The 118,949-nt window shown below is 45.6% G+C and overlaps 4 protein-coding genes, 1 non-coding gene and 2 pseudogenes across 9 annotated transcripts; 4 read left to right on the top strand and 3 right to left on the bottom strand.

Moving 5' to 3' along the window:
• Positions 1-2,788: 2,788 nt before the first annotated feature.
• On the bottom strand, positions 2,789-10,368 carry LOC133367339 (vomeronasal type-2 receptor 26-like). The gene is made up of 6 exons (XM_061591441.1): positions 10,103-10,368; positions 8,156-8,333; positions 7,026-7,880; positions 5,357-5,584; positions 4,550-4,676; positions 2,789-3,690 (listed from the first exon to the last, which is right to left on the bottom strand). The coding sequence occupies exons 1-6, from the start codon at positions 10,366-10,368 to the stop codon at positions 2,789-2,791; spliced, it is 2,556 nt and encodes an 851-aa protein (XP_061447425.1).
• A 3,070-nt stretch (positions 10,369-13,438) lies between these two features.
• LOC133367338 (olfactory receptor 2D3-like) lies at positions 13,439-14,288 on the top strand (annotated as a pseudogene).
• Positions 14,289-19,905: 5,617 nt separating this feature from the next.
• LOC133366523 (ubiquitin carboxyl-terminal hydrolase CYLD-like) lies at positions 19,906-40,601 on the bottom strand. 2 transcript variants are annotated; one of them, XM_061589729.1, is made up of 15 exons: positions 40,502-40,601; positions 37,587-38,060; positions 36,742-37,071; positions 35,834-35,939; positions 31,440-31,813; positions 28,349-28,517; positions 27,673-27,817; positions 27,227-27,349; positions 25,750-25,841; positions 25,203-25,266; positions 24,204-24,336; positions 23,875-23,983; positions 22,881-22,999; positions 21,822-22,038; positions 19,906-21,591 (listed from the first exon to the last, which is right to left on the bottom strand). In XM_061589729.1, the coding sequence occupies exons 2-15, from the start codon at positions 38,013-38,015 to the stop codon at positions 21,407-21,409; spliced, it is 2,595 nt and encodes an 864-aa protein (XP_061445713.1). In that variant the 5' UTR covers positions 38,016-38,060; positions 40,502-40,601; the 3' UTR covers positions 19,906-21,406. The 2 variants fall into 2 exon arrangements, with proteins under 2 accessions (XP_061445713.1, XP_061445714.1); XM_061589730.1 differs by having other exon boundaries at positions 23,875-23,959.
• Positions 22,192-22,310, top strand: LOC133368112 (5S ribosomal RNA). The gene has a single exon (XR_009758587.1). It is a non-coding gene; the product is annotated as a 5S ribosomal RNA (ribosomal RNA).
• Positions 40,602-46,919: 6,318 nt separating the features above from the next.
• Positions 46,920-81,572, top strand: NFATC4 (nuclear factor of activated T cells 4). 2 transcript variants are annotated; one of them, XM_061588013.1, is made up of 10 exons: positions 46,920-47,202; positions 58,075-59,062; positions 67,018-67,180; positions 71,421-71,620; positions 72,739-72,911; positions 73,865-74,005; positions 74,434-74,489; positions 76,800-76,926; positions 77,038-77,550; positions 79,645-81,572. In XM_061588013.1, the coding sequence occupies exons 2-10, from the start codon at positions 58,191-58,193 to the stop codon at positions 79,710-79,712; spliced, it is 2,313 nt and encodes a 770-aa protein (XP_061443997.1). In that variant the 5' UTR covers positions 46,920-47,202; positions 58,075-58,190; the 3' UTR covers positions 79,713-81,572. The 2 variants fall into 2 exon arrangements, with proteins under 2 accessions (XP_061443997.1, XP_061443996.1); XM_061588012.1 differs by lacking the exon at positions 46,920-47,202 and adding an exon at positions 51,161-51,737.
• Positions 75,188-75,304, bottom strand: LOC133368093 (5S ribosomal RNA; annotated as a pseudogene).
• A 3,524-nt stretch (positions 81,573-85,096) lies between the features above and the next one.
• Positions 85,097-115,309, top strand: LOC133365785 (receptor-interacting serine/threonine-protein kinase 3-like). 3 transcript variants are annotated; one of them, XM_061588015.1, is made up of 13 exons: positions 85,102-85,518; positions 87,155-87,361; positions 91,532-91,889; positions 96,176-96,336; positions 96,739-96,788; positions 97,602-97,775; positions 98,382-98,464; positions 100,192-100,372; positions 101,740-101,828; positions 102,331-102,403; positions 105,985-106,067; positions 109,198-109,303; positions 112,933-115,309. In XM_061588015.1, exons 2-13 carry the CDS (start codon positions 87,213-87,215, stop codon positions 113,040-113,042), a joined length of 1,617 nt encoding a protein of 538 aa, XP_061443999.1. In that variant the 5' UTR covers positions 85,102-85,518; positions 87,155-87,212; the 3' UTR covers positions 113,043-115,309. The 3 variants fall into 3 exon arrangements, with proteins under 3 accessions (XP_061444000.1, XP_061443999.1, XP_061443998.1); XM_061588014.1 differs by having other exon boundaries at positions 85,103-85,518; positions 87,151-87,361; XM_061588016.1 differs by lacking the exons at positions 98,382-98,464; positions 100,192-100,372 and having other exon boundaries at positions 85,097-85,518; positions 87,151-87,361.
• Positions 115,310-118,949: the final 3,640 nt, after the last annotated feature.

The following is a 118,949-nucleotide window of genomic DNA, read 5'->3' as shown; positions in this document are numbered from 1 at the left end:
GACTGGAGAGCTGGGGCCTCAAAGGTAGCAGATCAAAACACCTAGACGGCAGAGTGAGTCATATCACACAGGCCACACTCTTCGCCACAGTGATATGCTGTGCTGTATTTCTACTTATACATATAGATGCAAAGCTAGAAATTTAAGTTGGAATATGCAAAATGTGGCAGAAATCTGTGTCCCCTTTTGTCCTCTCTTTGCTGATGTATTTCCTCTGTTTTGGGTAGAACATAAGTGACCTCCCTACTGCTAACAGGGCAGTTGCCAAGACAGAGACACAGAGAAACAGGATGTAACACGGAGTTGAGTTTTTAATGGGGTCAGGGTAGTAACAGCTAGCATGAACATATTTGTAACGATCAGTTGTTTTCCTACATGAGGAGGTTTGAAAGCTCCTGTTCTGAATCGTTCAGTGGATCTTGATAAAGTCCAGAACCAGAAGGGGGAAAAAAGCTTTCCTTATGGGAGAACACTGACTTGTGCTTTCTGCGAGGGCCTCGAACGAAAAGGAAACAAACGTAACCAAAAGAAAATAAACATGGCTGAGAGGCAGGGTGACTGAAGCAGGAGACAAGAAGAAGGGACTGGGGGTAAGTCAAAGGAAGGTCTGTTTTTGTAAACATCCACGGGTTAGAGCTGGATTGAAGAGAATGTGAAACATGGACAAGTCTCATGGCAAAAGGGCTAAACCATGGAACAGTCTTCTGGAGAAGGGACTGAACAGTTTGGGGATCTGCAAAGTGCCCAGTTGTGGGAAATAAGCAAACTGATGGGCATGACCTCCAATATAAAGGGTGGTGTAGTGGTTAAGGTGTTGGACTATGACCTGGGAGACCTAGGTTCAAATCCCCACATAGCCATGAAGCTCACTGGGTGATCTTGGACTAATCACTGCCTCTCAGCCTCAGGGGAAGGCAATGGTATACCCCCTCTGAATACTGCTTACCATGAAAACCCTATTCATAGGGTCGCTATAAGTCGGGATCGACTTGAAGGCAGTACATTTACATTTTACCTCAACAATAAAATGGGATTGAAAGGCATAAATTAAAAAGAAGCACAAGTAGCCAGCCAGCGGCATGCATACCAATACAATCTCCCCTCTCCCCCCAACACAGTTGATGGATGGTCATGAGGGATTCTCTAGCTAATCAGAACCAGGTGACCCAAGTTCTCCCACCTTGGAAGTGGCTATGAAAGGCAAGTCTTAATCCAATTGAGTCAAATGGAGATACTAACTAGGATTTTGCGGCACATGCCAGATGATGTTGCTGAACAATCCCATGCCTACCTGCTAGGGGAGGTTATCTAGAGTAAACTAATGTTGCTTCCTTTGTTGCTTTGCAGTGGCACCACTCTCACAGCAAAGCCGAAAGTATTCTGGGGCACCTGCAGCATTCCAGTTGAAATGAGTTTATCGGAAAGACCTAACGGTCCCAGGCTACAGTCTGAAGGCACCTGAGGCCAGCATCAGGTCTGGTCAGTGCCTGGATGGGAGACTGCCTGGGCACCATATGTAAGCCACCTTGGGTTTTCTATCATGAAAAGAAAGGCAGGGTATAAATGTAATAAATACATAATGCAGTTTGATGGTTTCATTTTGGATTTACATTATACACCAAGATCCAACTCATAGTTAAGGGCAGAGTGAAAGCTCTGATGGGAAAACATGGTTTGAACTTGATATACAAACCATCGGTCCCATTAAACAATAACCAATATTAAGAATTGTATCTGAACTGAATAAAAGGGGGGAGGGGATTGCACCATTTTTTACCATCTCTGCATCTCCAAAGCCGTCTTGCCTCACAATGCTTCTGTGGCAGCAAGGGCAGCCATTCCCCTCACAGCAATGTCCCTGGAAGGGTGCTATATGGGGTGATGGAAGCCTGTTGAACCCTGGTGCATTACTGCTGCCTAATGGGGAGGCAAAATATGTTTTCAAGAGGGAATAAAGAGAAAGAAGCCTGCTGGCCATTACAAATGTAGTTTCCTCCATCCCTAAAAACCCAAACTGCCCATGCCCCCCAAAAGTGTCAAAATTCTCTCCTGACTTTTGCAGGAAGTTAATAGTTAATCACGCCCTGGTAACTTCTAGACTGGATTACTGTAATGCACTCTACGTAGGGCTGCCCTTGAAGACAGTTCGGAAACTTCAGCTGGTGCAAAATGCGGCAGCCAGGCTATTGACGAGGACCAATCGGTCTGCGCATATAACACCTGTCCTGGCCCGTTTGCACTGGCTACCTATTAGTTTCCAAGCCAGATTCAAGGTGCTGGTTTTGACCTATAAAGCCTTACACGGTGTGGGACCACTGTACCTTGTGGAACGCCTCTCCCGCTATGAACCTACCCGTTCACTTCGTTCAGTATCTAAGGCCCTCCTCCGGGTACCATCTCACCAGGATGCCCGGAGGATTGTTACCAGATCTAGGGCCTTTTCTGTAGTGGCCCCCGAATTGTGGAACAGCTTACCTGAAGAGATACGCCTGGCGCTACGGTGCTTTCTTTTAGGCGCCAGGTTAAGACCTGGCTGTACTCCCAGGCTTTTTAATGTTTTTAATGTTAATGTTTATGTCTACACTTTATTTTAATATTGTTGTTGATATATGTGATTGATTTTATTATAATATTGTATTTTTAATCTGTTTTGTACACCGCCCAGAGAGCTACTAGCTATGGGCGGTCTAAAAATGAAACAAAATAAAAATAAATAAATAAATAAATAAAAGAAGATAAAGAGGTACTTTCTATTAACTGCATTGGGGCTTTCCAGTTTCAGATTTGTTCATTTTCTTCTTCTTACTAGATGCACCTTGCTGTTCAGCTCAGGCTTTATTACAATGATATAGCACTTGGGGGGAAATATACAGCCCAGTAACCCAGCACTGGAGGCCAAGATGGAGAAGATCTCCACAGCTACTGTGTATTTTCCTTTGGTGCTCAGGTAGGTTGGGACAAAGGTCAGCCAAACACTGCAAAAGACTAACATGCTGAAGGTGATGAACTTAGCTTCATTAAAACTGTCAGGCAACTTCCTAGCTAGGAAAGCCAGACTAAAGCTGACAATGGCCAGCAAGCACAAGTAGCTCAGGACACAATAGAACATGGTGACTGAACCTTCATTGCATTCTGATACAATGCACTCAGTCATTGAGTGCATGTCAAAATCTGGGAATGGGGGAGAGGTTGCCAGCCACACAGTACAAAGAATGGCTTGAATCAGGGAGCATGAAAGAACCACCGAAATGGCCAGTCTTTTCCCTACCCATCTCCTCATACTAGACCCTGGCTTGGTGGCCATGAAAGCTAAAATCACTATGGTTGTTTTGGCCAATATGCAAGAAACTGCCATGGAGAAGATGATGCTGAAAGCAGTTTGTCGAAGGAGACATGTCACCTTCTCTGGCTGGCCAATGAATAGCAGAGCACAAAGGAAGGAGAGCAAGAGGGAGATGAGGAGAGTGTAGGTGAGGCTTCGGTTGTTGGCTTTGACAATGGGACTATTGTTGTGTTTAATGAAGATCCCCAGCACCAAAGCTGCGGTGAAACAAAAGGAAAGAGCAAAAATGGCCAAACTAATTCCCAGAGGTTCTTCGTATGACAAGAAGGTTACGTTTTTTGGAATGCATAAATTCTGGTCGTGGTTGGCATATTGATCTTCTGGACATTGCCAACAGTCATCCATGTCTGAAAAGGAAAACAAGATTTTTTTTTTGTACTTGGGTATGTTACAAATGGCCTTCCAAAATTCTCCATGCTATTTGTGGGTGATAAATGTGAATATGGTGGATATTGCAAATATTCCTTGGTGCCAAGGGAAACTCTCCAACAGCTTCCCATCTCCCCCAACAGAAATAAAATATTTCTGAGAATTTTTGACTCACTTAATGTTGAATGAAATCCCATTGTTAGTTCATATTGGTGGATGAAGAGAACAGTGGACTAAGAGAAAAGGACTGGAAGGATTAGGGTCCAGCACATTCCTTCCTTCAATTATGTTAAAAAGAATTAAACTAAATTAAAACTGGATCCATAATTGAAGCTAAAATTCATGCATGGCAAAACTGGGGAGGCTATTTCACCCAACATTCTCCATGGGGTAGCAAAATTCTCCAACAGATTAGGAGAAGCTTTCAAAAAGTGTCAAAATGATTTTGGATCAGCAGTACTTAAAAAGCTCTGAATGAGAACATGTCGCTCAAAACAAGGATTATGCACCATTCTCAAGCTGTTCTGCTTGCAAGAATCCACAGCAGATCCCTACCACCAAAGGCGTTTCCTTCCCCTAGAGATCCTAAATCAGGAGTTATTAATGTCCATCTACATCATATCTGTAAATGATGAAATCCTTCTTAATTTCGGTAGTATTTTGCTTTCCCTTTGAGAAGTTGGGTATTATTCACAAGAGCAGAGATGTGGGTATTATCAGCATCATTCAACTCTGAACAACATTTTAAAGATGAAGGGAATGAGTGTCTAAAAATTCTGATGTACAAATCATGGCTCAGAGCTAATTTGAGAAAACATTACAAATGACATTTCTTACCAGTCAGGTTGGAAATTTTCCCTTTGGGGCATGGAAGACAATCATAGCAGCAAAATGGTTCCCCTTCCTTCTTGGACTTGCTATAACCTGGATGGCAAAAGTCATTACACAGAGAAGGGGGCTGCACCTGTACATAAATGTATTTACATGATGATCATGCTGTAGAACTGCAATGTTTTGAGACTATAATGACAAAGGTTTGAGACCATTGTGTCTCCCGTGTCAAGTTAGGGTTGCCAGGTTGAGGGCCTGAGACTCCAAGAGGTCTTCTGAATCTTTAAAAGTTGTGCAGGGGGAAGGGAGAATTCCACCTTGTGGTTTTTCCCATTACAGGGTTGCAAGAACACCTGCACTTGGCTGACTTTCTCTTCTCCTAAAGATACAGGATCAGTCTCAGGCCCTGAACCTGGCAACCCTAGTCAAGATGGCATTGTATCTAGATAGCATAAGCCCTCTTCAGACTTTGGCTAATAGCCAATTCTCAAATCTTTTATATATCTGAGAAATGGGCTCTGGCAAACATTTCCACTCACTCCGGGATTTGGCCAACATCATTCTTATCCAATGGAATCCTTTGAAATCTCATTTTCCATAATAACCAACCATTTGCCAGTTTTACTTGGATACATGTTGATTATTTTTCATCATGATGTAAAAGTATTACAAATCCTACATATCAGTACTTAGAGGTAAACTGTTTAGTATTAAATGGGACTTTCTCCTAAGTAGGTATGCAGAGAATTACAGCCATGGAGGCAAAACTTCACAAAGTCATTCTGTTTTCCATTGTTTGTTTACTGATTGTACCTGGTTAAATGCGCTGGGCCATATAATCTCATCCACCAAAACGCTCAACATTTTGTCTTTGGGGGCGATAGCGTCTACCTTTCCAATTTTGGCTCTAAGAAAGGACTGGTTTGGGAATGTCACCCAGTTGATAACATCAAATCCAGCTATTAATTCCCCATTTGGATCAAAGGAAACCTTTTCTCCAGCGCTGTTGTTAAATGAGACCCTTCTAAGGTAATAATAAAGCTAAATTGAAACAACAGAAAAGGCAAATAATATATAAGATGGTGCAAATATACGTTTATGATCTTCCACAAGCTACATTTAATGGTCCCCTTACAACATTGTCCATAGCACTCGTATTGGCCTCTGTCATCATATTTGTAATCTTCATCATTTTTAGCACCATCAACAGGATATATGAAAAGTCAGATAGGAACACAATGGGGGAAAACATCCTTGAGGTAAAGACAAAGCTAAGCCCTGGCTGCAGGTTTGCAAGTAAATGTCAGAAAGTAATTCAGTTGCCTGTGCTGGCTGGACAATATTACACTCTCACTGAAGGATCAGGTGCATGGTCTGGGGGATAGTCCTATATGCACCTGTGTCACTGAAGACACAGGTGTCCTTAGTGACTAGGAGTGGCTTTTACCAGCTTTGCTGGTAAAACATCTACAACCATTCCTGGATTAGGACAGTTTAACCTGAATTGTCCATGCATTGGTAATCTCATGGTTGGATGACTGCAATGTGCTATATGTAGTGCTACCTTTGAGGTTGGTCCAGAGGCTGCAGCTAGTGCAGAACACAGTAGTAGGTGGCTTGTGGGGGTCAAACTACTGTCAACATACAATACCTTATTCATGGGTTCTGTACTGGCTTCCAATCTGCTACCAGGCCAAATTCAAGGCTCTGGTACAAACATATAAGGGCCTATACAGCTTGGGCCAAGGTTACTTAAGACACCAGCTTACCCCTTACCTATCCAGAAGCTCATTACTTTTTGCAGGAAACTCTCTCCTTGAAGTCCCTAAAATATCATAAACCTGCTCCACCAACTCAGAGCAGGGCTTTCAGTGCTGGTGCTTCTGTTATGTGGAGGGCCATCCGAATTGAGATGTGTCTTTAAATGGCTTCAGTTGTTTTGGGAAAGTACAGATTCTAGGTGGACCTAGAATCTGTACTTTCCCAAAACAATTGAAGACATTTTAGTTTTGACAAACTTTTCCAGCTGGCTGAAGGGTTTTTTTTTGGGGGGGGTGAGAACTTACTGCCTTGGGGATTCATTTGTGGTGCTTATAAAACTTTATTTTTTTATAGTATTGTTTTTATTGTATGGATGTAAATCATCTTAACACATGTGGACAGTGGATGATGATGATATCTTAGGAAACACCAATAAACCTCCAGTGACCTTATTTCAAGGAACACCAAGTCTAGGGAAACATTATGCCCCTGAAAAGCCCAGCCCACTTCTCATTAATGTTGGGCCCTAAAATGTTTTTAGAAGTAAAGAGAATAAAAATATTATTGTTGTTGTCATTGCAAAACAAAAGCAAAGGCATGCTGGCATCAGCTCTTGCTGGCTTTCCTGGGGCTACTGGGCACTAGCATTTTCCCCCAACATGCCACATGCTGACAGCGGGCATGCATGAGGATTCCTGCATTTCTGTGCTCAGGAAATTACCTGCCCTGGCTGTTGCTTCAGAAACTCCTGAATCCCTCCTGCTGCCACTGGTCTGTTTTTGAATTTGAAAAAGTGCATGGATTGCAAAGCGTGTGCCACAGCATAGACCGCATTATAGACACTGTAGCTGTGGCCAGTCAGGCTCATTTCAAAAACAGACCTAGGGAGGCTCTCCAGCTTCTCGTCCCCAGTGCAAACTTTGCCACCCGGCTCATCTCCCTCAGAGTCGGGGAAGTAACAGTTGAATGCCATTTCCCAGAAGACCTTCCTAAAGGCATCTTTGTTTTCCAAAGTAGGATTTGTCATCTGAAGAAATTTCTGGAATCCTAAGACCTCCGTTGAGTGAACTGCTATGGATATAGCACCGTGGATGATATCTATGCCCCAAGTATTCTGAAAGGAGACTGATGTGAATTCCATCTGGGCTGACATAATCCAGACTTTTGCCTTCATTGTTATGTTCTCATATTCTGAAACCCGGGGAAACATTCTCAAAAATATCATAGTATGAATTTCGCCATGTAAGACCACAGTATTAGCAGTACTATCCATAATAACCTTGTAAATTTCAGTCCACTTGGCCACCATGTCATGAACGTCAGTGGCAAAATAGACGATTGGTAAAGGTTTTATGAAATCAAAGCAGATACCATTCTGAGAAAACTCAGGAAGCACAGTCTGTAGAAACCTCTGTCCATTGTCATCATTTATAAAGACCACCCCAATCCATGTCCACCTGAAAAACAATAGCAATTGGAGAATCCCTGTATACTGGTGATCCACACTAGGAAACATCCTCTGGAAGAAAGCACCTTGGGTTTGGTCATTCATCACTGGAGCAGAGCCAAATCCAAGCTAGAAGGAAAATAAGGAGATGGGAAATAGGATTTCCAAAATTCTTTCTATGTCTCCCTTCAATAGCATTCCACGGACAGAGGAAGGGTGGAGTGGTCCTCTCCATTCATAACTCTGAACTAACCTAATAAAAAGGATTCTTCTTCTTTGTCAGGATTTGCCCTTTAGAAATGTTTCTAGAATGCCTCTTTCTATCTCCAAAACAAAAAAGCCCATCTAAAGAAAACAGAAGAATTACTGGCTTAAAGTTCTATGCTTTTTTGAACACATCTTACCTGTGGGATATTGTAGATAAACAGAATGGTTCCCATGAAAAGACACACATCTGAGTTAGGACCACCAATGACAGCTACAGCATTATCCTGCACATCACACTTGTAGTTTGGAATGAATCTGCCACGTGTGGAGAGAAGTTCCAGTGAGGCCAGATAGGTCTCTCTTGCAGTGAAATGGCTGTTATAGATATCGAAGCCCAAGGAGAGATTGGGTAAGATGTGGAGATTTTCATTGATTTCCTTTACAGCAAATGCAAAGGCCAGGATGTGCTGGTAAGTCTGAGTCATGAATCTGCAAAAAGATTTCCATGCTGCATCAGAGTGCCTCTGCTTTGGAATGCAGGAATAGTTTCATTTCCATTCAATAGATGTTTAGCATATCTGAATTTTACACTCAAAATGCCATTATTTGGAAACCACAGCTGCACATTCATGTGCAATGTTTAAAACCCAGCTTTGCATGTATAGTGTTGCATTGATATCGACATATATTTTTGGATTTGTGGCTTCTCTTGTGCTGGTATTTTCTAATAATGCCTATAAGAGTGAGCTGCTCTCACAGGGTGGGGTGTCAAAATTGATGGCAGGCATCCACATGGCTTAGGAAGCGGACATGTGATGGACAGGTAATCCATGTTGCACTGGTTTCAAGAGAAATCTGAAAGGGAGATGTGTAATACCTTGGGAACAGCATCTTTAGGTGAGGGAGTTATGTAGCATTTCACGGACTGCAATAAATGAGCAAGTGTGTGTTTCAATAGGAATGTTTGTGTATGCTTTATTACTATTGCAGTTCTTAGGCCAGGTTTACAGTGCACTCCTATACCAACTTAGCTAGGAGTAAGCCCCACTGAATTGTGAAAATACGTGCATAGAATTATGCTTATATTTAGAATTATATAACTGTGTTATGTCTTTCTATCTCTTAAGTGTGGTTTTTCTGGATTATGTATTTATATGTATTTCAACATAGTAACAATAATTAAATCATTGTTTCCACAAGACAAGCTATTATTTTAGGATGAGCAAAGTAACTAAAATGCCAGCTATAACAGATGCTGCAATATAATCATGCGTAATATTATAAAAGCTGAGAATAAACATCTACATCAATAGATCTCAAAACTAACCACACATATAAATGATGTCTGGAACTCATGACAATTCATTTAGTATTCCTATCAACGTGACCCACACGAGTTCACTGAAATACCCTAAATCAGGAATCGCTAACCTGTGGTCCTCCACACATTGCTGAACTCCCATCACCCCCAAACATTGGCTCTCCTGACTGGAGCGGTTCTTCAGCAACATCTGGAGGACCACAACTTAGCCACCCCTGTCTTCAAGCAACAGACAGAGACATTACAGGTGCCATGATTCCAAATCAATACAGTGCATTGAAAAAGGCTGTCATTTCACAGATTTGATATATTACAGGATGTTCTTAAGCAATGATTGGCAGTTGGAGGAGAATGCTTTGGCTATAAGCACTGGAATTACCAAGGACTACTAGTACTACTACTACTACTACTACAAAGGTAATAAGAGATGGAATCCCAGTCATTCCACCCGAGGGTAATAGATATCCAGCCTAAGAATATTAGCTGGAAAGTTACATGGTATGATTAAAACTAAAAACTAATAAATGTTATTATAGCATAAAGTGCACTTCATCAGATGCAAACTCTGATCTGTGAAAACTTATGCCAGAGTACACTAATCTTGACTAGTTTTGCTGCAACACAAAATCACCTGCTGAGCTGGGGAAAGAAGCAGCAATGAAAAAAACACATAGGGAAATAAAACTTCCTTAGGAGGAAATCTGTACAAGGACATGCTGTACCAGTCTGCAGGTGATATGCAAAATTGTTGCAGCAAACATAATTTGCTGCAAAACAGCTGCATCATCTGAAAAATGATATAATTGAGAAATCAGTTCCTTACACGAGTTCATCAAGGAGTTCATGAGAAGGATGTCTTTTGAAGTCTACAGGGTTGGAAAATGTGTAGATCTGAGAAATGATGCCAGCAATGATGAGGCGTCCAGACTGATAATACTTGTGCTTAGTGAGAAGAGGGTCACTGATATTACACTGAGCAACAGGAAGACCCCACACAGCCAGAGGCAGTAGCAGCAATACCAACAGCATGAATAGTATCACCTTGTACAAACATCTTTTCTCCGGACACCAGTTCTCCTGTTCCTTCATTCTCATTCAATTGTCCCTGCAAAGCACAACCTAACATGAATGGCCACTCAATTCACAGCCAGGACTATACAGGGTAAAGTACCAGCAATCAGAGTGATGGACCCCCGTCAGTCTTTAGCCCTTGTTCTGAATGGTACAGGGGATATTAATAGCATCCATCAGTCCTGGGTTATTGTTTTCCTAGTTGCTACTGAAACTCCCTTTGGAGTTAGAGAAGAAGTAGAAGCAATCATCGTCAATTTCATAATTACTAAGTAGATAATCACTAATACAGAATTACAGGTTTCTTGCTGGAAAAAAACCACAAGTTTATAATATCTTATTACAGGACTGAATAGGATGGTTTGTGCATTATTTTGGTTGGCCCTAACAAAGGCATTGCCCAATGGCAGATTTTAAAACAACTGGTTGAAATCCTTGCTAGTGGTAGCCATTAGAGACAACCCTCTTGGCAAACTGCAAACCACAGTACTACAGTCTTTCAGTGCTATTAGACACATTTGCTGACATATGTTGGAAAAAAAGTTGCACAAGGTCTTCATGAAGGTGTAATGTCTGTTTGTTTTAACTATGGCTAGGGATAGGGTAGAAATTCTATTCCGTTTCCATTTAAAGCTGAATCTATCAGATTTGCACTTTCCAAAGCAATACGAGAATCAAACCACAGCCATCCTTCAACATTTACACTTATCTGAAGTTTTTGATGCAGTTGCCCAACTAAACAATGTTTACAGAAATGCATATATCAGGGGAAAATGTGCATAAAAAGCACATATTAGTGAAAATATCACATAAAATCATTGTATTAGGAGAAATTGCTTGCAAAAATATGTACATCAGTCAAAAGCACATTAAATGTGTTTAGTAGGAGAAATTCTTAGTAAAATGCTGATAAAAATTCATGAAGACTTTTAACAAAAAAAATTGCATATTGCTGCAGAAATGTAGAGAACCGAATGGAAAAAAATGAAAAAATGAAAAAAGGTGGGAACCAAAATTAACAGACTCTTCCATCACTAGCAATAGCTTCCAGGATGTCACTGTTTTTGGGTGGAAGTCCATCACATACTGGCAAATTTAGGTTGTGCAACTAAAGCTGATTTGGAGCTTTTGTGCAACAAACCCCTTTTCCACGAGATCAGACTTTTTGCAGTAGGGAAGGTGATGGGAAAATGCACTAGGCAGTGTGGGACAGCATGTGCTTTGACACAATGTTATCTAGCATCCCTGCAAACAAATCAGAATGAATACTCAATAGATAGCCAATGTCATCTGCAAACAAACCAGGAGGAATGCTCAACAAACCCATTACGTGTAAGCTCCCTAAGAAGGGTCCTGCATTAAAGTTATCCTTGTACAACCTTGAATTCCTCTAAGGGCTTTTCCTTTACCAGGGAGAAAAGTTTCTACAATTACTTTCGACAAGTAGTTTGTTTTGTTGCATTGGGGAGCTGTTTAAAAAAAAAAAAAAATCTAGGAGAAGCCTTTACTAGATCTCGTGGCTGTATGCTATAGCCAGCATGGATTTGTTCATGTTCCACCATGTTAAATCGAAAATACCCCCCTATTGCTTCCCAAAAGCTAATTTGAAAACAAAATATTACAAAACGTATAGCCCTGAACCCAGAAATGCTTGCTTAACAACCCTCTTTCATGGAGATACACAAAAAACCTAGAGTTCAAAGTCTAAAACAGTAAAAAAAATCAGACCTCTGTTGGACTGTTTGTCAATGATCCCATAATTTGTTGAAATTAATTACAAATCAGCCATATTTACAGAGTACACATAATCATGTGACTGACTTTGCCCCATACTCTGACCTTCATCTTCTGCAGTTTAAACTTTTTAAAAAAATGCATGGCTGATGTTTAATTAATTTAAGATAATTAACATTGGCTTTTGTGATAAGCACGGACATGCTCAGTAAGAACCAACTGTCAGTGTTCTAACAGCCAGACTAACAGCTGTTTCCCTTAGCTAATCAGGGGGCCACACCCACACCAGACTTTTTTTCACTTTAAACAGTCATGTCTTCCCCCAAAGAATCCTGGGAAGTGTAGTTTGTGAAGGGTGCTGAGAGTCCTTAGGAGTCTCCTATTCCCGTAACAGAGCTCCAGTGGCCAGAGTGGTTTAACAGTCATCCCCTTTTCTCAGAGAATTCTGGGGGCTGTAGCCCTGTGAGGGGAATAGGGCATCTCCCTAACAACTCTCAGCACCCTTCACATATGACACTCCCAGGATTCATCTTATATTAAGCTACAGCCCATCCCCATGCTATCCAGTGTGAATCCAAACATTTAACTAGTATTAAGGCAAGAAAAGGCCCTTCGTGGCACAGAGTGGTAAGCGGCGGTAACACAGCCGAAGCTCTGCTCACGGCCGGAGTTCAATTCCAGTGGGAGGAAGTCGAATCTTTGGTAAAAGGTGTCGAGGTCCACTCGGTCTTCCATCCATCTGCGGTTGGTAAAATGAGTACCCGGCATATGCTGGGGGGTAAAGAAAGGCCGGGGAAGGAATTGGCAATCCCACCCCATATATACGGTCTGCCTAGTAAACATCGTAAGACGTCACCCTAAGAGTTGGAGACGACTCGCACTATAAGTGCGGGGACACCTTTACCTTTTTAAGACAACAAACCACAGCTAGTTCTGAAAATAGGTATGTTATGGCTGCACAGGCCAATGGTGAAAATGTGGCTCATTAAAACAGGAGAGTTGCATGACAGAGAGCCCCAAGAATTAGCCACACTCACATGCTATATTCAGGTAATGGACCAATGGAGAATCCAGTAGAACAGGAGTGAGGACCCTGTGGCCCTCCAGATGTTGCTGGATTACAACTCCCATTAATCCTATCAAAAAACATCTGGACAGCATGTTCCTTTCTCCTGTAGTAGCAAGAATTGCTACTGTATGAGGAAGGTATCATGGTGTTAACTTTTTATAGGTTGGCTTTGGGCTTATTCTGGCTTTGCAGAAAGCAAATTTTGGCTTGTTTTCAGAAAATCCTATTTGCAGAGAATCTCATTGTTTCTTTCTGTTGGTCTTTTGCTGCAGGGAGAATGGCAGGATGGGAACTGAGAACTTTACCACCATCACAGACTTCATCTTGGTGGATCTCACCAACCACTGTGAGATTGTGCTCTTTGTTGTGGTCCTCATCATCTACTTGTTCACTGTTATGGGGAACCTGGTAATCATTATCCTGGTGCTGACTGACTCCAGACTTCATAAGCCCATGTACTTCTTCCTGATGCACCTTTTCAGCCTGGAGAACTGTTATGTCACCAGCACCTTGCCCCAGAGGCTGGCTCACCTTGTGTCTGGAAACAGTACCATCTCCTTCACCCGTTGCATGGTCCAGATGTACATGGCATTGTCCCTAGGCTGCACTGAATGCATTCTGGTGGAGGCCATGGCCTACAACTTCTATTTGCCCATCTGTAATCCCTTAGTCTATGCTGTTGCCATGAGCAGGTGATGCCAACTTCAGGGGGCTTCAGCCTCCTAGGCTGGTGACTTCTTCATTGCTATGATAAATATGGCCTGCATCCTTTCCCTCCCTCCCCTCCTGTGGATCCAGACACTTCTATGAGCTGCCAGTAGTGTTGAAGGACACATGTGCCAATGCACATTTTACAGAGCCCATCATTTTTGTGGTATCTACATTGATCCTTGTGAGGCTCCTTTCCATTATCCTGGCCTCCTACAGACTCATTCTTTACTCTGTGTTACAAATGTGGTCAACTGCTGGATGGCGCAAGGCCTTTTCCAATACGCGCTTCCGACCTGTCACGTTACTCTGTGGTGCTGGCATCTTAACGTACATGGGACCCCAGTCGAGCTCAGATTCTGATCGTGACAAGCATGTTGTCATCTTTTACACTGTGGTCACCCCTTTGCTGAACCCTGTTATATAAATGAACCTTGGACTTCCTCACGAGCAAACACTCACTAGAAATTCAAGTTCCCCTATTTGTGGGTTAGCAAGACCTTTTACTGGAGTTAACCTGCATGCCATCCCTAAAGTGTGTTAAGTAAATTTAATGTTGTAACCGCAGGTCATAGCACATCAAATCAAAACGTATACAAAAACATTAATACATCATACATCAAAAGGATTAAAAACATTAATACGTCATACATCCAATGATTGGTAAAAAAAGAAATCAAACTCTGAAGTCCAAACTACCAAATAGTAGTTAAAACATCAATAAAAATAATCTAGATACTAAAGCTAGCCCTGAAACTCCAGCTTAGCCAGGCTAAAGGATTAGCAGATGCAGACCTCTTTCTAATTTTAAAAGGTAAAAAAGTAAAAATGGCCACTTGATAACTGACATAAGAAAATGCAACTGCCAGCATATAGTTGATACATTCCGCTTCTGAGCCAAGTTTACAATAATCTGACCCAACAGCCTTCCTTTTATTGCTTTATAAAAGGGGCAGTGTAGGACATAATGTTTAATGGCCTCCACTTGATCCTGGCCACAATGACAAAGGTGCTGCCCCTCAGGGATTTTAAAGGATCTGCCTTCAAGAGACATGGTTTGGAAATATAAGCTGGTAAATGTCTTCCTTAATGGTGCACTGGTTGTGATGGCCAGAGTGACCCACATACTGGATTTGAACATGGGAGATAAAGTCTGTGCTCGGCCATGATGTTCACTCAACGTCCAGTTCTCTGAACTGCTTCACAGCCTAATCTGCACCCGGAACCTTTTGGTGTGTTCATAATGCTTTATGTTCCCTACTTCCCGAAGCAGAGAGAACCACAGGGGCACTTTAGAAGCATTGAAACAGGGACTAAATATCCCAGCATCCCTCTGACCATTGGCCAGGCTGGCAGGGCCTGATGGGAATTGGAATTCATCAACATCTAGAGGGCCACAGGTTCCCTGTATGCATTACTTGTGGGATCTTTGTAGTATTTGGTTTATGTACAAGGTATGGTGTGAAGGTAAATGAGGCCAACACCTTGCTGAAGCTATGCAGGTCTGGGTCTGGTCAGTGCCTGGATGGGAGAACCACATGTATGCTACTGTGGGTTTCTTGATGAAAAAGGTGGGATATAAATGTAAGAAAGTAAGTAAATATAATATCAGCAGAGACAACAAACTCAGATAAATTAGCACAACTAATAACGACTCCCTCTTTAAACACTCAGCTCCCTCTCCTCAAAACCTCACACTGCAGGTTTCTCTCTCTGTTGCACAAATCTACAGCCCTCATCTCAGATTCCGTCTTTTTGCAGTTTGCACATTGGAGGTGGAATGGGTGGAAAGACATGATTTGTAAGACATGTTACATTGTTTTATCATGTTCCATATTCAATGATCTAGCCAGACAATGCAGAAAAATATTAAGTAATATGTGACGTAAACTGAGGCTGGGTGAGGTGGAGTACAAAGAAGTGATATATTGGGGGGGGTTCCCTCTATTTCACACTACAGGACATGAAACTCACTGGGTGACCTTGGGCCAGTCACTGCCTCTCAGCCTCAGAGGGAGGCAATGGTAAACCCCCTCTGAATACCACTTACCATGAAAACCCCATTCATAGGGTTGCCATAAGTCGGGATCGACTTGAAGGCAGTCCATTCCATTTTTCAATCCCCTTGAAGAGCTACAATTCCCAGAGTTGTCTGGGAAGAGGGGGCGACTCTGGGAATTGTAGCTCTGTGAGAATAGGCCTAACAACTTTCAGAGAGCCAGTGTGGCATAGTGGTTAGAGTGTTGGACTTCGTCCTGGGAGACCAGGGTTCGAATCCCCACCCAGCCATGAAGCTCACTGGGTGACCTTGGGCCTGTCACTGCCTCTCAGCCTCAGAGGAAGGCAATGGTAAACCTCCTCTAAATACCGCTTACCATGAAAACCCTATTCATAGGGTCGCTCTAAGTCAGGATCGACTTGAAGGCAGTCCATTTCCATTCCCTCATTTACAGTGGTTTCGTAGGAACACGGGAAGCTGGCTTCTACCAAGTCAACCCTTTGGCCCACCTGGCTCAATACTGTTTACACTGACTGGCACCAGCAGCTTGCCAGTGAGGAGAGATTTATAATCTCATCAAATGATAAAAAGCCAAATCAGGCCTAATAGAAGCCTTTGCTTGTGCTTCAGAAGCCTGAAATGTTATGATGTAGCTTCAGCCTTGCCTAAAACTGAAAGCAATCTGAAAATGCACTAAGGAACGAAATAGGGACGTGGTGGTCAGCCGTAAGATTTCACATCAGGAAAGCCTGTTTCAACAAGCCAGAGCTGTCTTGTACCATCCTTGGGATAGCATTCAATAGCTCTGCAATTTCCTAGGTGGCACATGGATGGGCAGGGCCGAAAGGTGCAAAGTAACCACCTAGAATGTGCAAGATACTAAATAAGGTGATAAGGTATACATTTTTGCTGTGACATATGTATATTATAAAGCTCTGCTTGCCATATTTTGGGCAGAGGTTTTTCCTGACCTTTCTCCCAAAGTTCTCTTTTATATAAAAAAGAAATAGAATGGATTTTAAGACTCAAAACAATGACACCTAGTGGTTTAAATGAGGAATGTCCATTTCTCCCCCTGATGTAAAGGATTCCTCAGGTCCAAAAATATTTTTACTCACAAGTATACGACAGGTGTTCTTAATCCTATATCTAAAGGTCAGAATAATTATTCTCCAGACAAGTAAAAAATAATAAAAGCCCCTACCAGTTTTAAATAATCATAAAGACATTGATGCCATTCATAGTAAAAGTGAGACAGAAAACTCTATTGAATAAAGCACTTTAACAACTTAAATGTAAGTATCTTTTAAATATTACAAATAAATGCTATACATGAATTTGCTTACCTATATTATGTACAGAAACAGAAACAGAAAAATTCTTTAGAAGCTACTGTAACAAAAAGTTTTTTCTGTATTTGTGTATATGAAATGTCTGGAAATATACAAAATGAAGAATGTTTTTATAAGAAATTTTAATAGAGATTGAAATTTGTATGTCTGTCAAAATGATGTTTTTCTATTTGTTTATAGCCCCTGAAGAAAGCCCTTGTGTAGGGCTGAAATGCGTTGGGTATTTGAAAGAAATTTATTCTCTTTTATAGAAATCAATAAAAAAATCTACATAATTTGGAATTTCCCTCTTTTGACATTCCGGGTTTCCCCCCTTTTTTTTCTTATTATCAACGAATGTCCACACCTCGTATTTTTTGCTTTCTCCCAAAGGCCATTGGTCTGTGTGTCTTCCAATAAACTCTGTCCTTTGGAGCACAATCAATTGACTGGAAAGTATTCCTTCCACACCAGGATTTCAGACGGGGGGCATTCCCAGCCCTACCTGGAAATGCCAGAGACCACACCTGAGAGCTTCAACCTGCAAAGCAGATGCTCCACCACTAAGTGATAGCCTAGAACTCCCCTTCGCTGTATACAATATTATACTACACTATGTACTGGCGATCACTCGTGGCTAAGTAAGATTGTCTTCCAAGATAATTTGGTTGGAAGACGCCTGCGTGTGAATTTGTTTTATGTGGGGAGATTGACGCACAGCAATCAACACACTATCTTGACAGAAAAAGGTTTTGAACCAATGGCATGGATACCACGACGATTGGAAGTCTTTTATCTGCTGCAGCCTTCATCCACCTTCACAGCCGTTGTAATGTACACATTGTTATCCTCCGCCTGTTCTGCCGTTGAGGACATTCTTGGATCGTTCTTTGGTTCCTCTCCCTTGACCTTACCTTCAAGGGTGACCCTGCTGGGAGTACATCACTCCCGACCACATCACTCACAGGGTTCATTGGAACATGCAAGCCTATTCACCACTACAAGGTGATGATCCAGCGAGGATGTGTAATAGTACCTTGTTGCCATATGCCAGGGTGTAATAATATGGATGTTAGGCCTTTTGCACATGGGCAGCTGTACTTCACCGCCACCCCCCTCCCCGGGATGGGTTATACTTTTTTTTTTTTAAGTGCCACTACCTTAAAGTAGATCAAAAGCAACATTTGAACTTCCAACAAATTCAGTAGGAGAAACCAGAAAAGATGCATGCTTATGCAAAACTGGGTTTCTGCCACACTAGGGTCTTTCCTCTTTAAAGGGTGCCATTAGTTCCTCACAGCTGCAATACAGATATGCTGCAACTCCTCCACCAATAAAGGGTTCTTGGGATGGTGGTGGAGGGGGGTTGCCAATCTGGATATGGTTAGCAGATACAAGGCTTAATCCAGGCAAAACTCAGGTGCCTGTTTGTCAAAGTGCAAAGGTGAGAAACAATTGGTGCTGACCCTAACCTACCTTGCAAGGCTGTTAGGAGGCTAAAAGGGGGTGGTAAAGTATCTCTTTAGAGAAATGGTGGGATATAAAAATGCTACAGACAGACACAAGTAGGGCCTGAAAGAACATGTTACAATATGAACTGCTCCTGTCCAGTGTTTCAGCTAGCCAGCCATGTTCTCCTCCAGGACACTCCATTCCATTTCCTCTCTGCTCAGGATCCCCCCCCCACAAAGCTTTCCAATACCCTCTCTTGTGCATGGATGGTACCATTTTGGCTACATAGGCACTAATAATGAACTAAAGGGAATCATTTCAGTATTTAAAATGTGTCAGAGTGAGGGCTTTACATGAGTATGCAATGCCAAGCTATGGGGAGGGGAGAAGAGTGATCTGAAATCCTCTATTTATTGGAGGGGATTTTTAGTTTCTGGAATTGGTGAAAAAACTGATGAAGAAGACACCTTGCATTTTAAAGAAATAAAAACTGAGGTTTTGAGTGTTAATGGTTATGTAGCCAAAACAGCACCACCTATGCACTAGAGGGAAGCAGCAACAGGACTGAGAAAACCCCAAGATGTACAGAAGCACAGGGCTGGCTCCAGTCATGCCGGGGCCCTTGGGCATCAGCTTGCCCTGGGCCCCAGGGGGTGCGTGCGCACGCACACGGCCCCCGCACCTACCTGTCTCCTGTCTTTTACCATTGCACTTAAACGAAGATGGGAGCCACGGTTTCCCTAAGGGGATGATGCCTCTGCCACCATCTTCGTTGATGGCACATGTGCGTGCTACGTGCGTGCATCTCTGCCATCAACTAAGATGGCGGCAGGGGCTTCAGTACCTTAGGGAAACCACGGCCGCCATCTTCATTAAGGGCAATGGTAAAAGACAGGAGACAGGTAGGTGCGGGGGTGCATGGGGGATGCGGATCGCAGAAGGGGAGCAGAGGGGCAGCTGAGGGGCCCCCTGTAGCTCCAGGGGCCCTCGGGCCACTGCCCCACCTGGCTGCCCTTTAGAACTGGCCCTGCAGAAGCACAAAGAAACGTAAAAAAAAAAAACTAAGGGAGAGGGTCCAAAAAAAGCAGCCCAATGGAGGACTGAGCATAATCAGTAGCCCCAGAATGCTGACTTACTAATTGGGGAGGGGAGAGGGAAGAGTGGCAGGAATCCTGAACAGCAACATCCCACACAGCAACATTTTGTTGCAGGTCCTATTAGTTGTATTAAATACCCTTCAATAATAAAAAAAAACACCTCGCTTCAGAAAACAGGGCAGGCTATATATTTATTTTAAAGTTTATAAACCACCCTCTCAGCAAAAGCAATAAAAACAAAATATAGTAAAATTCACATATAAAATTCAAAAATCAATACAAAAATTGCAGTAGTAGTAATCTTTACCCAATAATATATTTTTTAAAAAGGACAGAAACCATCAAACACACAATTAAAGCCCAAGCTACCAATAAGCTGAAATGTCTGTGCAATTCTGTCTTCTCCTGGTGCTGAAAGGACAAAGGTGTCACCACATGAGCTTCTTTAGAGATGGGATTCAAAGTATGAGGTGCCACTACCAAAACAGGCCCTCTCTCCACTCAGCAGCTGCCTAGACTTTACATGGTTGGGCAACCTGGAGAAGGCCTTCCAAACAGGACTGGCAAGGATCAGGCAGCCTTGTGTAGTAGATGGTGGTTCCTCCATGATATGCTATTTCTGGATGAATATATACTATTCAGAATAGGCAGAGAGGAGACAAGCCATGTGGAAGAGCCATGCGGTCACAGGTAACTAAAACAGAACTTACTGATATACAAAGGATCCCTGTATCATCAATGGGGAACTTGTGGCCTTCTAGATGTTGCTGTACTCTAACTCCCATCAACCTCAGAGAACCTGGCCCATGGGTGGGGATGATGGCAGTTCAAGTTCAACAGCATCTGGATAGACCACCAGTTCCCCCATTCCTGGTCTTCTAAAGAGATGAAACAGGCAAGTGCTCTTCTGTTAATGAGAAGTAGCTGCCAACCAACGCACAAAAACTGGAATGGAATGGAGATGTTTGGAATGACTCCCATAATGCCTTGGTTTAAATCAGAGGAGGGAAACTCTGGCCCGGAAGCTGAATGAGGCCCTTATTATATGGCCTTTGAGAGGCTCCACAGGCCTTGTCACCTTCCTAGGCTACACCACTCACTGGCCTGCCTTAACACCATCAAAATTTATTTTCCACGCTAGAATCCATTCCTGAACTTTGGTAACATCTCTCATCTGCCTGGATGGAGAGGTGTCTCTGTATAGAAATGTTCGACTTTTGCATAGCTGAAATATAGTCTATTGAACAAGAGGAGAGTCACACCCACTCACTTTTTGCGTCTGGCCCGTCTACCAGGCACATGCGGCCCCTAGAAAGTTGTCCATGAAGAAATGTGGCCCTTAAGTTAAAAAAAGAGAAGATTCTCTACCCCTGACCTAAATTAAGCGCTTTGTCTAGGCCAGGCCCTACTAAGCAGCATGCATCCAATCCAGGCTTGGATTACTGCAAACCAATCAGGACTGATGGTGTTCATAAAGCAGGAAGTGGGCTCTGCATAGCTATAGTCAATGTTTCCGGGTTGTTCTTGGGCCACCGTCACGTATCCAGACTGATCTGGTCCAAGACCCAGGGCCCCACTCATATCTATAATGTAATCTGTCCAGGCCTAGGGCCCCTTAGTTTTGCCTTTCTTCTCCCAGGTACCTCCACTTTCCTCAGCCAGGAACTTATTTATAAAGGCCAAGGGCAGGGCTGTGGTAGAAGCACATGTAGGCGTCACAGAGCAGGCGGCGGGCATACGGGGGCAAGGATTTGGGATCCAGGCCCTGGAGGGCCTCAGAGGGCATTTCCAAGTAGTCTGCCACCTCTGAGCAGGGAGTGACACGGGGGATATTAAAGCCATTCAGCCCACCTGGGGAAAAAAGAAAAACAAGAAGGAACGTATCACAAAGAAATATATTAATGTATTAACAGGGGAAGAATATGCGAACAGTAGCAAGAGATGAAAGATAAGGAAAAAACAAGAGGTGTTTTGCCAGCCTCCGTAGAGTTCCGACTCTGCCACTAACAAGGAACACTTCCTGTTTATCACAGGAAGTGGCTCCGGGCTTCTTCCGAAGAGGGAACAGGTGGCCCACTTACCCTCACGGTCAGCCATGCTGTCGAAGAAGAGCCACTGGTGGACATCTGGGCCATGGCGGGTAAATGCTACATAGTGGCTGGTCTCAATGCAGAGGACGCCAAAGAGCTGCATGGTCTGGCGGGGGATGACATCAGGCAAGGAGCCCAAGCAGGACAGCTCCTCAGGCAGATGCAATGGGCGGGGCTGGTGGCAGCGCCGGGCCCGGTGTTTGTGGACCTGTGGAAGTAGCCGAGCGACAGAGTGAAGGATTTTTAAAAAAAAAATGGAGGGGGGGGGGAGAAGAACAACAACAATAGCACAACACTACAGGCACAAGCTTTTGAAAACCATATTCAAAACCTCACTTTTTTAATTGACTTAAAGGATCCACCCTACGGCCATACTACCCTGAACACGCCTGATCTGGTCTGTTCTCGGAAGCTAAGCAGGGTCAGGCCTGGTTAGTACTTGGATAGGAGACTGCCTGGGAATACCGGGTGCCGTAGGCTTAGAGGAAGGCAATGGTAAACCACCTCTGAATACCTTTTACCATAAAAACTCTATGAATATATCAAAAAAAGATTCATAGGGTCACCATAAATCGTAATCGACTTGAAGGCATATAACAACAACGAAGGATCCACTGCAGGAAATTAAGGAGGGCTAGGGAGGTTCCTGAGCCAGTGTGGTGTAGTGGATAAGGTGTTGGACTATGACCTGGGAGACCAGGGTTTGAATCCCCACACAGCCATGAAACTTGCTGGGTGACCTTGGGCCAGTCACTGCCTCTCAGCCTCATGAAAACCCTATTCATAGGGTCGCCATAAGTCAGAATTGACTTGAAGGCAATACATTTACATTTAGGGAAGTTCCTGAGGTCACATCTACATCAGGCATTTAAAGCACTCTTATACAACTTTGTCATGGCTTCCCCAAAATGCTACAATTCAGTTTCATTCACAGATATTGCAGAATTCTCTATAAACCACTTAGATATCATCTTGTTATTAAGCTATATGCAGATTTTAACACAAAATAAATAAAAATACTACCATGGTAAGATGGTCATCAAAAAGTACCTGCTGACTGCAAATCTTGCAGAACTGCTTGATATGATGAGCGCCAAAGCTGTGGTCCCCGTAGCAATCAGGACACTCGGTCACAGCCAGCCCTTGGCAAATGCAACACTCCCGAGGAGCTGCAATAGATTGTTGAGACACATACAAGCCAGTCAAACAAGTAGAAGTCTCATGTTAAAAATGGAAGTAGCATTAAAAAAAAAAAAAGTACAGAGAGGGTGATCTAAAAGCACCTCCACTGCATTCATTCCAAATATGTCTTTCCTCCCCAGGATTGGAGCTCTAAAAAACAAAAAAGGCTCATTTTTGCAGGTTTGAAGAAACAGCCTCTCTTTGCTTTGTTTTGACAGATAAAAGGGAAGTCCCTCTTCACACAAAACATAAATTAATTTAAGGAACTCAACTGCCAGGATGGATTGAGAACGGGGAAGGGGAAACCTAGTGCCCTCCAGATGTTGCTGAACTACAACTCCCATCAGCCTTGGCCAGCATGCCCAACGGTCAGGGATGAGGGGAGGGGAAGTCAGGCAACATCCGGAGGGCCCACTACTAGCATGCAGCCCAGGAGGTTGCCACAAGGGGATGTGGTCCTTGCACTGTGAAAGATTCCTCACCCTTCGCCTTTAGGAGGAAAAACATAATGATAATAAAAAATAATCCTTGCTTATCTTCTAGAGCAGCGTTTCCCAACTAGTGGGCCACCAGATGTTGTTGGACCACAATTCCCATCTTTCCTGACCATTGGCAATGCTGGCTGAGGCTGATGGGAGTTGTGGTCCAACAACACCTGGTGGCCCACTAGTTGGGGAAGGCTGTTCTAGAGGGCAAGCAGATAAAGCATTAAAGGGACAATTTCTTCACATCCATATCTTCCTTCCCTGTTCTCTTTCCTTTCTCAACCACTTCCTACACTATCCCCTTTGTGACAGCCCTCTGAGAAAGAGCTTCACCCTTCTCCTCTCCCGTTCTGTCTCCCACCGCCACCATCACCTACTGTCTTCCAGAAGGTCAGTAAGGTCGAGTTCCAAGCTGGGCTGTATGGTGCGAAAGGCCTTGAAATTCTTCCCATTCCGGGGCATCTGCAAGATGAGGCAGGAGGGAGCCTGCCAGGGGTGTAAGCAAGCACCAGAGGGAGGGAGAATGGATAGGTGGTTATTGGAGGAGCCTCTCCATGGAGCTCACCTCACAGATGGAGTCTCCTAAGAACAGGAGACCTCAGCTTTTGGAATCCTGTTTTATGACACCCTGGAGCACAGGAGATGTGTAGGGGTGAAAGAGGGAGAAAAGGCTAGTCCCAACCACCCTTCTGGTTCTGGATCTCACCTCCGTGAGCTTGAGGTCCCCAGTGCCCAGAGACCCTTCCAGAAGCTCCTGAACTGTGGGCACCGGCCGGGTCAAGTGATCCTCAAGAAATATCTGGTAGAAAATGCAGCCCTGGGGGTCCTGCCCGGCCGACCTTCGTGGGAAGGGGAGAGAGAAAGGTGAGAAGGTGCAAACGTGAATGGTGATGTGGGGGAAATAAATGTGTGAATGGAGGTGGACAAGTTACATACCAAACTGGGGGCACAAATGGGGTGGAGAAAGGCCATAGTTCAATGGCAGAGCATCTGCTTTGCATGCAGAAGGTCCCAGGTTCAATCCCGAGCATCTCCAAATAGGGCTGGGAGACACCCCCCTCTGAAATCCTGGAGAGCTGCTGCCAGTCTGTGCAGGTGATATGGAGCTAGATGGACCAACGGTCTGACTCAGTACAAGGTAGCTTCCAGTGTTCTCTCAGGGGATTTGCTTGCCCTTCCCTCGCACAAACAAAGCTATGCAGTATATTCTCAGGAGTAGCATCCAACTGCAGAAGCAATCTCAGGATGTTGGGCAGAGATCTGCCCAATTAAGTTTCCCTTCCCATATTGGTGACTGTGTGCATTGGTTGAAGGCCTAACTGCTCAGTCATTTTGGCTTTTTAAGTTTCTAGTTCTCATGGCCGCAAAAGGGAGGCTTGAAAGCGCGTAGGCAATGCCTGGTGAGATCGCAGGAGCTGAGACAGGGTCAAGAAGGGATTTTCAAAGGGGTGTGTATATTTGAGGCCTCATTCTCCATGCAGATCCTTGCCCCTCTGCTTAAAGAGTGAGGCAGAATAAATGGAATCACCAATTAAGCATATATGCACATTTCTTTGGCTTGCCTAAACTTATACAGGCTCCTAAACTCAGTTTGGGTTTACCATTGGCACAGAACTTTGATCTGATTTGGTTTTAGTGCAGAACCAACATGCAGCTCTATGTGCAGCAAGGTCCATGTAGTGAATGGATGGTAAGCCTAACTCACCGAATCTGGAAGAGAGGCTCCATTTTCAGCACCCGGAACAGCAGGGTAAGGAATTCCTCCGGGTCTGCGAGGAGAAAAGCCATGAAGTCATAAAGCCTCTATACCCACGCCTGACCCACCCTCACCAAACATCCTTTTGTTCAAATGTCTCAGGCTTTTCACCTCCTTGCCCCAGTTTCTTATTTAAAAACCCCTCTGTAAGCCTGTTGCCTCAGCTATCTGATTGAGAATTAAAGGATTCCCATTATTTTTAGGTAATGTGCTGTATACTACAAATTGAGAACTGCATTTTAATGAGACAGTTGTTGTTTTAGAAAAAAAAACGTAAGTACATACATCAAGCCTTCATGTTGTGGGGTGGGGAGATGATGCCAAATTCATTCTCCCCCCCATCTGATTCCTGCTACAATTGGCCAAACTGTTCATTTGCTCACACCCACATGCACCCACCCAACATGCATTCACAGACACCCAACCCCCCCACACACAATCATTTACCCACAAACTCACCCCCACCCCCATAACCCTGCAAAGGCTGTCATCAAACCTTTTTCTTCATTGGTGAAGCCCGAAGACTGTCCAGCCGTTTCCAGAACCTTCCGCAGGGCCATAATTTTGGTGGCACAGACATAGCCATTCCTGTCCCCCACAAAAACAATGATTGTGTCAGTGTGGTCTTTGAAAGAGAGAGCAAGTGGTGGTGGCTTCAGAAAAGGCAGTGGTAAAAAACAGCAGCAATGTGTAAGACAGTCTTACAAATAATGCTTTTTCTAGAGAGTCATTCTGGATTCTACACTGGGATGATAATATCTGAATGGAATGCAAGGCTTTGAGAAGGATCTGGATTATCTCAGAGGGGTTTAGCTGTCCTGGGCAGCTGTTCTTCTTAAGATTTACAAATAAAAAGAGACAAACATTCTGGAGTTTTTCTGGCCAGGTGAAGATCTCTCATGTTTACCAGCTGAAAATGCAATGTGTTCAGGAGAAGAGACTCAAGGTGGGGGTGGGAAGAGTCTTGACGCAAGACTAGTCAAAACCCTTTTATTATTCCTACTAACCAACAAATAATTTGTTTTATCATGCATAAATTTGACTAGGCGTTGTACAGAGATGAGAGAACGAGACAACCTATTTACAAACTAAAATAGACATGACACAGAAGGAAAAGAAATTGGGAGGGAAAAGAGAAACTGTAGTTTTCTGGACAGGGATAACCTGGCTACGGCTTTGGTAACCTCCAGGTTGGATTATACTAACATTATGTACAGTAGGGCCCCGCTCTTACAGCAGGTTCCGTTCCAGACCGCTGCTGTAAAGCAAAATCTGCCATAAAGCAGAACGTATTGACTAACATTGTCTAAAATGGTGCCCGACGCCCAGAAAATGCCATAAAAGTGGAACAAGCGCCATAGGAGCGGGGCCTTTCTGCAATTGACAACCGCTGTATCGGTGGAGCGCCGCAAAGCAGGGCCCTACTGTACTGCAGCTGCCCCTTGACGTTGGTCTGGAAGCTGCAACAGTGCACAATGTGTCAGCCAGGGTGTTGTTAAGAGTGGAAGGGCGGTTGAATACTGCTCTCATTCTTAAAACGCTACCCTGGTGACTTCCGAGCATAATTCAGTGCGCTTATGTTGACCTTTAAAGCCCTGGACAACCGGAGAAAGCACCTTCTTCCATGTCAACCTGCCTGTTTGTTTTGATTACTGATTTTTGCCTACAGTATTATGCTGTGTTAATAGAGAGCTTTGGCTAGGGGGCGGTATACAAATGTAATAAATAAATAAAATATTTTAGTTTGACGTACACCACCTAGTGAGTATTGTAGTGAATGGTGGTATTAAAATACTGTAACAAATAATAAATAATGTGTCTAATTACATTGAAGTAAGTGTACACAGTGTTGTGACCTTACCCTATTAACGGCACACAGTGACTCCTGAATGCATGGGATCCTCCAAAAAAAAAAAAAGAGGGGGAAGTAGCAGCCAGGCATTTAAGACAGGAGTGGGGTGGCATGAACTCACTTGCGCAAAGGGTTGACGATCTCTGTTCTCAGCAGATCCCGCGTCTCGGTGTAAGATGCCCCATCATTCTTGTCTGCCGGGCGTAGCAGCATCGAATCCAGCACAGAGGTAAAAGTGAACATGCTACAAGCAGAAAAGAGAGAGAGGCTGGGGGATGTCCAGTTTCTGTCTGAGGGTGGGAACAGCATCTAGTGGTTAGACGGGTACGGAAACAGGGAAGAAAATGCATATATCTCGAAAGTTAAAGGGAGGAGAAAAAACCTATATATAAACACACATACCAGGGTTTTATCTAACGAAGACAACCCATTATGCAAGGACTTCCATTTGCCCAAAGGAACTTCCCCTCCCTCTCCTTCCCCCATATCTGTTTGAGGTTTTCCCCAATCTAGGAACACAACTGTCACTCCTCATCCCATCACAGCCTCTCTCAGCTGCAGCCTCACCAGAAAAGAGTGGCATCCAGGTAGCAGGAGTTGCAGTGACCCTGGATCCCCTTCTTCCATCCGGAGAGATGCTCCATGCCCTGTTCACCCAACGGTGGTGGTGGTGTGTCTTCTTCCACTCTGGTGCTGGCGTACCTACGGAAGTCTGAGGGGTGGTGGTGGTAGTGGAGAACGAGAGAGAAAGAGCACTGAATGGTGATGGGACCTCCCAACATTCTGCCTTACCCTTTGCCCAATTGGTTAGGAGTCAGGGATGGGAGCACAGTAGGTGTTCCCTGGACAGCAGAGGTGCTTCTGAAATTCCCCACGAGCTGTTAGCAGAAGAGGTGGCAGGGAGTACAGGCGTTTTCTTCCCCTTAGATGTCACTGCCTATATATAGGAACATAGGAAGCCGACTTGTACCGAGTCAGACCATCAAGCTCAGTACTGTCAACACTGACTGGCAGCGGCTCTCCAGGGTTTCAGACAGGGGTCTTTCCCTGCACAACCTGGAGGTGTCAAGGGGACCTTCCACATGCTCTGCCACTATGCTGCAACGGGCACAGAATAAGGATTCATTCAATACGAGCGGCTTTACATTTGCAAGGAGAGCTTCCGTCCTGCTTGTGGCCCAGTTTGAGAACCACTGGGCTTAACACCCGCCCCTGCCCCGCTTCCACCTCATTTGCACCATACCCAGGGAGTTGCAGCGCAAAACAGGATTCTCCAGGTTCTGCAGAGAGTCAAATCGGGAGTCAGGACGACAGCGGCGCAATCTGACAAACAGTGCTTTGTTCGGCTGGCAGTGAAAGTAGTGGGTCCCTCGGTACTGGCCGTCAGTGCAGCCTGAAGGCAGTGGCTCCTCCTAGGAAACATACAAGGCAGAGATGAGCCCCCATCCACATTACAGGAACAAAGACCCCCTAACCTCAACTCTTCTACCCTCCCAATTTATGATGGCATACAAGGTCTTTATTAAATTTATATCCCACCCTTCCTCCCAGCAGGAGCCCGGGGGGGGGGGGCATAGAAAAACACCAAAACACTCTAAAACATTGTAGAAACAGGCTTTAAAATATATTAAAACAAAACATCTTTAAAAATATTGTTTTGCAAATATCTTAAAAAGCAATTCCAACACGGATGCAGATTGGGATAAGGTCTCTACTTAAAGGGCTTGTTGAAAGAGGAAACTCTTCAGTAGGCACCGAAAATATAACAGAAATGGCGCCTATCTAATATTTAAGGGGAGGGAGTTCCAAAGGGTAGGTACCACTATGCTAAAGCTCCACTTCATAAGAACATAAGAAAAGCCTACTGGATCAGGCCAGTGGCCCATCTAGTCCAGCATCCTGTTCTCACAGTGGCCAACCAGGTGCCTGGGGGAAGCCCGCAAGCAGGACCTGAGTGCAAGAACACTCTCCCCCCCGAGGCTTCCGGCAACTGGTTTTCAGAAACATACTGCCTCTGACTAGGGTGGCAGAGCACTTCCTATGTTGTGCAGAATGGACCTCCTGATAAGATGGTATCTGCAAGAGGCCCTCATCTGCAGAGCACAGTGATCGAGTGGGTATATGAGGGGTAAGATGATCTTTCAGGTATCCTGGTCCCAAGCTGTATAGGGCTTTGTACACCAAAACCAGAACCTTGGCAGTAGCCTGGTAGCTAATGGACAGTCAATACAATTGCTAGGATTCAGACTCAGTTTATTAGCCCTCATCCAGCCCACCACTGAGTCCAGGCACTGGTCAAGGGCTTGCACGGCCTCTCCCGATTCAGATGTTATGGAGAAATAGAGCTGGGTATCCTCAGTGTACTGCTGACATCTCACCCCAAATTTCATGATGACCGCTTCCAAAGGCTTCATATAGATGTTAAACAGCATGGGGGACAAGATGGTAGTCTGCAGCACCCCACAGCACAACTGCCAGGGGGCTGAAAGACAGTCACCCAATGCAATTATCTGAAAATGGATATAGGATTGGAATCACTGAAAAACGATGAGATGGGTATCGGAGGCACTAAGTTGGCCCAGAAGAATACCATGGTCAATGGTATCAAAAGCTGCCAAGAGATCAAGTAAAAATAACAGGGTCTCACTCCCCCTGTCCTTCTCCTGATAAAGGTCATCCATCAGGGGCCACCAAGGCCGATTCAGTCCCATAACCAGGCCTGAACCCAGGATGGAATGGATCAACCAAAGCTCCTTTGTCAATCTATAGCAAAACAACACTCATTGCACCAGAGTAACCTATAAATTAGTAGCACAGAGAAAAATGTGCCAAGACCAGGCACATGTCAGATTAAAATTAAAAACTGTCATGGGTTACTTTAAATGTGTTGTTCAATTCATTTTGGTTATTCCTGTCCACTGTAGCTGGAAGTGGAGAACTGGATCTGCCTGGAAGATGGATCCTTATATCTTGCATCCTCTGCGGGCCAAGTTTGATGGGTGGTCAGGGCACCCACCTGACGTCACAATGATATCAGGTGACCTGTTCTTGCCTTGTAGTTTAAAATCTAACTAGGTGGGGACAGGCATAACAATCATCAGGCCTTGTGAAGCCAAGTGAACAGGACCTTGCAGTCAGCTGACTGGCAGTGCCTGTCAAACCACCTTTCAGCCCAGGTGCATCTTTACTTGTCCTGTATCTGATGTCAGGTACAGGGAAGGTGGGTGTGGCTTGGACAAAATGGCCTGGAGGTCCAAACGGGGAGGTCAGGTAAGTCTTATTAGACCCACAGGCTGGAGATTTCTCCAATGCTTATGTAGGGTTTACATGTGAGTAGGACACCCAAACAAAGCTGGTTTCTCCAATATATGACATGACATTAAACACACCTTTGCTTTTACTGTGTTGGGTTTTTAAAAAAATAAAATTCAAACAGCATCAGCTTCTTCTTTTTCTTTAAAAAAACAAACAGGTTGTTTCACGCCAAATGTTTTTCTAAAATGAAAGGAAAGCCATCAAAGAGGGAGGAAGAGAGACCTCCCTTGCAGGGAGTTCCAGAACTTAGGTCAGGGATGGGAAACTGTGATGCCGTCCAGATGTCGCTGGACTCCAACTCCCATCAGCTCCAGCCATGAGCAAGGGTCAAGACTGATGGCTGGTTGTAGTCCAGCAACATCTAAAGAGCCGCAGGAACCCCATCCAGGGAACTGTCTAGTCCAGAGATAGGGAACCACAGGCCTGGGGGCCAACGGCAGCCCATTCAGGCCTCTTTATCTGGCTCTTGCAACTCTCCCCAGACCGTATCCTCAATGTCCCTGCTTTGCACGCTCCTTGCATGTTTGCCTGGCCAAGATGTGTCCTTGAAGACTCCAACAAAGCTTCCTGCTTGCTGGATAGAGAGGTACATGTGAGTGTATATAGAAACTAGCCGACCATACAAAGGTGATGTCTGCATTCCTGGCTCTTCCCCCTTTTGCTTCTGGTTCTGACTGCTATTGGCATGTGGCCCCCAGGAGGCTGCCAAGAAAGAAATGCGGCCCTCGCACTGAAAACTTTTCCCCACTCTGGTATAGTCTCACTGGTAATGTCTTCTCAGTCAAAAAAGCGACTCTTTCCCAATCCTGCTCCCTGGGACATGTTTTAAACTGGAGATGGCAGGGATTGAACCTGGGGCCTTCTGCGTGCAGCAAGGCAGGCACGCCTCCACCCCCTCCCCAATGGTGGAAGCAGTTCACAAGTTCAGCTGTGCGAAGCTGCATGTGGAAAACCAGTGTACACGTTTTATCGAGACAGCCGTCATGTGTGAACCAGCCAGCCACACCCCCACATCTCACCAGCTCCAGCCCAGCAATTGTTTCGTCATCGTCAGGAAGCTTCCCAATCCATCGGATCACCCCGTAGATGGGTGGCTTGTTAACCTCTACCATGGAATTGATTTCTAAGAGAAAGTGGGTATCCTGTCTGTCTTCTTCCTTTTCCTCTTCTTCTTCCCCTTCCTCGTTTTTCATCCTCTCCAAAACTCGTGCATCTTTCTTCTTGTGGTCTCCCAAATCTACGGAAGGGACCAAGATTGGGGGCTCCTTCAGTGAACACTCCTCCATTATGGGGGGGTATTTGATGGAGGAAGGAGACAGGCCATCTTCAAATTCGTCAGAGGTGGGCAGAGAGCAGTTTGCAGTCAAGGCCTCGGGGCTTCTATCAGGTTGTTCTTTAGAGAGAGGAAGAAATGACAAACTCAGCAGGTATTCCAACACTTAAGTAATTAAAACATATTTATTTATTGAACTTATATCCCACCCTTCCTGTCAGTAGGAGCCCAAGGCAGCAAACAAAAACACTCTAAAACATCATAAAAACAGACTTTACAATATATTAAAACAAAAGGGCTTAAAGATACCTTAAAAAGTAATTTCAACACAGACAACAGACTGGGATAAGGTCTCTACTTAAAAGAGTAGAAAGAGGAAGGTCTTCAGTAGCCGCAGGAAAGATAACAGAGATAGTACCTGTAAAATATTTAAAGGGAGGGAATTCCAAAGGGTAGGTGCCACTACAGTTCCAACAGAACTGTATGTGTTTGGCCACCAGCCATCCCAAGCGTTCAGTTTGGGAGTTGAGCAGATTACCTCTGCCTTCTGAGAACCTCAACTTAAAAAAAGAGAAAGAGATAAATAAAACTGAACAAGTTTCTAGCCCTTAAGGAAGTACAGTTAACCATGTGGAGCAGCACCTAGGAAAAATTTCAGATGCAAACAGGAAGGTGGGGTGGGATCTCATTGCCAGGTCCATCTTTGTAGCTAGCAGCAGTGGAATTATGCAAAATACACCAAACTATCTGTATAGGCATGAAATTCAAACCTTCACAGAATCCAACTTTTATTGGTTCAGTTTTAATTGTACACCATACGGGACATCCCTCCTTTAATACTGGCTGGGTAGCAGTACATAAAAATAATAACAATGTAGTCATGTTCTATGACAATCCAGGCAGCAGCAATAGCAACAACATTCACAGCAACCAACAGAGGCTATGGCATCTGAGCTGGGGTGACAATCTGTTCCTTGGACTGGGAAGTTTGTCGTATTTGTCATGAATAATCGGTATGTTTTAACTGATTGACAGCTTGTTTTATGACGACTTTAAATGTTATAAGGTTTGTGTAATCAGACCCAGTTACTTGCTGGTTATGTCGTGAAATGGTTTAGTATTTGATTACCACTGATGTAGAGACTTGCATTCTGGGTTTCTTCTGGGAGGAAGAGCGGGATAATAAATAAATATTTTTTTGTTGATCTGTTGTGAGCTGCTGTGAGCATATTTATACAGAAAAAGCGGCGTACACATTTAAATAAAAAATAAAAATCATATGAACATAACATAAGAAGAACCGCCTGCTGGATCCGGCCAGTGGCCCATCTAGTCCAGCATCCAGTTCTCACAGTGGCCAACCAGCTGCACATGGGAAACCCACAAGAAGATCCTGGCATTCATTTATTCATTTGACATTGATACTTGCATTTCTGTTGTGAGCAGCCTTGAGCATATTTACATGGAAAAGTGGCACACATACTTTAATAGTAATTTTAAAAAATAAATAAATCCTGACATCATCATCATCTTCATTATTATTATTGATGATGATGATAATAATAGTAATAATAATAATGCTTTTTAATTGGGAAAAGTCACCACAAAGTGATAAATGCTCCTTAAAAACACTCCTCAATTGTTCTGCAGTTCCCCATTCCTACGCATGTGCTTGGTAATTATTTAAAACTATTTAGAACCTCAGGCCCAGGAGCTTCTATCTGGTCCTCAAAATTCTCCCAGGCCACACTGCCTCACTGGCCCTGCTGTCAGCTCTGCACTGAGTCAGCAGTGGGGGTTGGAAATTCCTGGGTCGTTAGCAGTGAAGGGAAGTCCTTAGCCGGCAGACTGGTTGTAAATCTGCCAGGCCAACGAGGAGGGAACCTGATAAGGGCCAGGCCTGTCTGAAGCTTACTTGCCACGTCACAAGTCCAGAAGCGAGGTCAGTAGAGGTCCGGGATCAATTGCCAAGGGGTCAGTCCAAGAGATGCTGCAGGGAAACTGGGAATACACGAAGCCACGCCTGACGCTGCAGTCAGCAACAAGCTGCAGCCAAGGTGTGCCTTATAAAGAGCAGGATGGACAGCAGGTGTGAGCCCTCAGCGTTTGGGCCTTAAGGGGACAGACCTGCCTCTCTTCTGCCTGACCTTCTGCTGTCTACGTTCCGCAGGTGAGGGGGGAGTATCCTGTTCACTGTCTGCGTCTGGCTGCCGGGCCTCCGCTGTATCTGGGGTGCTCTGCAGCTGAGGGGGAGAAGGAGCTGGATTCTCAGGAGTCTCTTCCGTGTCTCCTTCTGGGTCTGCTGCTCCTGGGTCTACTGCTGTTACTCCCGAGTCGTCCTCATCGGAGGAGTCCTCTGATGGGGCCATGACACCTGCTCTGCACCCTCCTTGGGTGTTTTTGCATGGCTAGAGTGTGTCCTTGAACTCTAATAATGCTTCATCCTTGCCTGGAAGGAGGAGTGAGTGAGCGAATGCAATGGCAGCTTGCGGCTCCATGTCAGCAGGGCAGTGGAATCCACTCTAGGTTTTAGTCTGAACTTTCAAGGAACTGCCCAAGGTGCCCAAAACTAAAACCCAGAGTGGATTCCACTGCCCCACTCACATGGAGCCACTGGCCCACTGAGTGAATATGTGTAGAAATGACCCAATGTACAAAAACACCCTATATTAATTGTTCTGCTCACTTTTGCCTTTAGCTCTGCCCACCGCCAGTACTTCTTCACACAGCACACAGTTACACTATAGAATTCTTTCCCACAAGATGTAACGACCACCAATTTGGACGGCTTTAAAAGAAAATTAGCAAATGTATGGAAGCTAAGGCTGTCAGTGGCTGCTAGTGATGTTCTACCTCTGCTGTGAGAGGCGGTATAACTCTGAACGCCAGTTGCAGGGAATCGCAGGTGGGAAAAGCATTGCTGCACTCAGGTCCTGCTTGCAGGCTTCCCAGAAGAAGCATCTGGATGACCCCTGTGAGAACAGAGCGTTGGACCACATGGGCTTTTGGCCAGATCCAGTAGGGTTTTTCTTATGTGTCCACCAGAAGGAAAAGCAGCCCTTGGAGTGGTTGATTAGGATGATACTGTTTGTTATTAATGTGCTGCCAAAGCTGTCAGTGGCTCTATGGGGGGTGAGGGTTGTTGCTGTTTTATTGTGTGTTTTTAATGGAATTATGCATTTGTTTTTAACAATGTTGTATGCCAACATTCGGGTAGCACAAGCAATGAACAACTCTAATAAATAATAACAGCATCGTAAGAACAGCCTGTGAGCCAAGCCAATAGGCCATCTCGTCCAGCATCCTATTCTCACAGAAGACACCCAGATGCATGCAGTTTAGAGCAACCGGTATTTGGAAGCATACCGCCTCCAGCTATGGAGACAGACCCCAGCCATCATGGCTAGTAGCCACTGGTAGCCATATCCTCCACAAATTTCCTCTTTCAACAAGCCTTTTAAGTTGAGACCTATCCCAGTCTTCATCTGTGTTAGAATAGCTTTTAATATGTTTTCTTTAATAATATTGTTTTTATATTGTTTTAAATTTTAAAATTGTGTTTTAAATTGTTTTTAAAATATGTGTTTTAAATTGTATATCTGTTTTAATGTTTTTGATTGCTGTAAACCGCCCAGAGAGGTTCGGCTATGGGGCGGTATACAAGTGCAATAAATAAATAAATAAATAAACAAACAAACATTTTTTTAAAAAAATATGTTTTTAAAGCTTTTTTTTTAAAAAAAAAATTAACATTGTTTTGTTTTAATGTATTTTAAGGTCTTTTTATGACGTTTTAAAGTGTTTTTAGCATTTCTGTTTGCTGCCCTGGGCTCCTGCTGGGAGGAAGGGCAGGATAGAAATCAAATAATCAATAAAATAAATTTGTCCAATCCTCTTCTAAAGCCACCCAAGTTGGTGCCTATTGTTGCCTTTTGTAGGAGCGGATTCCAGAGTTTAACTCCGGCCTGTGCGAAGAAGTACTTTCTTTTGTCTGTCCTGAATCTTCCGGCATTCAGCTTCATTGGATGTCCGCGAGTTCTAGTGCTATGAGAGAGGAAGGACAGCAATAGCAATCCGTAGACCTGCTTTTCAAAAAAAACCAGCCGGCGTCCTAAGCACCCCATTTATTGCACAACTTACCTTTGTGCACTTTAGAGACTGGCAGGAGGATCCCATACTCTGGAGATGGGATATTGCAGAGGATGCGATCTCTGAAGACGCCATCCCAGGAGCCGACCGGTTTATCCTAGGATGAGATAATAGTAGTAGCTGGCATCGTTTAGGGTTGCTGCTGCGGAGCAGCAGGAGCAATAGTCTCCTAGCTGGAGACAAGGTATTAACAGCTTCTCCAGCCCGTTCCCCTCTCTCCACTTGTTGTTCATTCCCAGCCCCCTGCTTGCTACGTGGCATGCCCAGGAAGCAGAGCTTGGAAAAGTTACTTTTTTGAACTACAACTCCCATCAGCCCCAGCCAACGTGGCTGGGGCTGATGGGAGTTGTAGTTCAAAAAAGTAACTTTTCCAAGCTCTGCCAGGAAGCCAGTGCAAAGGATCGGTCTGGTTGCGCATCTGTTCAAGGAATGTGCCCTTGCACTTTTGCTTGCCTGGAGGGAGAGAGGTGTGTGCAGAAACCTCTCGATTTGTGTGGCTAGGACAAAAAGGTTCCACCTGTTGATCCACCCACTTCTCCCTCCTCTTGCCCTGCCCACCCTTGGCATGTGACCTCTGGAAGGTTGCTCATAAGGCAATGCAACTCTCTATCTGAAAAAGAGTTCCCTATCCTGCCTTAGTTAGAGGTATTATGGGTTATCTCTAAAATACTGGGGGCTGGGAAAGATCCCCCCCAACCCTAAATATCAAGTTAATGAGATACGTCTCCTTCCCCGCTGCTGCCTATGACTTCTCCGAGTTATCATATGATGTGCGTTCCCACTGAAACTGAGGGCCTAGTACTCAAAATAGGTGTCTGATTCAATCTGGCACACACACACACCCTTCTTTTCTCTGCCTCTGAGCATATGTTGGTAGAGAAGGGCTGAAGACCACTTACCAGGAGTATCCCCACAAATACCCCTGTCTCCAGTTTCTTGGGCAGGTAGTTGCAGTACACCACAGTCCCAGTAGGGGTGCTGTCATCCATCTTGAAGAAAACACGGTCCCCGATTTCCAGCTCCGGAGGCGACAAGGGATCTCCTGATGTTAGCTGGATCCTGGTGCATTCCCGGATGCTGCCTCTTGGAGGCCCCCGTGGGCTGCCCTCTGCCAAGTCATCCGGCTCAATCCGGTTGACAGGCACAAACACCCCACAGTTCTCACGGCAGGAGAAGAACTTCTGGCCTTTGAAGGTGCCGTCGGTGAAACCCTTCCCAGCTGCTGAGCCCTGAAAAAGGAGGGGGAACAGAGTTGCCTCAGAGGTGTTGGCCTCCGTTATTTCTCTGACACCCCCCCATTTTATCCTCACAACCGCCCTGTGAGGTAGACAAGTGCAAGAGATCATGACTAGCTGAAGATCACACCAACATTGTGGCCCAACAGAGATTTGCACCTGGGTCTCTCCAGTTGTGGTCCAACTCTAACCGTGACGCCACACAGGTTCCTTCAGAATTACCACATCATTTTCCTATAAGAGGAGGACTTAACACCTTAAACTGTGAAACTATGCATGTCAAATCCCTTTTTTAAAAATAAAACAATTGGGACTTCTGGGGTAAGAAACAGGCGAGCAGAGACAATGCTGAGTTTGTGTGCGTCTTCCTCGGGATGAACTAGAAACACGTGCTTTAAGAAAAGAGTATCTTGCTTTCCTCACTGAGGACAAGAAATGTAGCTTTCTGTTGTGAAAACAAACCCATTAATGAACCCCACAGATATGCAGAAGATGCCCCACTAACTCACCACCAGCTCAATCCCAAAGATGATGCTTGTGTCGTGCTTGTTCTTGTCTATGGGTCCCCGGTATCGGACAACGCCTTGAACTTTCTTCCCGGAGGCGGAAGTGATCTGGACTCTCACTGGGTCCCCTTCCCGGAGGGCACTCAGTCGCTGCATCAAATGCTCCTGCTTGAAAAGCACGAGGCGCACGTCTCCATTGGTCACAGCCTCCAGAAGTCCGGAGTAGGCTCCAGTCAGTTCTTGGGCTGCCCGGGGAGGCACCTGGACCACCTTCTCCGTATCCAGGACCTTGGCCCAGAACATACCCTCTTGGGAGGTCCCGCGGGCATCCTCTTGACTGAGCAGACTGCCTCTGGATACCTTCACCTCTCGCCCTGCCTTGGTTTGGCCTGTAAAGCTTTTCATAGCGATGAAGATTGCCCGGGGCTTCATTGCTGCTGCTGCAGGTAGGAGATAGAGGCAGGGCAAACCAATTGCCTGTGAGAGGAGAAAGGAATATTTATGATTCCCTCTAGTCCTGATCTTCAGGGTGTGGGTACAATTCCTTAATAGGCAATACTGCACCAACCATGCACAAAAGGGAAGAATCAACAGGCTTAGAGGAACTGCAAGGCTTGCAGAACTACAAGAAATTTTTGCCGTGTGTGTGTTTGTGTGTGTGTGGACCCAACGAACTCTGGCTTTTTTGGGAGCAGGAATACTGAAAATATCCCTAAATGCATTGCAGTAGTAATCTGGTGCTGCAATTTTTTTTTATTCTCTAGGGGAAGACCCTAAAGACCACCGCATAAGTAACCAGTCCCCCATTCTTCAATGAACGTATCTCAATGGGACTTCCTTCTGAGCAACCATGCATTTGGACTGTCAGGGTCAGGATACATAAAATGTCAGGAACCTCACTAACACTAATAGGCATATACTGTACACAGAGAACAACCCCCTACCCCTCTAAGACCATGTGACACTTTCAACCTCAAGCCTCTGGCAACATCCACACCATACATTTAAAGCACCTTGCTTCCACCAAAGAATCTTGGGAACTGTACTTTGTTAGTGATGTTGGTAACTGGAGCTCTGCAAGGTATGAACTATGGTTCCCATGAAACTTTGGGAGAAGCCACATGTTTGAAATGTATGGTGCAGATATGACCTTTGCCTCTCTGGTTTGTGATCAGGTTATCTGAAGGACCGCTGACACCACCCTTCCCTAACCTGGCACCCTCCAGGTGTTTTGGGGCTCCCGTTCCCATCATTATCAGCCCCCTTGGTCAGTGGTCAGGGATAATGGGAGTTGTAGTCCATCAACATCTGGAGGACACCAGCCTGGAGGAAGGGTATGCTGCACAGATATGAATCTAACCAGCCCAAATAAGCCATGCTCACAGGGCAGCCATTAAGATCCCTCAAGATGTTGGACACAAGGCCTTTTCAGTGCTGACCCCATCACTGTGAAATTCCCTTCTGCGGAAGCACATCTGTCTCTCTTCCCTGGTTGTCTGTGAGCAGGCCTTAAGACTGGCTACTTTTAATTGAATAAGGTTATTGGCTTACACTACCGCTGTTTTTATCTAGTGCAGTGGCTCCCAGTTGGCCTGGTTGCTGATTGGCCTCTGTGAGAACAAGATACTGGACTAGATTGGCCACTGGCCTGATCTAGCAGGGCTCTTCTCATGCTCTTATGCTTCATATCTTACGTTTTAAAAACAATCCAATAATTTTAACAGTTAACTGTCTTGAAAGGTTCTTCAGCCTTGAAAGACAATATGCAGATGCCAAAAAATAAAATCAAACAAATATAAGGATGATTCAGCATATTTTTCTGGGTGTTTTCACAGACAATTCTCTTTTGCTAGGCCTTTCCAACAGCTTTGCGAGGTCGGCCAGCATCCTCTCTCCCTGCTCCCGTCTCCATAGTTATATCCTCAGGGTAAAGCCAAAAAAATGAGCTTCTCCCATTTTGAATACAGTAATCACTTGGGAAGCCACTGACATATTCCAGTGGCCGTTTCTGCCATCTTTTTCGCTCTCTTTTGGATACAACCCTGCCTCCCCCTGGGACATATGTAGTAAGCAGCCAAGCATTCTGGTATAGAACTGGTTACATATGTTGGTTTCAGGGAAATGAGAAGGTGTAACTACAGTCTTTTCTAACCAACAGATAAAGTAAAAAAAAAAAGCATGCCAAGGCAGGAAACTAGTGGCCTAAGAAGAGGAATTAAAAACAATAATTTCACCCTCATCAACCCATTTCCTGCCTTCTACTGCAGGGTTGCCAATTTTAGAAACCACCCCATGCATCTGTGCCTTTTAACAGCAGCTCAGATATACAGGGTTTAGAAAGGGATTAGGCTCATCATCCCTGTCTCCTGAAAGATTTATCCTACTCCGATTCCACACCAAGCTGCTGTTCATAAAGAAATGGGGAAAAACCAGGCTGGCTCTTGTCTAGTCAGCTGGCAACCATATTGCCCAATAAGTTCTTAGCCATTTTGCAACTTCTCTCCCTTTCTAGACACATACACATTGCTTAATTCCCAAAAGTAATCAAACGTGCCAGAGTTTAGGCCTGCTTAGAGATCACCCCAAGAACCATTCTGCATTGCAACACCCGCTGTAAAGAGCCCGGATCTGCAGCTCCTGAAAGGCACTTTATATGTGTTCAGAGACCTTCTCCCTCGTCCGAAAACGCTCCATGGCTGTTTGGGTGCCTTTAAGCCACGAGCACAGATACACACCGACCCGGTGAGCCTCTGACCAGATGCAAGCGGAAAACAGAAAGAGCCATTCACTTTCCAAAATAAGCTTGGTTTGGGGTTTTTTTTTTTTTTTTGCAAAAGTACTAAAAAGACATGCGTGAGTACAGTACGGCAAGTTAGAGAATACCCCAATTAAATCCCTCTCTCTTCCTCGACTCTTACCTTGGAGGCGCTGGCTTAACTTTTTAAGCACATGTAATGAGACTGCCCCTTCTAATGGAAACACGCTTAAGGAAGTTGCCTGGCTTTAAAGGGACGGAAGGTGAGAGCCAATGGGAAGCGACGCGAAAGGAGAGGGAACCAATCAAAACGGAGAGGCGGAGAAAAAATGGACTCGGATGAAAACGAGGAAGGAGTGGGTGGAAGAAAAAAGATGTTGGTCTTCATTTAGACCAGGACTGAAATGAGGGTTGCCAACGCTTTAACCAGCCGCTGTAGCTGTGCGCCTTTGACATCACCATTAGTCAGGAGATCATGCTTCTTTACACCCCATCGTGCCATGAAAAGCTTCAACCGGCTGGGTTTGCTGATTAAATCTCTCTTAAAAGGGTTGGACGCACACACACGGAGTGAATGAGTTTCTGGGTGGTTGGTAATCCCCGTTGAGCCCCCAGTACCAGTTTTCACTGTCATCTGCGCTAGCGTTCAGTGCCGACCCTCAGCCGTAAAATATCTGAAAGGAAGTGGGGAGGTTCACTGGTTGGTGCTCCGCCACACATTTGTTAGGTAGAAAACCCCTTTGGGCCCACAATGGGTTTGGAGGCACTTGATTTCATTCATTCATTGGCCTTCATTGATTTCATACAGTTGGAGGGGGTCTATAAGGCCATCGAGTCCAACCTCCTGCTCAGCGTAGGAATCCAAATTAAAGCATGCCGGACAGGCGGCTGTCCAGCTGCCTCTTGAACGCCTCCAGTGCTGGAGAGCCCACCATCTCCCTGGGTAATTGGATCCACAGTTGTAACAGGTTTTTCTGTTGTTCAGTCGAAATCTGGCTTCCTGTAGATTGAGTTCATTATTCCGTGTCCTGCACTCTGGGACGATCAAGAAGAGATCCTGGTCCTCCTCTGTGTGGCAACCTTTTGAGTAGTTGAAGCGTGCTTATCATATCGCCCCTCATTTAAAAGGAAGCTTATGAATTTCTGGTGTTAAATTTTCAGAGGTGTAGCTCTGTTACACCTTGGTATTGCAGCGAAAACTACAAAAACATTTCAGACCATGGTATTTCCTATGTCTGTGTAGGGATGTGAAAGTTGGACAGTGAAAAAAATGGGTAAGAGAAAAATCAACTCATTTGAAGTGTGGAGTTGGAGGAGAGTGTGGCACATACCATGGACTGCAAAAGAGACAAATAATTGGGTGTTAGAACAAATTAAACCAGAACTATCACTAGAAGCTAAAATGACGAAACTGAGGTTATCATACTTTGGACACATCATGAGAAGACAGGATTCACTAGAAAAGACAATAATGCTGGGAAAAACAGAAGGGAGTAGAAAAAGAGGAAGGTGAAACAAGAGATGGATTGATTCCATAAAGGAAGCCACAGACCTAAGCTTATAGGATCTGAACAGGGTGGGTTATAACAGATGCTCTTGGAGGTCACTGATTCATAGGGTTGCCATAAGTCGTAATCGACTTGAAGGCACATAACAATAACCAAAGGATCACACATTTAAAGCCCATGTTTTTACCCCAAAGAATCCTGGAAACTGTAGTTTTCCTCTCACAGAGCTATAGTTCCCAGCACCCTAAACAAACAGGATTCTTTTTTTGCGGGGGACGTGCTTTAAATGTGTGCTGAATGTGCTTTAAATATGTGAGGTGTAATGCAGTTTCCTATGAGGCAACTCCACCCTCAGCAATTTGGAATGTGTGGGGCAAAGAAGAGAGGGGTCCTAGCTCAGAGGCAGAGCACATGCTTTGCATGCAGAAAGTCCCAGGTTCAGTCTGTGGAATCTCCAGTTAGGGCTGGGGAAAACTCCTGTCCGAAACCCCAAAAAGTCCCTGCCAGTTAGACCAGCCAATCCAGCTCCTCCAGGTGTTTTGGACTACAACTCCCATCTGCCCTCAGCCAACATGGGATGATGGGAGTTGTAGTCCAAAATTATATAGGCAAACCATGTGTAGCTATACTTCTCAATTTTCACTAGAGGGCAGGAAAGGATGAGGAATCTGAAAAATTAGGTTATTTCACTGTATTTTCCCCTCCCCTTTTACCCTCAAACTGCCCCTATTGAGAACTGCCTAGTGCCACTCCCTACCCAATTCTAATAAATTAAAAACAGCAATTTGGAGTTCCTGAAGATAACATTTCGTTATGTTTCTTTACCCCCTTTAGCTAGTCCCTTTGCTTTAGCGCCGGCATGTATGTTTGTTGCTGTTTTAAAATTAACCGAAAACAGCAAGAATTCTTTCCATTAGGAGACAGCAAGCCTGAATGTGGACAGCTGGTATAGCACAGTGGCGAGAAGAGCCTGGCTGGGAGTCCAGAGACTGTGAGTTCAAATCCCCACTCGTGTCTCCTGGGTGTCAAGGGCCAGCTAAAGATCACCGCACAGTGAGTGGCTCAGGGGTTACGTGCCCTGCCACCTGTGCAGCTGTGGGCAAGCTGCAGAGTCCCAAGGAGCCCAGTTGCTCCCCCGCTGGCAGTTGCGGACAAGGAAGGGGCTGGCTTGTGCAGCTGTGGCAAGCTGAGCAGGCCCTAGCCAGCTAGGGAGGACTAGCCTCAGAGGGAGGCAACGGTAACCCTCGCCTGAATACCACTTACCATGAAATCCCTAGTCATGGGGTTGCCATAAGTCAGGATCGACTTGAAGGCAGTCCGTTTCCAAGCATGAATGTGAATATTCAGCAGAAAGTGCCTTGTTTCCGACAAACCCCGCTCCCACTCACTTTTTCTTCTCTCCAGTGGTTAGTTTTCTGAACAGAAAAGTTCCCTAGGGACTCAGTTTGTCTGGACTGGACATCTTAAGAACATAAGAGGAGGCCTGCTAGATCAGGGCAATGGACCACCTGGTCTAGCCTCCTGTTTTCACAGTGGCCAACCAGATGCTCATTATGGGAAGGCCAAAAGCAGAACTTGAGCGCAACAGCACTGAGGGAGGGCCATAGCTCAATGGCAGAGCATGTGACTTGTATGTAGACAGTCCCAGGTTGAATTCCTGGCATCTCAAGGTCGGGCTGGGCGAGGTCCCTGCCTGAGACTGTGGAGAGCTGCTGCCAGTCAGTGTTGAAGTACTAAACTAGATGGACCAATGGTCTGACTCACATCAAGGCCTCTTTCTACATTCCAGCAACTGGTGAATTGGAAACCCTGTCCTAGATGCATGTGGGGAAATGTATTCTATACATCAGGGGTGGGCAACCTTTTTGGCCCAGTGGGCCAGATCTTTATCTCTGTCCCTACCCCTTTTGCTGGCCATCATTGACAGTCATCTGATTTCATAATGACATTAGGTGATTGACATGTGGAAGGTCCCGCCAACCTGTCAAAGTTTGCCCGCAGAGGTGGGGAAGAGATAGTCACCAAGCGAAATTGAACTTCCGTTGTATCAGCTGATGGGCGGGAAGTTCAAACCTCCTTTCTGCAGGGGTTCAGACTTGTCTTACATATGACATGAGGTGTGGAGCAGGTGGGTGTGGTTTGGGGAAAACAGCCTCATGGGCCAAATTTAACCCATTGGCACTGTTGTACATGTTCAAAGTTAACTCTGTTCTAGCATCATGATTTCATTTCTTCAGCAGTTTAGGCCATGGCACAGTAAGCCTATGTGTGCCTAAGAAACATGGTGGCTACACAGAGCTTCATCTTTAGAGGAAGTGTACTTCTAAATAACAGTTGCTGGGGCTGGGCTTCCCTGAAGTATTTGAAGGACAGTGTGGTATAGTGGTTAGCATGCTGGACTAGGACTAGGAGGTGGGCACCAGTTTCAAATCCCCACTCAGCTATGAAGCTGTAACTTATAACTAACCTTGGGCCACTAACCTACTTCACAGGGTTGTTGTGAAGATAAAATCAGCGGGGAAGGAACACATACACTGCCTTGAGCTCTTTTTCCTTGGAGGAATGAAAATAAAAATCTGGCTGTTGTTGGAGACAGGATGCTACTAAGCTCCCCTCTGCTTGCCTTCTTACATAAATCACATATTTCGCTCTTCAACCCCACTTCGCTCAATGTCAATTAAGAGATTCTATTTAATTCAGTTTTGCCAAAATTATTATTTTTCAGGTGAGTGTCAGCATGGGTCCTTCTAGAGTAGCCACTTATGCATCGCCAAACACAAAAGGGCAAAACGTGATGCAGATTTGTATAAAATGTGCAGATGCTAATTTATACGTGTGGGTGCAGATTGAGAAACAAATACCAGGGGTGGCTGGTGCACATTGGGACTGGTGGGGTGGAAGGCAGGGAGCCCAACAGGGGAGCCAACAAGAGGCACAGCCAACTAATCCCACTTTTGTCTCCATTCTTCCTCCTCCCTGCTGGGTTCGACACGGTCAGCCCTGAGACTGCAGAGGAAGATGACCGGCAGTGCCACCCTCTGGCCTGTTTGTATGTAAGAACACAAGTTGTCTGAGCGCAGACTGAGGTTGGTGGAGCAGCGCCAGCTTCCGCCAACAAACACTATGATTCAAATAGAAATGCAATACTCTCTCTCTCTCTTGGTGCTTTGTTTTGTTTTTGTGCATCGTCACTTTTTTCACGGCTGCATTTATTATGGCTAAAGGGCTCCAAAGCCAGAAGTGGCCTGGGCCTCCCGGGCCTGGCTGCCAGTCAGTGTAGACAAAGGACGGGGTCCAGATGTTGCTGGACTCCAACTCTCATCATCCTTGGACTGTTGGCCATGCCGGCTGGGGCTGATGGGAGCTGGAGTCCAACAACATCCGGAGGGCCACTGGTTCCCCACCCTCGGTGTAGACAATACCGAACTAGCTGGGCCATTGGTCTGGCTTGATATAAGTCACCTTCTTACATTCCTTTTTTGGGAAGAATCCCTGATGAGCTTGTAACAAACTCCAGCATACTCTGGAATGCATCCTTTTTTTAATACGATTAAAAAAAAACACTAATTGTATGTTGCACCAATTAACTCATTCTCGTTGCAAATTATTAGGACACATGACGATCCACATGCTTCTGGGAACCATTAAAGTCATTTTTGGTTGATTCCAAATCCAGTAACTAAAGGCCTTGACCAACTGTGGATTGGGGAAGTTTGTTCTTAAAGATCCTCTTTATAAAAAGAGCACCTTCCAAGTCCAAGCTGGACACGTTGTGAGCCCTCATTCTTGTCTCCCTTTTCGTTTGATTGAGCCAGGAAGAAAAGTACAAAGTGTCCCTTCTTCTGCTATCCAAATTGGTGATACTCCCTATTTATTTATTTATTTATTTTTAAAAACCTCCAGGGCCTGACCCTTACATGACTCCTCCGCTGCTGCCTCCATAACCCTGTAAGTGGGACAAGAATCAGGTCTGCAGCTCAAATCCCATGTGTTTTCATCAGTCCCAATAAAGGTATTCTATAAAGAACAGAAATCATAAGGAGAGCCAGGGTGGTGCTTGAACTTGTCAAGCATTGTCAATACCTCAGCACAGTCATTAACCAAAATGGAGACAATAGCCAAAAAATCAGAAGAAGGCTAGGACTGGGGAGGGCAGCTCTGAGAGAACTAGAAAAGGTCCTCAAATGCAAAGAAGTATCACTGAACAAGACAAATAATTGGGTGTTTGAAGAAATCAAACCAGAACTGTCACTAGAAGCTAAAATGATGAAACTGAGGTTATCATACTTTGGACACATCATGAGAAGACAGGATTCACTAGAAAAGACAATAATGTTGGGGAAAACAGAAGGGAGTAGAAAAAGAGGAAGGCCAAACAAGAGATGGGTTGATTGCATACAGGAAGCCACAGACCTGAACTTACAAGATCTGAACAGGGTGGTTCATGACCGATGCTCTTGGAGGTGTCTGATTCATAGGGTTGCCATAAGTCGTAATCAAGTTGAAGGCACATAACAACAACAGGATGGTGCAGCGGTTAGAGTGTCGGCCTAGGAACTTGGGAGACCCAGCTTCAAATTTCCATTTGGCCATGAAGCTCTCTGGATGACCTTGGGTCATTCACTGTCTCTTAGCCTAGCCTACCATACAGGATAGTATGAGGATAAAATGGAAAGGAGAACTCTGTGTCATATACTACCTTAAGCTCAGTGGAGGAAAGGTGGGATATAGTTTGTATCCAATGCTACTCAGAGCAGACCCACTGAATGTAATAAAATGACTTATTTGGGTGCATTAATTTTAGTGGGTCTACTCTGTGTAGAATTTAGTTGGCTAGAACTGTAATGATGATGATGATATTGCCCATCTGTGGATTTTGGAAGGTTTTTTTTTAATGGACCAGTAAAACTATCATTGCTCATCAAGAACTCCTTTCTTTCCTTTCCACACAAGCTATTGGCAAAGAATGTGGTGGAAACCCTGGTATTGCCTGGCATGTTTAAAAGAAGTAAAAAATATATATGAATAAATGAAAGAAAGGGATGGGAAATCTTACTGAGAAACAGTTTCCATGCTTGGCTGCTGGGAACTCGAAGCTTTATAGAAAACCCAGACAGATGTTGGACTCGGAAACAGACACTGAAAATCAGGGACAGCTACAAAAGTATTCTGGGGTCCAGTTGGCTGGGCTAGAAAGACAGCGTTAAAACATCCTTGGAGATGGTGCTGTGAAGTTCCAAGGCCCCGGAAGTCTAGCTTGGAGAAGCCTCTGGGAAAAGAGTTTGAACTTGTGCCGCCCTGAGCGCTGTGCTTTGGCCTGACTCTGCATGTTAACAGATGGATGATTTTGATTAAGGTAGGGAAGGATTGCATGGGGGGAGGGGAGAAAAAAAAGGGAGGACTTGAGCCCTGGCCTGGGACATCTCTCTGTTTTTGCAAAGGCCACATGCGCCACTCTCTCTTGTGGGCCATGGAAATGGGAAATGAAAGAATGTTAACCCATTGGAGTGTGGATTGGTTTGGACTCTGGGAATATATAGCTGGCATGGGCAGGGATCACGAGCGACAGCGCAGGTCTTTGCAGTGGAGGACGAAGGGAGGTTGGGATTACAATTGCGGGGCCTGTGGATTTGAAGTAAGGACGAGGCATTCCATTTTCTTTGCATTTTAATGAGAAAATGCTTAATTCACACTTCTGGCACTCACTTATAGGTGAACCAAAACACAATTATTGTTCAAAAAATTCACCACTTTACGAGAGGAATAATCTATATCAGTGGTTCCCAAAACATTTTTCCCATGGACCACTTGAAACTTGCTGCAGGTCTTGGCAGACTAAATGCTTTTTCTGCCTGTTGTAGAAATTGGAATGTGATATGCTAGATACTGCATGGTTTTTAAATTTATTTTAATTGCTTTTTTATTTCTTATAGTGTTTTATTACATTACACTTTGAATTCCATAGAATACAGTACGATAAAAACCAAAGCGAATACTTAATGCAATGGGTGTGCCAACTTCCATCTTTAGCCACAAATCTGGAGACACTTTGTGGACTCCCTGAATGAAGATTGTGGTGTACCGATGGTCTGTGGACCATAGTTTGGGAACCCCTGATCTAAATAACAGCAAAAATAATACAACTTTTCCAAAACTACCCCAGCAACAACACTTAAACAATACACCACCCCAATGGTCTCTTTAGGTGTCCCAAGCAACAGAAGTAGCCTTTGCAGGTGGAGTCAATCAGGTCCCTGCACTTCTAAGACAGAAAGAGAGCAAGAATCAGGTCTTGTAGGACTTGCAGTGAGATGTCTTTGGGACCTTTAGAAGCAACCTTTGTAGTGGATGTCAGTCAAAGTCCTGCTCTCCCAAGCCAGATGGAAATTGGCCAGACACAGAGATCAGGTATTGCAGGACTCACAGTGAGATAATAATACGGAACTGCCTCTAGGCACATGCAGAGTGCATATTTTTGACCACAGAGTTACAATATTCTGTCCCCACAGCTCTAGCAGGGCTTCTCTGACGGGTGCAGCTTCCAGGCAAATTCTTAACTGCAGAGCAGGGAAAACCAATGCGGCGCCTCCAGATGTTGCTGGACTACAGCTTTCACCGTTCCTGACCATTGTCCATGCTGTCTGGGGCTGAGAGTTGGAGTTCAGTAACATACAGGGTACCACATTACTCTAGTGCAGGTGTGGGGAACCTTTGGCCCTCCAGATCCTGCTGTACTGCATCAGCCCCAGCAAGCATGACCAATGGCTGGGGATGATGGGAGTTGTAGTTCAACAACACCTGGAAGGCCAAAGGTCCCTTCCCTACCTCCTCTAGTGTATCCAGCAACAGCAATAGGTTTGAGGTTTTCAGTGTGTTAGGCTGAAACTGAACTGCTTTATAACATGGGAAGATTTCTCTAGCGCAGCTCACAGAGCTGGATGTCCAAACAATGTACTCTAAATGTGGGTGCTTGAAGCCCAGGTGCTCCCAGGGGAACAGCTCTGAGTTTAGCTGTCTTGAACAGTCTGATCCCTACTCTGGTTTTGCCCAGCAGACCAGTGGGTTAGTCAGGGAAGTAACAAAAGAATGTCAATGATCCTTAATGACCAGGAATGTGTTTCTTAATAGCCTGGAACTCTAGTTCCTCTGCCTTTGGAACATGACACTAATCAGAGCTAGTGGGAGGAGCTGTGAAATACTTTAAAGTCTGAATCTAGAGAGGAGACAGACAGCTGCAAGTCACACTGACTGGATGAATCAGTAGCTGGAGGGCTGTGGTGGTCCAAGCGGATGTTCTTTTCATGAATTTTATACAGGATCAGCATTGCTGCTGGCTACTGGGGAAGCCTCTTGCTTCCAATATGCTCTGCTTGCAAATTTGTAAATAAAACCAGTATTAGAAAGACACCATGTCTCCTGTACTCAGTGTTACTCTGGAGCTTTTAACCATTCAGGGAAAATGGGCTTAACAGAATAAATGGGACTCCTTTTTCAAGTGAGGCCTTTGATTCAGCACATACACTTGTTCCCACGGCCTACTACAGGGGTAGAGAATCTGTGGCTCTCCACATGTGGTCTTTACTTCAACTCCCGTCATCCCTGATCATTGGCCATCTGGTGGGCTGGGGGCTGATGGGAGATGGAGTCCAAAAACACCTGAAAGGTTGCTGGTTCCCCATCCCTGCAATTCAGTAGGTCCTCGCTTTACGGCACTTTGCTAATGCGGCGGTCTCAATTAGATGCAATTAGACTAAAGTCCCACTCATACGCCACTTGTTCCGCTTTTATGGCGGTTTTCGGGCATTGCACACCATTCTATTCAATGAGTTCTGCTTTTTGGCGGTTTTTGTTTTTCGGCGGGGGTCCGGAACATAACCTGCCGTATGAGTGGGGCCCTACTGTAGTATATTCTTCTCCTATTTATCTGAGCCTCCCTTCCCCCTTCCTCTGTGGTTCCCCCCCCATTGGACTTTAGATTGCAGTCTCCTTGAGGCAGAGACTTGTCCTACTGTATTTGCAAATAATAGCAATAAAGTTGAGTTGTGAATACCTGCCAGATTTCAGTTTGGACAGGAGGTCAAGATAGGATTGCCAGCTCTTCTTTTTCAATTGAACCTGGGCATGCCAGAGGCAGATCCTAATGGGTTTGTGGGATGGGGTTAGTATTGGAGCCCAATGTTTGAGGGCAGCCCCCAGAATCTTAGGGGTGATCTGGGACAAAGCCTTGAGTATAAGCTGACTTCAAAGAAGCTTTTTTTGCAGCAATTGCCCCCAAAGCCAGATGAATATTCCTCCCCCCAGTGAATTTGTAATCTTTGCTCAAGAGGCAGTGCCTCTGAGCACACAAGGGGTGCCCTTGCCCATCTTCACACATCTTCAATTGGGGGGATTGTGTGAGAGCTTTCTAATCCCAAGGTGCTGGGAACTAGTGTGGAGTTCTAATTAGAGCAGCCTTCCCCAACTGGTGCCCTCCAGATGTTTTGGATTACAATTCCCATCCCTCTCTGCCAGCCCAGCTTGCTCATAAGAACGCAAGAGCCTGCTGGATCAGGCCAATGGCCCATCTCATCCAGCATCCTGTTCTCAAGGTGGCCAACCAATTGCCCATGGGAAGCCCGTAAGCAGGACATGAGTGCAAGACCACTCTCCCCTCCTGTGGTTTCCAGCAACTGGTTTTAGGAAGCATATCCTCTCCGACTACAGAGACAGAACTAGTAGCCATTGATTGCCTTATTTTCCATGAATTTGCTGGATTGATGAGAGTTGTCTAAAATATCTGGAGGGCGCCAGGTTGACAAAGGCTGGTTTAGAACGCTGAACAAGGACCAGGATCAAATTAACTGCTCAGCCACAAAACTCACTCACAGGGATATGGTAAGCATAACAAGGGGTGGGGAAGAGCCATATTCCAGTCTCCTGAGCGCTTTGAAGGAAAGGCAGGATAAAAACAGATTTTTTTAAAAAGGGGGGGTGGTTTCAGGGTTGTCAGATTGGTCTGCAAATCAGCAACGGAAGGGTCAAGTATCCTGGTGGGATATCCACGTTATTCCTCCCGGCTATCGCCTCCAGTGTTGAGATTGCATCAAAAGAGGAGAAGCTCCACCATTCTTTCGTGTGCTCGTATGGGTGGCCCGGCTCTGACACTTCCACTCCCTGCGTGACTGGGAAACTGCTTTGGCACACCGTACACTCTGTAACCAGGATAATGGCAGCGTAGCTCTCGCTAAACGCAATGCGTCCCTCTGCCTTTAAGAGGTTACCTGGGTGTGTCCAACCCTGCCTAATAAGCAACCAAATGAGAGGCGGGCCCTCCTTGGAATGCTATCCAATGGGCCTCCAGGTAGACTGGCCCATCTGGAAGGACAAGAAAGGGGGTAGTGGTTCCTCCTGTCCTCGCGGGGTGGGGGATCGTAGAACAGTCCAGTTCACATTCTCTCTTCCACCCCCTCCACCTTCCCGGTGGGAGTGGCTTAAAGTGACATACGGGGGCATGGTTTGGGTTCTCTAAAGAGCCAATCAGCAAGGAGAAAGGGAGTGGGAGTGGGTCAGTTGGAGGAGAGGGAAAAGTTTGTTTGAGAAAAGTTTTTTTTAATTTTTTTATTTAAATATTAAAGAGAAAGATAGAAAAGGTAGAAGGCTCAGAAAGAGGTATTGCGCTAAAGGGGGGGAGAGCAGGGGGTGAATCTCCTATCTCCTCCACCTGGCCCCCAGTTCCTTTTGGGGGCAGAGGGAGGGGGTTTGCAACCCTATTAGGCTGCAGCCACCGTTTCCCCCTCCCCACCCCCTGAAAAAAAATGGGCGCAGCAAACTGTGAAGATGAGGACTTAGAGTTCAAGCTGATTTTTGGAGAGGAAGAAAAAGAGCATCCGGCTATGGGGGTCCCCTTGGAAGGTGAGATGGGGCTTGCTGTGGGGCTGTTTTGGTTGCCAGGAGGAAGGTATGCGAACAGATGAGAAAGCAGACTTTTTTGGTGTGCGTGAATGTCTGATGTAGCTGGAAAGAGTCCCCCCCCCTTTCCCTTTTTAGGACAAGGGGGCGGGAGACGGTATGGATTCTCCATTCTTGCTGTGTCTGTTTTCTATCTGAGAGTGAGCAATTGAATCCCGAAATCGTACAAGGCATGTGAATGGTTAACAATATTTGCAATCGTTTTTAAAGATGGGAGTTGCGTTTTTGCCCATGATGTCGAGGAAAGTGTGCGTGTGTGAAAGAGTGAACGAGGAAAGGAATCCCTCTCCCGTATCACACGTCCTGTGCTTTTCTGAAAACTTGGTATCTGCAAGCTTTTGGATTGCTCAGAACTCTGCACAGAATATGTCCTTGTAGCTTTTGAGGTCCTGGGACCAATAACTGAGTACCTTTTTATGGAAATAATATTTTCATCAAAGCGAAAGAGAGAAAGGTGGTGTTGTATAGTGGTTTTAGGTGGACACTATGAGCTGGAAAGTCTCGGGTTCAAACTGGTTCAACTATGAACTCATTTGTTCATTTCAGGCTTAAGGCTGTGGCCATCGAGATGTTGCAGAACTACAACTCCCATCAACCCAGACCATTGGCCCTGCTGGTGGTGCTGATGGGAGTTGGGGTCCAGCAGTATCTGGAGGGCCACAGGGTCCCCACCCCTGATTCCAAGGTGACCTATGATTTCTTAGCCTTGGCTACAGTGTGTTTAATAGTGGCCTACTTTATAGGATCGTTGTAAAGACTATGAGCTTCTCTATGTCTGGGGCCATATGCCAATGATGGGTGGGGCCAGGGGCAAAAGTGGCTGAAGCAATGAATATCAAGTTTCTCCTTTTACAGTAGGCTAGTTTCTACACACACGCAACATGCTCTGCCCTCCTTACAGACAACCAAGAGGCATTATCAGAGTTCATTGACACATTTCAGCCAGGCCAAAAAAAAAGGAAAAAAAAACCTCAAGGAGGGTGCAAAGCATGCTCAGTGAGAAGTGTGGCCTGTGGAGAGTAGGTGGTGTGGAGAGAGTCCTAAGGGCCAGATAAAGAAACATGGGATGGCCACTTTTGGCTCCCAAGACTGAGGCTCCCCATCCCTGCTCTAAGTCCTGAGGAAAAAGTACTGCTGTCCATTTAGTTGGAGAGAACAGACTTTGCTTCCCCCTGGTTAGCTTGGTAATAATGGTGGACAAAAACATATTGCGGTTAGAGATTATCTGGTCACAGGTGATGCAAAATGCCCATGAAGAATGAAAATGCCCATGAAAAATGAAATGAAAAGTTCTGTTTCCATTAAAACACTCTGTCGGTATGCAAATTTAGGCTTCTGCACATACAGAAATGCATTATAGTAGTAATTCATATGTGCCCACATGTAGTGCAAGAGACGCTGTACAAAGATGTTTGTTCAGTGTACAGTTAGTGACTCCTTAAGTTTCGGTTAAGTTATTTGGGCTCTTAACTACTTGCAATATCACATGTTGGAACTGATGTTATGATCTTAAGGACTTGCACCAAAGTCGCAAACTTTTCTCTGAGCCTCATGACGAATCAAGAGAGACTGTTGAATTTCCACTAGCTTTTTTTTCTTTTTCATGCCTGAAACTTGTCTCGTGCAGACACACACTCCACTCACAAAGCCAAACTCTTCCCACTCCCACCGCTTGGCTCCCCCAGGATGAAAATCTACTCCAGAAGAACTTGACTTCTGTTAGTCTGATGATGCGGAAAAGAGCAATCCCAGAACATTGTGGCCCCTTTAACAATTTTTTGGGTGATGTGAGTTTTTGTCGCCAGAACTCACTTTCTCAGATTCTTGAAGTGGTCACATCAGAAGAAGAGCTTGCAGCTCAAAATATCACATTTGGAAATCCAGGCTTTGAATCCCAAAATGGAAAAATGCGGGTTGCGTGACATGCATTTCCACACACACATTTGAAAAATGAGAATGGGGCGCGGAGGTGGTGCTGGTGGTGGGGAAATACTGCCTCCTTCTCTGGCTTTTTAAAAAGATGTAACTCTGTCCCCCACCCTCAAAATATCCTGGCAAATCCCCTCCCCCATCTCTGTCTTGGAAGCTAGTGTAGTAACATTCCTGGCCCCATAACCCCTACTTACGGGGTGCATCTGGAAGGGGTTCAACTAAAAGCAGACATGTGCCCCCAAAATATATCCACACCCTGGCTGAGGGCACTGCTGCGAGGAAGTTGGCAGCCCTGCGTGAGCCAGCCTCTGAGGCGGAGGTAGGAAACTGGGTTTTTTTCCAAAGAGAAAGGTCAAACCGTCTCTGGGCAGGCGGCGTCTGGTTCAAATGAAATCCAGATGGGGGCTGAGAGGGCCTTGGGATCCCACAGAATCCAATCCCTCCAGCCTGGCCTCTGTCCAAGGCCTTCAAATCCCGGGTGTAGGGGAGCATGAGTTTGGGGGGGGTTGCTGGCAGTAAATGGGAAAAGGGGGGGCAGGCACACTTCATGCCTGCCTCTCTCTCGCATACGGTTTCAACTAGCTCCCTGCAACGGTGCAATTTTCCTTTTCGTCTTTTGGCCTGTGCCCCGTTTCCTTGGCAACGGGGGTCCCTGCCAGTGAAGCCTGGGGCTTTGGGAAATGGCCCTTTAATTGGGTTCAGATGGCGGCTCCTCCCTGACAGTCTCTCTTTCTCTCCCCCCCCCCTCTGGTTTCTCTCCATCCAACTGAATCGTGGGCTTGTCTCTGGCCCACAAAACAGGGTGGAGGCCCAGAGAAGACTAGGCCAAGTTTAGGGGAAGCTTTCTAAGCCTCCATTTTCCCCCCACCCCTCCCTCCCAAATCTTCCAAAAAGTATTTGTCTCAAAGGCAAGAGGGAGACTTCGGCCTTCTCTCTCCCATTCACCCAGCTGGGGGCAAGGAGGGGGCAAAGTGGAAGAACAAGCCCCGGCACCCAGACAGGGGCCATCCCACTCTCAATGGCCACCATAGGACAAATGTAGAAACCAGCCCTGTAGCGAGTCAGCCCATTGGTCCATCTAGCTTAGTGTTGTCAACTCTGACTGGCAGTGGCTCTCCAGGGTTGCAGACAGGAGTCTCTTCCAGCCCTACCTGACGATGCTGGGGACTGAATTTGCTCTCCCTCTGAGCTATGGCCCTTCTCCAGAACAAGAAGAGCGAAGGTCTGTCTAGCCCAGCATCAGCGGTCAGCCTGATGTGGCTGGAAAGCTCACAAGCAGGGAGCGAGCGCAGCTGCTCACTTTGTTTTTATACTCTCCATGTGGTATTCAGAGATATACTGCCTTTGTTCATGGGGGTTCCATATAAGCTATGAAACAGTGTTGGACAAAAATATAGCTCAGACTGGTGTATCACAGTGTCCTTTATTATGTAGTATTGCTCACTGAAGCCTTTGCCAACTTGGTGGCCTCCAGATGTTTTGGACTACAACTCCCATCAGTCACGGCCAGCAGGGTATTAATAATGTGAGATGATGCTGGGAGTTGTAGTCCAGTAATATCTGCAGGGCCACAGGTTAGCCATTTTTAAACTACGTTAAATCCAATCAGTGCTTGGATTTTGATACCAGGAATAGCAGTGGGGATTTGGGTGCAACTGTGAGCCGGTGTGGTATAGTGGTTAGAGTGTTGGACTATGACTTGGATTCAGATCCCCACTCAGCCGTGAAGCTCACTGGGTGACCTCGGGCCAATCACTGTCTCTCAGCCTAACCTACCTCGCAGGGTTGTTGTGAGGATAAAATGGAGAAGAGAGAACCATGTACGCCAGTTTGAGATGCTTGGAGGAAAGGTGGGATATAAATGTAATAAATAAATAGTAAAATTCAAGGTTCAGTCCCTGGCATCTCCAGTTTGAAGGCTCAGGTAGTCAGAGATGGGGTGGTTAGTAAGATGAACTATTTTCATGCTGGTGGGATGCAAAAATTCAACCCAAACTACTTCAGATAGAAGTGGACAGGTCTAGCTAAGGCAGGTTTATCAAGAAGCTGATGTTAGGGAGTGGAAGTAGCTTTGATTTGGATGTGGTTTCTGTTTTATTTTGTTTTATTCCTTTTGTCCTGCCTCTCTTCTAAGGAGCTTAGGGCTGCATAGACAGTTCTCCCGCCTTGATCCTGACGAAAACCCTGTGAGGAAACTGAGGCTGGGAGACTGGCGAACTCTGGCCTTGTGCGTCTCCTAGTCTGACACTCTAAACCCAGCCTTTGCCAACCTGGTATCCTGCAAGATGTTTTGTGCTACAACATCCTGCCTGCACATCTTGACAGGCACCAGTAGTCCAAAACATCTGGAGGGCACCAGGTTGGCGAAAACTGGTGTCGTATGACAAGATCAGGCTGGATGGTGAGTTGAGGTGTGAGCCATTTGGGAGCCATGACCCACTCCCTCCTGCGAGAAAAGATTGTGAAAACTAGAGAGAGGGGGAGAGAGAAATAAACTTTAAATTGAAAGCATGTGTCGGTAGAGGGTGGGTTGTGGGGCAGAGAGGAACAAATCAACTTTCGTCTCTTTATTATTGTTTTTCTTGATCTGTAGATCCAAATGTTTGGTGTGTTGTTATTTTTAGGGGGAAAAGAGAATCTTCCTTCTTCCTTTATTTGACGTGCGGGTTAGTTTTTTTCCCCTAGCCAGCTATATTTAATATTCATCCCATGGGGTTTGGGTTCTTAGCTTTGCCTCTCTCTTGACGTACGCAAGATTCCGGGGGCCAAATGAAAGCATGAAACTGGATCTTTCCAAGGCTGTTTGTGTGTCACTGAAAAATCTCCCTACACATCTTTTTTGTTTTTGAATGCTGAGATCCTCCCTCTTGAATTGATTTGATGATTAGGTCACATATTTGGATCCAGCTATTGCTAGCAGTGAGTAAGGGGGAAGGTATAATGAGAAGAGCAAAGAACACTGCCTTGGCCTGAGTCAGAGCGTTGGTCCATTCAGCTCAGTGTTGCTGACACTAACTGGCAGCGGCTCTGCAGGGTTTCAGACTGGGGATCTTTCTGGTCCTACCTAGAGGTGCCGGGGATTGAAACAGAGACCTTCTGTAATCAAAGCCAATGCTCTGCCATACAGCTACGGCCCTCCCTGCTCCCTGGCCCTCAGCTGCTAGATGTTCTGCTCAGCCCCCCATCTGCTCATGCCTTTGCTAGTCTATTCATTCATTGATTCGTTCAAACTATTTTGTACCAGAAAATGTCCAGAGTGGCTTACAAATCAAGAAAAATAGCTAAGCCTCGCTTACAGTCTAAAACGAGATGGCATGAAAGGAAAAAGGGATGCAAGAGGGAAGAGGAAAACGCGTAAGCTCAAGCGCTAAATCCTTAATGTTAGAAGGTTCTTGTAATGACCAGCTTAGATGGAAGTGGGCTGTTCGCACGTTTCTTAAAACGTAACTTTAATTCAAGTAGAAACTCGCACATGTACCCAAAGGCATATACCATTTCATGAAATGAATTGCAGATTGAGTTCATCTTCACAGCCATGAGGGCTAAAAGGTGGTGCTTTTTTTTTTTTTAATGCAGTTCTCAAGATGCTACATTGGTGTACTTCATACCAAATTCTAAGCTTGCACAGGACAATCGTGGGATTGTAACGTAGTTGGCGCTTTGTGTTTCGTTTTATCAGTAGAAACGGGGACTTTTTTGGCACCCGTTTTTTGTCTGATATGCAGTAAAAGTCATCTGTATTACTTGACAGGATGATTTAGTAGACTTATCAATGCCCGTTTGCTTGGTTGTTTTCTGGTGTGTAAGAATTGTCTTTGGGTTAACCGAGCAGAGAGTCACTTGTACAATGGCGTCTCCCTCTGTCCCTTTAGCCCGTCCCAGTCCCATTATTGGTTGCTTTTTATTTATTAACATGCCTAAATGCTATGTATATCAGCAGTTATTGGCAACAATAGCAGAATGGAGTCCCCATTGTCAAGAGCAGTATACCTTTGATTGCCAGTTGCTGGTGGGCAAATAACTGGGGATGGCTATCTTTGGGGGTGCAGTTCTTGGGATCTTCCCTTGAAAATGGAAATGGACTGCCTTCAAGTCGATTCCAACTTATGGCGACCCTACAAATAGGGCTTTCATGGTAAGCGATGTTCAGAGGGGGTTTACCATTGCCTCCCTCTGAGGCTGAGAGGCAGTGACTGGCCCAAGCTCACTGACCCAGTGAGCTTCATGGCTGTGTGGGGATTCGAACCCCGGTCTCCCTCTCCCAGGTCGTAGTCCACCAGGTGAGCCTTTGATTGAATCCATCAAGGTGGTTCTCATTTCTTCTCTCTCTCTCTCTCTTTTTTTACAGACCTGGATACGGACACCCTCCCTGCCTATTGTTCTCTTACTCTGGGTGACCCGCCTCCCTACACCTCTCCCCTGGGCATCCCGTGTCCACTGCACCTTGGTGGGGGCCGTGCGGGCATGCACTCTCCCCCTCCCCGTCCAGCTGACTTGGATGGTGACACCTTTGAGAGCCAGCCGGCCCGGCGAGTCCGCCTAGGAGGCTCCCGTGTGCTGGAGTGCCCGAGCATCCAGATCACGACAATTTCGCCAGGCCGTCGGGCCGAGGAAGATGACTGGGACTCCTCGCCGCGTGACTACCTCCTCCTGGAGGCCTTTGGGGGCTACCGCGAGGCAACTCCGTCTTCCGGTTTCTTCACGCCTAGTCCTGCCAGCAGTGGTAGTGTCTCGCCCTGGAGTTTTTTTTCAGATGACGAGGCCCCTGCGGGGGATGATGTGGAGTGTGAGCTGAATGAGGCGGCAGCTCGTTTTGCCCTCAGTTCCCCCTTGGGTTCTCCTCGGGGCTCCCCCAAGCCGTGGTCATCTGCTGATGAGTCTTGGCCGGCCTACGGTGCCAGCTATTCCCCAAGCCGGGGAACGGAGGATGGGTGGATGCTTCTGGGCCCACGGCCAGCTTCTCCCTGTGGCAAACGGCGCTACTCCAGCTCTGAAACACACTCCTCTGCGTCCCCGTGTCTTTCCCGGAGGGGCAGCCTGGGTGAAGAGGCCCCGGGGGAGTCCGTGGAGGCAGGGGGCGACACAGCCCCCTTCAGCTGTACTGGAGCCCGGCCAGCTGAAAGCATTCCCCAGAAAGCCCGGAAGACCTCGACAGAGCAGACAGTGGCACTGACCAGGAAGGAGGAAGGGAGCTGCAATGGGGAGGATGGGGGCAGCAGCACCACGGGGGGCTTTGGACTTGGAATGGCACGTAAAGAAGGAATGGATTACCTGGCAGTGCCTTCCCCGTTGGCCTGGTCCAAAGCTCGTATTGGAGGTCACAGCCCTGTATTCCGGTAAGCTGAGACCCGTCTCTCCTTAGAGAGGGGATAAATATTCCCCCAGCCCTGTAATTTAACAGTCTAAGAATGTGGATGGGAACGATGTTCTGTGAAAGGCCTTTTGAGAGTGGTCAGCCAGTTAGCTTGGAGAGATTCTGAAGAAAGGCATGATGGGAATATCTGTCTTCTGATGCTTATCTCCAGAACCTGGTAGTTGGAGGCTGATGGCCTCGCAACGTGGAGTTACAAGTTGGATAGATTTTTCTTCCCTGTGCCTCCGTCAGTTCAAGTAAAATGTATTAGGGCAGCTTCTGTTCAATAGCCTTTCAATAAGGAAGACGGTTTTTGTAGAGGTAGTATTTATGCATAGATCTACCCTTCATAGTCTGTGTGTCTTGATTTTAGTAAGATTGTTCAATATAGGAACTAACTTTAAAATATCTTACATAAACTTAGGTAATCTGAAAACGACCTATCTGTTGAGGGTTCATTCTGATTCGTTTACGGGGAGATTAAGACTTCCTGTGAAGGAATTATTATTGCATACTCTCCCATGTATTTTCCTGTCACTTTCCTTACTACAAAAAGTCTGGGTTTTTTTGAGGGGAGGGGGAAGCTAGTTTGTTTCACAAGGGTGCCAAACCCACTTTAATTGTGCTACCTGAATTTGCCAGTGTGTGATTGAAGACTACCCTAATATTGCGACAGTCTGGAAGCGCCCGTGGTTGATTTAAGAAAGCGGCTTGGTAAGAACCTTCTCTGAAAGCCCTTAGGGATTTTTAAAGCTGTTTTGTAAAAGGTGAGAATAGAGGGCAAGTAATACCTGGAGGTGTTGAGCCCAGCTATCAAGGGATTTTCTGCTCGAATTCTTCCTTGCCTTTCTGCTTGGAGCCTTTTAACTTGGAATTTGTAGGACTGAACTTACTAAAGCTGGCAGGGGCTCACCTGGAAATACTACCTGTTCCAGGGTCTCGGAAGACTATGTTATGACCCTCTGCCCTGCTTCATCATTCACTTCGCCCATCTTTTTCTCCTGTCTGCTGTAACTCAAACTGACCCAGCAGCTAGAGCCAGGTAGGAGGGAAAGCTGGGCAAAGAGATTTCTGGGCATGCCAAGAGGGCACCACTGCTACATTCTCTGTTGCTCTCCTGCCTTCCAGGTTCTTGAAGGGATGCATTTTCTGGTTACGCGTCTGACAGCCCTTGATTATTATTACTTTATTTTGCATATTGCGAATTATTTATGTCCCGCCTTTCAGGATGCTAGGCGGCTTGCAAGGAACATGAATATACATTAATAAAATCATATTCATATTAAAATATAATAAGCCGTCAGGACCCTTCCCACAGGGGAGCTGATGGCAGATGGCCCTGGGAGGGGAGAGGGGAGTCCAATTGGAGCATACCCTGATTGCTTGCTGCCCTCGCTCCTGAAAATCCCCACGTCTGCTTTTTTTGACCCTTCCTATGATCCGTGGTGGCACAGATATATTTTGAAGTTGTCCAGGGATTAGGCCGTGGGTGAAGAACCTCTGGCTTAAGGGCCAAGGGCCTTTCTGTCTGGCCCTCGGGACTCTCCCAATCCCCCAATCCCCAGGCCATATCTCTTATTAGCCCTGCTTTTCTCATCCTCCTTGAGTGTTTTTGCTTGGCTGAAATGTGTCCTTGAAATCTGATCATGCCCCTTATTTGACTGGGTGGAGGATTGTGAGAGGGTTAGGTGAGTGCGGGTAGAAACTTGCCTCCTGTTCAAAGCTAAAATTCATATTTAATGCTCCACCCACTTTTCCCTTTGGCCCAGCCCACTGCTTGCACGTGGCCCTTGGAACATTGCCCAGAAGGGAATGCGGCCCTTGAGCTGAAAAGGGCTCCCCCCCACCCCTGGTTTAATGAAGACGTTACAAAAATACAGGGAGTGTTGTCCTGTTGTCAGTGGAAAGCTGCTCCAGTTTCTTGTACATCTTCATGCCTGATGCTGTGGCACCTTACCCGTAATATAAATTGATATGTGAGATGGCGGCTCCTTATGGAGGCGCATATATTCCCAGTTTGCACAATTAATTCTGCCTCTCCATAAGGTTTGAGCAAAGAGACAATGTTGAAGTATGGCACACTTCAGAGGGCCATATAGCACAGTGGTAGAATACCTGAAAGCAAACAGAAGGTTCCGGTTTCAGTCCCCAGTGAAAAAGGATCCGGTAGCAGCAGGCAATGTGAAAGGGTTTTGCCCAAGATGCTGCAGAGCCACTGCCAGTCGCAGTGGGCAATGCTGGGCTAGACATATGGTGGATAATCTGACCACGTGTAACACTGGCTTCCTATGTTATATAGCTCCTAGGCTGCCTCTGGACTTGTCAGTATTCTGCGGGAGACATTCCATACTGGAAATAAGAACATAAGAACATAAGAAGAGCCTGCTGGATCAGGCCAGTGGCCCATCTAGTCCAGCATCCTGTTCTCACAGTGGCCAACCAGGTGCCTGGGGGAAGCCCGCAAGCAGGACCCGAGTGCAAGAACACTCTCCCCTCCTGAGGCTTCCGGCAACTGGTTTTCAGGTTTTCAGATCTAGATTACCACAGTTCAAGTGGATTAAAATGATCTGGCACAACCCATTCTCTTAATTTTTTTTTTTTTAAAGGACTTTCTGCAGTTAGGAAGTGATGGGGAAATGCCCTAAAAAGTGTAGGATGGAGGAATGATTAGCGGGAAGACATAGAATAACCGCTGCACAAGCAAACGAGGATGAAACCAGCATGATTGCTCTGGGCCATGTAACCGCCCTCCAAACAAATTTGAATAAATGCTCAGTAAAGAGCAGACGTCTAACCTCCGTGTAGACTTTGTGTGGGCAGATCAGGAACAATAAAAACGTAATCTGGAGGAGCCCCTACTTTATCCCATCTCTCTTCCCATTACTGAGCTACCTGATTTCGTCATCCTCCTGGTGCAAATCCCAGCTATCACCTCCAGCATCTGGTGACCTTCGCCTGGGCATGGCATCGTGAGCAAGGGAGAGAAGGAAGCCCTGGATCCCAGTGGTGCCTGGTGCCCATTGGGGCTGGTAGGGGTGGAAAGCTGGGAGCCCAACAGTAAGTCAGGGCCGGATTAAGCTGAGGAGGGCCCCTAGGCTGATTCTGAGCTGCCCGCCGTCCTGTCCCATCCCAGCCCGCCCGCTTCACCTACCTTTCCGCTTCTTTTGCGGCTGCGCGCACAGGTTTGCCATCAATCAAGATGGCGGCCAAGGTTTCCTTAAGGGGCTGAAGCCTCTGCCGCCATCTTGGTTGATGGAAGCAATGCGTGCGTGTAGCACGCATGTGTGCCATCAACCAAGATGGCGGCAGAGGCTTCAGCCCCTTAGGGAAACCTTGGCCACCATCTTGATTGATGGCAAACTGCAAACAGCAGAGTAAAAGGTAAGTGAAGTGGGGGGATGGCGGGTGGTTTGGAAGCTCTTGTCCCACGATCTGCGGCTCCTGTCCTGCTTCCGCGGATCACAGGCCCCCAAGAGCTCCGGGCCCCTAGGCTTCAGCCTACTAAGCCTAATGGATAATCTGGCCCTGCAGCAGGTGGAGCCAGAGCCAACAACGGGCAAAGACAACAAATTCTAGTCCCCCTCCCCAATCCTTCTCTCTGCCGAGTCTCGTAAGGGCAATACTTAGACTTAGCGGAAGCTGGCAGGTAGTGCCATCCCCTGCACTGGTTGTAAGCAGGGATGCAGGCTGAGGTTGGTGGGGAGTGCCCCATTCTCCCTGAGGGACCAGCCTCCACTGCTGAATCCCCAGTTCTCCCACTAAGCCAGCCGGCCTCAATTTGCCAGCACCATTGTCAGCTCTGTGGTCTGGCTGCCAGAGTTCCTGTTGTATAAAAACAACTTGTCAGACCAGCCCAGGCAGAAGGGCTGGTGTCTCCAGTTACACATCCCAGACCCCGGCTCTGCATGCGGTGCTGGGGGCGGGCGGGTTGGGGGTGGGAGCTGTCATAAACATGCAGTGGCATGTTCCCTGTTAAGGTAAGCAGCTGGATTGGAAGAATTTCTCCTGTACGGTGGATCAGCGTCATGAGCTTTTGAGTTTGGGGCAGGATCTCCGTCTGTCTCTCCCCCCCACCCCTCCCCCAACCCCATTTGCACATAGCACATAGCCTGCAGTATCCTGCCTGTCCAACCCCCATTTCTTCAAATTAAAACTTAGTGTCTTTTTAAGCCAAGCTTGTTAATACAATGAGTTATCTTGTCGTCACAGTGCTATCAGAACTAAATTTAAGATAGACCTTGCATATTTTGCATCGTGCATAGGGATTTCCATAAGGGTGATACTGGCAGTTAAGATAAACTTTGCAAAAGCTGGGCTGCTGAATCAAGGGAACTAGGCTTTGTAAGAGCTGAGCTGCTGAATCAAAGAAACTTTTAACATTCTTTTTGGAACTCTGCTTCTGCGAAATGTGTGCGTGACTGTGGCAGGGAGGGGGTTGTAGGAATTGAGTTCTTGATCAAACTCCTTTTGAGAATGTAGGTCCTCTGCACATGGATTGAAGGAAGTCTACAAAAATAACCCATCCAGTGCCATAGTGCCTGTTTATATAAAATATATGGTATGATCCCTTTTGGAATTCTGTGTACAGTTCTCTAGGCTCTGAAAGCAGGCATTACAAAGCTAGAAAAGGTTGCAAAGAAGGGCAATCAAAGTGATGAAGGACATTGGAGCACCTGATATTTGGAAAAAGTCTAGAGCAAGAGTGGGCAGAGATAAGAGACTTGCAGAATCTACTGTTTTGTACTTTAACTGTGAGTCCACCAACCAGAGCCAGGTGAAACAGTGTGGCGCATCCAGGTGGGCATATGAGAAGAACAGGAAATCTCTGAGCATTTGCTTGATCCAGGAACTTAAGATCCATTATCAAAACAAAGCTCACAACTCCTTTTACAGTAGGATAGTAGCCAATTCAGAAGTGCAGGGTCCCTTCATTAACAGTCACAACCACACCCCTTTCTAAAATTATACAACCTTCTAAGATTATAGTATAGTCTGGCCAGGCTTGAATACTGCTTTAGAAGACACTACACGGTGGCTAACACACTTCCCTTTCATGCTGATTGACTTATAGGCAGAGCTTGGAAAAGTTACTTTTTTAAACTACAACTCCCATCAGCCCCAGCCAGCATGGCCACTGGATTGGGCTGATGGGAGTTGTAGTTCAAAAAAAGTAACTTTTCCAAGCTCTGCTTATAGGACACTGGAGACATAGGGACCCTGTTGGGACCCAGCTCCCCAAAATTAAGGGGTCTAAGACCTCCAAGACTCTGGATGACTACACCACTGTCCTTTGACACACACATCCACTCCTGAAGTGGTATTCAACTAAGAGTAGGTCCACTGAAATTAGTAGATGGTATTCAGTTAGTCCTACTCAGAGTAGGCTCACTGAAGATAATGGAGATGACTAATTTAGGATAATTAACTTCAATGAGTCTACTCTGAGTAGGGCTAGCATTGAACACAATCCCTGGTTACCCTACCACCACCCTTTTTCACAGTAGATTGTATTGAGCTAACTTTTACTCAGAGTAGACCCATTGAAATGAACTAAGTTACAGCCATTCATTTAATGGGTCTACTTTGAATAAAACCCAATCTAATTCGCATGTGTGTGTGAGCTTTTATTGATGCTATTATTAGCCAGTTGTGGGTCGGGAACTCTTAGTGATCTACTTCAAATCACCCAGAGATCTGCTGGTAGCTCCTGGTCTGCCTTCTGCCCATCCCTGCTCTTAAGCATTTAAAGCTTTTCAGTTGTTTTTTAAAGATCGCTACAAGGGCAGATTCATCAGATTATACATGGTATAGCTCGGAGGCAGCCATCATGGTGCCCTGCAGACTACAACTCTCATTGGCCATGCTGGCTGGGGATTGATGGGAGTTGTAGTTCAGCAACATCTGGAGGACCAAAAGTTCCTCACACCTGCAGTACATTCAGGACAGGCCAAAGTACCACATTGGTTACCCCACAGTAGCAAAAGGCAACAGAGAACTTTCTTTCCTGACTTCTCACATATCCTTAGAACCCTGGATGGTTCAATAACATTGGCTGTTGATCAGGTGTGGGGAATCGTTGGTCCTCCAGGTGTTGCTGAACTACAACTCCCATCAGTCCCAGCAAACATGGCCAATGGCCAGGGATGATGGGAGTTGTAGTTCAGCAACATCTGGAGGACCAAAAGTTCCTCACACCTGCAGTACATTCAGGACAGGCCAAAGTATTTCTCAGTACAACACACAATTTATTTATAATTTATGTCGACTTTTTAAATTGAAAAATGGGCAATACTGTTTTTTTAGCACCCTTTACAGATCAAAAGTCACTTTGTTACTTTAGGAATATGAAATGTATTTTGTATAACTTGGTTTGCCCATAAAATTACCATGATTGGTGAAAAGCACAGATCATTCAGACAATAGTTACAAACTGAAATTCCTTTTTTGTTTTATTTTATTTTAATTTTTGTTTTGAGTTGAGCTACAAGCTGCTAAACTGTAAAGAACCTAGTATCTATCTGGCAGGGGCTGTTGTCAAAAAATTAACTAGTCCTGTGTGAAAAAGTACTTTCTTTTGGCTTTCCCGAATTCAGCTTCATTGGATGTCCTTGAGTTATGTTATGAGAGAGAGAGAAAATAAATATCTCTGTCCACCTTCTCCACACAGTGCATAATTTTATGCATCTTGATCATATCTCTTCTTGCTTACCCTTTCTCTAAACAGAAAGCCCCAAATATTGAAACCTTTCTTCACAGGGGAGTTGTCCCATCCCCTCAATCATTTGGGTTGCCTTTTTCTGGACCTTTTACAGCTCTACAAAAGCACATTAGACCAATTCATTGAGAATTGACCTAGCTGTGGCTATTAGCTATGAATGGCTCAATAGATCCTCCATGTTTAGAAGCGGCCTATCTCTAGATAAAAGGTACTTTGGACAAACTGCAAAGTGAACGGCTCTAGCTCAATGGTAAGAGCATTTGCCTTGTATGCAGGAGGTCCTGGGGGCATCTCCAAGTAAGCTCGAGAGAGGCCCCTTCCTGAAACCTTGGAGAGCCACTGCCAGTCAGTGTAGACAATACTAAGCTAGATGGACCAGTGGTCTGAATTGGTATAAGGCAGCTTCCTATGTTTCTGTGCCTTTATGCTCTTGAGGGCATCAGAATGGCCACCATGTGAAATAGGATGGTTCAGTTACATGGATCTTTAGTCTGATCCACGGGGATTAAAATATGGAGCAAAAGAAGTTTGAAACAGATATTTAGGAGTGTGTGGGCTGAATGCCAATAGAAAATAAATTGGGCTTCTGCTTAGCTACTCACCTATGGTGAGCTCAAAATTGCTTCCAGGTGAGCGAGCAAGGAAAGGGTGTTTTAAATACAGAACTAAGAATCTATTATAGGCCTTTTAGCAAGGCTTGCAATATATATTCTTAGCTCAGAAACTTGGGAAAGGAGGCTGGAGGTTTTTGAATGTAGGGTCTGTAACCATAGGTGGGGAGAAAGTTAACCAAATGCAGTAGAGGTCAAATCTGGTGTGCCGTTCTATAGTTGTTTTGAAGCAGGAAACTGGCAGGGCTATCTTATCATGCAGCCAGGATGGGAAAAGCTGTGGCTGCCAGTCTTTGGGGCAAAACCATAGCTCAGGAGTCTATCATGCATATTGCATGTAGACGGTTTGAAGTTCCATCCCAGGCATCTCCAGTTCATAGGTTCAAGTGGCAAGTGGTATAAAAGATTCCTGCCGGTCAGAATAGTCAGTACTGAGCTAGAAGGTCTGTTATTTAACAGCTTCTCGTGTTTCCGTTCCCTCTTTGGTTCAGCTTCTAAAGGTAGACAATCCCCCCCCCCCAGTTGCATTCGTGCTCAGGTGGGAGTGGGAGGAGGTCTGACAAGGTCAGTGTCCAGGTTCATCAACTTCATCATTCTCCTCTTCACCAGGTCTTCTGCTCTCCCACCTCTGGACTGGCCTCTCCCCAGTCAATACGAACAGTATGAACTGAAGATCGAGGTGCAGCCTCGAACTCACCACCGAGCCCATTATGAGACAGAAGGCAGCAGGGGTGCAGTGAAGGCTGCTCCAGGAGGACATCCCGTGGTGAAGGTATCCTAGGGGAGAGACGGGTGTGGAGCTGACAAGAACTGGTGTAATAATAGAATTGGCGAGGAAGAGGAGGAGGGACAGAGGGTGAACTGCAGAGTTCCCACTTCACACCTCTCCCTAGCCACAAATTCACAAAATGGCTTTGGACCTGCAGATGTGACGCCTTTGGGACAGCTTCCATCATCTCTGATGGGGTGTGTGTGTGTGATGGGAGCTTGAGTCCAGCAGCGTCTGGAGGGCCAAAAGGTTTTGCCATCCCTGCCTTCGGCAACCCATCTTTCACACTTCCCCCCCCCCACACACACACACCTTTCCGTTAACAAATATTAAGGCCTAATTCAGGAAAGTCCTGAAACGGTAAGAATGGACTGCATCTTTTCTGACCGTGGATGGGAATCGCATTTTAAAATATATTTTAAAAATGCTCTGTGTTCAGAAAAATACAGCAGCAAGGGGGTGAATTGGAATAGAAACTTCCCCCCTGATGTGATAGGGGTTTTTTTCACCTTGGAGGAAATTTGGAACATGGGGGAGTAATCTGAAAACTTGCCCTTCCCCAAGTTGCATCCATAAGTGGTACAGCCCACTCTACCATCTCATTCTTCCATACATGTAGACCAGGCCCAATAATAACCAACCTCTGCAGGGCTGCTGGGGGTATTACTGAGAGCGCGTGTGAAGTGGTTTGACTGCTGGTCAGGGACGGCCACTTGTTTAATTACCTGATGTCCTTATGAAGTCAGGTGACAACTTGAGGAGCTTCTTTGAAGGCACGGGTGCTGATTAGCTGATCAACAGTTACATGAAACCATTTTGAACTCTGTTTGCAGGCGTGGTTTGAATTCAAACCGCCTCTGCAAGCAGACAAAGTGGGGGCTGCAGCAAACACCTTTGAAAGAACTCTGCCAATGAAAGTGTGCCTTCAAAGGGCATTGCTGACAACACTGATTAGCTGATTGGCTCTGAGCCTGTCTCCTTGGCTGCACTAGGGAGTTCCCAATTGTTCCTCTGGAGTGGCATCTTTACTTGCCCAACACCTGATATCATATATAATGTCAAGTGCAGAGCTTGGAAAAGTTACTTTTTTGAACTACAACTCCCATCAGCCCCAGCCAGTGCTGGCTGGGGCTGATGGGAGTTGTAGTTCAAAAAAGTAACTTTTCCAAGCTCTGGTCAGGTGTAGGAGACGTAAGCATGGTTTAGGGAAAATATCCTCATGGGCCAAATTGGGACCCATACCAGGCCTAGGCCCGTGGACCAGAGGTTCTCCATCCCTGTGCTTAACTTAAGTCTCGTCCTTATATTATTTTTTTTAGTGTACATCTAAAAATGTACTGTGTGTATGCAAATGAGACAAAAGCCTGTTTGGAAGAAGTGTTTAGATACACATAGAGATCTGTATATCTATATAACACATGTACATGCACACATGTTATATATTGACAAATGTATGCTATATATAGACATAGACTAAGGGCTACATCCCTGATCTTTGCTTGCCAACCCTGTCTACCCCCCCCTTTGCATCTTGCCACCCCTTCTTTTTGCACTGCCTCTGTCTCCCTCCTCCACTGGCAAAGCAGCTCTCAGGAATGCTGTAGTTTGCTGTAGTTATATCATGCTGTAGTTTGCCGCACCACCTGTTGTTAACCAAGTGAACTGCTGCATGATGACAGCCTTACCATTTTATTATCTACTAAGATACATATATGATATAGTGTTTGTGTGTATAGTCATACATGTGCTCAACTTGGTTGGCTGCATTTTCCTGTCAAGGACACCTGTGGATGCCAACCCAGGTTTGCTATTATGTTAAATGTGGAAAGGCCCCAAGTGTTAGAATGAGGATGGGACCTAACACCAGTCTGAAACGTGTTAGACAGGGTCACATTTACAACATACATTTAAACCACTTTAACACTCATGGCTTCCCCCCAAAATTGAGGGAATTGTAGTTAAACCCTCACAGAGCTACAATTCCCTGCATCCTTTCAAAATACAGATATCAGGATTCTTTGGGGGAAGCCACGTACTTCAAATGTATGGTGCAAATGTGACCTAGTGTACCTCCCGTGGCCAGAAGGGATAATGCCTTGTTCTGTGTGTTGTGGTTTAGTCTTGAATGTAGGCCAAGAGTACCCCTGGGCATGTGTAGAGTATATTTCTTGCTGTCACCACATAATGGCAGGCTCCTCATATATATTTGGGACTGGAGGAAGGAAGCCTTTCCTGCTGATGGCTGGGGGTTGGGACAATCTTTAGACTTTAGCTAGAAGCAGGAAAAGAGGGTCAGCATTGCTTCCGATATGATTTATTCTATAAGGGCTCCTACTTATTTTTGTTTCCGTTATTATTATTTGCCTTCTCTTCTACCCCCCCACCTCAAGAGCACTTTTTCTCAATCTAGTTACTTTATATAGATATTTGGCATTTTCAGCCAAATTAATCCAGAAGGGAAACTTTTTTTCCGTTTTCTTTTCTTTGATGGCTAATTTGGAAGCATCCGTCCAGAAATCTGAAAGACGAAAACTATTCCCACTTCAAAGGCTTCATTTAACTGCGTGAAAAAAAAAGACAAATGTCATGGATTTTGTTTCTAACATATTGTGAAATAGCTGCCCGCTAAATTTAGATGGGTGCCTTTTAAATAAGTGGGAAGGTTTAACCTTTTAAAAATGTTTCTTTATGACTGAGTGGGTGATATTTGGCCAGCTCCTTTTTATATTGAGGGGAAGGAGTGTGGGGTGAGGAAGTTTTCTCTCTTCTCTTCCCCCCACCTCCCACAATTCCTCCCATTGCAATTTTTGTGTGTGTATGCATGCTTCGTTTTCTATTCTCCATTGCGTTCCCCAGTAACCAGGATCTTGGGGCTGCCCTTTCCCACGCTCTGCTTCTAGAATCGCAGTGCTGGTCTCCTCCTGCACCCATCTCCTTTGCGTCACTCTTTGTAAACGACAGAGATAGCAAGTCGGGGTGTGGAGGGTATGTGTGTGTGTATACACATGGGACAAATACCCTCTCTCTCGCACACACCACCACACACTGTCTGGGAAGTCCCATTTCTCTTCTGCAGACATTCAGAGCTGGAATGTCTTCCTCGCACGGAGGCAAATCCTCTGTTTTATAAAAGCGTATTCCCCCTCCACCTTTCTTCTGCAATCCCTTTCCTTCCCATTTTAACCACCTCTTTCCAAAGGTTGGCATAGATCTATGAAGGTCCCAAGATTGCTTCCATTATTTCTCAACACCCCCCCATCCCTCTGGCCACAGATCCTTCCTGGAATGTTCCATCTTCCATGACATGATTAGGGAGGGAGGACGTAAAAGAGAGTGTTTCCCTTTAAGGCTCAAATCGACTGCAGCTGGAAGTCTTGGCTTCTGATTAAAAACATATGGGCAGCCCTGAGGCAAGACCACCGAACTGCTGATGTCTCTAGCTGCAGTGGCCGGTGCCAAAGAGGGTGATTCGTAAGGGGATAGTGGTGGAGACAGGGAGTGATCAGTATGTAAGAGGTGCAGCTCTTTTCACCAAAAGGAGATCCAGCTTCCGTGTCTGTGATTGCACAGTTTAATTTAAGCTGTGGATTAGCCCCAGAATCTATTTTTAAATTATAAAAGAGTTTGTTCTCTGGAGAATCCAAACTAAGTATATTGCACATAAGTTGCAGTGATTTATTTAAAAAAAATCATAGCCTAAGCTTCCGTTTCAACTGTTAAGTGTTTATGAACATTCTGTGACATCATAGCCACAGGGCTTTGGACAGCCATCTTTCCTAGCCCTGCTGGCTCAGAATACTTTGAAGTGGTGATGGTCAGGAATTGAAACTGGAACATTTTGAACATGCAGATCCATGACCATCCATTGTGGGTTCTTCATGTAAAAAAATGAATCGGGCCACCCTTTTGCCATATGTAGAGCATCTGCCATGATGTGGTGTCACAGAATGTTCAAAAATGCTTTTTTTTAACAATAGAAAGGGAAGGTTCAGCCATGGAATGTCCAAGTTTAAAATGCATTGGCTGGGAATGGCTGTGAGATCTCAGTGGGAATAGTCAAAGACATATTTGCCACAAGAAAATGGGAGGGGTTTTGGGGGGGACAGTAATGATCAAAATGGTTCTGCCACATCCACAAATGAACATTAAAAATTGATCTGTGGCCAAGGCAATGAGACACTGATGTTTAAAAAAAGCATAAGGGATTAAAAGTTTACAATCCTGTTTTCTCTCCCCACTCAAGCTTTTAGGCTATGATGAGAAACCCCTCACTTTACAAATGTTCATCGGCACAGCAGATGAGAGGAACCTGCGCCCCCATGCCTTCTACCAGGTGCACCGAATCACTGGCAAGATGGTGGCTACCACCAGCTATGAATCCATCATCAATGGCACCAAAGTCCTTGAGATGTCCCTGCTGCCTGAGAATAACATGGCTGCCAAGTGAGAATCATGTTGGGGGGAATCCCAAGGGAAAAGTGATGCCCCCTACCCATTGGGAGCCTGGCAAATATGTCCGAATATAACAGAACTGAGGTCCTTTTCCTCCGTTATGTAGCAGCAACCCTGAATTTGCATGGAGGCCACATCTTTAAAGCAGAGTTGTCCTCTCACAGAGTGACAGTTCTCAGAGTTCCCTGGAAAGAGGGACTGTTAAACCACTCTGGGAATTATCACTCTGTGAGAGGAAGAGGTGTGTGTCTCCTAATATCTTTCAGTGCCCTTAACAAGCTACAGTTCCCAGGATTCTTTGGGGAAGCCATGACTGTTTAAAGTGGTGCTTTAAATGATTAGTACAGATGGGGCCACAGTACATACAGCCAACCCTGTATTGTACTGGGATACTTGATGACTGTGCTTGTGAAATGGTGGTCATCACTGGCTATGAGTCCATCATCAATGGCACCAAAGTCCTCAAGATGTCCCTACTGCCTGAAAATAACATGGCTGCCAAGTGAGAATCACTTATGGGGGAATCCCAAGGGTAGGGTGGCAAATATGTCGCAATAAAAACGAACTAAGAAGCTTTCCTTCCATTATGTAGCATCTGCCGCGTGCATTTAAAGCACTGTTATAGCACTTTAACGGTTATGACTTTCCTCAAACAATCCCGGGATATGTACTTTGTGAAGGTCCCTGAGAGTTGTTAGGAGGCTCCTGAGAAGAGGGGCTGACCGTTAAACCACTCTGGGAGTTGTAGCTCTGTGAGGGGAAGGGTGTGTGTCTCCCAACAACTCTCAGCACCCTTAACAAATTACAGTTCCCAGGATTCTTTGGGGGAAACCATGACTGGTATGATACTGCTTTAAATGTATAGTGCAGATTGTGGCCTGAGTACATACACTTAAGAGGCAGTAGCATCCAAGCCTGTATTGTAGAGGCTTACATGGTGAGTGTTCTTGTAAAATGTGCATGTCCTTGAAAACACAGGGAGGTGGGTTTGTGCAATTTCAAAATAATAATTATAATAAAAATAATAAAAGCTCTGAGATAATATGTTGCCCTTCCCTGGGTCAATTCCATCTTTTTCTATTTTTTTTCCTTTTTTTCTCCTGCATCAGTATTGACTGCGCAGGGATCCTGAAGCTACGGAATTCAGACATTGAGCTGCGCAAGGGCGAGACGGACATTGGGCGCAAGAACACACGGGTGCGCCTGGTCTTCCGGGTCCATGTTCCACAAGGGAACGGCAAAGTGGTCTCTATCCAGACGGCCTCTGTGCCCATCGAGTGCTGTGAGTGATATGGTGGGAGGATGTTAGCTGTATGGGAGCCTGAATTCTAAGGCTACATCCACACATATACATTTAAAGCGCTCTTGTACCACTTTAACAGTCATGGTTCCCCTGCCTCCCAAAGGATTCCTGGGAACTGTAGTTTGTTAAGGGTGCTGGGGAACTGTAGCTCTGTGAAGGGTGTCCTGACAACTCTCAGCACCCTTAACAGACTACAGCTCCCAGGATTCCTTTGGGGGAAGCCATGACTGTTAAAGCAGTCTAAGAGAGCTTTAAATGTATGGTGTGGATGTGGCCAAAGGTGGCTGCTGTGGCCTCGCCTGCAGAGCCTGTGTGTGAAACCAGGGTTGAGGTTGTGGACTCCATGGTGGCTGAGATCAAGATGATGATGCTGGCCTTTCCTTTTTCTGGCGACGTAGGGCTTGGAGGAGAGTTGGGCTTGCAGTGTTGTACTTTTGCAGTGGACTCTAGAAACCAATGCAGCCAGTGATCTGTCTGTGCTGTGGATTTGTCAGCCCTTCTCACTTGCTAGCAAGTTGCCCTGCCTGTTTTTTTGGCAGCCGTGCTTTAAATTATTGGTGGGTAGCTCCAGCCTGTGAGCCCAATAAGTCCTGCTAGCCTCTGATATTGACCTATTGACCTGTCACTCACCTGAGGTTACATGACATCAGATGCAGAGATCTGTTATCTCCGATCTAAGCATGAAATGCGAAGACCAGAGATAGGAGAACTCTTCTGTCCGATCTTAGCATCGCAGTGCTAAGAGATTAACCTGTGGCTGTTCCTAGCAGTTCCCATGTATAGGGGGTGAATTGGGTTCTTAGTTCCTCTTAATATGACACAACTGCAGTTCCTCTTAATTGTACACCCCCCATCTCCCTGCCCCAAAGTGTGGCTGTACCCATGTAGGCGGATCTCTTGTTTCTGATGTACCTGTCCTGTCCCGCTTGCAGCCCAGCGCTCAGCTCAAGAGCTCCCCCAAGTGGAAAACTACAGCCTCAGTGCATGCTCTGTGCATGGGGGAGAAGAGATGGTGATCGCTGGTGCTAACTTCCTACCTGAATCAAAAGTTGTCTTCATTGAACGAGGCCCCGGTAAGCAGTGCATAATTAACTTGTGGTGATGAGACACCAGATTGCCTTTGATTGCTTTGTACAGCCTTTCCCAACTAGTGGGCCACCAGGTGTTGTTGGACCACAATTCCCATCTTTCCTGACCATTGGCAATGCTGGCTGAGGCTGATGGGAGTTGTGGTCCAACAACATCTGGTGGCCCACTAGTTGGGAAAGGCTGGTTTTGTAGCATGGGTCTGACAACTAAGAATGGAGCCCCCATTTTCAGGGACAGTATTTATGATATCCTGGGGACAAATAGCAGGCTATGGCAATCTCCAGCATGCCCAGGTTTTGTGCTTTCCAGAGGCATATGGCAAGCCTCACCACCTTCCTGCCCCCCCCATATCCAAGTACACCTGCCTTCCTTCTAGCCCCACCCATTCATCTGCATTGCTCTTTGGTTTCAGATGGAAAACTCCAATGGGAAGAAGAGGCAAATATTAATCAGTTGAAAAGCACAGAGGTGAGAACTCCGGACTGGGAGCTTTCTATGCAAATAAGTTGTGGGGAGTGAAGCTGTGGCCTGGATTTTCCCTGTTGGGAATGGGGCTAGGTGTATGGAAAGCATGTAATAGGAAACAGGGAGTCTTTTACTGAATGTGGATGACAGCAGGGAAATTATGAACTGGACCATTGCACTGATCACATGTACACACTTGAATGAGTCTTTCTCATTGGAGACCAATTGATTAAAACACCCTCTATGCTGGTAACTATTTGTTATTGCCAGAAGTAGATACGTTGCAAAAACAAAATAAAAAAGCACAAATAAAGATTTCTGGAAATTCAACGGAATAAAGTAAGTCCTGATGTGTATTTATGTAGCCTTTCTGCTGATATGCCCAACATCAGGGATGGGGAACTTTTGGCCCTCCAGATGTTGTTGGATTATTTATAACTCCATCATTCTTGACCATTGTCCATGCTGACTAGAGTGCAACAGCATCTGAAGGGCCAGAAGTTGCCCACTCCTGCCCACAGTGATTCGTATATTCTTTTTTTAAAAAATAACTTTTATTAAGTTTGTAAAATGTTGTTGTTATATGCCTTCAAGTCAATTACGACTTATGGCGACCCTATGAATCTTTTTTTTAAAGAATATACTCATAGGGTTTTCATGGTAAGAGGTATTCAGAGGTGGTATACTATTGCCGTCCTCTAAGCCTACGCACCAATATTCCCGGGCAGTCTCCCATCCAAGTACTAACCGGGCCTGACCCTGCTTAGCTTCCGAGATCAGACAAGATTGGGCATGTTCAGGGTAGTATGGATGTAGGCAGTTTGTAAAACACAAGGTTACAAATCATAAATAACAAACACATGAGAGAAATCTGCACAATTTGCAGCAAAGGTAAGTGAAAATAAATGAAATATAAAACAAAAGCCAGCATGTAGTCTGGCTATTCTGTCTCCTCACTGTTCCCTTAGTGTGCACATGGAGTTCCTACAATACCAGTCTCTGCTCTTCTTAGCTATTAAGAGTTCCATAAACATGCATACCTTGCCGGTGTATTTGGGGCCTCTGTGTAAACAAACATTTTTGCATTAGCTTTTCTGATATCACCAGAAAACCAGATGTCGTCATACCAGATTTCCACCATATAATGTACAATTATAAATATTTATTTATTTATTTGACAGCATAATAGATATAAAAGATACAGGGAACAAAATGGGGAAATAATAAAATTTAGCCCAGTACAGTAGGGCCCCGCTTTACGGTGCTTCGCTAATACAGCGGCCTCCATTAGACGCAATTAGACTAGAGCCCCACTCATACGGCACTTGTTCTGCTTTTACAGCGGTTTTCGGCCATCGCGCGCCATTCTATTCAATGAGTTCCGCTTTACAGCGGGGGTCCGGAACGTAATCCGCCGTATGAGTGGGGCCCTACTGTACAGGTCCAGGAGAGGAAGAACCAAATGGCACTTAGGTCACATTGTGGTGATTTGTTTGCAGGAAGTTTAAATGGCGCCGGCTATTTAACGAGCATGCTTTCTGATTTGTTTGCAGGGAGGTTAGGTAACGCTGTGTCAAAGCAAGTGTTGTCCCTGCACTTTCGGGTGCATCTTCCTTTCCATTTTTTTTTTTTTTAATTGCAAGAAGTCTGAACTTTGGCGAAATGGGTTTGTGGCACAAAACCTCCCAATCAAGTATAATTGTGTAAGCCGAATTTGCCACTATGTGACTAAATCCCACCCGAAAATAGCGGATGTCTGGAATCTCCTTTAGTCCCAACCATGCTGACAGAGTGGACCTTGCGGTCTCTCCTCAGATGCGGCTAAGCGGAATGGTTGCTGTCAGAGGGCTGTTTTCAGCTAAGTCCTACTCAGAGTAGATCCATTAAAACTAATAGACCTAAGTTAGTCATGTCTACTAACTTCAACAGGTCTGCTCTGAGTAGGACCAGTGTTGAACACCACCCAGAGGCCAGTCTGGGAAGGGGGGAGCCAAATGGCAGTTGTTCTCTGCTGAGCCAATGGAGTGGGCCTCGCTGTGTCGCTTCTACCTCACATGCAACCAGACAGGAGCCTGTTCTGAGTTCTTACACAGAATGGAATTGAGGGTGAGTCTATTTTCTCATGGTATAATAGAAAATCCAGGACTGGATCTTGCCATGAGAAGGAGCAGGAGGAAACCCAGAAGGATTTTACTAGCAACTTTGGCCACGCTGGCTCATGGACAGTGGCCGGTTATAGATGGATGGACCTCAGTTTGGAAATTGTAACGAAGCAGGCCTTACGCTGCCTCGTCTGTCACTTTTCTTCTACAGGCCTCACTGACCCTCACAGTCCCTGAATACAGCAACAAGCGGGTGTCGCGGCCTGTTCAGACATATTTTTACGTCTCCAATGGGCGCAGGAAAAGGAGCCCTGCTCAGGCCTTCAAATACTTGCCTGGTATGTAGAAGTGCAAACTGGAGATGGAGGAGGGTATTGGGGGTGGCGCTGGCTGCTAAAGTTATATTGATGATTTCCCTTCCCTCCTCCTGCCATCTCCCTTTCCTCCAGTGATCTTCAAGGAAGAACCGCTTCCAGACTCCCCGCACCGTCGTTTCCCTCAAAGTGCTCCTTTCCAGCTACAGTCGACCCAGGGCGCCATGGATTTTTCCCCTTCCAGAGCCCCCTTCCCTTATAGCCCTGAGCGTTCCTCACCTTGCTCCCCTTATGGCCCCGACTGGAACCCTTGCTCATTCTCCTCCCCAGCCCGCTACAACCCCACCTTTTGTTTCCCCCCCAACGAGGCCTATAGGGGGGTTAACCTCTCTGTGCCCCTCCTCTCTCCAGCGGGCCTGCCTAACCTCCATACTCTAGATTGCCGCCCGCCCCACTTCCAGCCCCCCAGCCCCCAACTTGGCCCTCAGCCACCAGGGCGGGTGGAGAATCGCAGCAGGGAGAGGACTCCAGAATGGACAGATCCAGAGCTAGGCTCCCAAGAGCATAGTGCCAAAGAGCTGGAGAAATCAGGGTTTGACGGAGGCTTCCGGGATAACTTGCCTATCCACGGGATTACGCTGGAGGAAGGTAAAGCTGCAAGGGTGAAGTGAGGGAGGAAAAATATTTATTTGACAAAACTCAATTGCAGAAAACCTCTGATAGGTTTAGGACAACATTACAATTACATATTAAAAGTTAAAAGGAAGTAATTAAACATTTTTAAACTATTATTATTATTATTACTACTAGTATTTATTAGTTGCTTTTTTCAACAACAGAACTCAAAGTAACTTACAAAACGGAAGCAAGAACACAATAATTGAAATAGCTTGCAACAAAAGAAATTACAAAACAATTTCAAGCAAAATAATACAGCCATAATAGAAAAAATAACAAATGGCAAATATTACAACACAAAAACTATTTCCACACTATAAGTATAACTTAACATATTATAGGAGGCCGCATTACACGTCTAATCAATATTGCAAGAGTAAAAGAAAATTAAAGGGGTTAAAACGGCAACAAACTAAAAACAGATTAAAACGCATCAACATCTGGCTGCGTCTGGATAGGCTTGCCTAAACAAAAAACGTGTTAAGTAAGTGCTGAAAAGAATACAGCGAAGGAGCCTCCTGATGGAAAGACTCGCATGTCTTGGTTTTGTGCGTTGAGGTGTGTGTATGTGTATTAATTGATGCGTTAATTATTGATTGTATTATTAAATGTTATAATGTCCATTTTATCAACATGAGTTCTTTATTTGGATTGAAATGAATTAGCAATTGACTGTTACTGTAATGCTATGTTGATACACATTTTTGCTGTTGTGAGCCGCTCTGGGTATGTTTATGTGTAAAAGTGACATACAAATTGAATACTTAAATAAAGAGATAAAGAGATGTTGCAAGGGTAATTGCGGCTGAAGTGTTGGCAGAACACAAAGCCTGCAAATCTCACCTCCACAATTCTAGGTCATAACATTCTGCAAGAGCCAGTGTGGTGCAGCGGTTAGACTGGGAACAGGGAGACCAGGGTTCAAATCCCTGCTCAGCCATGAAGCTCACTGGGTGACCTTGGGCCATTCTCTGCCTCTCAGCCTAACCTACCTCACAGAGTTGTTGTGAAGATAGAATCGGGAGAGGGAGAACCATGTTTGTACACCACCTTGAGCTCCTTGAGGAAAGGTGGAATATAAATATAAAAACAAATACATAAATAAATCCCATCTACCCCACCCCACTCCTCCAATCGCAACTGGTCCCTGGGAAACGTAGGCTCAACAGCATGCTGTTATTCCATCATCATCATCGCCTGTCTTTCACCAGCAGATCCCAGGGTGGGTCACAGCAGTCTGAAATTCAGTATTAAAAGCAATTAAAGGAAATTACATTCACAAGAATAGGGTTGCCCATGTTGCAGATGTTGGGTTCAGAGGCTAAGAAATTACAACGGCTTGCCTAAGCCATGGTCTTGCTATGTGACTTAGTAAGATTTTAACTGGGCAGGGATGGTACGAGCAGCTAATTCCATCTGTCTTTCAGTCTCGCCGGGGGGGGGGGGTCAATCATAGGCCAATTCCTTCCTCAGTGTGTGGGTGTTTTTAAAGAATGCAAAAAACCAGTCAGCATTTAAATTTCTGCACTTTCTATTTAAAACACACTTTTCAGTATAAAACGTGATGCACTTCTAAATGCATTTATCTGTAAAAACTCATTTTGTGTGTGTCTTACGTCACATAAGATACGCCATTTTGTATGCACTCTGCACGCCGAAGATGCCTAGTATAATCCAGAGACTTGTGTCATCTGACTGGGAACACAGGAAGCTGTTTTATACTAAGGCCTTCCAGCTCATTATTGTCTTCACTGACTGACAGCGGCTGTCCAGGCTTTCAGAGAGCACTCTGCCAAGAGGTGTCTGGGATTGAACCGGGGCTCTTTTGCGTGCAAGGTGTGCACTTTACCACTGAGGGAAGGCCCTTCCTCTTGGGGGTTGCCTTCCAATCTGAAAGCAAGTTCAGGAGCATTGGATTGGGATAATCTGCTGCAAAATGTGCACCACGTTCCTCCCTGAGCCCTAGAACCAGGGACCTTGAGCTGTGAGCTGCCTTACTTCTACAAGGCTTCTGAGCTTCCTTTCAAACCCTCCTGGTCTGACCCACGTGTTTTTTCTCCACAGTAACTGAGATCATCGGCAGGGACCTGAGCGACTTCCCTGACCCTTCCTGTGAAGGTGGGCAGAGCTGAGATTCCACTGGATCCTGGGGTGGTCAAGTCTTCGAAGAAAGACTTGGAAAGACTTGGAAACCCAGCTCAAGAGGAGGACCTGGAGAGAATCGGCAACGGCAAACATCGCCCTGAGCAACGGTTGTGCCAGTTTTCAGGGATCCTCTGTATGCACGATTTTGACTCTTGACATTTCCTGCCTATCCTCTCCATTCATTCTGTTGCCCCTTTTCTTTCGTTTCCACTGGCGCTTCCATAACGGCAAAGTAAAAGCTCAAGAATTGTCCTGGGTGGGTCGTCCTCTGGTGATGTTCAGCCAGAAGAAGGCTCAAAGGAAGCTCACAAGCAGAACTGCCATCATGGTAACCACCTTGTTTGTCCATAGTATCTGGTGGATTTATGCGGTCTTGGACAAAAAAGCAGTCTTGCACATCTGGCTACCTAATCTTCCCTCTATTTATCTAACCACTTTCTAAAATCCCTCTGTGATGTTGGCCAGCGCAATGTCCTGTGGAAATGAGCTCCATGGGTTAATCTGCCCAGCATGACCCATCTAGATGAGACCTTCCTTCTGCCAGATTGTCCATCCAAGTTTCCTGCCCATTTTCCCCACCACCATTGCTATCATCATGCCGCCTGCTCTGTCTGTCCATCTGTCCAACCATACAACTTTCCCTTTTCTCTCCTGTAGCAGAGAAGGGTTCAGAGTTCCATCCAAGGTTGACAGTTGCTCCTTGTTTGCTTGGGGCATGCGTTGGAAAGCACAGCGGTTCCCAAAACGGTGCTCTAACTTGCCGTGGGTTTCTGCAGAACCTTCTCAGAAGGCTCCTTGGTGAGATGATCAGGATTGGCAAGTGAGATTCTCTGGAAGGCAGAATGCCCATAATTCCTCGTCTTCTCTTGCAGCCTGGAGTTGCAGGAGAGTGCCGTGTGCGTTCTCCAGCACACACTTGGTGCATCAGTCCTGACCAGTGAACCTGTGGCCCCCTACGTACTGCTGGACTCTCAACTCCTATCAGCCCTCACCATTGGCGATCTTGGTCAAGACCAGTGAGAGCTGTGCTCCTAAAAAACATCCACAGGTTTCATATCTCTGCATTACAGGGATGGAGTATACATGCCAGAACATCTCCCAGCATCTCTTGCTTGTTTGCAGGCCTGGGACTTCTTGGTAGGTGATACTATGGAGAGTTTTAATGGGAATGGACAGCCAGTGGGTCTCCAGATGGTGCTGGACTCTGACTCTTATCAGCCCCAGCCAGCATGGCCAATGGCTGAGGATGATGGGAGTTGTAGTCCAGTAACAAGATCCGGAGGGCCACTTGCTAGCTACCCCTGAGTTTAAGACCCCTCTATCCCTACATCTGTCACCATCTGTGGTGCAATGATCCTTCTGAAGAACAGTTGTGATTAATTCCTTCTCCAATAGTTACCATTCTCTCCATTCTGGAATTACTTTGTGTCCTCCTGAAGACACTTCTGGTGTGAGTGGAAGGATTACACACCAGAGGTAATGGAACTCTACCACTGTAATTTCCCACCCTTTGTTAAATATATAGGCTTCCAAGCAAAAAAGGAAAATTATTTCCAGCCAGTAGAAAAAGTCGTAATATTTGTCACTGGTACTAATAGGAGATGCTAGTCCTCATGAACGCTCTCCATTACAAGAATTAATATAAGACGTGCCTTCAGCAGGCTTCTATATGTATTACAGGATCAGGAGGAGGAGGAGACACGTACATGGTTTTAGAGCAATGGCCTGCTTTGGAAGTGCCTTTCCTGTGTACAATTCAAATGTATGTGTGTCCTCCAGAGCTCACTTGATTGGCTGGTGCCTGTGATATCACCAAGAAGCCTCTTTCTCCCCCTCACACACCCAGAGCAGTTTTGCACTTAATTTTTTAAAAATAAAGTGATGAATAAAACCCCCCCCCATCCAGTACATTTAAAATAAAAAGTTGAGCAACCCTTCTGAAGCACCGTGAGAAACAGAAACCTGGTACACACATTTGTCACTTCAGTTGTGAAGCCAGGCTTGCTCCACAAGTCTTCCTGTAAGTTCTCCTTTGATGTTGCATCTGTCTGCACCCTGACAATCTTCAGTGCTGTTGTTTTTTAAATCACGGTTCTAGCCTTTAAGCCCATGAGGATTAATCTTAAACATGTGAGGGCTCTGCCTTGCACAAACTCAGCAGCCACAGCAAGCCCTCCACATTTAGCAGAAACTGGATACGTTTATGCAAAATTAGTCTAAAGTACTGAAAAGCCCCTAATTAGCAACATTTATCCAAGTTTCAGAATTCCAACTTTTCTGAGCCCACAATTTGCATTATCTGAGTGAGCAATCTCCAAAAATTGGACGCACGTGTCAGGCTGGTAAAGAGAGGAAAGCACTAAGAAGGAAATGAACTACACCACAGTAACTAAGGGTGGTTTGAGATTTGGAGGGCGTGGTTACATAGCAAGCTGATTCCTATTGTCTCCTCTCCCCCACCCCCCTCAAATCTTGCTCCTTGAGGTGATAAACAGAGACTCAGATCGGGAATGGTAAGAGTTAACAGTGCCCCCCAATGTTTTCCTTTCGGGGGAGGAGTGGTGGGTGTTTATATTTTTGTTAGGTATTTGGGGGAGTGGTGGGAAAATGTTCTTTTTGTAATTAAATGCATAAAAGACCTAAAGGAAATAACACTTCTTGTGCAATTGCATCTCTGTGTCTTCTCGTTGGGAAGCATCTGAAAGAAAGGGAAGTTCTAGCAAGCTGAAAAAGGGAGGAAATGTCGAACTAAAGTTTAGAGTTGCTCAGTTGTCTCCCCTCCTTCTATTTCTGGTGTTTGTGGGTGAGTGCTGTTGCTTGTGTAGCCAAAAAGGGCACTATCCATAATACACATACAAAAGGGGGGGGTACCAGACCCTGGGGGTCGGGGAACCTCAAACTTTGCAGAAGTACAAAAATCTCTAAAGGGAGGAAAACACACAGAGAGAAGTAGGGGCAGTCTCGTGAGCCTCGAGCATGCTCACTAGCCACAGAATGTTTACTGATTGGTGGCAGGAGGAGGAATAGAGTACCATGGAGAAGGGCATGGCTGAGTGGCTGGAACAATGAGCAGGAAGACCCCACATTGCACCATTTTGATTTGGGATCTGCATGCCCCTAGTATTTAGTATCCATGATTGACTTGAAGGCAGTGCATTTCTTTTTCTTCAAATTTCTAGCAGCTGTCTGTCAGCATCCTTTTTTTCCACTTGCACCTATTCTCTGAGTGCTATGGTCCGGGCTACTGTAACATCACGGAATGTTCAGAAACATTCTAACTGCCAAGTGAGAATGCAGGGGACAAGGGACAGTGACTGCAGGTAAAGCTATTCTCTTTCCCACACACACACTCACTAAGTGTTCCATGCATATCCTCTTGCATCTAAATGTATATGTCATGCATTCTACACCCATATAGGTGTAGAATTAGCATGCTCACTGTGCACTGCTCTGTCTCCCAGTTGCCTGTGTGCTAACCCTATATGCAGTATGGTTGATTCACATTGTCATTGAGGTTTGTGTGGGGAAAAGGTGTGCATGGAGTGCTTACACGGGAATATACTGTAGCCTAGTCCTGGTATGATGCAAATTTAAGGCAGGTGTCACAAGTTTCAGATTATCTGTGTGGCTCTGGCCTAGTGCAGATGTAGGGAACCTATGGCCCTCTAGATGTTGCTGAAATATGCTTCACTTCATTCCTGGTCATTGGCTACGCTTGTTGATGCTGATGGGAGTTGTAGTCAGCAACATCTGGAGGGCCAAGGGCTCCACCCAAATCATAGGGCTTGTACAGATGCTTTATGCTGCAGGGTGACTGAGGGACAGGGAGATAAGATTGGAGAATTCAGGAAGGGAAGAGAGAGATCATCTCCTTGGATAACGATGGGCTAGAAGTGCATAGTGCTGTTGATATGTAGGGTTAATATGTAGGGTTTAGACTATGGAAGACTGGATTTAAATCCTCACAAAGCTAACTGGGTAATTCTTGGGACAGTCAATGCCTCTAACTCTTTACCTAACCTGGCAGGCAGGAGTGACCCAAGATATTTTGCTCAGGCACAGCAGCAAATGGTGCAACCACACAGACACATACTCTCCTCAAGATTCATAGCTTTGTTTTTTTGTAAATTGTGTAGAGGTTTTTTGTTTAAAAAAATCAAGTGGTATATAAATTTTAAAAATCAGTAAAATAGCTGGTCAGATTTTGGCACCTGAGGCAGAAAATTCCTCAAGTGGCTGGGGGACCTATAGCTCTCCATAGCATTGCCTGTGCTCTGTGGGGCCGATGGAAGGGTTTGAGTCCAACAAGATGTGAAAGGCCACAGACTCCCCATTCCCCTGTGTTAGAATTAGAGACAATAAACATATAACAGGTCTGCAGGAAAGGCGTACAGAGATGTTGCATTAATTTTAATGGATCTTCTCTGAGTTGGACTTGTATTGGATACAACCCAATGCTTTCATTCTTCTTGACATGCGATGAGCCATGTATTAACCGCATGTGCAGATCAGCGCCTCCCCCTCCCCCCCAAAATGAATAATAAAAACCCCGTTCTCCCATTTACGTTCCTGAAATCCAGCTGCTGCCATTTCTCCTATCACTACAGGCTAGGGAAACCCTCACTCGCTTGGACATGAAGATAGACTGCTTCTTCATGTGGAGGTTCTAGGGTTTCAAAGCCAAGCAGCACAGCCACCTCCTGTTTCTATCTGGTAAAGGCTGTGAAGGTGGGGACTTGCTCAACTAGACAGGCTTCCAGGGGAGAAGGGAAAGCCCTCTGTACATGCTCAAAGCTCCAGTTTGCTTTCCTTCCCTAGTGGGGTGTGTATGAGGCAAGGACTATGAATTATTACTACAGGTCATTGGCAATGCACTCCATCCACCATTACATTTAGAATTTGGGGGGCACCCCCTGCAGGCACCCTGGGGCAGTAACGTAGTGGCAAATTCAAACATGCAGGGTCCCTTCATGACTGTCACAGCCACATCCCCTCCCCCCCTTTTTTCTTTTGCTGCTAGGTTGAGAATGAGATTCTTGTTAATGCCTTCTCCCACAAAACAGGACCCTAGGAGCCAATAAGCATGGAAGGGGAGAGTGTTAGCTACTGAAAAGAGTCTTCTCAGTGGCTGACCTTTCACTCTGATTGGCTCCAATCACCAGGAAAGGACAAGGAAACCCCTTAGAAGACTCTTCTCAGTGCTTAGCACTCTCTCTGTTCATGCTGATTGGCTCGTAGGATGCTGGAGATATAGGACTCTGCTCCCAGAAAAGTAAGTGGCCTGGGAGCAAGACCCTGGACAACTACACCCCTACCCTTGGATCCAGGGGCTGAGCGCCGGCTCTGATTTTAATGCCTGACCTATTCTGGTTCCGTCGTCTTCGTTCCCTCCCGCAAGAGCAGCCCTGGAAGCTGCCTTTTTAAAACCTTTCCCTTAAAATAAAAATCTGGGCTGGCTGCCCATCTATCCCGGCGCTCTGGCTGACACCCGGCTCGTTTGCTACTTGATGCTTTGATGAAGCGGAGACGCCAGGAACCTCTGCCTGTGGAGCTCGTGGTTCTGCCGCTGAACTGTGGCCCGTCATGGGAGGCTCTTCTACTGGGGCGGGGGCAGGGACCAATTCTCAGAGGAGCAAAGAGGTTGTGAAAGAGAAAGTAAAGGGGAAGCTCCTACCAGGGCTGAGGTTGCTTCTCGCACCAGGAAGGGAAGAGGAATTGAGCCTGCAATGTCTGCCAACGCCTGAAGTTAAGGGTTCTCCTTGCCTCAGGGGACTCATCCAGAAGAGAAGAAAGGTAACGCGTGTGTGTGTGTGTGTGTGTCTGGAGTTTTGGGGACGAACTGTCTGGAGATAGCAAAAGGGGTCAAGGAAGGACAGGTTAAGATCCTCTCTCTCTCCCCGCCCCCTCCCTAAATCCATAATAATTGCTATGCGTGATGAGGCCAAAGCAGTCTCTCGTTCAGATTTTTTTACTAAATGCAGCTGAGGCCTCTGATAAATAGGCTTGCCAAATTCAAAGCCACAGAATGCGCCTATGCTTTCAAAGAAGAAGAAAAGTATATCTTTGTGCGGCAGGCAATGAGGCAGCCGCGGTTGGTCGTTTCTACCCAGTCCCCTCGTCCACCGTCATGATTGGGCGGGACTCTAGGTGAGAGTGACTCGTATAACAAGCGTGACAGAGAGCTGCCTTATCCCAAAGTCAGGGGCCATTGGCCCATCTAGTTCAGTTGCTCACCGTGTGATTGGCATCTCATCTACCGACTCTGGCCCAGAGATTTAAATTCTGGAGGCGGCGAGAAGAGAGCTGAGCCCTGAACGAGGACAGCTCTGCAAGCATCTCAAACAACAAATAAATAAAGTAAAAAATAACAAGGCATTCCCCAAAGGCAAAATAGAGACAAAACTGGGACAGTGATCTTCCAAGGGAGATGGGTGAGCCATCCCAAGAACATGGGAAGCGGCCTTATATTGAGCCAAAAACCTCTGGTCCATCTAGCTTAGGGTTGCCAGGTTCAGGGCCTGAGACTGATCCTGTATCTTTAGGAGAAGAGAAAGTCAGCCAAGTGCAGGTGTTCTTGCAACACTAATGGGAAAAACCACAAGGTTGAATTCTTCTTTCCCCCTGCACAACTACAGAAGACTTCTTGGAGGCCGGGCCTGGCAACCAAGAGGTCTTCTGTATCTTTAAAAGTTGTGCAGGGGGAAGGGAGAATTCCACCTGTGGTTTTTCCCATTACAGAGTTGCAAGAACACCTGCACTTGTTGCAAGAACACCCCCAACAGCTCAAAAACCATTTTTAACCTTTCCTCATTGGGAAGGGGTTCTAACTCCTTGATCATTTTGGTTGAGCCTACTCCAGCTCTACTGCGATGTAACAACTTGGCCACGGCCAAGAGTCAAACTCAGGCCTGCCATCTTGCCTGCTCCTCTGTATCAACACATCTTCCTCTGCATCCCCCTTGCTCTCATGAGCAGTAGCATAATGGCAAATTCAGAAGTGGAGGGTTCTTTTATGATCACACAACTCTGCCTCACAGCCACACTCCCTTTCCCACTTTCCCTCATCTCACTTGCTCTCCCTGTCATCTCGCAAGTCCACACTCCACTACAGCAGACATCCCTAGCAATCAACCAACATGAAAGGGGAGGCTGTGTGTTAGCTACTGAGAAGAGTCTTCTCACTGGCTGACTCACCTCATTTCACTCTGATTGGCTCCAGTCAGTACAAAAGGACACAGACACTTCTCAGTGGCTAATATGCTCCCCTTTTCATGCTAATTGGCTTGTACACAGAGACACAACTGGGACCCTGTTCCCAAAAAAGTAACAGGTCTACAACCACCTACAAGCCTGGATGACTACACCCCTGCTCATAAGAGCTTATCCTAGATAAATATGTAAGTGGCCTTTTAATTTCCCTTTAAGAAAGGCCTCAAGCATGAGTCAAGACTGAGTCAGCTTTGCTGCAGGCAGATGACTCTTCAGGAATGATGGCTGGTCCCAATAAGTTCTACGAGGAGATCACCAGTGAGCAGGTGAAGGATTTCCGGCTCATTGGCCAAGGGGCCTTTGGCACCGTCTACCAAGCACGGCACCAAGACTGGGGGATTGATGTTGCAGTGAAGATTCCCAACAGGTAAAGGTGATGACTGGAGGTTGGATGGGTGAGGAATGAGCGAGAGAGTTGGCTAAATGAGCCAAGCTACTTTTCTTTCTCGTATGGGAATTCTGCAATGGTAAGTGGGTAAGGGCTTCCCTGAATCCAAATCCTAAATGCCAAGAATGGGGAACCTCAGGCCTAAGGGGGCCCAAAGTCCTCCAGGCCTCTCTGTAGGGCCCTTGGGACTCTCCTCATCCCACATCCCCTCCTTATCCATACCCCCTGTCCCCAGACCACACCCCTTTCTTAGCCACATCCCTCTCCTCAGACCACACTGCTTCCCCCAGACCACACCCCTTCCTTAGCCATACTCCCTCTCCCCAGACGACACCCCTTCCTTAGCCACATCCCTCTCCCCAGACGACACCCCTTCCTTAGCCACATCCCTCTCCCCAGACCATACCCCTTTCCCCAGACCACACCCCTTCCTTAGCCACATCCCTCTCCCCAGACCACACCCCTTCCTTAGCCACATCCCTCTCCCCAGACCACACCCCTTCCTTAGCCACACCCCTTTCCCCAGACCACACCCCTTCCTTAGCCACACCCCTCTCCTCAGACCACACTGCTTCCCCTCAGACCACACCCCTTCCTTAGCCACATCCTGCTCCCCAGACCACACCCCTTTCTCCAGACCGCACCCCTTCCTTAGCCACATCCCTCTCCCCAGACCACACCCCTTCCTTAGCCACACCCCTCTCCCCAGACCACAGGCCTTCCTTAGCCACATCCTTCTCCCCAGACCACACCCCTTTCTCCAGACCACACCCTTAGCCACACCCCCTCTCCCCAGACCACACCCCTCACCAGCCCTACTTTGCACCCTCCTTGAATGTTTTTGCCTGGCTGGAATGCGACCTTGAAATCTGATCATGTCTCTTGCCTGGATGGAAGACAGAGAGTGTCATGCAAGTCTGTGTAGAAAGCAGCAAGTTGTAGGGGGAAAAAAATGAAATTTACATGCATTGCTCCACCTACTTTTTCTCTCTGTCCCCAACCACCACTAGCATGTGGCCCCTGGAAAGGTGCCCAGAAAAATATGTGGCCCTCTGGATGAAAAAGCTTCCCCATCTCTCCTCTAAAGTATCAATTAAAGTATTTCACTTGTTGACAATGCAAGACTTATTTAAACACTCTCTCTGACAGCCCTGATGAGGGAAAAATACAGGTACCATATGGAAACCTGTGTTTATGTTTCTGCCAGGAGGTTGATAGCAGGTTTGGCCATGGGCAGGGTGTGTGGGTGTGGGTGGAGGAAGAATTTAAAACCAGAAGGCGACATTGCCCCTCGTGGCTCATTATGAGCTGCAAAGAGAGGCTGAGCGAAGGGATCAAGGCAGTGGTAAATGCATCCTTGGAAGAGGGTGCAATGCCATCAGCCCTCAAGGTGGCAGTAATAAAGCCTATCTTGAAAAAGTCCTTGGATCCCCAAGAGTTGAATAACTTCCGCCCAGTCTGTAATTTACCATTCTTAGGCAAGGTGATTGAGCGAGTGGTGGCCAAACAGTTACAGACACACTTGGATGAAGCAGATTATTTAGATCCATTCCAATCGGGCTTCAGGACTGGACATGGAACTGAAACAGCCTTGGTCACTCTGGTGGATGATATGAGGAGGGCGTTGGATAGGGGAGAATATACCTTCCTTGTCCTCCTGGATCTCTCAGTGGCTTTCGATACCGTTGACCACAGTATCCTTTTAGATCGCCTGGAGGGATTAGGAATAGGGGGCACTGTTTTACGGTGGCTCCGTTCCTATCTCTCAGACAGGCACCAACGGGTGGCATTGGGGGATAAGGTTTCAGACCCTTGGCCTCTTAATTGTGGAGTACCACAGGGTTCTATCCATGCTATTCAACATCTATGTAAAGCCGCTGGGGGCCATCATCAGGAGATTTGGGCTGCAGTGTCACCAATATGCGGATGACACTCAGCTCTATCTCTCGTTTAAGTCCTCACCAGAGTTGGCTGTGGATACCATGTCCAAATGCCTGGAATCCGTGATGGATGGGAAGGAATAGACTGAAACTAAACCCCGACAAGACCAAGGTGTTACTCGTGGGAGACAAGAGAAGGTTAGGAGATATAGACCTGGTGTTCAATGGGGTAAGATTACCCCTGAAAGACCAAGTCCGTAGCCTCGGGGTCATTCTTGACTCCCAGCTGTCCATGGAGGCTCAGATTTCGGCAGTGAGCCAGGCAGCTTGGTATCAATTACATCTAATATGGAGGCTGCAACCCTACCTTCCTATCCATCTGCTCCCACGGGTGATACATGCCCTGGTCTCCTCCCGCTTAGATTACTGTAATGCGCTCTACGTGGGGTTACCCTTGGAAACGGTCCGGAAATTACAGCTGATACAGAATGCGGCAGCACGTTTGATTAAGAGCAGCCATCGCCGTGATCATATCACTCCGGTGTTAGTAGATCTACACTGGCTACCAGTTGTCTACTGGGCCCAATTCAAGGTGTTGGTGTTGACCTTTAAAGCCCTATACGGTTTCGGCCCAGTTTATCTGAAGGAGCGCCTCCAGCGTCGCCAATTATGCCGCACGACGAGATCAGCCATACAAGACCTTCTCTCGGTCCCACCAGTTAAAATAGCTAGGCTGGTGCGGACCAGAGAGAGGGCATTTTTGATTGTGGCCCCCACCGTTTGGAATTCCCTTCCTTTCGATCTTCGCCATGCCCCCTCCCTGGTAGGTTTCCGCCGGGCCTTGAAGACCTGGCTGTTCAGGCAGGCCTATGGGATCTCTGGGGTGGATTAGCTTAATGCTGTTATTAACTGGTAGGGTGATGCTTAGATTACTTATTGATTGTGGTTCTCATGTGTTTTTATATTGTATTTTACTGTGTTAATGTACGTTGCCTAGAGTGGCCATTAATTCGGCCAGATAGGCGACTCATAAATAAAATTTTATTATTATTATTATTATTATTATTATTATTATGTGTGAGAGGTTTAAACTCCCCTTTCCCAGGGGCTGCTCCTCTGCTCAAAATCATCTTTCCTACATTCTGCATTCCACAGTCTTCCCAGGTGTCCACACTCCAGTTAAAGCTCAGGGGAAGATGTCATGAGGTAACATCTCTCCAACAGGACTTTTTCAGATCAGGGTCACCTCCATACCGTCATTAGTTTGTGGGAGGGATTCCACCACACAACAGAAATACAGGCTGTGTACACACTATACACTTAAAGCACATCACCCCCAAGAATCCTGGGCAATGTAGCTTACCCATCACAGGGTTACAGTTCCCAGCACCCTTAACAAACTACAGTTCTCAAAATTCTTTGGGGGAAGCCATGACAGTCAAAGTGGTATAAGAGTGCTTTAAATGTAGGGCACAGCTGTGACCTTTGTGCAAGCAAACCAGGAGGACTGCTTAATAAACAGGTTGTCTGGAGGAATCCCCCAGAAGCACTGGCAGACAGGGAAGCTGCAGAGTACTGGATAGATGTTTAATGGACAGAAACACACAGAGACACATACACCACCCTCAGCCACCTTGCAAGGATAAGGTCAGCTGAATTCCACATGCTCACTGAAATTCTAAAGAAAAATAGAAGCGTCTTTCTCAGGGAAACAAACCTGTTGAGAAACTGAGGGTGGGTTTTGTCACAGCACTAGTGAACAGTCACCATTTCCACCTTGGGACTCCCACTTCCAGCAGATTCAGAGGACATGAGAATTATGAGGCTGGCCATCCCAGCTTCAGGCCATCCTTGTTGGAAGTGCAACAGGGATCATTCAGTTTGTAACTTAAGGGTTAATTCTGTTGTTAGTAAGATAAACAAGATGAGTGGAGGTGTTGCTTAACAACAGGCAGAGTGGCATGATCTTCGCTGCTGTAACATGTGTTCTGATTGGCTGAGGGAGTTTTTCCTCTGTATGTTTGGTTGTATGTCTCCCTGCCCCTGCCTAGGGCCTGACCTAAGAAAGACAAAACCTCTGTATTTCTTCTCCTCAAATTATACACTCTCAGTTTATCAAGACTTTTCTCTCTGGACAATGCCTGTGCTATTTAAGTGACTTTGACACCTTTCTCAGCATTGTTAGCCATCGCCCCAGTCACCGCCCCTTGCTCTTTTGTCCTCCAACCTTCACCTTTGACTCTTACATTCCCTACTCCACTTCCTGCAGCAATACGTCCTTCACCCGGGAGGAGCTCCTGCAGGAAGCCCGTGCCATGGACGAGGCACGTTTCACCTACATCCTGCGTCTCTTTGGCCTCTTTGTGGGTGAAGCGCAGGTAGACGCAAAAGTGCTGGGCTTTGACAATGTTGCAGGTCCACGTCTGGGCCTTGTAATGGAGTTCATGGAGAACGGCACCCTGTCCACCTTGACGTATCGGGTCCCTTCCATGCCTTGGGCCCTACGAGTCCGCATCCTCCACCAGGTGGCGCTGGGGATGAATTTCCTCCACAGCCTCAGCCCTCCCTTGTTACACTTGGACCTCAAGCCAAGCAACGTCCTACTTGACGGGGAGCTCCATGTCCGGGTGAGTTACTTCATCCCCTTTCTGTAAATGAGGGAGGGGGGACATTTCAGAGTCTGTGCCCCCTGCCCCAGACAGGCTGATATTCCCTGTAGTCTTATCAGTGATTTTCAGACTTTCTACCTTCAAGGAACCCTTTTGATCTGTGGTTTCCACCCCTTGCATTGCTAGGTGCCTGGCCTGCAGTGTAATTCAACCTTGTGAACCCAAGCATTGTTGGACTACAGTTCCCATCATCCCTGACAATTGGTTAAGGTGGCTGGGGATGATGGGAGTTGTAGTCCACCATCATCTGGGGACCCAAGATTGAAGAACACTGTGCAAGGTGTTGTTGTTGTTGTTACTATTATTATCATCTTTATTTATACCCCACCCTTTTTCCAAACTGGAACTCAAGGCGGCTTCCAGATAAAAGTAAGTACATATCATTAAGAACACATAAATATATAAAACATATAAACATATAAAAATCAGCATTAAAACAGAATTAAACTATTAAGATGTTAAAACCAATTAGCCATACACTTAAAATACTGCAACCCAGTTTAAGAGCATACAAGTAAAACAATAACATACAGCGCCCTCTTCAATCACTACCCTTAAGGCCTTCAGTTTCAAAGGCCTGCCGGAAGAAAAAAGCCTTTAGCTGTCAGCGGAAGGACTGCACAGAGGAGGCAAGGTAGAGAACCGTTCATTGCAAAGGATTCTGGGTGTGTTCTAAGGATTCTAGAACTCCTGCTCATCAGCACTGACTGGTCTCTTTGGCGCTCATGATTGCCATCAAAATGTGGACTATTTATCATTTCTTACTTAATTTTTTTATCCCATCCTTTCTTCAAGGCTCTTAGGGCAGTGTATGTGGTCGTCCCTCACAACAGCCCTGCAAGGTATGTTTGGCTGGGAGTGAGTGGCTGGATCAAGTTGACCCCATGAGCTTTGTGCCTGAGCGGGGAACTGAACCTGGTGTCTCCCAGTTCCTAGTCTAGCACCTTAGCTGCTGCTCTACACCCAACACTCTCCTGCAGCTATACGTTGAAGGGGAAGATCTTGCTGCACATGTACAGAGGTCATCTTTGGAGATCCACCTCCAGGTGCCCTTGCCGTTCTAGGTAAGGTGGGTGGTGGCCAGGGAGAGAGCATTCTTAGAGGTGGCACTCGATTTGTGGAATTCCTTCTCCAAGGAGGCCCACTGGACATCAACATTGTTATCCTTTCAGTGGCAGACAAATATGTTTTATTATCCCAGGCTTTAAAAATATTTTTAATGCATTGTTTTCCTTTTTTTTTAAAAAAAAGGTTTTATTTATTATATTTTATGTATGTATTTGAGAGCCAGTGTGGCGTAGTGGTTAAGGTGTTGGACTAAGGTGTTGGACGATGACCTGGGAGACCAGGGTCCGAATCCCCACACAGCCATGAAGCTCACTAGGTGACCTTGAGCCAGTCACTGCCTCTCAGCCTCATGAAAACCCTATTCATAGGGTGGCCATAAGTCGGAATTGACTGGAGGGCAGTACATTTACATTTTTTTATGTATGTATTTTATCTTGTTTTTGAACTTCTCTTGCGGCTCTACTGAAAGGCATTCTAAGGAGTATTTGCAATAAATAAATATCAGTAGTTTGAAGGCAAACTATGTTTCTTTAGAGACCTTAGTGAACCAGTGAAGTGGAGTGATTAGACTGTTGGTCTAGGATCTGGGGAGACCAGGGTTTAAATCCCCATTCAGACATGAAGCTCATCAGGTGACCCCAGGATCAGTCACTGTCCCTCAGCCTAACCTACCTCACAGGGCTGTTGTGAAGATGACATTTTGGGGGAAGGGTGGAGAAGCATAGATGCCACCTTGAGCTCTTTGGAGAAAATGTGGGGTATAAATGTAATTTTAAAAAATAATAAAATCATTGAAGCCACCCTTGTTAAGCCTCTGATGGACTTTGGAGTTCTGCAGATTGCACTTTAAAAACCAATGTTCAGTTTAAAACAATTGTCTCCTTAAGCAGAGGACAGGGAACCTCCAACCCTGTTGCTAGACCACAACTCCTTTTATCCCTGGCCATTGGCCGTGCTGGCTGGGGCTGATGGGAGTTGGAGTTCAACAACATCTGGAAGGCCTCAAGTTCCCCATCCGTGCCTCAAGTCAACTGCTTGTCCTTATATGTGCCTAATGCAAGGTCTGGATCTCTCTGCTAAAGTTTGTGGCAATTATAAGCTTCTCTTTCTCCAGCCACCCAATCCAACTACCCCCGACTTACCTTGTTCTGGGATAGATCTGGTACAAGAAATGGCTTGTAGCCTCTTTCCAATAGCAGTATAATAGACTATTTCTTACTAGAGCTGAAAGGAGAATGGGAAGGAAGAGTTTTTTTTGTCAAATTCATATATGCTTATAAAAAATTCAAAGACTCCAAGGGTGGGGAACCTGCGAGCCTCTAGTTGCAGCTGAATTACAGCTCTCGTCACCTTGGCTATTGGCCACAATGGCTAATGCAGATGGCAGTTGGAGCCCAATAACATCTGGAGAGCCAAAGGTTCCCCTGATGTGGTATACTCTTATGCAAATTCTTTTCAACATTCCTACCAAGGGATATTAATCCTCGGTTGTGGGGGTAATTATAAATGATTTTTACTACTGCTGTTCCTTTTGTTGTTGCTGTTGTTTTAATGTAAAAATGCAAACACAATTTGCAATACAAAACACAAACATACAAAAATGTAATTCTCCATCTTTGGAGATGGCAGGTGCTGCCGCCACTCACCATATGCTCAGAGGCACATGTTACCAAATTCTTCCAAGATACACAGGAAGTCGATTGGACTGTGAAAGACCAACCCAAATTGTGTTTGCATTTTTACAGATTTGTAGAGCAGTACGATATGTCAGAGAGGAGGTCAGTTCTCCTGCTCCCCTGGTATAGCTATATATATATATATATATATATATATAGCTATAGCTGCCCAATTTCCCTGCTTTTTAAAGGTTGATAGAAATATCTGTTGGCTATAGGTACATTCTTAAACTGCAAGATTTTTTGCCTATTAGTGAATTTATTAATTTATTATTTCACTTATATACTGTACCACCTTTCCTTCAAGGAGCTCAAGGCAGCATACATTGTTCTTCTCCCTCTCCCATTTTATCCTCACAACAACCCTGTGAGGTGGAGGTCATGCATCGGCACCATACATTTAAAGCACATGGCTTCCCCACAAAGAATCCCAGGACCCGTCATTTACCCCATTACAGAATTACAGTTCCCAGCATCCTTAACAAACTACAGTGCCCAGAATTCTTTAGGGGAAACCAATTGTTTTAAATGCAGGAGGTGAATGTAGCATAAAACATAGCAGCACCAATTTCTCCCTGCCATAGAAATCACTCCTCCCCCTGAAATGTGAAAAAGAAGCTGTGTGACCCCTATCTTTCACCATGAAACCCCCCCAATTGTGGCTGAACATTTGAGACCCCAAAAGTTCAGCCCAGTGGTAACTGTAGCTGCTGTGGTTGATTTTTGAACTGTTGATAGCCTATTGTAGGGCATGTCAAATGCACAAACAGTTGCTCAGCTTGAGGTTCAGTGCATTTTTAAAAATAATTGTTACTGTACTGATACCATACACTGTTCAACAATGTTTCCATTATGCTTTATTAGATTATATTGTAAATTGCTTTGAGACTTTTTGTTTAGTGTAAAGGGATATACAAGTCTAATAAATCAAAGATGCTCAGCTTTTAAATCAGTGGAAGTGAGTAAATGGCTATTATGTATTTATTTATTTCATTCATGAATCATTTCCCAGGAGGCAGTTTGACCATAACACAAGGTCGAGTCAGAGATTGTATTCAATTAAGGTCTCAGAGTAGATCCACTAAAATGAATAGACCTAACTTATTCATGCTAATTTATTTCAATGGGTCTACTCTATGCCTAGCACTGAATACAACCCAGAAGTCTTCCGTAATGGTGTGGATGGAGGTCTCAGGTAGTTGTCAAACTTATAAGGACTGTCCCATTTATTTATTTGTTAATAAATTTATATTCCACCCTTCCTCCCAAAGCGAGCCCAGGACAGCAAACAAGAAGTGATAAAACACACCAAAAAATTAAAAAACCAATTCCAGTACAGATGCAGACTGGGATAAAGGTATCTGCTTAAAAGGCTTGTTGAAAGAGGAAGGCCTTCAGTAGGCACCAAAAAAGACAACAGAGACCATTTTTGTCTCTGAAATGGGTGCACCTCGTTCTCTTACCACTGCTTAATTCCACCTCTTCCACCCCTTGGTTCAGGTGGCCGATTTTGGATTATCCAAATTCAAGCGAGGAACCACTCGGCATGACAGCCTCACTTCTGGGGAAGAAAATGCATATGGCGGGACGCTGGAGTTCATGCCCCCTGAGGCCTTCACCGATGTGAACTACAAGCCAACCCCAGGCGCAGATGTCTACAGGTGAACATAGGTTGCATTGCCCCATCACTCACCAGTGGCACTGCAATTACGTGAGTGTCGTAGGGTTAAGGATCGTCTGGAGTGACATACAGCCAAATTCTCAACTGAAAGCCGCCACTGAAGAGTAGGAGATCTATATGGTGTATCCAGTACTCCCATATCTGTATGATGCTCTTGTCCTTTTCACCTGGCACTGATTACCATATTTAGTGGTGGGATTTCCTTTGTAACTAGCCTGTAGCACTGAAGCCCCTTTAATGTGTGTCCCCCTATCCCTCACTTGCAAATATTGGAGTAAGTAATAGGACTATTGAAAAGGGTGTTCTACCTAGGAAGAGGTAGGAACTTGGTAGGGGGGCACTCTCTCCTGAGACCCTAATTCACTTGTTTCTCTTTCTTTAGTTATGGGATTCTCATGTGGTCATTGCTAACTAATGAGGATCCTTATTCAAGTAAGTCTTGATACTCTTCTTCTGGTTTCTTCCTACCTGTCTGAGATTTCACTGACTACTGGGTATTATATTTATCAATGGGAGTAGGCCGTGGAGAGCCATTGTAAGAAAATAAGTAATAACTGCACTTCGAAATTTACCCAACGGAGGTAATGTGATCATGCCTATCCAATGTTGAGACAGGATTACTTAGGGCAGCCTGCCCCAACCTGATACCCTCCAGATATGCACCATCGAAGACAGTATTCCTCTGTATACCAGACACTAGAATCACAAGTAGGGAGAATGCTGTTGCACTCAGGTCCTGTTTGCAAGCTCCCCATAGGCATCTGGTTGGCCACTGATGCTGGGCAGGCAGGACCCCAATGCAACAGCAAGCTCCCCTCTTGCACGTCCCAGCACTGGGTATTCAGAGGCATACTGCCTCCGACAGTGGAGGTAGAACATTGCCATCGTAGCTAGTATCCAAGCTGGAAACATCTTCAGATGTTCTTCACTAAGGAAGGGCCGTAATTCAGTGGTAGAGCATTTGCCTTAGATCCAAAAGGTCCTCAGCATCTCCAGGTAGAGCTGGAAGATACTCCTGCCCGAAACGCTGGAGAGACGCAGCCAGTCAGTGCGGATAATGCTGGGCTAGATGGACCAATGATCTGACTCGGTATAAGGCGGCTTCCTATGTTCCTCACACACATATACACAAACACCATTTTTTAAAATGAAATCACTAGACCAAATACTTCAGTCTAACCCTCATACAAATCTGCACGCCTTCAGAATGTTTTGGTTACAACCCATGTCTCCATTCCTGCTTAGATGTACCCCCTGGCAATGTGAGCTCCATCATCAAAAAGCTGATCCCCCAAGGCCAAAGGCCAAGCACTGAAGTTCTGGAGAAGATGATCAATAAAGTGTGGAAAGTAGAAGACCTGATCGGGATGATGAAATGGTGCTGGCATCACGACAAGACCCAAAGGCCTTCCTTCCGAGGTAATAAATGAGACCTTTCCCCCCACGAGAGATGGGTTGACCTCAACTACAACTTAATTTTTACCTTTTGTTAAAAAATAAAAAAGGTGATAGGGGTTCACATAGAGATGTCAGAGAATTCCTTCAAAATGGGAAACAGTATTGGGAATTGCTTTAGTTTGCGTGTCTGTCTGCAAACAGGAACTGAAATCAGGCAGGCAAACATGATTGGTATTCACTGCCATCCTTTTTTGCAATTCTAGTCCAGAATTCACTGTCTTCCCCACCCCCAGTACATTATTGTTGATGTGCCCGCCCTCTGCTGAAATGGTGTTAAATCACGTAACCATAATGTAATTAATTACTTTAAAAAATTTGGCCACAGCAAACAGGAAGCTGAATAATATTGCCTGAACTGCAGTGGAATGGAAACTGCCGTGGACATGGGCAAAACAGAAAATGCCTTTTTACATCCCTAGGTTGTAAAAAAGTGGAAACTACAGCATTCATAACCGTCATGCAATTCTGAATGCAGAACCCTCCTCACCCCAGCCAGGTGTGTACATGGATTGAGGTCTATGAAGGAAGGCAGATATAGAGTCATTCTTGTTTTTCTGCTTTCCTCAGACTGCAGCCAAAAGACAGAGGTTGTGTATTCCTACTACAAACCGCAGATTATGGGTGCCGTTCGCCAAGTCCAGGATAGTTTGGTAAGGGAAAGAACAACATTGCACATTTCAGTTGCACTCTTGCAGCCAGCCACTAGGTGGCAGTAGTGCTTTAGCTGTGCCTTCCATGTCATCTTGAGGGGAAATGTCAGTTGGTGTTTTTTTAAATTTTGTCACATCAGTGAGCCCCCCACAGACATCATTTTACCACACACCTTTACCTGGTCTGTGGTAAAACAGCCCCCATACAATAAGCGAGCTGCTCCCGAGTGGGCATTCTCTTGCCCTGTGGCAAGGATGGCTACCTGTATCAACTTGCTTGGCAGCAAGGAGAATTTTACCACACATCACTTGCCAATGTGTGGTACAATGCACCATGGAATGGTTTCCTCTATGGGCTTATTCCTCTTACCTCTTCTAGATGACCAAACTACCCTGGGGTAAGAGCATTCACCCTGGATAGGGGTGTTACTCGCCCATCTTGTTCACCCTGTGTGATTTCCCAGTCTTCTACACTATACATTCAAAGAACTGTTATACCACTGTAACAGTCATGGCTTCCCCCAAAAGAATCCTGGGAACTTTAGTTTGCTAAGGGTGCTGAGAGTTGTTAGGAGACCCCTCAAAGAGCTACAATTCCCACCACCCTTAACAAACTACACCTCCGAGGAAGCCATGACTGTTAAAGTGATTTATATCACTTTATTAAAGGGATTAAAGCCCCCTTATGCTTTAAATGTATGGTGTGGATCTGACCCTTATTGGAAGAAGGGGAACGGATAGCAGGCAGCTGTCTTAATACACAGAAGAGGCTCCATGATGATTAATTAAATTTTCATCCTGCTCTTCCTCCCAAAGAAGCTCAAGGTAGCAAACAACAAACCTACAAACTTATACAATTAAATAAAAATTAAGCACATGTAATAACATTTTTTAAAAGCCACATATCCTCACAATTAGTAATTTCTCAAGGTTACCAGGAACAGTATCTTTCTGCCTGGGCGAACAAGAATGTTATAAACTTCCCCCGAATGTTAAGAATGAGGGAGACAGACGCACCTCAGCAGGGAGGGTGTTCTACAGACGAGGAACTGCCACCGAGAAGGCCCTGTCATGGGTCAGCACCAATAGAGCCTCTTCTGCCTGACTGTAAGGCACAAAATGGTTGATAATGGTGGAGGTGCTCTTTTAGGTACTTGGTCCTAAGCCATTTAGGTTTTTTCACGCTAGCATTAACACCTTGAATTGGACCTGGTAGCTCACTTGCAAGGCCTTCCAGTGTTGATGGGAGCCCTCTCCACCACCTACAACTCCCCTTCCCTTATTGGGGAAGAGGGGTATGTGTGTGTGTATGCATTGAGCCCCCCACATTTGAACACCTGCATCATCTTTAATCCTGGGGAAGTAACAAAAAGAAAAGCGATTTAAAATCAAACAGAGCCTTGCTATTTGGGCTGTTTTGAGAGCAAAGGTCCATCTAAGTCCAGGGATGGGAGATCTGTGGCCTGGACTCCAGTTCCCACCAGTCCCCAACCTACATGGCTGATTGTCAGGGAAGATTGTTTTACTCCAGCAACATTTGGAGGCCTCCCTGATGGCTACCCCTGCCTGCGAGATTGTCTCCTTCCCTCAGTAGGAATCTTCCAAAAACACTTTCTTTGACATTTTGCAAAGTTATCCTTCAACTGTTAAAACAGCAGTTTAATCAATGAAACAATGAACGCAGTAGTGCTGTTCCCACCCACCCCCTGCTCTGGTTTCATTCAAAGGTGCGAATGGAGAGCTCTCTTTCAAAGGAAACCAGGGTCAATTCAGGTCTGATACTTCGGGGAGCCAGTTCTGCCCATCAGATACCAGAGTTGGTATACCAGCCTCCGCTAACCTCTTCCTCTGGATTAGAGGAACGTTTTGCGACTTTTCATCTGACAGAACCTCCATCCAGACAAAATGGTGAGTGCGTGGAGTTTGTGAACTGGGGCTTTACAGCTTGTCTGCTTCTGAGACTGAAATTAGCTGAGGAGAACTTTGGCACAAATCCTGCTAAGATGAATAAGAGCATGGAAGTCAAAAATAATTGTTATCAGAGTTACTGAACTAATTGGCTCAAAAGTGGGGGCTCCAGGGAAGGGCCTAAGGTTTTCATAAATCCACCTCCTTCGTATTTTTTTGGGGGGGGGGTTGGCTGCCACCACCACCCCATTTCACAGACATGGAGGGTTGAGGCAACAGTAGCCCTCCTGGTTGCTGTGACATTTTGCTGTCTGTGGTGGAACAGCAAACAGCGCCCCCTCCCCACCGCCAAGTCAAAGTGGAGAGTGCCTAAGGACCAAGGCTAGCCAGTTATTTTGGCACCTGAGAAAGCCAATCTCACAAGCGCCTCTCCCCGACTGCAACAATACAACAATAATAACTTAAGCAACTGGCTGCTCTTTCATGAGAATAAAAATCAGGTTCTGAGGTGTCTCTCTTCTTCTGCCTAAAGATAGGGCACCTGCTGGTTGCTAGCAGATGCTTTCTCCCCCCATGAGGCTCCAGAGTGAGGGCAGGAATAATTGCCCTCTCTCTGACTTGGATTGTTACTGACACTTCAGTAAGTTGGCACAATGCTTCACACCATCCATACCTTCCCCATTGCCAAAAATGTTCCCTAATTTTGCACTTTATGAACAAGGCAACACATTTTAGGGAGGGGAAGCATTTTAGCTCAGTCCTATTAAAAGCTCTGGAGCTGAGGTGTGTGTGTGTGTGTGTAGTGTGTGTGAATGAGGTGTGTAGTGTGTGTCCATTAAGGCAAACAGCACCCCTAATCTCAGTGTGCCCTGTCTGTGGCTATCAGTTTCTTCCTTCTTAATCTGCATTGCCATTAATTTGCTTATTCTCTAGCATTGTGCACTGGATTTTTATGTAGCAATTTTCTGCAGCTATTTTAAAAAAAGTATTTTTTTTAAAAAAAACCTGCCTTTAAAATATTGATATTAAGAATGATAATTTTATTGATATTTCCTTTGATTTATCAATATTTCCTTTCAATATATAAATATTTCCTTGAAAATTATCGATATTTTGAAATATTGATAATTTTCAAGGAAATACTAATATTTTGAAAATAAATATCAATAAAATATCGATATTAATATCAATTTTTTTGCGAGGGAAACAGAAATAGATTGGTAAAAGCAGCGACTAGTAGATAAAGAACAAACTCGAATTGATACCAGCCTGTTGAGTCCATGGAATGCTTTCAAGCTGGCACCAGCCAACGGATCCCATCCCTAATCTGTGTGTACACTTGACTTTTCCCCTCTCTCTTCTTTCAGAGGCTGTACCCAGGGAAACTTTTTTCAAAAGAGACCGAGAAGGGAAATGTTCTGGGCTTCAACGCAGTCGCAGTGCCTGCATCAGGAAAGTAAGGATATTGCTATTGATGTTACCTGCTGAGGCTGGGCAGATGGACTGGAGAAACATAGGCAACAGGAAGAACAAGCTGGGGGCTTCAGTGGGAAGCCACTGATTGGGATTGCTATGGGAACTAGCGAGAGACAAATGTGCAATGAGAGCTCAGCAAGGGATGGGTTATGAAGGGCTGCCAGCTCTGAATTAGCTTCTGTTAGAGCTCTTATCAAGCCAAATGGCGTGGTTGGCTGGTATCCCTTGCACACACATGTTTGATCCAGCTCTGCTTTCAGAGAAGAATTCAAGATGGCACCTGCCATGCCAACTCATCTTGGAAAGATTGACCATGACACCTGCCCTTTCTGGGCTGGGAACCTGGGAAGGAAGATTACAGTGTTGCTTGTATTCAGACAGCTAATATAATTTGGTTCCTGCAAGCCACTAGTGCAAACAGAATGCTTAGGGGGCTTGAGTGTGGCGCTACCTCCATTTACATTAATGCTTTACTCTTCAAGGGAGCCCAGGGCCCAGGAGGTGAAATGCCTCATAATGCAGAGGTGAAGATGCGAAATCGGACCGGGCCTACAGGTACTTCTTCTCTCTCTCCAGTGGCCCACTTTCTCTTACGGCTGAGATGGGGAACCTTTTTCACCCCGAGGGACAAATTCCCTACAAGGCAACCTTCCAGGGTTGGATGCCAGTAGTGGGTAGGGCCAAAGGCAAAAACTGAGTGGAGCAAAGCATGCGAGTCTTAACTTTGAACAGTAGGCTTTATTCCAGCTATGCAAAAGCCAAATGTTTCTACCCCCCTCAGACACATGCCTCTCGAGCTATCATCTCACGTTATCACAGTTCAAGGACGCACTCCAGCCATGTGAAAGAACTTGAGGAGGTTGCGGATTAGGCCCAGTGAGAGTTACACAAGAGGAACCCTACTGGGTCAGGCCAGTGGCCTATCTAGTCCAGCATCCTGTTCTCATAGTGGCTAACCAGTTGCTTCCCAGATGGTGGCCTGGGGAGAGGGGTTGTGGCCTGAGGAGGAAACATAGCGTAGGGAGAATCCCAAGGGTCAGGTAGAGAGGCCTGGAGGGCTGTATTCAGGGCTGAGATTCCCCACCCATGTGTTAAAGGGACAGGGAGTGAAGACAGACACAAACATACCATCCTTGAGCACTTAATCCACTGTAGAACCATGCTCACCTCATTTGCACATACTGTACAGACTTCCAAAGTGATCTAATTCTTCTCACACACACACAAGCTAACTGCTCCTGTAGAGCACAAAATTGGCTGGTCTCACTCACTCTTTCACACACACACACACACACACACCAGGAAGCCCTGACTGTTTAAAGTGGTGTGATACTGTTTTAAATGTATAGTGCAGATGGGGCCACAACTAGAGCAGGGTTTAAAATATATAGACTTGAATACATGAGTTGCGGGAGGGGAGCAAGGGTTTGGAGAAAAAGAGTGCTAAATAAACATTTTAATCCTGAAAAAAAGGCTTTCAAAAGCCAAAAGCTCGTCCAGTGAATGGGAGAGCTGTAAAAAACTATGTTAGAGCCAGATGATATGTGTATCCTTAGATGAGCGATGGTGGGGAGGAGCAGAAGCTCACCCAACATCAGAGAGAAAGGAAAAAAAATCTCCCACACCTGCTCCTAGTGGGAAGTACATCTGTCATCATCCCGCTAGGTTGGCTGGCTGGCTGCTGTCATGGTAATTATCACTGCAGTCCCCAGGATGTCACTGTTGTGTCAGCGGTGGCTTTTTGCTCCCTTTCAGATAATTAAGTGGAGCTGAGCGCTTCCCCTTAATAAAAAGTGGATTTCAAAGAGGTGGAAATGGCTCAGAGAATAACGACTGGGGATGGATGGGAATCGTTTTATTTTTATTTATTTTATTAAATTTCTGTCCCCCTTCCTCTCAAAGGAGCCCAGAATTAGAATTCTGTGCTCTTTAAGGGCAATATTTGGAAGTGACATTTTTGACAGCTAGGGCCTGAAATGCTGCCACCGGCAACTTTACCACCCTTAGGCTGTGAAGTTGCTGGGGGGGGGATTTTTCAGAGACTGCTGTGAGGGGGAAGGGCATGAACAGGGGCAAAGTGGGGGATAAATTTAGTGGCAGTTGTCATGCTCCCAGATTTGGCAACAAGCGTTTGGGGTTTTTTATACCCACAATGCTCCACTGCTTCTTTTTTACCCACAATGCTCCAGAGTGAATTTTGAAGCCCTGCCTAAGCAAATGACCATCACCTCATCTTGTGGCAACAAATCCCACAAATTGTGTGTTGCATGACAAAAGTCTGTTCTTGTCTCCAGCCCTGAATTTTCCCATACAACAGTTTTACTCTAATTTGAGGGAAAGGAGGGAGGAAAGAGGAAGGGATGGCAGCATGGGAGATTCTGACTGACCAAAACAAGGCATGGCAGGTTGTGAATGTTTTTTTTCCCCACACTGAGGAATGATTTGGGGCTTTCTATCCGGGGAATACAGTGAGCCTTTGTAGATCAGAGGTGGGGAACCTTGTGCAGCCCAAGGGCCACATTCCCTTCTGGGCAACTTTCTGAGGGCCACATAACCAATGGGAGATTGGCCCAGAGGCAAAAGTGGGTGGAGCAATTAATGTAAATTTTACCTTTGTACGGTGGACTAGTTTCTACACACACTCATTGCCGCCTTGTCCTCCATCCAGACAAGCAAGAGGCATTATCAGAATTCAGGGACACATACCAACACAGCAAAAACACTCAGGGTACAAAGCAGGTCCAGCAAGGGGTGTGGCCTGGGAAGAGGGGGTGTGGCCTGAGAAGACTGCCAAGGGCTAGAAAGAGAGGCCTAGAGAGCCTCATTCTGCCCCACCCCCCTTATAGATTGGGAACTCTTTGTCCCTGAGAACATAAGAATAACCTTGCTGGATCAGAGAAAAGCGCTATCTAGTCCAGCGTCCTGTTCTCACGGTAGCCAAGCAGATGCTTGCGTGAAGCCTACAAGCATGACCTAATCCCCCTACTTGGGTTCAGCAGTAGAGCAGAGAAGCCAGTAGGGCTGAGGTGTTTTTCTATTCCAGCATACAGCAGAACCTTTTTATGTATAATGAGTTTGAGTGCCAGTGAAGGGAGAGATTGGGGGAGGGAGAACCTTTATTCTTCAAGTCATGAACTCCTGACAATGAGAAAAAGGGAAATCCAGATGAAAGCACACATGTGAGAGTTCTGATGGGAGTGCTGATGGCCAGCTCCCTTCCCAGACTGCTACTGACTCGCTGGGAGGGACGGGGGAAAATATCTGCTAAATCGGACTTAATACTGGATTTTGACTGAATCCGGCAGTTTGACGTCTTTTCGGACCGGCACTGATTTCTTGCGGCGGGCTGTGGCTATAATCGGCATGGCTGGTTTTTTAACTCCCCCCTAATTTTATGTAATTATCTTTGTAATTACAATCGCTATTATCCATTTAACTTCTGTGGATTTACATAAACATGTATGTTAAAAATTACGTAAATTTTTTCACCACCAAAAAAAGGGGGGAATTGAATTGGCAAGTGCCAAAGCAAGCAGGAACAAAAAAAAAGGTGGATTGGGATTGAACGACAGACTATCGGAATACAAGCAGATCAGAACTAGGCAGCGAACCCCATCCCTACTCGCTGGTTGGCCACACACTGCTTCCTCACTAGCATCCATGTTTGTGCATAGGGCTCCCCTCCATGAGGGAGAATCCTGAGAGAATCAAGATTTCCCCTCATGGAGAGGATCCCTATGAATATGCATTGGGATGCACGTACAGGCTGTTCACATGGATGCTGGATGCATGGCATTTGTGTGTGACCACTGGGCATGATGGCTAAACCTCACATGTGCTTTCAGTGTGCAAGGAGGGGGTTCACCTGAATCCCCTCTCCCCTGCACTCAACTCTCAATGGGGGAGTCGTCACAAGGGCTAATAATGGTCTAGCACAGGAGTGGTCAACGTGGTTTCCTCCAGGTGTTTTGGACTACAACGCCCATCATCCCCAGCCAGCATGGGTGGCAATGGTCATGGATGATGGGAGTTGTAGTTCCACAATAGCCGGAGGACACCACATTGTCTAGCATGAGAAACTTTATTACTTTAAAAAAGGGGAAAGGTTCATTCCTTTGCTTGCTTTATTTTTAAAGGTGACAAGCCACGCCCCCTTTCTGACACTTATCCCTTTCCACCACGTTTGCCCTACCACTTTGGATTCCAGCACTATCCACAGGTAAGGGAACTGGGGAGCCTAAGGGGGGAGGGGAAGCTGTGGGATAGCAAGTTTAGGAAAATGGTAGGAGATTGGGAAAGAGGAGAAAAGTTTCCTTAAGGCAGGGGTGATCAGTGTGTGGCTCTCCAGATATTATCTGACTACAGTGCCCATCATCCTTTGGGGGAAGGAGGAAAGAAACCTGTGGTCTTCCAGATGTTGTTGAGCCTCATCTCCAGCCAGCCCCAGCCAGCATGGCCAATGGTCAGGCATGATGGGAGTTGTATTCCAGCAGTGTCTGAAGGACTACGGGGTAAGGATAGAGGAGAAATTTGATTGGGTTTACATTTGAAGCTGAATCTATCAAATTCACACTTTCTGCAACAAAATGAGAACTGAAACTCAGCCACCCTTTGAAATTTGCACTTATCCGAATTTTGCAATGCAGTTCTCCAACCGAGCAGTGGTTACAGAAATGCATATATCACAGAAAAGTGTACATAAAATAAATATTCTTTTTTTTTTTTAGTGAGAAATTATCACTAAAATTATCACTAAAATTGTATGTTTATTGCTTCTTACAAATAAGAAGCAGGGAAAATACCATTAAAAATCAATTTGAATATTTAATGGAGAAATGCTGCAGACTACTTGAATGAAGCTCGTGGACCACTGGTGGCCCATGGACCACAGTTTGGAACCGCCACCTGGAGATGGCAGAGATTGAACCTGGAATCTTCTGCATGTAGAGCGGATGCTCTACCATTGAGCTACAACCCTTCCCTGTAGCCTGAGGCAGAGCAGCAAATGGTTCCTCTTCCTCCAGATCGAGGCTTGTAGTAGTATCCGTGACCCTACAAATTCTGGTACTGGAGTCAGAACATGCCACAAGCACCGCTCCCCTTGTGTTGTGATAAAAATGCAATAATAATAAATTAAATGGCTAGCAATCTGCTGATCTTTCCTAACTACCCAGACCCAGCTGCCTCACTCTGCCTAATGGTAGAGCCAGCCCTGGTTGACTGTCCCTGGTAGCATTGGACAATTGGAGCATATGACCTTGTGACTCATTAAGGCCAGTGCAAACCCAGCTTAGTCTGTGCCGTGTATTATTGCCTACCATGCAGTCTCCACCTGCCTCTCCAGGTGGCCAAACCAGAAGGTTTTACCAAGCCCTTGGCAGACTACCGGACATGACTGGTGAACGACCTTTGGCTTGCTGGGCCGTGCCATCGTTTTATAATCTTCAGGTTTATGTGGTTGCTGTCTAGGCAACGATTGCTGATTTAGAGTAGGAATGGCCTGATCTGTTCTCAGGAGCTGCTTTGCTCTCTAGGCACTAGTCCAGGAACGAAACATTCCCGGCTGTCTCCTGGCTGGGGTCCTTGGGCTGTTTTTATGAAGATGGCATCACTTAGCAATAAGGGCTTGAGAGGTATGCAGTTTGTGTGCTTGGATGATGTGCAAACATGGATTGGGCGGGGTTGGGGGAGGGAAGAATGAATGACGAATGGATGGGAGAGATCCACTGCCAGAGAGGCAGATTGGCAGCAGGCCTCCGACTTTCCAGAAGATGCAGGAGAAAACAATACAATATTGTTTGGGTGGTGATATAGGGTTGCCTACAGAGCTTGGAAAAGTTACTTTTTTGAACTACAACTCCCATTAGCCCAATCCAGTGGCCATGCTGGCTGGGGCTGATGGGAGTTGTAGTTCAAAAAAGTAACTTTTCCAAGCTCTGGGTTGGCAGGTTCCTGGCCTGAGACTGATCCTGTATCTTTAGGAGAAGAGAAAGTCAGCCAAGTGCAGGTGTTCTTGCAACCCTGTAATGGGAAAAACCACATGGTGGAATTCTCCCTTCCCCCTGCACAAATCTTTAAAAGTTTTGTGGTTTTTCCCATTACAGTGTTGCAAGAACACCTGCACTTGGCTGACTTTCTCTTCTAAAGATACAGGATCAGTCTCAGGCCAGGAACCTGGCAACCCTAGTGGTGAAATATATACAGATACTATAACTTGAACTGATTTTCTGGTTTCAGTTTGCAATATTGTTATAAATGTGTATGTGTGGGGGGTGCTTTACATTCTTAAGACATCCTTCCCCAACCTGGTTCCTTCCAGATCCTTTGTTTTGTTTATTTTATTATTATATATATTTTAAAAGAATTTGTATCCCTCTCGTCAGCAAAAAAAAAAAAAAAGGCTCCTAGAGCCAGTGATAAGACAGTCTCTGCCCTTGGGCTTACAGTCTCAAACAAAGACATGACACAAAAGGAAAAAGGGATTGGGAGGGAAGAAGGGGAAAAGAAAATTCAGGGTGTTTATTGTTGTCATTTTAGCCTACTTACTCGTAATGACCAGCTGGAATAAAAAGCTTTCAAGGAGAGGAGAAACTTAAGGTTGCTGGTCTTGCATCAGGGTCGACATAAACACCCTGCATTCCTTCTTCTCCTGTTACAGCAGTGCGACTTGGGGCTGATGGGAGTTGTAGTCCAAAACTGTAGGGCACCAGGTTGGGGAAGACTGCTGTTGGGCAGAGCTTGGAAAAGTTACTTTTTTGAACTACAACTCCCATCAGCCCAATCCAGTGGCCATGCTGGCTGGGGCTGATGGGAGTTGTAGTTCAAAAAAGTAACTTTTCCAAGCTCTGCTGTTGGGACAGTGGTTCCTAAACCTTTCCCCCCCCTGTAGACTACTTAGAAACTGCTGAGGATCTTGGTGGGCCACTTAATGTTTTTTTCCCCTTTCTGTTGCAGGTGTAATGTGCATGATTTCAAATGGTATTTTAATTGCTTCTTTTATTTCTTACACATTGTATTTTATTTCATTCTATAGAAGTCAAACTGTAATACAATAAAATACCATATAAGAGATAAAAGAAGCAATTAAAATACAATTAAAATCAGCATGGCTATTTAATGCGATGGCTATGCCATCTCACATCTACAATCGCAAATCCACAACATGTTGAGGACGACCTGAATGAAGTTTGTGGGCCGCTGGTGGTCTGTGGGCCACAGTTTGGAAATCCTTGTTTTAGGGAATATGGTTCATATAGGGACACTGTTTTCTCTCTTTCCTTTCTAGTCCACCCATTTATTTCTGTTTCTCTCTCTTCCTTTCATTCACCACTTCTTGTGCCGTGTTCCAGTCATTCTATTCCCCCCACCAAGAAGTTGGATTCCTTCCCCCGCACCAAGATGTATCCTGGGACCACTCCCTCCTGCCACACTTTAGCCTTGGAGCTCCTCAGGGACGTGAGTACCTAAACAAAACGACAAAATCCAACAGCGTCGTTCAGCAGTACAGCCAGCTATGATCCAGAGCAGGGCAGTTCAGTTCAGTAGCAGCTAGAATAGTATAATGTCCAGAGTAACACAGCCTTGAACGGCGTGAATTCTTGGCTGGGAATTGTAGTCACCAGAGCAACGTGTTTCCATTAGCCACACCTTGAGGAGGAATGGGTTGATCTGCCGATGAGTTGCGAAATCTCTTTGAAGCTGAATTAAAAAAAAGCTGCACTCAAGCTGCTCCCACCAGGTTTTACAGTAAAAAGGAGTGGGGTTTGACTAGCATCGTGTGCCCCCATTTTCAGAACAGAGAGATGGAGACACGCTGGAACCAGCAGAACAGTGAGTGTGTTTCTACTCCTTATCTTAGGGATGTCTCTTCGCATATGCCCCTCACCTCCAAACATGAGAACATCTGATGAGTTCTGAGCTAGATGGACCAATGGTCTGACTCTGAATAAGGCAGCTTTTTCATCGTTCCTATGCTAAATTCCTATGCTGAATTCCTGCTTCAGATTACATTTTGTAGGGATGCAAGATTAGCCACGACAAGAAGCAGGGTCTTCTCTGTAGTAGCCCTGCTGTTTTAAAACTAGCTACCTCCCTGCTGTCTTTTCCGAGGTGCGTGGAAACAATAACGACAACACACTTCCTTTTAGAGAAAGACTTAGAGGACATATTACTCCCATTTTCCAGACTTTGTATTCATCATAGGTATTGCTACTGTGTTGTTCTTCTTTTAAAAAGGTTATTTTTTATTACAGGCATACCCCGCTTAACGTCGCTTCACTTAACGTCCCCTCGCTATAACGTACATGCTCCATACGTCCCCATACCCCGCTTAACGTTTGTGCGCTTCGCAATAATGTACACCGCTGCCATCTAGTGGTGATTGCGTGCAGTACAGGTGAAGACAATTGCTTCACTTAAAGTTTATTTTCGCTTAAAGTATACTCTCCGGTCCCATTGCGAATGTTAAAGCGGGGTATGCCTGTTTACGTTTGTACTATTTTATTGGGTTTACAGAGTTTTTAAAATATGTACGCCACTGAAATTTTGTACAAACAGCAGTAGAAACATATTTTACGTAAAAGGAATAAACAAATACTAGGTGCTCCACTCACAAGTGTATGTGCTTAAAATCTGGGCATCTTTTTGCACATAACATTTCTCCTTCCTCCCAGCAGGAGCCCAGGGCTTCAATGTGCAGAAATATGCAGAAATTTGTGGAATATTTCATAATTTTAAAATGATTGGGTTGTATTCAATTAAGTCCTACTCAGAGTAGACCCATAGAAATTAGTGAAACTAAGTTCATGTTTATTAACTTCAGTGGGTTTATTCTGAATAGAACTAGCACTGAATACCACCCAACGTATTTTGAAATGCAGGCTTCTGCATTCACATTTGAGGACTAGAGCAAAGACCCTTCCCCAAACAAGAAGAAAAAATGACCGTAGGACAAAAGAAGATGCCTTTTACTGAGTCAGGCCCTTGCTCTATCCATCTCAGTATTGTTCACACTGACTGGCAGTGACTCTCCAGCGTTTCACAGCAGGGATCTAATCAGCCCTTGGAGATGCTGGGGACTGAACCTGGGACCTTCTACATGCAAAGCACGTGCGCTTTTACTGAGCCACAGCCCATCCTCATCTAACAAAAGGATGTCAGATTTTTTTTCCCTGTAGAAAATGGGAACAGCTGGAAAAAGGAAGGAAAACAGCAATATATCTTCAGCTAGGAAAAAAGGAGCGAGAGAAGAGAATGCCTCTAGGGTATACAAAAATACTATTTATTCAGTCAGTGCATGTCAGATCATCTCAACCTGAAGACAAAGTAACATTCTGTTTGCTGTCTGCTTTGCCCTTGAGCAGGGCTGGGGAACCTGTGGTCCTGCAGATGCTGCGTGGCTCCGTCTCCCATCATCTCTGGCCATTAGCCCTGCTGGCTGGGGCTGACTGGAGTTAAGAGTCCATTTGAAGGGCTGCAGATTCTCGAGCCCAAAGCACTCTTGCACCACTTTAACAGTCATGGCTTTCTCTAAAGAATCCTAGGGACTAGTTTGTCAAGGGTGCTGAGAGTTGTTTGGAGAGTCCTATTTCCCTAACAGATCTACAGTTCCCAGCACCCTTAAACTACAGTTCCCAGGCCGCTTTGGGGGAACTATAGGCAGACTCACTATTCTGCTGGTTCTTTTCTGAAAATGGGGGCACATGACACTAGTCAAACTCCATCCCTTTTCACTGCAAAACCTGGTGGGATCAGCTCCAGGGCATTTTTTTTTTTTGCTTGCTTCAGACGGATTTCACAACTGATTGGTGGATCAACCTGTTGCCCCTCCAGGTGTGGCCAATGGGAACGCTTTGTTGAAGACGACTAGTGTGATCACACCCCATGACTGTTTAAGTGGTATAAGAATGCTGTAAATGTATGGTGTGGATTATTCAAAATGCACTGAATAAATTGCATTTCTATGCACCTTGAGTTGCAATCCTGTTTCCACTTTCCACTTTCCAGGAGTAAGCATCATTGAAAGAGCTGACATTGGAGTAAACACACATAGGATTTCACCATTAGGCTCTTTTCTCACTTTCCTATATTTGGTTCCTTCCTTCTTTTTCTCTTTTACAACAGGAAAAAACCTCCAAATATGCCCATTTCAACCTCTTCCAGCCTGGGGTGTTTGTAGTTTCGGGACATAAAAAATGGATACGAACTTTTAATTGCTATTATTTTTGCTGTTAACTCCTTTTTTGACACACATATTTTAGCCCTGACCACCTGGCTTCTCCAGACTTGTGTTTTATTGCAGGTGTATTCTGCAACATGTTCTTAGCACCATAATAGTACGGGTTAGTGGTGACTTTATTCTGCTTTAATTTGCTGTGCAGTGCTTCCCCAATGCTACCACATTATTACTGTCTGGAAAGGCTATAGTGCAACAAAAAACCCCAGAACATTTGCGGTATGAAAAGTTACAGGATTTCGGCAGAAAGTATGTCCACTCTGAAACTTTTGCAGCCACAAACAGTATTGAGAGTGGGATTGTATATGACCACCCGGATAGCCTCATGAGCACAGATCATCATGAATGTGCAATAAAAAGGATAGTTGGAGAGGAGGTGTTTGAAATGCTGATAAACAGTTTTGATTTTAAAGAAATTTAAAGTTTGGTTTTGAGAAGCAGATGGGGAAGTGTTAGAAATTTCAGTTAGCATTCATTCTTGTTCTGTTACATGCACCGAGGCTGCACTAACACCTACCTATAAATTTTCCCCTGGCTGTTTTTGTTTTTAAAGAAACAACCTGTACCAATGTTTTTAATTGCTTATGTCCTATCTGTTTTCATGTCCCAATTATTTAAGCCAGGTTGGGGAAACCTTGGCCCTCCAGAAGTTGCAGGACTCTTAACGCTCATCAGCCCCAGCCAGCATGGCCAATGGCTGGGGAAGATGGGAGCTGTAGTCCAGCAACATCTGGAGGGCCAAAGGTTCCCCACCTCTGGACCTCAAAGAGAGAGTTTGCCACCTACTTTGTCAGAAGGTAACGTCCCTTATTAAGAAGATATAGAACCATCTCTTCTTTTATTTCCCCAGATGGTGGTGGAATCCATATCACTGGCCATGACATCTCGGGACTCCAGGTTGGAGACTATAACTCCATGTACCTTAAACATGATCCTGAGAAACCCAGGAAACAGCATTAATTGATGCCTATGGAGCATGGATGATTTCTTATGGACAATTCAGTTTTCTCTGCTTGGAGGGTCAAATTCACATATCCCCTTCCCAGAGTACCATGATCTATCTTCCCTGCACAATTCTCATGAGAATGTTAAGAACTCCCTCCCAGAATTAAGCCAAGACACACACCCACACCAACTGAATCCGGATGTGGCATTGTTTTTGACTTGGTGGGGTGACCCAATCTGGAAGTTTGAAGCCAAACATTATCTCACAAGAACATAAGAAGTTGCCTTATACCGAGTCAGATCATGTGTCCATTTAACTCAGTATTGTCTACACTGACTGGCAGCAGCTCTCCAGGGCTTCAGGCAGGAGTCTCTCCCAGCCCTATCTGAAGATGCCAAGGATTGAACTTGGGACCTTCTGCATGCAAGGTAGATGCTCTTCCTACCACTGAGCTATAGCCCTTCCCCAAACATCCTTACTGGATAAGTCCCCATTGACTCACCATCTTGCCCAGTGTCTGACAGTGGTCGTCGATTGAGGTTTGGGAGTCAGATGCTCAAAAGCTCACACCAAAAATAAATTGGAAATGGTTGTGCCATCCTTACACGTATGAAGGTCTGGGGACAGCTTGCAAACTGGAGTATTTTGTTAATGGACAGGGATATAGTGAAAATTAAAGTGGAAGGTAGTGGGGAGAGGGGGTGCGAGTGTTTTCATCAGGTGTTTCCCACACAAAAATATGTCCCAGGACATACCATGAACATCTAGCACAGTCATCCCACCATCTCAACTGGTGTCTAGTTAATACTCCACTCCCCATTATTGTTGCAGGATAAGTTAGTGCCTGATGGCCAAACTGATGTAGTCGTCCGTGGTCTCGGGCAGTCTTAGACCTTTCTCTTTTTTGGGAGCAGGATCCCAATGAGCTGATTAGCATGAAAGGGGAGTGTGTTAGCCACTGAGAAGAGTCTTCTAACATGGTTGTTCTTTCCTGCTGGTTGGAACCAATCAGAGTGAAAGGAGGTGAGTTAGCCATTGAGAAGACTTTTCAGTAGTTAGCACTCCTTTCATGCTTATTGGCTCCTAGGGTCCTCTGTTGTGGGAGAACACATTAACAACAATCTCATTCTCAACCTAGCAGCAAAAGAAAAAAAGGGGAGGGGGAGTGGCTGTGGCTATCATGAAGGAACCCTGCTCTTCTGAATTTGCCACTACACTGCTGTGGCCAAACAGTACACTAAGTCAGTGGTAGGGAATCTTTTTCAGACAGAGGGCCACATTCCCTTCTAGGCAGCCTTTTGGGGTCCAGATGCCAGCAGTAGGTGGCAAAATGCATGGAGCAAGCGATGTTATGTTACCTTTGTACAATAGGCTTGTTTCTCTACACACTCCTCTCTCTCCTCTTCCCAGGCAAGCAAGAGGCATTGTCAGAGTTTAAGGGCATTCTGGCCAGGCAAAACACTTAAGGAGGGCCAGTGAAGGGTGTGGTCAGGTTCCTGAGGGCCAGATAGAGAGACCTGGGGGGCCGCATGAAGAGCTTTTTTTTTTCCACTGGGGAAAAAGGCCGGAGGGGAGAAAGAGTTAATCTTCCCCTCCCTCACACTGCAATCCCAAACCAGATCAGCCCTGGCCCCCAAAGCTGCTTTTGTTAAGGAAAGGAAAAGGCTACTTGTAAGCATGTTAGTTTAAAACACCTCCATAATGTAATGCATATCTTTTGTCAAGAGGAGCTAACTGCCTTGCAATGTTATTCACGATGGTTGGGCAATCCTTGGTGAAGGACATTGGGCGCTTCCAGACTGTCACTATTTTCAGGTGAGGAATGTGCGTGCGTGCTTGCATGTGTGTCATGCACCTGCAGGTTGGTGACCCATGCCGCTGCTTGAAATGGCGAGCTGGAGACTCTCCCCATGAGCAGAGTTCCTCTGTTTTTAAGTGACAGCTGGGGTGCTTTGCCCTCTTTGTGCATGGAGCCCACACATGTGGAAAGAACATGTGCTCATCAGAACCATGGGTGGCACTAACACCAAAGGGCAACAGTGGGTTTTGTTTTGTTCTCTCTCTGCAATTTGAATTCTCAGTTTTTATTTCCCCCCCCCAAAGGAGATTTCATACACATGAAATATTTTCAAATACGTGTATTAAAAAACAACAACCAAAAACCACAGTTACAGTGTGTGTGGTGGGTCTTGAGTAAACCTGGCTTGTTTTGGTTTTTTAATGTGCTTTCATTTTTTAATTAAAAAAATGTGGATGTACAGAAGTATATAAAATCTTTGCATTGTGAAACAAGCGTTACGTGTGTGTGGCATAGTGCAACTCTATGTGTGCCCTGCTCAGTCTAACTTCAGTGACACTTTGTGGCTATGTACACACTACAGTTCAGTGTGCATTCAGTGTGCTGTGTGTGTGGGTTTTTCCAGTGTTGTACACACAATGTCAGCCGCAATTCAAACATACCCTGTTTCTTTTTATGAGTTAATGCTTTCCCCCCCCCCACAAAACAGCTTTGATACAAAAAGAGATTTTAAACCTGAATGAATTTGCACTTCAATGTGTGTGTACGTTCCCTGAGAAGAGGGACTGCTTGTTAAGCCACTCTGGGAATTACAGCTCTGTGAGGGGAATCGGAGTTTCCTAACAACTCTCAGCACCCTTAACAAGCTACACTGCTCAGGATTCTTTGGCGGGAGCCATGGCTGGTTAAAGTGGTATAATAGTGCTTTAAATGCATAGTGTGGATGTGTGTTTCGCTTGCCAGTCTGGTCAGTTCCTGTATTAGGGTGGGGGTGAGGAGATACTATCTTGTCCTTTGCCTCAGGCAGCAAAACGCCCTGGACCAGACCTGATCAGAACGGGGGGGAAATTCTGATTGCCTGACCAGCCATTGATAAGCGATAGCCTGGGACCAAAGAATTCCTCTTGCCCGTTCTTTGCAGGTCTAACAGCAAGGGTGGACTTACGAGAGGACAGACCAGGCTGTGTGCTTGGTACGGTGTTGTTTGTGGATGGTGATGACAGCTGATCCATTAGGGCAAATGGATAACTATCCCATCAACCTCAATCTGCCCCCATCCAGCCCCCATCTGCCTGCCAGCCAGTCAAGGTGGCTCTGCCTGCCATTTGCTCTGGCTCCACCTACGGCTGGTCTCTCTCCCTCCTGCCCTACCAGTCTCAATGGGCACCAGCCTCCACTGTTAATGACATTTATATCTTACCCCCCTCTAAGGAGCTCCCCCTATTTTTATCCTCACAACAACCCTGTGAAGTAGGTTAGGCTGAGAGACAGTGACTGGCACAAGGTCACCCAGTGATAGGAATGGGTGAGAATTTTGATTTAGCTGAATCTATCAAATTCACACTTTTCTCTGAAATTTGCACTTACTTGAATTTTGCAATGCAGTTCTCCAGCCAACCAATGCTTACAAAAATTCATATATTAGAAGAAAGTGTGCATAAAAAATGAATATACAATGCAAAAAATACATTATATGATGATAAATGGCTTGCAGAAATGTGTATCTTCGTCAAAATTAAGATGAGAACCACAATTAAGATGAGAAACAGGGAGAACCGAAATGGACAGATCTTTCCATCCCTACGTCATAGCCAGAACAGTGGGTGATTTGACTTCAGGGCATGGTCAGACAGCAAACAATGTAGTGACTTTGCTGAAGTGAAGTGTGTGTGATCCTGGTCAGTGTTTGGATGGGAGACCACTCCCACACACACATCACCTTGATTTTCTTTATGAAATGGTAGGAGAGAAATAGACGCTACTTCTAGGAGATCTGGGGACCATATTGGGATGGGCAAACCTGCCAATTTTGGTTTCTCTCAATTTCTCATTTTTCCAATCTTAAATTCAGTTCTCTGGATTTTCAGATCAGTTTCTCACTTTTTTTATTATTTAAAAAAAGGCCTCATGAAATTCCATCAGAATTTTGGTGCAAATTTCTCCTACATTTTTGCATAGAATTTTGCCTGGAACACACATTTTTGCAAGCATTGCAAAATTTGGAGAAGTGCAAATTTTGAAGGATAGTTGTGTTTTGGTTCTTGTATTGTTCCAGAAAATGCAAATTAGGTATGTTCACTTTTAAATGTGAATTGAATTGAATTTCTCCCCTATCCCTAGGACCTTATATGAAGATGTCATTTTCATTGGCGATCACTCGTGGCCGAGTAAGATTGCCTTCCAAGATAAGGTCTTTAACGGTAGGTCCTTAAGTGACTGTGGAGGCCAATTCTGGATCCACACAGCCTCCCGCAGTGAGGACATAGGTTTCCAGATGGAAGATGGTCACGGTGAGGATTTGTTTGATGTACCTTCTGCTTAGCTCGTTTGTATCTAGAATCTCAACACATCTCCAAAAATCCTTGTTGCACCTTTTCATTTACCGGCATTAGGAACCTGCTTATATTCTGAGTCAGGCAATTGGTTAATCTAGCTCAGCATTGTCTTCTATTGTTGTTGTTGTTGTTTTTAGTTTTTCTTACTGAAATGACGCAAAGCACCTTACATTAAAAACTGGATAAAAACACACACAATCAATAAAATCTAAAACACTTAAAACTCCTCGGTCTGGTACAGATGAAACAAATAGTCAAAGACTGGGCTGGCAGCTGTTGCTGAGATCACAGCTGCTCTTTGTCCAGCTGCTGAAAGCACAGAGTAAACCACCACTGGACTGGCCATCTCCTGCAGTTTCCCAATTCAGGCATTTTTTATGAGTTAATGCTTCCCCCCCAAAAAACAGCTTTGATACAAAAAGAGTTTTTAAACCCGAATGTATCTAGCCTGATGCAGCTCAGCGGTAGAGCAGAAGGTCCAGATGCAATTCTGGCATCTCCATATGAAGCTGGGACAGATCCCTGGAGAGCTGTTGCCTGTCAGTGTAGACAATACTGGATAGACCAATGGTCTGACTTAGTATAAGGCATGTTTCCTACATTACCCAATTCATTCAATGGGTTCCTGCAAAAGCGTATACCGCTGAGGGACAAGTGCAACTGCTTGAATGACGAAACTGCATCTTAATATATCTGGCCAAAAAGTAAGGCAGGATTTTTTTAAAAAAATAATAATGATGTAAATATAAGGCATGTTTTGTAAAGTGAGAAGTAGGGTGCACCCCCCATAGGCTTGCCTCCCACCTATCCCTGACTCTTTCTTTCTCTGTCCACCCACGCTCTCTCGTTTCCCATCAATCACCTGTCTTCCTGTGTCGCTAATTAGCTTCCTCACTGCCCACACAGAGACCCCAGAGAGTTCCTCTTGCCTGCCCTTCCATGAGCTAATGAGGCTTTCTAATGAACAGCCCTTCACAGGCTAGCATGCATCACGATCAACCACAGTGGGCCTGACATTAACTCTTCGCTTGCTGGGCCCCAGTGGTCAGGAGGGCCGATGCACATCAACAATGCGGCTTGTCTATGCACGGCATGCATGAGGGGAAAAAATAGGCTTGCCCGACTGTTCTTAGTTTTTCCTGGTAGGAATCTTAACCCTGCCAGGCCTGGTAAGGCCTGGGCTTTGCATAACAAAAGTCCTAACACTTAAATCCCGACCTGTCTGTTTACTGCTTTATTTTCTTACATAGGATTGCATGCTGTTTATTACATTTATTTCCCACCTTTGCTCCGAGGAGCTCAGGGTAACAGTTCCAGAGTATGGTATAAGGCAGGAATGGAGAACCTGTTTCAGCCTGAGAGCTGCATTCTCTCCTGGGGGGCCACGTGCCAGTGGTGGGCAGGGCCATGGGCAAAAGCAGTGACTGCAAATGTTACCTTTGTACATTTAGCTAGTACATTCTACAGACACTCACACACCCTTATCTATCTTCCACCCAGGCAAGCAGGAGGCTCTATCCGAGTTATTTATTTATTTATTTATTTAATTTAATTTATATACCGCCCTA

This window comes from Rhineura floridana, chromosome 11 (genome assembly GCF_030035675.1).
Source record: "Rhineura floridana isolate rRhiFlo1 chromosome 11, rRhiFlo1.hap2, whole genome shotgun sequence".
NCBI lineage: Eukaryota > Metazoa > Chordata > Lepidosauria > Squamata > Rhineuridae > Rhineura > Rhineura floridana.
This window is presented reverse-complemented; position numbering and strand designations above follow the sequence as displayed.

Bases quoted from the DNA above. Each gene is read 5' to 3' on its own strand.
- NFATC4 (XM_061588012.1), top strand. From the start codon at position 51,641: ATGGGCGCAGCAAACTGTGAAGATGAGGACTTAGAGTTCAAGCTGATT. The intron at 72,912-73,864 runs GTGAGTGATATG...TCCCGCTTGCAG, and splicing joins CTCTGTGCCCATCGAGTGCT to CCCAGCGCTCAGCTCAAGAG. The intron at 76,927-77,037 runs GTATGTAGAAGT...CCTTTCCTCCAG, and splicing joins GGCCTTCAAATACTTGCCTG to TGATCTTCAAGGAAGAACCG.
- LOC133366523 (XM_061589729.1), bottom strand. From the start codon at position 38,015: ATGAAGCCCCGGGCAATCTTCATCGCTATGAAAAGCTTTACAGGCCAA. The intron at 35,940-36,741 runs GTAAGTGGTCTT...ATCTCATCCTAG, and splicing joins TATTTGTGGGGATACTCCTG to GATAAACCGGTCGGCTCCTG. The intron at 27,818-28,348 runs GTATGGTGCAAA...ACCACCCCTCAG, and splicing joins TTTGCGCTGCAACTCCCTGG to ACTTCCGTAGGTACGCCAGC.
- LOC133367339 (XM_061591441.1), bottom strand. From the start codon at position 10,368: ATGAAGGAACAGGAGAACTGGTGTCCGGAGAAAAGATGTTTGTACAAG. The intron at 8,334-10,102 runs GTAAGGAACTGA...TATCTATAACAG, and splicing joins GAACTCCTTGATGAACTCGT to CCATTTCACTGCAAGAGAGA. The intron at 3,691-4,549 runs GTAAGAAATGTC...TTTCCTTTTCAG, and splicing joins GAAAATTTCCAACCTGACTG to ACATGGATGACTGTTGGCAA.
- LOC133365785 (XM_061588015.1), top strand. From the start codon at position 87,213: ATGATGGCTGGTCCCAATAAGTTCTACGAGGAGATCACCAGTGAGCAG. The intron at 97,776-98,381 runs GTAATAAATGAG...TGCTTTCCTCAG, and splicing joins CCAAAGGCCTTCCTTCCGAG to ACTGCAGCCAAAAGACAGAG. The intron at 98,465-100,191 runs GTAAGGGAAAGA...TTTCATTCAAAG, and splicing joins GCCAAGTCCAGGATAGTTTG to GTGCGAATGGAGAGCTCTCT.